At 34.8% G+C, this 121,896-nt stretch overlaps 3 protein-coding genes and 1 long non-coding RNA gene across 7 annotated transcripts; 3 read left to right on the forward strand and 1 right to left on the reverse strand.

Moving 5' to 3' along the window:
• The first annotated feature begins 46,775 nt into the window (after window positions 1–46,775).
• LOC127866590 (uncharacterized) lies at window positions 46,776–51,430 on the forward strand. Its single transcript, XR_008043045.1, has 3 exons — window positions 46,776–46,945; window positions 50,490–50,643; window positions 50,755–51,430. It is a non-coding gene; the product is annotated as an uncharacterized LOC127866590 (long non-coding RNA).
• A 1,546-nt stretch (window positions 51,431–52,976) lies between these two features.
• Window positions 52,977–55,514, forward strand: LOC127866595 (uncharacterized). Its single transcript, XM_052407238.1, has 2 exons — window positions 52,977–53,573; window positions 54,279–55,514. The coding sequence occupies exon 2, from the start codon at window positions 54,303–54,305 to the stop codon at window positions 55,356–55,358; it is 1,056 nt and encodes a 351-aa protein (XP_052263198.1). The 5' UTR covers window positions 52,977–53,573; window positions 54,279–54,302; the 3' UTR covers window positions 55,359–55,514.
• A 6,180-nt stretch (window positions 55,515–61,694) lies between these two features.
• LOC127841276 (nucleolar complex protein 4 homolog B-like) lies at window positions 61,695–89,173 on the reverse strand. Its single transcript, XM_052369971.1, has 14 exons — window positions 89,036–89,173; window positions 85,182–85,281; window positions 84,093–84,196; window positions 80,331–80,435; window positions 79,914–80,054; window positions 78,629–78,728; window positions 77,744–77,823; window positions 77,315–77,426; window positions 66,784–66,844; window positions 66,059–66,169; window positions 65,560–65,723; window positions 63,566–63,648; window positions 62,978–63,091; window positions 61,695–62,039 (listed from the first exon to the last, which is right to left on the reverse strand). Exons 1-14 carry the CDS (start codon window positions 89,144–89,146, stop codon window positions 61,926–61,928), a joined length of 1,500 nt encoding a protein of 499 aa, XP_052225931.1. The 5' UTR covers window positions 89,147–89,173; the 3' UTR covers window positions 61,695–61,925.
• A 173-nt stretch (window positions 89,174–89,346) lies between these two features.
• LOC127841281 (SANT and BTB domain regulator of class switch recombination-like) lies at window positions 89,347–121,583 on the forward strand. 4 transcript variants are annotated; one of them, XM_052369988.1, is made up of 21 exons: window positions 89,347–89,411; window positions 91,490–91,669; window positions 91,821–91,980; window positions 93,147–93,213; window positions 93,972–94,012; window positions 94,898–95,083; window positions 95,432–95,490; window positions 95,908–96,002; window positions 96,172–96,237; window positions 96,429–96,515; window positions 96,678–96,743; window positions 97,418–97,529; window positions 98,141–98,344; window positions 101,547–101,698; window positions 105,533–105,647; window positions 106,147–106,352; window positions 108,443–108,513; window positions 109,464–109,546; window positions 113,947–114,038; window positions 115,080–115,158; window positions 121,322–121,583. In XM_052369988.1, the coding sequence occupies exons 2-20, from the start codon at window positions 91,523–91,525 to the stop codon at window positions 115,147–115,149; spliced, it is 2,079 nt and encodes a 692-aa protein (XP_052225948.1). In that variant the 5' UTR covers window positions 89,347–89,411; window positions 91,490–91,522; the 3' UTR covers window positions 115,150–115,158; window positions 121,322–121,583. The 4 variants fall into 4 exon arrangements, with proteins under 4 accessions (XP_052225948.1, XP_052225960.1, XP_052225941.1 ...); XM_052370000.1 differs by lacking the exon at window positions 89,347–89,411 and adding an exon at window positions 89,488–89,510; XM_052369981.1 differs by lacking the exon at window positions 89,347–89,411 and adding an exon at window positions 89,576–90,355.
• The last annotated feature ends 313 nt before the right edge of the window (window positions 121,584–121,896 follow it).

The raw sequence follows: 121,896 nt of genomic DNA on the forward strand, positions 1-121,896 counted from the left end.
TATTTGATCGAGAATGTAGCCTGCCTCCCAGCTTCGCTGGATGGATCAAGTTCCACACGGGTACTACTTCCCCGTACCCCCAATTGTTTTCTCGTACCCTACATTTTTCGTACTCAATTTTTTTCGTACCCACATTTTCGCTCGTACCCAAAAATTTTTCGTTCCCAATTTGTTTTTCCTACCCAAATTTGTATTCGTAACCAAATCTTTTTTCGCACCCATTTTTGTGGGGCATAATTTGTGCACCCTAAATGTTCGTACCCATTTTTGTCCTACCCAAAAAAGTCGTACCCACATACACAATTGTGGCGATGTAGATAAACTTAAATAGATGCTTTTATATCAATCCTCTTCAAAAACATCGTCACACCAGTACTGTCAGTACTTTGATTATAATTATTACCTCATTTCATAATAATTATCATCCATGTCGTAACACTTGTGTATTATGTATAATGCATATGGCTAAAAAGCAATTGTATGCTTAAGAGCTAATACATGTTGTTGTTGAATTTTGTTTTAAATGACCCGCGGCAGCTAGTTAATGCTAGTACCTTTTCTCTAATCCACGTCGACAGAAAGTCAAAGTCACTTTGAATATCAACTACCAAGACACTGTTTACATTTAACACTATCGGTGAAATATTATATGCATCGCTTGTCGACAAGCTGCAGACTCTACCATCCAATCAATTTTAATTAAAATATATCTATAAAGTTATCGATAAAGGAAAGAGCGTATTGCAATTTCCCTCAAGATGCCGCTTCGTTAAAGGGACATTTTCACAGATTTTGGCATGTATTGACGTTTAACATTAAATGCTTTATATTGATAAATGTAAACATTGGATCTAAAAAGCTCAAGAAAAAAAACAAGAATTAAATTCAAGAAGGAAAAATAGTAACGCTCAACTGGACTTGAACCACCGAACCCAGGAGTAAACGTCTTACGCCTAGACCACTCGGTCATCCGTGCTCATGCAATGAGTGATATATGTTATACTTTATATAAGCAATCCTCACAGTGTCACAAAATATAACGATGCATATACTGGATATTTTAGAGCATGGTACATGTTCAGTATTACTGTTTCCTCACAAAAATAATAATCTGAAGCATTTCTTTTTTTCAATTTACCAAAACGTGAAAAGGACACATATTTCCATCTTATTGCTTCTAAAATTGAAATTCTGTTTTCATATAAATGGGCTCACATTACTCAAATAATTTTTATTTAATTATCATAGATATCACTGGATACACCAGTTAGAAAATGATAAAATATAAAACTAAAGTGCCAAACTGGTAAACCAGTTATTTCGACGTAACTTTCTAACCTATGGTTTGGCAATTATTGATTTTTATGAACAGCAAAGAAATGAAATGAAATGTCCAGCAAGTAGCCACATTTGAACAACATTCTAATACTTAAAATTGAAAATCTCAGAAAACATTGAACGTTAAGCTTTTGTTTCTTGCATATAGAGGGAATAACAGGTTACGTTCCGATCGTTTTGTAATATATCAGGCGAGGCTTAGAATAATATAACGGCGAGGCTTGCCGAGCCGTTATTTTATTCGTGCCGAGCCTGATTACAAAACGATGGGACAGTAGCCTGTTTTTCTGTTTAGCATACCACATTTTCCTAAAACTCTGCAAAACAATCCATTTCTTTATATTTAAAATGTACGGATCCCCTCTGATTTTGCTGATCCGGCTTTTACACGTTGACATACATGTAGAAACGGCGTTCGAAAAGACAACACGAATAATCGCTTATTTTAAACATCGGTTAGAGAAAAAAAAGTTGTTTGCACTACGAATGGGAAGAGTACAACCGCTTTAATTATAAACGTCTTGAATTGGAGATCAGGAATGGACTGCAGCGACAAATTTTTGAGATGTGTATTGAAATTGACATTTTGATGATTGTGTCAATAATGACATAAGCGTGTTAAATCGTTTGTTTAAATAGTTGAGGATTAGCATACAGTTATCATTTGTCTTGACTTTCTGTGCAACACTTGCGAGTGCAATGACTATATCGATATTTAAGATTTATTGCCCCATTGATGACGTCATTTAACTTATGCAGTGCGGGCTGTTGTGTGTTTTTTTTAAATAAACGTTTATCTGATTGATGGCTTTAAACTAGAATAAAATACGTACGTTCTTGGCCACAAATTGTTTGTTCTGTTGAACCTGATTTGTGTTGATAGAAATTGTTGACTTTATTGCAAATCCCACGTAACTCCAAACATTGACTGATATAAGAACTTCCTGTTGACCATGATATAAAAAATTATATCAGGCACGTTATATCAGGCAGATATCAATGCGGTGGTATGATAAAACTAATTAGCGGGTACATCATAGAGAATAACAGGTTACTGCTTGATCTTTTTTGTAATATTTCAGGCGAGGATTAGACTTATATAACGGCGAGGCTTGCCGAGCCGTTATTTTGTTCGTGCCGAGCCTGATATATTACAAAACGTACAGTCAGTAACCTGTTTTTCTGTTTATCATACGTCTACGTCCCCGATTTAAAAGAAATAAAGAAACAATCGCTAATTTAATAAAAAGGCTGAATTTTTAGCGTTAAAGAATAAGATTTTTGTTGTTTGACATTTTTATAATGACGGCAAGCCTCGCCGATATATTATTCTAATCATTATAACAAAAAAATAAGGCAATATTCTGTTATTAGTAATGTACTCAACTGAATATATTGTAAGCGTGTCCCTGTATACTAAGCGGCTGTGTTATTTCATTTAACAATTAGGTTTCATATTGCATATATTTTAGATCATGCAATAGTTGCTGTTCCCTTTTTTGTCCTACCCTGATATACTTACACCAAGTCGTGGTATAAAGTTGCTTAAAACAAATAAATAATATGGTATAATATATGGCGTGTGATATGACAACGATTGGTCCAAAAACTTTATAAAGCAGATTTAACAAATAGTCATAAAACATAACAAATTTTTTTCGGAAATATATAATGGGCTGATAAAACAACAATTTAATTACTGTTTTGAATCTTATCGCGTAAATGTTCAACCTTATTTTCAAATTCAGGAAAAACGCCGATAAAAGTTCTAAAAAGATATTTCGTCTTTTACAAAGAGCAAATATACAAGCCATGTGAAATTTCCGTACAGGCATTATGTCCATTCGTTCATGTGAAAGCTTCGTAGGGATATAAACTAACAGTTTGGCCAAAGTAGCCCACATTTCTTCTTTTAGTAATGTTTGTAAAGAGAACATAGGAGCTTACGAATAAAATATACGAGATAGAACACATTTATGGGCCAAGGAACGCGTAATTTAACCCATTTATGCCTAGTCTCCCATCCTTCTAAATTGGATCAATTTATTTCCAAAATTAGGGATGTCTAGTATATTTATTTTCTATATTTAGAATATTTCTTACAGAAATTCCTTTAAGCAAACAGTGCACACCCTGATGATGCGGCGTCTCATCTGGGTCTACGCTGTTTGCCAAGGCCTTTTTTTTAGACGCTAGGCATAAATGGGTTAACGTCCTCCGCCCTGCAGCTTACAGATACGAATATAGTATGAGCCGAATCATGTGAAAAATGATCTTAAACCATACACCACAATCGCGCAGTCTTATCGCGTTGTCCGCTACATTACAAAGTCACGCAATATTTCGGGATCTAATTAGCGAACATGGTAGCTCCTCGCCAGACTGCGTATATGGCATAAGGACCATTTTCGCATGACGTGGTTCGTTAAGTATACATCATAATTATAATCAAATATTATATAATGAAATAATAAAATAAAAAGAAAGGAAATAAAACAGAAAGTAATGTTTATTTAAAACAGTAGTATCGTGTTAAACGACCATGCGCAGTTTCAGCGATGGTTATCGATCCGGTTCAACTCACATAGGGCCGCATTCTGGAAAGCTGGGCTTAATGCCTTTGCGTAAAGTGTCGTCCAAGATAAGCTTTCTGTAAGACATTTTCCGCATCATCATTCAGCCCAGTTTTCCCATAACAAATCATCGATGACGTCACATACTTCTAATTTGCCAATGGAAAATACCAGTGGCATTCGCGTCACAGAAATACGTATCAATTGACCTGCATGAACTGCATAAAAAGGTTTTAATCGTAGTAACATTTGAACCTGTTCAAACACAAAGAAATAGTGCTCATTTGGAATACAAGCTTTATGTTAAACGTATTATCTTTCGGCAGTGAACCGCCATCTATAATTGTCTTTGAAACGGAATTTCAAAATGTTAAACCACCAATAATATATTTATTTAATCAAATACGAATTACTCATAGTTATGATTAAATTTATTATTCTCTATTCTCAAAATACTATTAAATACTCATCATCATTATCAACCATATCATCATCATCCTTTCAACACCATTATCATTATCATACAAATAATAACCCAAAGACAAATAGGAGTGAGTGCTTGTATTTGACAGGACTTTCGACATATAATGCAAAAAAAAAACAATTCTTCTGACGCCCGTATGTGTTCCATGTGAAATAAAAATCGACCTCAATGCCACCGCTCAGTGATGAGTCCCGAGACGACTGTAAACGGTGTAACATCTTTGTTCACATGTCTAAAAAACTGAAACGATACTATTTAAATGATGTGGGGCATGTCATTATGAATACTTAACATGCTCATGTGTGGCATGTAAAAAAGTGCAAATTTATTCATAACAATTCGACGGCAAGTATATACCTAAAATCAAGAGTTACTGTTTGAATACATTGATCCCCGCCGATGCCCAAAGTGCATACAGGACGACCCCAATGCCCATCAATCACGTTAAGTTGCTTAAATATGATAAATTTGCAAATGTGAAACATTAATTTGTTTATAGAAGCTGCTATTATCTGCAAGGTTCATCCACCACCACCAATCAAGAGAAGTCAGTATACATGACTTCACGTACACCCCATACAATAATCGGTAGTAATAAACGATTCAGGTAAAACCGCGAGCGGGATACGCAACCCTTCTGTTCATTTCTTTTTTTTCTTTAATGGCAGGGGGACGTATGATGACCCATAACTCAAGACCGGTAGCTAGGTGCCTTCATCACCTCCCCAAACCTCTAATTTTAGAGAAAGCTAAAAATAAGCAGCTATTATTATACTGGTTACAAATTAAGTATTCTTTAGTAAAACATGTAAATAAAACGTTATCAATTTCATTGCGCAAATTAACATAACAAACAAAATCAAAAGCATCCCGTACACACCCCGGACATCAGCAAGAAACAAACAAATCACTCAAGTCATAAAATCCATAAAACACTTAAAAATAATGTTGATAAATCATAAGTATTCCGTTGTTATATATATATATATATATATATATATATATATATATATATATATATATATATATATATATATATATATATATATATATAGGAAACTAAAGAACAAAATGAAATTTGTCTTCAATATCGTTTTGATCGCAGAGGGTACATTTTCTCTCCGGTCGGGATTTCAATATTACATTTGTGGGACAATACGTTTTATTTGGTCAATATATTTCTGTATTTTGGATTATTCAACTTGCGTATATATGCCGATTTTTCACAATTTATTTGTATTTATCTTTTCACACTCAAGCGACGTTGAGTCTTCTAGTCTTGATCGCCATTTGCTAATATACAAATCGCGCAGTCGAGTTCTTAGCTTTGGGATACATGTTTCTATCTTAACAGAGTCCGGGTAAGCCATATTTCATATAAAAAAGATGATTGACGTATTGAGCGTACCTGTGAGGCCCAGTTAAAAAGGGATTGTTATCATTTATGTTATTTAACTGGTCTTTTAAAATAGTATTTAAAATACAAGTTTCTTGTTTAACCGAGTGAATCTTCAAAAAGTATTTTATCATTCTATATAAATCATTCCACACACAATGGAAGTCTACCCAATTCACAATACAATGCGTGAGTACTCGTGGAAGATTTTAAATTAAAAGAACATTTATAAAACTTTTTAAGAACTATTATTACAGGATCTGCTTGACCATAACCCCAAACTTCTGAACATTAATTTAAGACTGATAGAACATATGCGTCAAATAGGTTAAGCATGAGATTTAGCGGCACTTTGTTATTCTTAATTAAAGACATTAGTAAATATAAGGATCGCAATCTTTTTCCCGCAAGTGTTTTCATATCCAGAGCGAATACCCACCGCTGGTAAATACAACCCCTAGGTAGTTGAACAAGTTTACGACTTCAACTTCTTGGTTATTATATAACCGATTGTCGTTTACACCTTCCCTTCCCCCGTTTCAAAGTATCATGACTTTTAGCTTTTTGGATATTAACTGTTAGATTCCATTTTTGACAATATGAATGTAAGTTGTTAAGAGAGTTTTTAGGCCGTCTTTAGATTCCGATACGAGCACTGCGTCGTCTGAGACCAATTATAAAAAAATTAGCGAGTTGGTCAATATTAATACCCGCACCTATATGTTATTGTAAATGCATCTCAATGTCACTCAGACACAGAGAGAGATGCAGATCGGAGAAGTTTTTCCCCCTGGAATAATCCGAGGTTTCTTTTTTTTTTTAAAGACAATGTTCCTAAATATTTTACAAAAAATTTACTTCGCTATACAATGACCGTAAAACGGACAGTAATTTTCCGTCAATTCCTAACTGTATCAGCTTGTACAAAAGTCTGTTCCTATCTATACAGTTATTTGTCTCTATACTAACCATTGTGAATTAAACACAGGTTCTATACAACCATAACTATTTTTGAATCCGAATTTGACATCCTATAAAACCGAATTTTCATCTGGCAAATTTATATAATTTATTAATATATTATAACAAATGTCACATAAAGTGTGGATCACCTTTCACAAGATCGTTGGTTTTGAAATAATAACATCAACCACCAGGAAAGGAATATATTTAATAGCACGCGTAAAACGCAGAACAAGAAAAACGATTTTACGTAAGAATAAGAGCAAAATTTGATAAGTACACGAAATAAATATTGCAGCCTCTAAATGTCATCCAAATAACCAGAAAGAAATAGTAAAAACGTAGTGACACCGACCTGAAACTAAGACAAGGATATCCACTTTCGTCCTCGCTATTTATTATATGCATCGAGTATCTATCACACTATATCCAACCAAATAAACATATAAAGGGAATAACGCTTGAACCCGACGAAGAAATTAAACAGTCTCAGTTTGCTGACGACGCAACTTATTTATTAAATGACAGTAGTGACTAATTTAATAATTTAAAAGAATCGCTTACCCTTTTTGGAATGGCATCGGGACTTAAACTGAACAGAAGTAAATGCACTGTAGGTAAATTTAAACAAAGTAATATTCATTTTAAAAAAGAAATGACATTCAACTGGACATCAGATGAAGCAACAACGTTAGGAATAACCTTTACAAACAATGAAAATGAATCAATTCTAAAAAACATATTGCCTAAATTACAAAAAATAAAAATTGTTTAAAATCATGGCAGCATCGTAAACTTACATTTTATCGTGTAAAAACACTGTGTTGAAAACGTTTGCACATCCTTAATTAATTTATACACTAACAGTTCTTCAAATCCACCGAGTGATATTTTTGAAGATATAAAATCAGAAATATTTAATTTCATATAGGACGGTTAACCTGATAAAATTAAACGAACTCAATTAATTCGTATTAGTTAGTAGTACTAACGGATATAGATTCATTCCTGAATGCAATCAAATACAGTTAGGGTAAAAGGTATTTGGATAATACCAATACGAGTAAATGGAAATTATTCTACCAGAAAATTCATAAAACATATGGTGACTCCTTACTTTTTGAATGTAATATCGACAATAATATCTTGGATGTAATTTCAGCCAAAAACATATTTCTATCGAATGTTCTATCGTCATGGTGTAGAGTTACTCATAATTTAGAAACCAAAATAGACAGTAAAATCAGTCTATGAAATAATAAAGACATAACTACTAACAATAGAACGTTTTTCTATAAACATTGGTTCGAACGAAACATAAAATATATAGATCAATTGTACGACTACAGAATAAACGACCTCTATTTTTTGATAACCTTTGATACATATTTGGAATACCTACAAGTAATTTCCTGATGTTCTACACATTGATCAAAAGTATACTTATACATATCAAAGCTGCTACCAATACAAATAACACACCATGTACTCAAAAAACATTCGTGGAAAACATAATTGCAAAACAAAACAAAACGAACAGAATATTTTACACACTTCAAATTAAAAACCCTGCCGAAATCTCTAAAGCTCAACTTAAATGGCAAAACCTTCCTGGAGAAAAAGAAGTTAATTGCAAAAAAATATTTGTCATGCCATATAAATCAACTACAACTGATAGCACACTGAGAAATTTTCAATATAAATAAATCCAGAGAATCATAGCAACAAATAAATATCTTTTTAAGTGAAACCTATCAAACACAAATGCTATATGTGTAGTGAACATATTGAAACAATAGAACACCTTTTCTTGGAGTGTAAACATATTCAATCTCTATGGAATCAATTGACAACCTTTCCTAGAGAAACAACAATTAAATGTTAAACTATCTCTTTTTGACATCAGTTTAGGGGTAAATATCTTCAAAATACAAGAGGTTAATAACGCTGTGAATTACATAATTATATTAATGAAATATTTTATATTCAGCATGAAATACAGAAAACAAATACTTACAAGATTCAAATTGAAAAAGAAATAGCCCTAAACAATGATAGACTTCATATATTTGACCAAAAATGGAAACACCTTAAACTTTCATAAACAAGTCCAGTATGCTATCTACCCACTTTATGCGACTCATTTGTATTCATAACTATTCAGTTTGTTTTTTAATATGTCTCTTTTTTCTTAAAAACACCAATCAAAAACAACCAAAAATACATATTAACCCTTTTTTACCTAAAGGAAACCACAAGGTCAAAACAGTATATATTAGCATATCTTGTATAACATGTCTGATCATTATTGTTGCTACATGGTATCACTTTGTTTTATGATCATATACATGTATGTCGTATATTGAATAAAAAACTAACAAATATCCTCTATATATTTTTTAATAAATAATAATAATAGCACAATAGCACAATCCTATAAATGAGAAAAAAATAATCGGATGTTCAATGTTAAATTGGATAATCGAAAAAACTCACATTTGTATATAATTTATAATCAACTAGAATGTAAAGATGAAAGAACACTTTTTGTTTTTTTTTCATAAAAATATTTTGGTATTACTTAAGTTTTGTACCGAAAGGGTTAATATAAGTATTTGCTTTACATTTGCACAAGTTTATATTGTTGAGTTACTGGATAGTTCTATAATTAGTATGTTGATTCAATTTTATTAGGTTGTAATTAACTCAATACCAGAATAATTAGTATCAAATCGTAATTTGTTTTAGGGAAAGTAGTTAATGGTTATCATACACATAGCATATTTTAAAGAAATATTGAATGCAGTAAAAAAAACGTACCTTTTTAATGTGAAAGTATAGTTTGACACCTTTGTGTAACTCATGTCGATAAGCGAACACACAAATTATACAGCTTTCCTTAAGAAGAACCATGTTTAAAAGTATTTTAGCTTTGACAACATATGCATTTAATGTGGTTGCTAGTTGTACCAAATATCATAAACGATGTTTACAAAAGTACACATACACTTGCACCACGAAAAAGGATTTAGCCAAAACCTAAATGTGATTAGTGATTCCCGTCCTGGTTTGTGTAACCGATGAACCAGGCTTTGTGTTTGAAAATCTGCTACGAAGATTTATCATATTTTTAAATGCCAGACGATATTTCTTACCGGATAAAATATACACGAAAATATTGATCCAGTTTTGAATAGAAACAAATGCCTGAGCACCGAAAAGAACAAATAAGGACACTGCTAGTGATTTTGTATTCGAGTATTTCACAAACTGGTCCGGAACAATGATCAAGTATATACAAGAAGCAAGATAGGGTATATGAAGAAATATAAATGTAACACAAACTGATACAAGTGTAACGGATAATCCGCGATCTTTCTTACTTATGACGTGATTGCCTGTAAGCTGATTCCTTACTTGAGTTCTTGCTGTTAACTTTAAAATAATGATTATGTTACATATAACAATAAACAACAATCGGAACATTGCACGAAAGAATATAACGACTGTTGTCCAGTGAGTTGCAAGCAAAAGCGAAGGACTACACCAGGATCTTGACGGGTTGCGCGGAATAGGCGATGCGTCAAGGTCAGTCAAAAAAGGGACGCATAATAAAGAGCAGAAAGAAAAAAAAATCCCAATATATATACAGCCTTTCTGAATGAAAACCAGGATTTCAGCTTAAATGGGAATGTAACTGCAATCACCCTTTCAAATGTCCAGCAAACTAGTATATAATTTGAATAAAGTGTTGTCATGGACAACAAATAATCCGAGGCACGACATGTGTAATCTGTCCAATTAAAACCAATGTCGTAGAGATAAAACTGGCTGAACCGCACTACAGATGCACTTAAATCTGCAACGCTCAATACAGCTATATACAGTTCCGTATTTTCAAACGATTTCATTTGAAACGATAACGCGAATGACATAATGTTAGTTAAAAATCCAGGCGTAAATACGTATTTCGAGTATTTTCTAAATGAATTAAATGCGTCCAACAATTTAGCGCCAAGATTTGAAGTAGCAGTTTCGCTTCGTGAAATGTTACGTACCACTTGAATTTTTCCAATCTCCACGGACTGATTTAAGTCGGATCCAGCTGTTGTGTGAACTAGACCATCTCTTATGTTGGCGATATTTTCAGTCTGCGCATTCGAACATCGCGTCAGGAGAAGTAGAAGTAACAGTAAATGCGCTGTACCCAACTCTACTGTCAATCTGTAAAAGAATACATTTCGTTGAAATATGTAAAGATAATACGTGTGCATTTTACACTATTCTTCTAATAACACATTATCATCTACTTGATCATACACCATATCATAATAGCATATCTTAAACGAACGGTATTCAAAATGTATTTCTTCATCCTGGAGTATTTCTGCTGGAGTCAGGTGTTGTAATAAAGCTGTCCAACAAAACATAAACGTCTTGTTTTACATTCAAATATACCGTGTAATTAGCAAGATTCTTTACGACAGAACACAGTAATTGCAGGTTTGTGTCCATTTTATATATTTTATCTGTCTCGTCAATAGGTATGTAGGCGTCGAGGGCATCCCCCTCCACACCGTAAATCATCAGTATATATAACATATCATAATACATGGTGTACAATATTGTATCGTATGCAAGTGCTAATAACTGCGTAGTAAAAAATAACTAGCACCATTACTGCATAAATAGCAATACATATATACATGAATTAAAGAATAAATATATTGATAATATATGCAAGTCGCAATGTACAATTTACAGTATTACAAGTGCTCACAATTATATAGTTAAGGAGTTAAGGTAATATAATAATTGTATATATAGCGGAATAGTACTTGATACATATACTGACATTATAAATATAGAGATGAATGATGCAAGTCACTATTTTCGTACGATGCAGACTTAACAAAATGCCCCAATCTTTATTTAAAGTTAATAAGATGGAATCTAAATTGCAGAAGACATTCATATCCTTTAAAATATTAGACTGGAGTGAGGCAATACGATTTTGCCGCGATAACGGTATGTAGTTTTTGATTCATTTTACAATTATATATAAAATTTAGTAAGAAGGACAGTTGGATTACAAGAGGAGCACTTGTTTTTTTTATGTTCTTACATAAACGAGGTTGCATTTATAAGGTCGGCAAAAACCTCAAAACCTTCAAACAGTTCCGTAATAAACATTTTAACATATTTTAATTCCCAAAAAGGTACTCGATTGTTTCTCGCACATTATGATCGAAAGAGCATTCTGCTGATGCTTTATAATTGATTTTATACAAAATAGTAGTTTGTTTCAATAATTTGTTGTATAATTCTGTACTGAAACCATTGTAGTGCAGAATCATTGGTTATAGAAAATTGCATTCTTAAAATATGGTTAAACTCTTTTAATCCAATAGTTTCAAAAATGCTCGTCCATTTTGACATATACGAAGGTTAATTGTCATTTGTTTAAACAATATTATACATTGGCCGAGTACCTTTTTGATATTTTAAAATGGATATCATTTGTAGGGTAACGAATGGTTTAACAAAGTAACTATTGTTTAAATGTCTTATCGTATTTAAAGCAGGTGTGTAATCGAACAAACCATATTGTTTCAAGTACTTAGTTACTACGTTAGCAAGACCTTTATAATGTAAGTGGTTTGGATAGAAAATATATTTGGTTACACAGATCTTCATAGCCATACAACTCTAACCACTCGTGATTTTTTTATCAAATCACCTATAAAATGTACACCATTTTCAAACCATGTTTTTTGGAAGCTATTTTATTACCGATCGTTATGTCTGGATTATTTAATTTTGGGGTTTGTAATATGTACTTTATATCAAAAGATTCTGCTTTTCGGAAATCGAAAACTATTTTAAAGTGTCTTTCCAAAAAACAGAATTATCTGTTTTATGTATGACGTTTTCCGGATAGTGAACGCCACGATTATAACGTTTTTGGGTATCTAATGTCATGTTTAAAATATTTATCCATTCAGCGTTTCCTGTGGTGAACCTTCGTATCCAAGAGAACTATAGAGAAATTATAAAAGAACAGATGTCGATCATATTAAGGCCCCCAATCAGAATATTCTTAAATATGTATATTTGTGTTTATTTTCGAACTCCTATTCCACACAAAGTTTAAAAAAAAAGCTCGTTAAGCTCCACCAACATTTTAGATTGAGAATTAGGAAATAATACAAACAAAGGGGTAAGAACTGGCAAAGTTATGATTTTAATTTTAATTTCTTGTATCTTTCCAATGGGAGTTAATATTCTTCCGGACATGCTTTTATGCAGTGTTTTAACTCTATAAATAATGTATACGTATAGTTAATATCGATTATCTTGTCAAGATCAACATGAAAAATTAAACCAAGCATATCGAACGTCTGCTGGTTCCACTGTAACCTCCATACACTTTTGATACTTTCAGAACTGAATTAATGTTTTTCTCTCCAAACCACTTCACTTTTGTTGAAGTTTACCTTTAAACCTGAGTACTCTAAATAGCGACAATACATCTGAGTTTTATTAAGCAGAGCCATCCAGGAAATTAGATGTGTTATCAGCAAATTGCGTCATTTTATATTTAGTAGTATTTATTTGTATTCCTTTTATTTTGTGATTTGCCCTGAGTTTAAGAGACAAGATTTCGGCGCATAAAATTAAAATATAACAACTGAGGGGATCACCCTGACGACATCAGCGTTGTATTTGGAAAAAATCAAACAACTACATGCACTGCGCTACTGCTGACATACCATAAAAATCATATAAAACATTAAACCATTTGCTAATGTCAGGACCAAAATTAAATAAATATGGTGTTTGGTTAACAAACCTCCATGACAAGGAATCGTAGGCCTTTTCAAAATCTATAAGAAGGAGTTGACCGGGAATATAATTTTCCTCCGTGTATTTAAAAATGTCATATATAGTCTACTGTTTTCACCTATTAACCAGTTGTGGGCATTATTAATGAGCTTGTTAATATATTTTAATCTATTATCAATACTTCCAGAACCAATTTAATAAACAGTGTTAAATAATGTTATTGGAGGCCAATTTTTTAGTTGTCGTGGCTTATCAACCTTAGGTATGCAAGTAATAATTCCCTGACGTTGAGTTATATACAAAGTCTCGTCATTAAAAGGGCGATTCAACGCTTTACAAACAAAAGTAGCTAATTTTGGCCAAAATTCGTTGAAAAATTCACTACTAAAACCCGACGATCCAGGGCTTGTGTTGTTCGCCGTGTTTTAAGACATAAGAGGCTTCACTAGGTGTTATTGGCCAGTCTTACAGTTTTGACTCTTCGTTCGATAGTTTAAGAATATCAATATCCTCTATTAAACTATTTAGATCACCATCAATATTAGTACTGTCGTTATTTTGAATAATAAAACAAAGCGGTTTCATTCAGGATATCCACCTGCTTATCTAAAACATGTCCGACATCAGTTTATTATTATTAGTGATAGTTTTTGTTGTATAGTTATATTTCTCAAGGTTACAAACCAGTTTTGATGTTTTTTTCTCCAAATTGAGTCTATTCGGCTCGCGATATTATTGTGGCTCCTTTTAATTTATCTTCTGTATTTTGGTAAGATCGTTCTTTAATTCAGTAATAATTTGCACGTTGCCCCCTGTAAACGATTTTTCTTGTTCCATTTCTGCTTTTATTTGCTTTTCGCGATTGTTACGGGATTTAGTTTTGTACGAACCATAAGAAAAAGCTTAACCACTTATTTCCATTAAAACTGTATCTAAAAAGTTGGTCATATATTAGAAATCTTTATTGTATACAGGTAACATATATTGTTTTTTTTGTATTTCGGTAATTGTATCATTTGTTATGTTTATGTAATTGATGTCACTTAGAAGCATGTTATTATGTTTCCACAGACCCTTTCCGTGTTTAAAATCATGAAATTTTAATGTCACTCAATGTCAGTGAGTGATCCGATTGGTAACTGGGCATTAACACCATGAACAAACGGTAACAAAAATACTAGATACAAATCAAGCCGGGTTTGTTGTATTCGATTTGTCCTTCTCCATGTATATCGTCTAGCATCAGGATATAAAATATCGTAAAAGGCTCAGTAAGACCACGGTCGTTCATATGTTTTAAGATACAATGTCTGGAATTTGTATTATTAATCGATTTATAGTTTCGATAATTTATATTTGGGTCTAGAACCAAATTAAAGTCGCCGCAAATTTAGTAGGAGTAATTTACCATTTTATCAATTATATCACAAATATTTTTAACAAAAATCGGGACTGTCAGAGTTCGGTCCATATATAGATGCCAGTGTGAGTTTCGTTTCATCAATGTTCAAACCCAAAGTAATATATTTGCCGGATTCGTCACTCTGTACTTAATGTATTTTATACTAAATTTTTTTCTACAATATTATTGCTAGACCGCGCGAATTTAAAGGGACTTATCTTAAGAAGCATCTTGATAGTTTCAATGTGTTCCTTAATAAAGTGAGTATTTTTGAAGGCAGTAAATATCAGATACTGAAAAACCCGTAATCGTTTCTTTTCCCCTGAATGCCTCTGCAGTTGATAGATAAAATTTTAAGCTTACTCATGGAAAAGCAGAACTAAGAGAAAAATTAACAGTTGCACATGTATACATGGTAGCAACGCAGAAGTACAGCACAGAAAAAAAGTACAAATTGATAGGAAACAAAAACAACAAATATGAGATGACAAAATATGTGAACAATTTCGTGTTTTTTTGACAGACAAAAATGAACCGAGTAAAAATAGCATATTAAAGTCGGTAAATATTATCAAAAATCTCTATTTCAAGATAATATTCAATGAAAACAACTGAAGAAAGAATATACATACTTATCTCTGTTTAATAATATTTGAAGCTTTAACAAGTGAATTTATTCTAGTGTAAATCACAGGTGGTTAGCGTGTGGCTCTGATATTAATTAGTGAAAACTTCATTTTGAATGATAAATAATCATATTATAACGAAAATCAACTTTTCTGAAAAACAATTTTCACTATCAAATATATAACAATGTATTTGAACAGCCATTACTTCATCGATTTTGTAGCGATTTTCATGAACCCGGTTTTATTCAACGCAGAAATGAATTTCCTTTCTGGAAATGTATATATCTTGTTTTATTTCTACACATGCTGGGTCAAATTTTAAGAAATAAAACTATACACAATTCGCGTGACCTACCTGCAAGCTAGGGGCGTAGCTACAACATGTACAATTGGTAGAAGATAAAGGAATATATTTGTATAATTTATCAAAATGTCGTCCGCTATATGTTACCTGTTTGTGAAAAAGAATGCAACAGGGTGATTATTCATTAAATGTACTAAATGCCGTGTATTATACATTCATTAAACACCAATATATCATTCACATCGGTTTACCTATCAAGTATTGCATCTGGTTGACCTTCTACGGTTCGCCTGGGATGTGTTGAGAGATTCTGAGTAAGACTTTCGTAGCCACGGCTTTGTTAACCAGTAAATACACTATAATATTTATTATAAAAACACACACAAGAACAAAAAACATTTACCTTCGGTGTGGAGTAATTACAATTCTACATCAAATCTAAATAGCAAATGCCAGTATATGTCCTCAGTATATCTTTTATACGTGGCTTTCTTTGAACTGATAATGTGACTGTATTTGTTCCAAACGAAGGCAGCATTTTATACTGTTTTTTTTACCTAATGTTTTTCCAATACCATCAAAACTCACCGCTAATAAGTTTACTTCTCGTAACGACGTACGTTGTATGTTTTAAGGCGTGTTCAATAACCTTTTTGTATTGCGAAGGAAACGCTCCTTCTATGAATGCCAATTTACAGTATTATGTTTTCTCTATCGAATTATTAATAAGATGCTGTTTCTGCTATTGACGAGATCGTTGTCAATTATGAGATCCGCGCAATCTGTGATGTAGTTTGAATTTTCCCGCTTATATCATATAAAAATATTTTTTAATCAAGGATGTTACATTATAGCATATCAAAAAATGCGTTTTGGAACGGTTTACTTTGCATAAATTAAGTATGAAAGTTTTTTAAAGGAGAAATAATGTCCACATTTATGCGGCCAACGTCAGCCATATCAATAAGCATAACGTATACGCCTAAATACGCCTACGGTGAATTGACTGAGTTTTTCGGCATGAATCTGTTTACAGAGATGGAAAGATAAATGTATATGGTTTATTTCTACAGTAAATAATTGGTGTTGTTAAATGAAAGTCACCCATCAATGGAAACATATATATATTTTTGTACTTACTGAATAGTTGTACGATTTTTATGTTCCTTTTTTATTCCATCCAATTACAAAGGAAACACGACAAAATCACTTAAATAAACCACCAACTATTTACTTTGAAAACGCTTTATTTTGTAACTGTGAACATCTTTAAGTACAGACTTAACGAAGTTCGATGAAAGAAATGCCGGAGACATTTGGGCCGGATATACGGAATACCGTTAAGGCCATCGTGGCATTAAAATCCAGAGGGCGACAATGCGATAGTGCGACAGCACGATGGCGACAATGCGATAGTACGATGGCGATAATGCGATAGTACGATGGCGACAATGCTAGAACGCGATAGTAAGATTGCGACAATGCGATAGAACGATGACGACAGTGCGACGATACGATGGCGACAGTGCGATAGTACGATGGCGACAATGCGATAGTGCGATAATACGATGGCGACAGTGCGATAGTACAATGGCGACAATGCGATAGTGCGATTATACGATGACGACAATACGATGGCGACAATGCGATAATACGATGACGACAGTGCGAAAATACGATTGCAACAGTGAGATAGTACGATAGCGACCATGCGATAGTGCGATAATACGATGAAGACAGTGCGACAATACGATGGCGACAATGCGATAGTACGATGGCGACAATGCTATGATTCGATGGCGACAGTACGATATGACTATCGCATTGACGCCATCGTACTATCACGTTGTCGCACTGTCGCCATCGTACTATCGCATTGTCGCCATCGTACTTTCTCGGTGTCGCATTGTCGCCATCGTACTATCGCATTGTCGCCATCTTATTATCGCGTTGTCGCATTTTCGCCATCGTACTATCGCATTGACGCCATCGTACTATCGAATTGTCGCCATCGTACTATCGCATTGTCGCCCTCTGGATTTTAATGTGTAACCACGATGACCCTAACGGTATTCCGTACGGAGATGTGTAAATCCGTCAGAATATAACAAAACAACAGTGACAATGGACTTGAGACTGAATTGTTATGAGACGCAAGTCAAACATCAAGAAGATATTTTGTTCCTATTTTCTTTCCCGTGTACACGTCAAACATAATGTTGACGTTTAGTTTTGTAAACACGACATCAAAATCTGACCGTAACCATAATGTACGAAAATGACTATTTAAGATTAATTTCGAAACAAATCAAAATAAGCGCGGGCGAATGCAAAAGATTATCAAGAATATTAATAGTATGTTTAAACAATGTGATAAAGTGTGCATTGTATGCGCGTATTTCTTAGTATAAATAAGACGTCAACTTTTAGAATTAACTGATTTGTTTTTCGTATACTAGGTGCAAAAAACTTAATAGTTCATATACTTTGCACTTCTAATTGAAAACCAAATACCCGATATATTATGTTTAATGCTTGCAAATGCTATAGCAAACTGTGCAGAAATTGTTCAAAAGTTATAACAGCAATTAAATGTCATAGAGCAAAAGCCCGCATAGCGGGCGTTGACCGATCATACATATAGAAATTTAGACACAACAGTAGGCATAGGAGATGCATCTAAACAAAAATTGCCACACGACATATATTTTTGCGATGCTATTTATGATCTTGAAAAAATCAAAAACACTTTGACAAATGCTAAATCACATGTAAATACATACCTCAGAAAAAAAGTATACGAATGACATCATAATTATGTAGCGAATCGCACTAATATTCTCGCTTTATATGTTTTTCTTCGCTACGTATAGACCGTTCCAGAATTAAGTCATTACCCAATTATCTTCCCTGAATACTCATCTTGGTTCCTTTACCCGGTCTTCAGTTGATATAAGCGATGGACTGGTTCTCTACAAATAGTGACAGTCTTTACCAAACATATCATTTGGTAAACATAACCCGTCTGAAATGTATTGCCCAAATCTCCGATTTCTTTCGAATTTATTTGCTTTGATCTTTTCGATATCTTATTGTTATTATTACCCTGACAAATCACAAAGGCTTGTTATAAAAGTTACTTGTTTTACACATAATAGTTGGCACCTGTATTATCGCAGTATTCTCAATAACGACACCCTACTGTTTACTTGTAAGAATTCGTGACACAATTTCATTCGCTCTCAAAAAGCAGTCTTACGTGTGATCATGAGCAATATTCAGGTAAGTTGTGGTTGTTATCCATCAGGAACACATTTATTCACAAAATGTTACGATATTCCGATTTAACTTTTTAGTCTTTTAGCTTATTTTAAACGTATTAACACCTCGTCTGTTCACACTTTGCCGATATCCCGAAAGGTTACATATCACTATATAAAGTTGAGGCCGAAAACCTTAAAATCTAATACCGTTGGATTTTCGAACCAAAATCTTTCGTAACAAATCTTCCAGATTTGAAATCAACAAAAAAAACAGGACATTTATAAATTGTCTGCATCATTTATCAAATTTTATGATATTTCTTGATTTTCCGTTTTTAGAAGCTGTTTGCCAAGACAAGAGCTGGGCCATCACACAAGCCATTCTATTGAGCAAAACTGACAGTTTTGGTTTCCATAAATCAACAAAGGAGGGATTCTTGAACTATCAAAAGTGTCCAAGCTATATACACAGTTATTAGCTGTGGAGATCTTATTTATTGGTTCCATTGGTACTTGGATGGAACATGTGTGAACTTTTATAGAACTTTGAAAAGTCTATATCTGTCTACCTATAAACAAAAATCAGCTATTGGATTATAAGATCAAATGTGCAAGTTATCTCAAAGGGTTGTTAAATTAACAATTTGAAGTCAATTATGCTGAATAAATATGAAGTTTCCCATGCACAGTTAGTCTGTATATCGACAAGTGTCTGACAATACATGTCAAACTAGTAATACAAAACTTACCACAAGTATGTAAAAGCTCTAAGTACCTGTTGTGGTCATTTTTAGTAAGATAGTGCAATCTAAACAGTAGCAAATGGCTTGTTTAGTTAATGCATAATGCCATTAATATTATTTCCTTTCTATTGTGTAATTAATAAATTGGTTGTTAATGGTTGTTCCATGATAAATGTTTTATGCGCTAGTACAAAACCAGCATTGTTAATTTTGTAAAAGGTAATAAAATGTTACTTCATTGATTCCACAGTTTTTCAAAAGGTAACATCACTTTGTAATTTCATATACGTAAATATTCTTGTAAGTTGATGACAGTGTTTAGTATTACTTAATGTGTAACTATTATTTGATGTGCAAATAAATTATGTGAAGTGTTTAGTATCTCCACACAATACCACATACCTTTTTTATATATGCACTGAATATATATATATATATATACTAACATTTACATGCTTCTGCTAGCGGCTTAGCAAAGAAATACATTGACATATAAATAAACTCATATGATTACTGATAATCTATGTTTTATTGTATGTGTTATTTGAATGTTTAAATAAAAACTATGGATGATATAAGATTATGTTTATTTGCATTCAAATTGTAACATTACAGCTACAAACTAAGTGTATGCAATTAAGACTGTGATTTATTAATTGCTACAAAATTGCTCGTTTTTTAGTGGCGACACAATTTCAAAAACTATTCGACAATTGTTTGCGAAAGAAAATTAGAACCCTGCAAGGTACATGTATTTATGAAATATTTTAATTGCAAAACAAGTATGTTGTCATTCTGTTTCACATAATTACACATTGATAATTAAAAAAAAGCTGTCAATCAAAATTAATTTGACACATCCTGTTATTTTGATTATGTTAAATCAGTGAATGCTAAAATCAACTGCTTAAGCAAGCTTTAGTTGAATTTAGACATTTAATGAAACAAGCTGTTTCCTTGGAAGGACCAGTACTTAGTGTCTTTAGGGTGATCTAAAGAACGCTCGCACTTAAGGCAGGCTTGCCACTTAACTTGAAAAGTCATGGAAATTTGATTTTTTCTAGGTCAGTGAAAAGTCAGGGAAATTTGAAAAATGGTCAGTGAAAAATGAAATTTCAGAAAAGTCAGTGAAAAGTCAGGAAAAATAAAATTTTGAGTTGATGCATAAGTCATTTAATGGCTATGGCAGTCTTCAGGTATCATTTTAAGTTGATTAAACAGTGTATTGTTTATTTGAAATGTTTTGACTATTTTTATATACATAAAACATTAACATGTGTAAAGCATGTTCAAAAATGTAAATTTATCTATTTTTTATCTTTGATTAATTTTTTGTATCCTTGAAAAATCACCAAATATCACAGATCACAAATTGATTTTCTCTTCTTATTTTAGATTTAATATAATGTACACATAAATAGGCATTAACATTTTGTGGATGCAATACTTTGTTTTTTAAACAATTATACTATTTTGAACACAATAAGGTCCATATATTTATTAAAAAACATGGTTATCAAAAAATCTGTTGCCCGTTCACTAGGCAGCACCTATAATCATATTAGATACATATTGCGAAAGTACTGGAATGGAAATTATTTTAAATTAAACCGTAATCATCGTGTTTCGTAGAGGTGGTGTCTTGAATAATTGCGAACAATGGTATTTTAGAGGGCAACAGGTTAAAACACGTTCAAATTACAAGTACATGGGGCTCATGTTTATCCCTACCTTATCATGGTCAGTAGCTCTTAATAAGTTACGCAAGCACAGAAAGCTATTTTTTTAATATATGCGTATCAAAAATCATATGATTACTTACCCCAACTCATATGTTTAAAATATTCGGCTCGATAACACCGATATTATGTTATGGCTGTCAGATCTGGGGTTATTAATTTAAGCAAAAAATTGAATCTGTTCATAATCTCTTTTGTAAAAAAATATGTGAAATTAATTAAAAACACTAACACATGTACTGCATTGGGAGAATATTGAAGACTATCTATGTGTATTTCGTACTATACTAATTCTATAAGGTATTGGTGTAAATTGCCGAAAATGCCCAATACTCGTTATCCTAGAAACATTTAATGCTTGTTTCATTAGACGGTATCGGAAGGGACTGTAAGGCCACTAAAATAAAAAAAAATCTTTACATGCGGATTTGTTTATGCATGGATAAATCAAGAAATAGGCGCTAACACCTTATTTATTTATATATTGAAACAACGTATTATTGACTGCCATACACAAAATTGGCATAGCACGATACACCATTTAAGTCGGTGTTATCATTATGCATACTTTAAAACACATCTAGATCCCGATAAATACCTTTCCCTGAATATCCAAACACAATTTAAAACTGCGTTTGCACAATTCCGCTGTGGGTTTCAAAAGCTCAAGATTGAAAGGTAGGCATTTAAACTTACTATTTGAATCACGTTTATGTACACATCGTTCAAATGGCGATATCGAAATAATTGATTGCAATAACATGCTTTGTTTCGTTGTGATAAGTATTGAACTATTAGGAATGTATATTTATATTCGTTGTACTCATCTGGAAAGACATAAACCGATTTTTACAATATCATGTCTTTGAATAATGATAACACTATTAGGAATTTAACGTGTTACCTTTTTCCATCTTTTACAGGCGATAAACAGTGTATGTATTCTATTTATAGAAAAATATGACACAACTTTGAAATTGTATTATGGTATGTTATTGTGTTATGTATTATGGTCCGGATGCCATTATTTACTTAATAAACTGTTCTGTTCTGTTCTGTAGATCATTGGGTCTAAACTACGAAAGAGACATGCACATGTTTAGAACTAACTATCTAAAACATTATCAGTGGTGAAATTCTTGTCCGCAATTCTTTTGTATCCTGCGGTCACCACATTGTCGGGAATATGGAGGAGCGATGTTTCGATATTACGGGCGGAATTAAATTACAGTGGCGGTCAATAATAAGGACTTAATGAAAAGGAACTGTCGTCATCGCGGTGCAAAAACAAACAATTCCCGAGCAATATGTAGCTATTACAAGGCACACCATAATCGCAATTTTGAGGCAGCATAATACCTACAAAGAGGCTATGATAAAATGTACAACTCGCTCACTGGCAACGACAGACTAATTTGTCGTTGTAGTCTACATGAGAAGAAACGGAACGTCTTAATTCAGAACGTACCCGTTTGGTGAGCCATATATTGAGTCATTGTTCGACCCTAGTTTGCATTCTAGCAGAGTGTCAAACTACAAAACTTCTAAGATGATGAGGAAGATGAAAATGAATAAGGGTTACTTTAATTGTTTACCGTTTTTAAAATAGAAATCGCTGACTCTTATTTTATTCAAGGCCTTGTCCGATTTTATACATCCTTTACAATTTCATCATTATGAAATGTTTTTCCTATATTTATGATAATCAATGTCTTAACCATGTATTCACATATTTATTTTATAAAGTGACAGGACATTGTGTGTGTTATGCAACTTGAAGCTTAAAATCTTCTTTAAACTAGACGTGTGTGTTTTATTTTTTAGTCTTCGAATATCCATCTAGCCCAATTAGTCACGCTTTGCTAGTAATGGTCTGTGGGTACGAATGCTCTATTGAACTGAACTACTTGAAAATATAGAACTCTGGCTTCACAAGCTGAGATGAAGCAAGCTAGATCTGCACGGTCAAAACAAAAGGTTTTTCATGCCATGACATCGATGGTCAGTTTCCCATAAGCCTGCACTACGGAATAACTAGTATAGCTACTTATGTCCTGGTTCAAACAATATTGATATTTTCTTCAATGGAAACATAAGAAACAATTAACGTGTATATACAGTCATGTAGTTAATATTTTACTAACTCAGAATAGACACATGCAGCATTAAGCAAGTTATATACTTATAACAACAAAATTGACAAGGGGAGAAAAATGAATTGCAGTCCTGAAGGCATGCCATCTATCAACGATTGTAGTATGCAAGTCCTTGATCAGGCTTATACATAGAAACAGATGTATCAAGTGAGAGTTGTGACGTATGTTACGTTGTATAAAGGCATTTATGAAGAGTATAAATACGATATAATGCGACTCTTAACATAACCAATTATGAATGTGTTGCTATGCAAGTGTGCAATAGATAAAAGCAGAACGCACCGCTGACAAACGGGGAGTTCGTGAGTTCTTATTAATCTAAATTTTCATTCCTTCTCTATTTGTTTTTATCAGAGCAGTCGTAACTGAGTGAGTTGCTTTTATGCACGTATTACTGGTACACCGCTGACAAAAGGATAATCATTTCTAGACGACGTGTGTACAGGATTGAAGTAGTCGGATCTTGCTTGTTTTCAGTTCCCCTTTTACGACTACTCTTGATCACTATACTGATTATGAAAAGGTACTTAAATATGTGTGTTCACTTCATACTGCTTAATTTAGAACACTTTAAACACCAGAAATATTCTCACGATATGAATTATTGAAATAATTAAATATAGTAAAAATATAGTAAGTGGTTGTACATATGATTGACATTTTCACAAACAGGGCTTAAAATTTAAAACATTAATTTTCGTTAGCAGAATTATAAGAAAGAGATGAAACAAATCGCAAAATTCTTATGTAAGGATGCGAAATAAAAATATCACGCGATAAATTTTGAAAGTCCGGCTACTAGGGCAGTATTGCATTCTCAGTATATACAATTAGTTGGTCCTTTATTTAAGGCAAGTTACCAATTGTCAAAAATAGTACAAAAAAGCACAATACAAAACAACATAAACAAATATAAGAATAAAGCTGAGGTCACCGCCTTGAAACAGTCGATGCAAAGCATTGGGGGCGTATACCCGTTTTAGAGCGCTAAATCTCACACTTAGCCCAGAAATAATCATGATACATATAAGTGTGAATAAAATTTAACCTCGTAGTATTGCAACTCAAATTAAACAATAATAAAAGGAAATTAAAACGCATTCAATTTAATTACCATTTCATTACTCAGTGGTATGAAAGAGACCAGAGCAACAGAGTTACAACTTTTAGAGGAACGATGAAATGAAATTACGAACAAGTGTCAACTACATCCCTTCTTTTTAGAAAAAGATTTAAGAATATAGAATCATAAAGCTAATATTTCAGATCATCATCGCGCAAATACATGAAAAAGAGGCAAGAATGGGTGTACAAGATCCATATTACATATATAGGTTGTTTATGTGACTGCTAAAAAATAATAAAAAAATAAATAAATCAAACAAGAAACGCCCGTAAGAGAGAAAATATTAATAAAGTTTAGACACATGCTAGATTTTGTAAATTTATCCTTCAAATGTTATGAGGTTTGTTCGCATTATAAGTTGATATTTTAACGTGCAATCCTTTTTGTAAGTTCTTTTTTATAATTGTTCACGCAGCTGTGCTCATTTCTACATGTTATGCTAAATGAAAACATATTGACTGGAGTTATCTATTGCTAAGATAGAGGTGGATGCTATAAACCATGTGCACTGCCGTTTTGTTTTATTAACTATTTCAAAGGCTCACACACATCACAGGTGGTAGCGTGTGACTTTGATATTAAATAGTGAAAACATCATTTTCAAAGATAAATAATCATATTTTTATAACGAAAAATCAACTTTTCTGAAGAAAACAAAATCACTATCAAAAATATATATATAACAAGGTATTCAACTCGAAATCGCCCGAAAACGGGGTGCATCATTTTGAACAGCCATTACTTCATCAATTGTGCAGCGATTTTCATGAACCCTGGTCTTATTCAACGCAGAAATGAATTTCCTTTTTGGAAATGAATATATCTTGTGATATTCCTACACATGCTGGGTCAAATTTTAAGAAATAAAACGATACACAATCCGCTTGCCCTACTTGATACCGATCAGACAGAATTCATGAATGAAATCTCCAGTTGTAAAGACACACCTTCGCATTGGACCAATGAAATCACTCGTGTGTTTTAAATGTCAGTTAGTTGAAATGTATGTAAACAAAGGTTTCAAACGGCGCTGGACAGTAAGTCTTGATGCATAATGCAATGGTAAGCACGGTAAGAATATTTTTTTTATCATACGTTTTATTGAATTATGGTATCGAGGTCCGTGAACTTTGCAGGGAAAATGCCTTTTACTCCGTGAAGAGTTCAGTCTTAGATCCGGTCTGATCGATGTTAAGTGGGTCATGCGAGTTGTATATCGTGTTATTTCTTAATTATAGTTGACCCAGTATTTGTAAAAATATTGCAAGACATGTACATTTCCACAAAGGAAATTCATTTCTGCGTTGAATAAGACCGAGCTCGTGAAAATCGATGCATAATTGATGAAGTAATGGCTTTTCAGAGCGATGCACCCTATTTTCGGGTGATTTCGAGTTGAATACCTTGTTATATATATATTTGATATTGAATTTTTTTCTTCATAAAAGTTTATTTTTCGTTATAATATGATTTTTTATCATTCAAAATGATGTTTTCACTAATTAATATCATGGCGACACGCTAACCACCTGTGACACACATCACTTATGCACCACTGCTATTAGTTTACATGGCATTTAAACTTTTCTGTTTGATTACACACCCGCCGTCTAACAAAGAGTTGAATTTTCTTCGGCATGACATTGCTCTTAAGATAGAGGAACATGGTAAAATGGAACGTCCATCACTATGCTACCTCATATATATATACATATATGTACATATGCGTTTTTGTTTTTTGTTACTATTAGTCTTCACAAAAACCTCACGTATATCGCTGTTTTTTTTCAGTTTTTGTTTGAATTCTCAGTAAAGATGGTCAATAATCTATTTCTTGTATAAAAAATTGAGCCATTTAAACGCTAGGTGATAACTTTGTCCTGAGTTGTATAGCATGGTTCCGGAATGATCAGTGTTATCTGATTTGTATTATGTTTATTTAACATTTTTTCAATGCGTAATGTCCGCAATCGGTATTCTGCAATCTTTGAGTGAAAACAGAAAAAAAACATTAATTTACATTAACCTTAATTCTATTTCGAAATCAAGAATATCTGAATAAGACCTTATGCAAAACGAAACATAACAGGAGACAATAGCATCGGATAATTTTCACTTCATCCTTAGTTAAGTGCCATTCGTCAGACGGGCAATACAATAAAGCCCAATACAATTATTAGCGTACAAATGTAATTTTCATTTCAGCCGGCTATCAAGAGAGCCAAATGTCAGATGCTATAATTTTTAAATTGCAGTATGGATTTTCTCATGAGAAGTTATGCACTTGAAAGATTTCAAAACTATGTAATTCTTTAGATGCACTATTTAATCTTTCTTGTATAGCGTATTATTACAAATAGGTGGCTTTTTCGAGATAGAAATATATTTCTAGCAGATTATTTAATCACAGCTTAAACATTATTCCAAACGACAGATTCAGCAAGAATAGCTTTATAATATAAATTGAACATGTTAGTAATATAGTCATTGTACACAATCTATCAAAGCTCTAAATGACAATATTATTTAGTGTTAATGTCTACACTGTATTATAGTGTACGTCTTACATTTTTTCTTAACTGTTGGAGTAAAAGTCTGTTATGAATGCGAATGATAAACCTAAATGTTTTGGGATCAAATGCGCCACCCAAGGGTCTATCATTATTGTAATAATAATCAATAATTGTGTATTTTTATGTTTAACTTTCTTTCATGAGTTGTTATAATATTTAAATTAGTGGAGTGAAACATAATTTTCTCTACAAGCACGATTCAAATGAATATTTGATCATACGCCAATAACAATCCATCGACTTTGAACTTGACGCTAACGTCTACTAAAGAAATCAAAATACGCGATGAAAAGCTTCAAAGTGATAAGCGTGCGTTTAATGAAGCCATCATACTACTTGATAAGCAGCGTCATGCCTAAGTATGGTGGGAAACAGTTTGATTTAATATGTTCGTTTTTGTAGCTTAATGATATATTTGTTAATAGCGCATTACATTAATGGCACAAACCATGTTTATGAATATTCAACAAGCGTTTCCGTATGTCAGTAAAAGTAATGGACATCGGTAAACCAGTGCCATCGATGAGAGAGAATTGCAACAATGATTCTTATGAAAAAACTGTACATTTTTTAGTCTTAAGTGTAATTGAACATTGATTTTGCTCCACCAATACAAGCATATATTCTACTCAAAAGCATATCATGAATAGCTTCCTTTTTAATTCGCATATGTATGGTGTGAGAAATATTCATTTTGTTTTGAATCTCTTGTCAAACATCAGCTTCTCTGAAGAAAAAATCATGATACGTTCTCTTAATAAGCGGGCTCCATAAATTTCTATTAAATAAAAAAGAGTAAATATGTATATTTTAAAAACACACTACTTCACCGCACGTTATGTTTTTTTCTTACAGGTACAAATAAGCAAACCTTACTAAAACAACAACATCTCTCTTTCATAAAAACCTTCGTTGTATACGCTAGAGTAGGTTTCATGATTTATTATGACATTCATAAAATATTTTATGAAAAAAGTACTGACCATCTGTTCAACGTTCTTGCTACGCTTGTCCAGGAAGTATGAGTTAATTAACAAACCTATGTATTATGGCAAACATACTTGTATGACATCAAGAACTTAGGAAACCAATAAGAACCTTAATATACATTTTCTACACCATACATTAGTGAGGCGTTTAGATTTATATTTCATACATACGAACGTTAAGATTTGTCAATTGTATTTAAATGTATTTCAGTAAAGTCTATTTATCCAATTTGCAAGTTAACTTTCTTGACGTCAGTCAAACATAACACTGTTATTCTGCTAGAATCATTTAAGACTACATACGATATAAATACCCTATAATTATTACATTTTGAATTTGTACCTGTCTCACAGGGATATCGTACAGCAGTCGTACAGCGCCCATTTTAATTTTAATTTGCCAGACATTTCACATGAGTATCGTTAAATGAAAATTCTAAAAAATGGTAATTTTCTATGAAATAGCAGCTAATAGTATAATAATTAACATTTCACCGTTTTGCTTGAAAAACATACATTCTTGAATGTACAGTGTGCGCATCCAGAGATCCGTTTTTAAACGTAATCTATACCATGTAGAAATTACTACTTACTAAATCTCGACCGTACCAATAGAGGAAAACGCTAAGCAATCAATTTGAAATACATGTTATGTTATGTATTACAATACATGTATGATCAGTCTTTACAATAATCATTTTGCTAGAAGCCAATACCATATATATGAATATATTCATGCGTGCCTGCTGGCATTATGTACAGGCTATTTAAGGTGAAAAGCTTGGTGAAACAGCTACGCCGAAAAAGCGCATGAGTGTTCTATACCGATGTTAAGGTCAGAGACTGGTTGACACCGTGTGAGCAACTAGGGTAACAAGTAATGCATAAACAACAAAGTACGGATCAACAGCGCTGTCTTTATGACTACCTAATTCGTGAGTAAAAAGTACTGCTCGCAGATTATTTTTTTTTTATGCACTATCAAACAACTTCAGTGCCTTCAGCGCTTTGATATTAATTGAGAACTGTGAATGTAAACACAATTAACCTTCTACTTTTGCGTTGTTAGCACCCGTGAATACAAAAGATCGCCGCTATCTGTTGAGAAGAAACGAATGTTTCCCATGCATATCAAATTTAACCCCGCTGTAGCAGCATGCACTATGAACGAGGTTACACAACATCCCACTATACTTGCTTATCAGCATCTATTAATAGCCTCATATTATGAATAGTGGCGGTTATCGTTCTTAGCGTAGTTAAGAGCAGACCGATTTTCAACGCGTAGTAATAACCTTAGTTCTTCGCAAGCGAACAACTAAAAATGTTTGTGCCCATACAATAAGAGATGTATTTTATACTTTATACAAGCAATCTTCGTAGTGTCACGAAATTAAAAGACAGCAACAGAACTCTCCAAATTATTCAATCGTTTCACGTTGCAACGCTTTATAATTTTCAGGTTTTTAGATCGTCAAAATATGCCTATAATGGATATTTTAGAGCATGGTATATGTTCATTATTACCTTTTCCTTACATATATCATAACTACAACGAAAATTTTCCAACCTGAAACATGTTATTTTAATTTTGTCAATTTACCAAACGTGAAAAGGCCCTTTTAATCAATTGGTGTTTACCAATATGAGATTTAAAACGACCAAAATGACCGTAACATTAACTCGTGTTTGTTTTAGTAAAAATATGAAAATCTGGCGCATAAACGCTTCTGCCAAGATGTTGTCATTTTTCCTATAGTAAACATAAAGGGTTGAGGTGGTGGTGGACAGTTCTAAGTGCATTATCCCTGAGAAGGTAATAACTGTATCATAACAATAATTCAAACACGGCTTTATTATTTCAAATATGAATTTCAAATAGAATGCTCACATCGCGTTCCTGTAAACGTGATTGTACTTAAAATATTTAAAAAGTAATCCTTCAAAATGTTACCTGAGTCGCGCTTTTGTTGATATTTTACTCCCCACACAGTTCTTAAAAAGTCACGTGGTATAGGCACCGTGAACATATAATTCTGAAAATATTTTAATGTGAAACGAATCTACGTAGCTTTTTAAGTGATTTATTCTGTATGCTAAATTTAAAGCAATCGTGTGCCGCGTTAACATTTTAATCGTACAAAAGTATTTATTCAAATGGCTAAAAACAAGTATTTTTTTAAATGTACTTTTTAGCAAATTGTCATTATGTTCGTAATTTTGTACATGGTTTCCCGTCACATTAATGTATACAACATATAACATCTGACGGAGTATAAATTCTTGTACTTTTGTCACCAACAATTCAAGTTGTTGTTGGATTGTTACGCAGACAAACGTATCTTGGTTTTGATATAATAATTCATCTTTTATTTAAATCCATTGTTATTTTCTTATACAATATAAATGTAATTTATACATTTCTCATTTTTAATACAATATTAATGTTATTTTAAATTTCTCAAAGAAATGACCACAAAGGCCGCAACTTAAACTGCCGCTTTTCGTTTTATGAGTTGTAATGCCGAACGGATCTTAACCAATGAAATCATGTTTTTTGTAAGAAATTGTCTTGAATAAGTCCATGTGTCTGACAGTAATAAGGTTTGAAAAGCTTTCATTATTGTATCGTCTTAATACACCGTTTATATTTAAAAAGATATGAGTTCATCCTTCATTTAGTAGAAGACACTTCTCAGAGTCGGTCACTGCTGATGTTCCATGCCATGAGTAGGGAGCTGGTCCATTATACATTTTTCTTTCTGATGTTTTGCGTCGCTTATTTAACGCCTTGTAAATGGTCTTTGTTTTATACGTATGCAGATACCTGCGTGTTCTGACAATGTTTTCTCTAAGCATGAACGTAAGTGACCCATTCAATTTATGTCGTATAATGGCATATTTGTTTATACGTGAGTTACCTTAGCGTCCATACAACATGACGTCATCATGGTTATTTGATTGTTATCAATAGATTCGAACTGCAAATACTACACTATATTGCTTTGTTATGATGCATTGCCATCACTGAGACAGACATGTATATGTACTCCGAATATTGTTGGGCAGAGAAGAACAGATAAAAAAAGTATATTTCACCGCTTTCAAAAGTTCGCACTTTTATCGATTTTGAATCAAAGAACAATATGTGTAAATCAATAAATGTTCCTAAATTACTCATGTGAAAGACTAATCTGCTCGAAATCGAACCGCGAATGCAATTTTAGACATGTTCATTTGGAAATTTTGATTTAAATATCAATTTCCATTTGAAGATATACATTCAGGTAAACACCAAAACGTTAATCGGCAAACAAAAATAATCGAAATGCACAGTTTAAAATGTGCGTTTCAAGTTTATAAATGCATTATTTTAAACTTCAAAATTAAATTTTTTTGCTCGATTAGTCTTTTCGAAAATAAACAAATAAAACTCGTTAAAAAATATTTGAAAACACCCATCTGTGTTTTACATTTGAAACAAGAAATATCATTTTAAAAAAGATATACGGCGTTGATTGTGGTTGTGGTTTATTAAAGATAAAGAGTTATATCAATGAGACAGCAAATGCCTTTTCTGAGCAGTTCTTAGCAGCATCACATGCAAATCAATTACTTTGCGCCAGATTTCGTGGCTTATTTTGCATTATAAGATATTATTGACCATATATATATATATATAACAGAAAAACTTGAGAAGAATGGAAATGCAATGAAAATATACGAGTTAATGTCCACACACGAATCAACCGTACATATTTGAAATATTAATATGCGCGTTCTTCGAACAGATATGTTGTAGTGGTTTTTCGGACATAGTTATTTGATTCGATTGTTAATAGTATCGTGAATCATCGCGCGTATGCTTAATAAATTGGTCGCTATAGTGGAATAATTCTTATTAAATTAATCAAAACTAGTACTTATCATGGAATTATTGGAACAAGAAATCTTTTATTGACATACCATAATTATATCGCAGAATATCTGCAATAAAGATATTTCTGGTCATGTTCACCGGGTTAACGCGATAGAGTTTATATAATGAGCCTTGTACTGACCGCGAACTGAACTGTATACCTTGCGAGATGGAATTTAATGCAGTGATGTCACAATTCCACTGCTGGAACGATCGTTTGTTTTAAGCTTTATACTTTAACATGTTGTTTTTTTTTTCGGTGTTTCGAAAACAATTTAACCTATTTTGGTCAAAACGAATATCAGGATAAGGAAAAACCATATTTATATGATCTAAAATAAACGTGATCACAGAATGCAATACTGTAGTAATCACTAAATATTCATTGTGTACACACCGGTCTTTCTGACCTGTGTACTAACGCGAAAGGAATTGTGGGTAGCACTTCTTTTACGAGTAAAAAGTGAAAGCGAAAGTAGGTCTGGTCATCGTGCTTCTGATAATTGCTATCAGTCTTAATAGAGATTCAAAATCACATTTAAACATTATTGAATAACATTTCTTTAAACAACATTCCGTTTTAAACACACAATAAAAACGATTTTTCTTTCATTATTAACATTTTCATTCCTACGCAGAACTACTTTGACGTAAGCATAATTCTCCAAACCAGTGGAATGTGATGCGTCTTACTATAGAGGTGACATTAACGTAGTGACGTAAACAACTATGTATAGAATGCTAAATATTAAAACACAGCCTTTATTTACAAACGCCGTTGCCAATGTTCTGGGGAATTATGCTCGAATCAGCCAATGGAATAAACGAAGTGTATTCATTCGGATCTAGCCGCGGGAAATATTATTTGAATTTTATCGGGCACTTACAAAGGTCAGGTAAGGTGAAAAGCTGGCTTATACAGCTATGCCGAAAAAAACACGCACTATAACGTTTCTAATCCAATTTGGTCAGTTAAGTCACTTATCCATAAGAACTTCATAGTCAAGAACCTATATTGTTACAAACGCGAGTATTTTGGACGACGCTTCAATAATTCATAGACGTGTCTTTACTGTGAGTATTTTTTAATGACATGTAATTCACCATATAATTAAATATACTTAAATTATTTGATGTTTGTATATGCCTTTCATTAATGCTCGGAAACATTTTCGACTTAAATTGTGTATGACTTTATGAACCTTTACTTATTATACTAATGGTACTAGTAATTACAATATTTGCCACTGTCAAGATATTTTATATAGTAATTATTGTAAACATCTTTCAACAAAGCCTTTTAGCAAAAACGTTGCTAATAACTGCAAAGACGAGAACTGAACGCCTACAGACTACAAGATAGATATATAGATATATTTATTTCAACATAAAATGCATAGATTTATATGGCAGCATGTTATATACACTCAATAAATAATCAGAAAAACCTGCGTGTATAAACAAAGCCATGTCAATCAACATTTGTATACGTTAAAGATTGCACAATAAAGGGTTTGCAATTAAACCCAGTGTGGGCCTTTAGATATAATATTGCATGACATAGAAGACAACGTTTTATATCACAGTATATAATAATATCACAGTATTTAACAATTACAGACATATTTAAGTTACACTAACTATTGCATAAAATATATTCTGATAAGTTCCAGACTAGACATTATTAAGAACTTATCACATTTTAAGTGGTTAAAAGTTTAACGTATTTTATTTGCCATGCTATAAAATAATCAAGCAGCAACTATATAAGAAACAATAAATCTATCTATATTAACATTCGTATTAAATCAACAGTAAGAAATCTTAAAGAGATGCATATTAAAAATATACCTGTCTTAAAAATGTTTCTTAACACTGCGTTTAAAAGATGAAATACTTCTGACATCTCTGATGTGCTGAGGAAGAGAGCTCCAGAGAGTACAACCATTGAAAGCAAATGACTTTTTGCCAGACCCCTTGATCTTTGGAATAGCATACCTATTGCAATCATGCATGTTAAGATCGGTATTAGGTGAGTCTGACGGGTGTTCTAACTCTGAACCTATTATTCGTATTGTGGATATTACTGACTGGAGTAAAATTACCTCCCAAATATAGCGGAACCAACTTTGAGCTAATTTAAAAAACATGACAAAGTGTGATCTGGTTTACTCGACTTTCAATAGGCAACCAGTTAAGTATAGTAAAATGTTCTTAACCTATGTGAGACCTAGGATGCAAATTTGATATGAACCTGATAAGTTTATTTTGGGTGACCTGTAACTTGCTTTTTAACATTTGAGTTAAACCAATGTACCAAACAGAATAACCGAAGTCAAAGAGGCACTGAATTAAAGACATGACTAGAAGCCTTCTAGTATCTGTGGATAAAAAAAATCCTTTTTCGATATAAAAACTTTAACCTTGCATTGGCCTTCTTGGTGACTGACTTCTGCCATAGAAGTGAAAGACAAATATTGATCAATTGTAACCCCTAAATACTTGACTGATGATGTAGATGAAATGTGTGTTCCATCACATGAAATATTTAAAATGGATTGTGACCTAAGTTTTTGTCGCGAACCAAACAGAACTGACTCGGTCTTACATAGGTGCAATGACAGTTTGTTGTCAATTAACCATTCACTGACTTGCTTTAGATCATCACTAAGAATCTTCTCAACCGTATATATGCTTTTATCCGAAACTAAAATGGCAGAATCATCCGCATACAAGAGTAATTTATGTTTAACCACAGCTGACATATCATTTACACAGATTAAAAACTACAAAGGACCAAGTATGGAGCCCTAGGGGACACCACAGGAAATGTTTTCTGACGACGAAAAGGTACCAGACACATCAACAAACTGTTTCCTGTCAGACAAATATGTCTGTAACTACTTAGTTATATCATCTCCCAGACCAGAAGCACGGAGTTTCATTAAAAGTATGGAGTTGCCCACTGTATCAAAAGCCTGCTGTGTGTTTTAAAGAACTATGCTTACAACATTACCTTTATCATTTTCACCTCTAATGAAGACAGATAAGGATATAAGACATGTGTCGGTGGAATAACCTCTCCTAAACCCAGACTGATATTTATACAATAAGTCTTGATCAGGTAAATACCTTTAAACTTAGTTATAAACAACACGTTCAAGTATCTTTGAAATGATATTTAAAATAGAAACAGGTCTGTAATCACCAACACAAAGCTTATCATTCTTCTTATAAAGTGGGACAACTCTTGCAGACTTAAGATCATCAGGAACGATGATCTAAACAATAACGCAAACACTTACTATCCTTATGGAAACGTTAATAAATATTAAGGGCAGTATTAGTTTTGTTATTCGGATGTTTTGCCATATAAAACAACAATTTACTTATTGCTCGATTGTCAGTAACATCACAACACTGTTTTTGGTAAAGCAAGTTTACCGAGTAATCGGTTCACTAACGTATGCCATACAGGGATATCGTCCCTACCTCTAGGTCGGTGAGAACAAACTAGTGGATTATATGATCACCGAATATTGAATGAGTGTTCAATCTTCATTTATTCACGAGCATCCCTTATATTTTTGTATGCACCGAAAATGGATTTCGGTACTAACACTCAGAGAAATCGTCATCAATATAGGTGATCCTAGCCATTTGATGTGACTCACTTTTGGAACTAAGTTGATGGAAATAGTGGGAAAATTTTCAAAAAACATTTTGTGTTTTAATATTATTTGTTTAATCGTATGACGCGTGCTGATCTCATATGTATTACCGTATATAACTACTACTGCTACTACTACTTCTACTTCTACTTCTACCGCTGCTGCTGCTGCTGCTGCTGTTGTTGTTGCTGCTGCTACTGCTACTACTAATATTACTTCTACTACTACTACTACTACTACTACTACTACTACTACTACTACTACTACTACTACTACTACTACTACTACTACTACAACTACTACTACTACTACTACTATTACTACTACTGCTACTGCTACTACTACTATTACTACTACTACTACTACTACTACTACTACTACTACAACAACAACTACTACTACTGCTGCTGCTGCTGCTGCTATTACTACTAATTCCACAGAACTGGAAAGAACTTGTGTAAATTACACAAAAGATCTGGTTCTAAGCGCAATGGTTTGCACACACGCTCTCACCTACTCGATCCGGGTTACCGGAACATGTCAGTTCGGGTGGTGGTCACCATACCGGACAGGGGGGGGGGGGGGGTTCCTTCGGGTACTCCGGCGTCCGTCACAACACAAGACTACACCAAACATTTAAAATCTTTCACTAACAAATATGAATAACTAGGAATTGCATCAATAATTCAAAATTCGTTCGAGCTTCGGTAGTCTAGTAAGAGTGCTGTTGAATAATCCGGGTCATAATGCAGGCCCAGGTGCGGATAAATAATTTATACTTCGAAATAAACACAGTTTCATATCCCTTTAATAAGCGTCGTCAGTACTAATCAAACTACATGTACGTATTTGTTACGCTAAATTTAAACGTGGAGAGTTATACAAATACTATTTTTTAATAAAATACACAGAACTATTTTACTGAATGCATAATTAAATTATGGGCAACTTACAAAATAACGTATTATTGCACCCATACGTCTGTTTCTATTTTAAAGGAAGCAGCAAGTTATATGAGAATACCAGTCATATTAAGTCAAATAGCAATGTAAATAATGGTAAGCTATCATGAACAGGTAGCGAGTGCGATTAAGACAACCAGAACAAATGTGCTTCACTGAGACGCTTTTGGTGGTCAAGTTATTACAAGATTTGTATCAATAAGCCGACCTTTTACAAGCATTATTTCGAAGCAAAAAGATTTAGTATCAAAACACTATGACGAGTTCGTTGTTGATTCCATGAATAATCGGTACGCTTTTTGGTGGATTTTAAAACAATATCGTTTGCACAATAACACCATTTCTAAAATAAGTGTCAGTCTAAACGGTAGGCTGATATATTTTAAGAACTTGCGAGATGCAAATGACATCCTTCCAATAGATATGCCCCTATGTATAATCACAACATGAAGATATGGTGATTTTTCAATCACGGAATTTGAAATAAATGTTGGATACCATGAAACAATTAAGAAATCGACAATATAGTAATATCGATGACTAGTATATTACTTTTATCAGCACTTTGCCCTATGGTATGTATCCTATTGATTTCAATTGTTAACACAGGTTTTATTTTCCCAGAAAGCTAATGTGAAAACAACATAGTCTTGATTCAAAAGTGTTCAAAGGGATGTAACCAGTACAAGCCTATTTAACTTGTTTTAATGTGTCACATCGCTCTTAAAGGGGCATTTTCACGTTTCGGTAAATTTAAAAATAAAACTAACAGTTTTCAGATTCGCAAATTTTCGTTGTAGTAATGATATTTGTGAGGAAATAGTATGGTCTATTACTAAATAATAGACCTGTTTATTGTTGGGCCACTGCTGGGCTGGTTTTTTCAGTTTTCTTATTGTTGGTGTTTTTTAACCGAAGTAGCGTATTTTACAGATTTAAAATTTCTTTCTCATTGTTATCTACACAAACAAAGGTTGTAAATTTTCTCCTTTAATTATTTCTAATCTATTCTAGTAAACGTTTATTAAATACGTAAAATAAAGTTAGAAGCCGGTAGTTAAAAGGTATTTCTTAGCAATTCTTGTGATCTTTATGATGGGTGCTGAATTTACGGGCTGTATTTTACGGATTTCTGTACAGTGGTTGGGGAAAAGTGGATCGGTCACATGGCGTCGGATCTAAGCAATAGTAGTAACAGCAAAAAACAATTTAAAGCTTTATGAGAAAACGTAGTTGATATGCATTCGTATATTCAGTGAAATAACCAGGGTATACTTATTTTCTAAAAATAGGCTAATACCTCACTGGCAGTAAGAGGGTAAATTTCAATCGAAATAAAGGAATTCCCGTGGCGTGTTAAACAAACATATTACTTTTGGTCAGCACAAAAATGTCAAAATATATTTAGCGGTATTATTTAATTTCTGGAGAGTGGGTTGCTTCAGATTCAATTAGGGCGGGCACTATGTTCAGGTTTATCATTAAAAAAAAAACAAAAAAAAAACAAAACATTTAAACACTGTAAATGAATGTTGGTTTTTATGAAGCAATAGTAATTATAGGAACTTACTTGTGACAATGCGGCAATAGTCCGTACTTACTGCAGTTAAGAGGTGCATGTATTTATAATTACCAAGGCAGTTTGTCGAGTCAAGTTTTAGTTCATATGCAATACATCTCTAAAAGGTTTGTTAATTATTATAGTGGGTTTACTATAAGCCAAATATGGTTTTTTCGGTATTTACTTATTTTTTATTGTTTATTTAATTGCACACATGGAAACGCGAAACCGGAAAAGGCGCCGTCCGTCGGTCAAACTACACCAGCATCCCAGCCAAAACCTACCTAGCACCAGCCAACAACTCGTCAACTGCCTTCCACCCAAATGCCCGATCAGCTGCCTCCCAACCAACAGCCTGTCCAGCTGCCTCCCAACCAACAGCCTGTCCAGCTGCCTCCCACCCCCAGCCACAGCCACCAACCGGACCAGCTGCATCACAGCCACCAATCCGACCAGCTGCCTCTCAGTCAACAACTGGGCTACCAGATGCAGCCTGCAGCAGGCCAGCCAGATCCGGCTGTTCAATCGGGGTATGTCATCTCAAGCCTCGCAACACCAGTTCCTTGGGAGGAGGGTCTGTCAGGGGGGCTGTCACCCAGACCTCGTACAGGCTTAGAGCTTACACGTTCCGACCTAGAGGCCCAATGCAGGGGCTCCGGGGCCCGTTTAGCAGATACTAATACCTCAGTTTGGTCTCTTGGCAAGTCACCAATCAATGTTGATACGATTTCTACATATCTTCAGTTATATCCAAAAAAAAGTAGCTTCTGTGCTCAGTAATGGCTTCAAGCAAGGTTTTAAGCTGGGTTATAAGGGTTCACTTCTAGGTTCTTCAGCGAATAATTTGGTTTCAACAAAAGTGCATTTTTCAGAAGTCCAAAAGAAACTTGACAAAGAAATTTCCTTAGGTAGAATTTCAGGTCCTTTCAAAGTCCCACCAATTTCCAATTTAAAAGTAAGTCCATTAGGCATTTTAGAGAAGCCAGACGGGGGTTGGCGGTTAATCACACACCTGTCGTATCCCAATGGGTCAAGTGTCAATGATGGTTTTAGTGTGGAAGACATTTCTGTTAAATAGACATCATTTGACAAAGTGGCTGACATGTTATTTAGTTTAGGTACGTCCGCAATGATGGCAAAAAGAGATATTAAATCGGTTTTTTGTTTAATGCCTATTTACCCAGGGGACTTTCACTTGATGGGGCTTCAGTTCAACAACCAGTATTATGTTGACAAATGCTAATCCAATGGGTTTATCTAATGCTCCGGCATCATTCGAATCATTCTCCACTTTTATACATTGGCTAGTAAGTTTCAAAACTGGGATTCAAACTTTAGATCATTATTTGGACGACTTTATTTTTGGAAGTGCAGCTGAGTCAAATAATTGTAACATGCTAGTTTCTTCTTTCGAGGAAGTATGTACCGAAATGGGAGTCCCAGTTGCGGTGGAAAAGTCGGTCGGCCCAACAACAGTACTGACATTTTTAGGCCTGGAATAAGATACTGTGCAAATGACTGTAAGAGTACCTGCTAAAAAAGTGGAAGAACTTTTGAACCTTTTGCAAAATTGTCTAGTAAAAAAGAAACTAACGTTAGAAGAATTGCAGTCTTTGACTGGGAAGTTGAGTTTTTGTAGTCAAGCAGTAAGAGCAAGCAGGGCATTCTTGCGCCGATTTTATGATGCTATGTGTGGCTTAAAAAGGTCCTATTATAAGATAAGAGTTAATGGTGAAATGAGAGAAGACATCCTGATGTGGATTCAATTTATTGAAGATTTTAATGGCGTTGTACATATTCCAAATAAAGTATGGTTGGATAACTCTGTCATTCATCTTTACACTGATAGTGCAGGTGGTGCTACTCTTGGCTGTGGTTGTTATTTTGGAGGTAATTGGGTCTATTGCCCATGGCCTGTTCAATGGCAAGGCCAACCTATTTTATCAGATATAACATTTTTAGAGATGGTCCCTGTTTTGTTGGCAATATGGCTCTGGGGGGTCTTTTTGAGGGACAGGAAGATTAAGTTTCATATTGATAATTTAGGTTTGGTAGAAGTGATAAACAAACAGTCTTCCAAGTCGAAACGATTGATGTTTCTGGTTAGAACATTTGTGTTGTTAGTTATGAAATACTCGGTGGTGTTTAAAGCAGTACATATTTCATGAAAATCCAATTACATTGCTGATGCAATTTCTCGTAAACAGTTTCACAGGTTACAACAGTTAGCACCAGAGGCAAAAGCGAGTCCAGAATCAGTCCCGCCGGAGTTTTTACTGATGATCTGCAGCAAGAGGCTAATAGATTGCTAGACAATTCCCTTGCTGCTAATACAAAAAAGGCATACATCGTTGGGTTAGAGAGATTCTCTGAGTTTAAAAGGCAATACGGCTTGTCAGATGCCTGGCCGCCTACAGTTGAACAGGTGGTTCGATTTGTAGCATGGCTATCCCTACAGAAACTATCCCACAAAACAGCAAAATCATACTTAAGCTCTATAGCTTTTCATTGCAAGCTGCTTGATGTTGTTGACCCTACCAAAAAGTTCATTGTTTCAAAAATGGTGGAAGGAATGCAAAAAGATAAGAAAACACACGAGAATAGGCTTCCAATTACCCTCTCGTTACTGCAAGGGATAGTAAGCAAACTTAATATTGAGTGTTCCAGTGTCTACGATGCAAAACTGTTCACTGCAGCTTTTATGCTAGCGTTTTTCGGTTTTCTAAGAGTTGGCGAAATAGCTGTTCCTAAAAAAGGCGATAGTATTTTACAGGCGGCGGTGTTGGCAATAGAAGATTTACAATTTGATCACAATGGGGTAATCATTTCGATCCAGCATTCAAAAACTGATCAGTTGGGCAAAGGGGTAGCGCTCAAAATTACTAGGTCAAACAGTGAATTTTGCCCAGTTGTGTGTCTTAACCAGTATCTTCTTGTTCGTCCTCAAGGGTCTGGCCCCTTGTTTTTGCACTTAAACAAACAACCAATTACTCGTTACCAATTTTCTGCTATTCTTAAGAAAACGGTTTCTCTTTTGGGTCTGAATTATGGGTCTTACAAATCCCACTCCAGAATTGGAGAAGCAACTGAAGCTTCCCAGCTAGGCTATTCAGTGGAGATCATTAAAAAGGCAGGCAGATGGGCTTCCAATGCCTACCAAACATATGTTCGTCCTGTTCCTGTTGTCATGCCCAGCTTAATTAAATAACCCCCATTAAAAAGGTATGGTTCATATAGTTAGATTCATGTGACTAACAAAAACCAAGTTGTATTTAGGAAAAACCATCTGGATACTGGGTTCATCAATAATCAAGCATAATTACGACCTGAAGGGGCCAACCTCTGCCTTGAACCCAAGATCATCTGGTGGCAAGGGTACAGTGGGTTAACACTTGCAGAATCAAAGAAAAAATTTCTTTCGCTTGCCAATGTGGGTAATTCTCCAGACTATATTGTGTTACAGTTAGGCGGTAATGATCTTGGTCGTCGGTCACTGGTGGACCTTCGAAAATTGATTGACGAGCTATTCAGGACTATACTGTCTATTTTTCCAAGTGTTAAGATTGTATGGTCTGCAGTGCTTCCAAGGTCAAATTGGAGATATTCTGATAATAAAGTTGCTATGGACAAAGCAAGAAAGCACCTTAATAATCATGGTTCATCTTGGGCTTTGGCATGTGGAGGGCATTACTTGGCCAACTCTGACTTTGGAAAAATTGAGGAACATTTGTTTGAGAAGGACGGAGTCCACTTGTCAACTCTGGGTACAGATATTTTTTTTCTAATATGCCTGCAGGGCTTGAAAAAATTATAAGGCATAATACACCAATCCATTACTGAAGTCTAGATGCACGAATTTGGGGGTTCTTACAATTTTAAATCCCAAGCATTATGTATGTCGGTGTTGCTATTGAGTCCAAAAATAATTATTTGCAGTTAGTTTGTATGCATATTTTTCTTAGGAAAAGGGGGAAAAAAAAAGAAAAGTTTTTCGCTGCTAATTTTTATGCAATTTTTTGCTGCTAGTTTTTATTCATATCTTTGCCGTTTACTGCTTCCGACTCCAAGCATGCGTCCATCCGCCCTGCAGCCAAAGTTCTTTGGCAGTGGCCACCCGTCATCTCTGGCCCAGCTGGTTTCGAGGTTGGGGAATTTGGGCCGCTGGGTCAGCGTTGTTGGGTGGCCATATGGCAATCAGTGCCGGATGGACGCTTTTTACCTGGCACATTTTTGGGGGGAAATATATATGATTTTGTTGGGAGTGCTGATGGCCGTCACCCGGAGTCAGCACTCATATACAATTTATTTGTGCAGTTAGTTATTTGCAGTTAGTTTGGGCTTGCCATGTTCGCAGGTGGCCCGTGCTGCTTGGAGTCGAGACATTATATGCCAGAACCAATTTATTTTTTATGTTTTTATGTTATAAGGTCCTTTAATAAAAAGTAAAAATTTAGTTGAGTTTATATTTACTGTGTGAAAAGGGTTATTCATCGGAGTATTCATAGAGGCTTGCCCATGTAATGCTAGGTGGCAGTTTGCGTTTAGTTCTTGGCCTCTACAATAATAATACTGATATAAGATTAACCATGCTCTGACTGTATGAGCACGGTTTGCCGAGTGGTTTAAGTAGAAGTTTACTCCAGGAGTCAGTGGTTCAAGCCCAGTTGAGGGTAACTTTTTTCGTTTTTATTTTTGTTCTTATTTTAGTGGAACATTTTAGATCCCATGTTTACATTTATCAAGATAAAGCATTAAATGAAAAGCTGCAATACATGCTAAAATCTGTGAAAAGGTCCCTATAATGGAAGGTCACCGAGGAACATTTGTTACTGAGCACATACAAGATTATCATTATTATTGGAATAGACGTTTTGCTCGTGTAAAAGTATACTTTGGTTTTGTGGGCTAGGGACTTTGATTCACAATAAACTTCTGCTCCGTTTTGTTATATTCCGTATTGTATGCATATTTGTTGGTTTTTTTCTTCGTTACATTTGCCGTCCACGACAAGCATGGTGTTTTTGTACGGTTTTTAGATACTAAAAATGTTATTATCTGTAACTTTTCTAAATAAAATGCTCGGAGCTTGGACATGGTGCGTTTGCACAAATATGTAAGGCATGGTGTGCATAACACAAAAAAAAACGCATGAGACAAAAAATGTTCCGACAGTTCCAATGATTGATAATAAATGAGTACACGTCGTTTTAAAACTACGTGTGTTTCAGGCGAAATAAATTGTCGTGAGGTAGTGCAATTGGAAGGGTAAGATCTATTTTATTGATGTTAATCGTATTTGAATGACTGACGTATGCTTAAATACAACATTTATTTTTCTTGCAGTTGTGTTCTTGTAGTAGAATTATCATTAACAAAAAATGTTGACCTGTGTGTTTTTCCCCGTTTTATTCTACAGCGCTCAACATTAACCGAAAAACAACTAGTACAAGTACAAGTACTTAGAAAATCTACTTGCCCTCAACGCAAAGCCACTTGCCCAAACATGAAATATCACATCGACTATAAACCTCATAGTTTTTTATAAACCAAAATGATACACCACAAAACCTTTTTTTATTTTTGAACATTTAACAAAATGATTACAACAATAAAAGTCTTATTAAAGTCTTAATTAAATTATCTTTGTTCTGTTTTGCCCTTTTCCGGGCGGACAACTAGATTATAAAATAACTTGCCTGGACCCAACTTTTACTTGCCAAGGGCAATAGGACAACCGTTAACGTTGAGCCCTGTTCTAATGCTCTGTTTTTTTTTTGTAAACGTTCCTTTTTCTGCATACACACAAAATATTTGCCAGAGCAGCTTAATATGTAGAGCTATTGAATTTATATAAAATAATTATCGTTATTTTTCATTAAAATATGTCTAATATATGTTCGTTGATCATATCTGACATGTAAATGGTATTATAAATGTTCTTGCTTTTGAGTTGTTTGATTTTTTATGAACGTGTTCTGCGTGTGTAGAGTTATATAGTAAATATATGACTTGTAAATAGTAATTAGGAATGTTTTTGTTTCGAACTTCCATAAGATATACTTTATTACATCTCGGTCATCTGACATGTTTTTAGGCAGGCATTTACTACGAGGAACTAGATGGCGTGTTTCTATACCTGCTCATAATGATAGTGGTTGTTCATATCTCTGTTGCATGGCTTGTGTACACTCCTTTTGGCATGAGTCTATACATTCCGAATGATAATGATTCTGCATATTCCGATTGCAATCATTTTTTTATCCATATTGCTATTGTTTCGTCGATCACTATTCTATAGTTTTATACATCAATATTGCTACGTTTCCATACATATCGATTGATAATTGTTTCGCATATGGCTATTGCTATGGTTTTGTACATCCGTATTATTATGGTTGTTAACAGCATTCTGGATAGGTGTTTCACGGGTGCAATAGATTTGTATATTACCTGTTGTTCTGTACATCCCGTTGCTTTTCGTCCGTACATACCCGTTGTTAAGAATTCGTACACCCCAGTTTGTATGACTAAGGTTTCATATTTACCCTATGTTATGATTTTCGGCCCATGGGTAGCACTGGGCCCGACAAAGGTTTCGCCATTACGGAAGAAGACGCCGAGGATACCAATAACCTATAAGTGGCTACATGAACTGCGGGGCACTAGCTGGTTTAGAGCGTTATGCATATACATGTAATACGTTCGTGTACGCTTATAATAATAATTATTATACGTTCTTAGTGTCGCTGTATTTCGGACAACGGGGATATCAGAAGTGCCAATTGGCATGATAGCAATCTATTTTTTATGAACGAACATAGTAAAAATAGTTATAATAGTTAAGCGTACGCTATCACAATAAAGGATTAAAGGAGTTTTTGAGATTAACGAGAATCAGTTGTTATAAACAGTGAATGCCGTTCTCAATTTAAGCAACATTTGATATAAATATGTTTCACAAGAACTTTTAGCTACTCTTATGCTCTTCTAAAGTATTTAAAAACAAGTAGTGTACACTGGAGCTATTTCGCTATGACGACATTATGCGCCATCAAGTTTAAAACAGTCAATTGTCTGGATGCGGATCTGAAGTTCAGTGGTCTTCAACCTGATTGCCGTGGCCAAGGGCCCAAATACGGCTACGACAACACTAAAAAAAATACTTTTGGTAACAAAAACTTTAAGCGAATAATAATCGCAACGGAACACGTTATGTTAATGCGATATCAAAAATGTTTACCCTTTTAGAATAAACTTACACTGTTGCGTATGTTCGTGTGGTTTATGCGTACAGAAGATTCATATTAATCTGAACTTGTAATATCTATCTGGTTAACTAACGGACTACCCCTAGGATTAAATACGGCACATGACAAAAAGAAATAAACTTACCGAAATAACTATATGTCAGTATATGTTTGAGCCCGACAGACGACGTGTTCAGCTTTTCGCCGGCGTTATCTCCGAGCAACTACGGCTTCACATTGAAGGTATTCGCCGGATGTGGTACAACTGTCGGAACCGTCAACGCCATCGACACGCTCACCAACTTTCTTAACACTTCGGCATTCCCTTGGAACTTTTTTCAGTATCCTGTCTTGATGTTTGATCAATCTTTGCATGAAGTTAATCATTTTAAGGTTTGCATTTTTCTGGCAAAAAGAATATATTTACGTATTTAGAAAACACATCAAAACTTCATTGTCTAACAAATTTAACGTGTGTGATGTTACTCTATGAAATTGTATCAAAATTATAATTGCTCGTTCGCCCATATTCTCGAAGTTTTCGTTAACCTCGTTTATCTGGTCTGCATGTTCTCGTCGCGTGCATATATCTTTGCCTGTGTTAATGTCATTACATTTAATGTTGATTTTGGTTTCAATGTGTTTCTTGTGTACTACATAGCGTCTGCTAGTTCAATCATCTGACATGTCTATCATAAGTCAATAATGTCGTTCTATTTTTATGGAAGTTTCTGTAATGTTTTGTTATTTATGTAAAATAAAAAATCATCAACACAACCGTTTTTCTTCAATATACTCCATCATACTGTTTCATATCAACGATTCATGTCGTCCTCGTTGTTGTAATTTCAAGACGCTATTAGCGTTACCTTTCTTTTCTTTTGTAGGTAGACGGCGTCCCTGGAGTGGTCAGCACAGTGGTGAACATGGCGACCGCATGCAAGTGTTCGAGCACATGCTTTACCATGCCACTTCAGGTCACGGACACGGGCCGCACGAGCACAAATCATCATCTACGTGTATGAGGCCGCAACAAACACTTCAACAACGACGAATGCTAGGTACACTCGCTCTCATATCGAATCTTCAGATTTGTTTCAAATATGTTTATTTTTAGGTGAATGTTTAATCCATCATCAACATCATCACCACCACCACCACCACCACCATCATCATCATCATCATCATCATCATTATTATCATCATAATCATCCATCATCATCCCCGGTATATCGTAAATCCACCGGCACTCACCGGGGCTATAACGGCATCAGACCCCGGCAGAGCAACGGAAACGCCCCGGTTTAAACCCGGTCGTCGCCGGTAATGCCCAGGCAGAGCCCCAGGGAATAGCGTTGGCGTCCCGGCAGAGCGCCGGTTTACCGATGTACCGTTGCTATACCGGGACTCTGTCGGTATTCACCGGGGCTTCACCGAGGCAACACCGGCGACAACCGGGGCGTAGCCGTAGCTCTGCTGGGGTCTGTATGGGCCCCGCCGGAGTAACGGTGCCGTCCTGGTTGTTCCCGGTGCCGTCCCGGTTGTGGCCGGTGCCGTTCCGGTCGTTGCCGGTCCTTCCCGGTAACTCCCGGTTCATCCCGGAGGTATTAAACATTTTAATACTTTCCCGGTGGAGTCCCGGTAGAGCCCCGGTTCATCCCGGTAGATCCCGAATCACGCACCGGGGCTCCACCGGCATCATAGTGAGACTGGGCTTTAAAGTCTGACTACTATTTCTTGATGTTAGTTGGTTATATAAGTCATTGAGTATCATTGTCAAATTTAACAAATCTTAAAAATTATCAATATTTATAATGTTTATTATGAAAAAAAAAATAATATGGCTATTGACAATGTTAATATTAGTATCATTAAATGTAGACATATCCAGAATATGATCACTGTTTATTATAGGCAGCTTTTCAATATACAATATATACTTTACCAAGCCAACTTGTATTTATTTCGTCAGCATAATGTATCGGCACATTTTACTAGTTTTTAAAAGTATTTGTTAAAGTTGTTTGGCATGTACCCCTCACGCCAAATAGAGTCATACACTTTGAGATTTATTTTCTTCATAAAGAATATTCTGGTGTTGGTATTGGAGTAAAGGTACAAGTAGAAATTTTTAACGCACAACTGTAACTACAAGAAATTTGTATACCTAAATTACAAAAAGAAGATTCCCTATCATATTGTGGCGTGCGATAATGTATACCGATCAGATAATCTAACGTGTTAACATAGACGGACATTGCATCACTCAATCAGCATCCAAGCTGCGTTTCAATAACATAGACGGACATTGCATCACTCAATCAGCATCCAAGCTGCGTTTCAATAACATAGACGGACATTGCATCACTCAATCAGCATCAAAGCTTCGTTTCAATAACATAGACGGACATTGCATCACTCAATCAGCATCCAAGCTGCGTTTCAAAGACATCAAATATTCATGATTTAATTAATACCGTAATGAGTTCGTAACTTTGTTTACCCAGAGTTTAAATAAATATCAAACGAATAGTTATCTACGCAGTCTACATACTTCAGTGTATAATTGAATAACCATTTGAATGAAGTGAATATTCTCCGTCTATTGATCGCATGTAAATATAAATCAAATATGTGTCTACTGTTGAAATACATAACAAATGGAATCAAAACATCTTTAAAAAATACATCACTTGTGCATGAAGACATGTTATATTTTGACCACACAACACAAATAACAAAATGGCATAGTATCGTGGGCAGTCCCTTAAATGGAACATGCAATCGTTGATGGATTAAAGGGGCCTTTTCACAGATTTTGGCATTTATCGAAAGTTTGTCATTAAATGCTTTAAATTGAAAAATGCTAACATTGGATCTATAAAAAAAACTCCAGTAAAAAAAAAAGAATAAAATTAAAGAAAGAAAAAAGGAACCCTCAACTGGGCTTGAACCACTGACAACTGGAGTAAAAGTCAATCGCTTAGATCACTCGGCCATCCGCGCTCATACAATGAGTGATGAGTTACTATATATAAGCAATTTTCGTAGTATCACAAAATATAACGACAACAACAGAACTCTCCAAATTATTCAATCGTTTCGCGTTGCAACGCTTAATAATTTTCAGGTTTTTTTAAATTGTCAAAAAATGCATATAATGGACATTTTAGAGCATGGTGAATGTTAAATATTACTTTTTCCTCACAAATAGCATAACTGCAACGACAATTTGCGAATCTGAAACAATGTATGTACTTTAATGAGACGTGTTAACATATTTTAGTTATTTTGAAAAAAAAATGTCCTTAAATTTATTTAATATTGTTTGAAATATTCTTATTTAATTCAAATCGAACGAAAAAGAAAGTTAAATTTATGCTGTCGCCTCACCGGAATTAGATTTAAGGTCTTATAAGCTCTCACTGTGCCATAAATACTGTTATATATATAGATATATATATATATATATATATATATATATATATATATATATATATATATATATATATATATATAGATATATATATATATATCTATATATATATATATATATATATATATATATATATATATATATATATATATATATATATAACAAAGTCTCTATTAGCCTTGTTGTATTTTTAAACAAAAACGCTGTATTATGTTTTGCCGAAGCTTTCGACCTCACGGTCTTCATCAGCGGCCATTATTTATTTTCAGATGTGTAAAACACATCTGAAAACAAATAATGGCTGATGAAGACCGTAAGGTCGAAAGCTTCGGCAAAACATAATACAGCGTTTTTGTTTATATATATAGATAATTGTTTAGAAAAAATGAGTAGACAGCAAGTTGTTCTTTCTTTCTTTGTCGGTCCAAACAGTTCAATCATATGTATTGCAGCATAAAAGCATACATTAAAATGCAATCAATGATACAATTTACGTCACACTTAAACAAGTTTACGCACACATAAAGTTTTTTATGTCATTGTGATAATTTTTCTTGTTTAGTAGAAGTTCTCTTTAATAACTTTATTAACATGCTAATCTAGTGCAGTGTTACCTTGCACGTTTAGTTATCAGCCAATCATTGTATATTTCAAAGTCATGTGATATGTTTATCCAATCAGAATGCTCCCAAATTCTTACCAGTAATATTTCGGCGTGTGCAATTACGCTTCAAAACCACCACCTCCCCAACCTCCGCCACATATCATTTTATTATGTATGTTTACAGGCGGTTCTCTCGCCCATTATGTCATTCTGTACATAACTTGTGTGTTTACATTTACTATGTTTTGTTTGATATGAATGAATGTACAGACGGTTCTCTATCGCCCAATTATAACATTCTGTACATTGCTTGTATGTTTACATTTACCAATATGTTTTGTTTTTATATGAATGTAATATTTTATACACTATTGTGTTTGTATTACATTAATTGTTCTAGGGCATCCAGTTTTAAATGCCCTCACTTTTATGGCATTTGTAACAAATGCCCTTTTTCAATCTGAATACTCTGTTGGGTGTTTACTTCATGCCATACTAGTATCAATCGGACCTATATGAGTCGCATTTTAGGAACAATACATAAAAACAATAACTGTTTCAGCAGGCCACTCCGTTTCATGCAGCTCACTTCAAGAGATGTTTTTGGTAAAGTACAGGGCTTGAAAACCAATAAACACCGATAGACTTTCAGCGCTCTTAATGCGAGCATTGATTGAGACGTACAATAAAGCCAGTGCGGAGGATTTCTACAAAATACCGTAATTATCCCAATGTGTTTTCATTCAGGAGAGTGTTAACACAGATTACACACAATGTATTTATTACTAACTATATTTTCGCACTACTAATGTTGGTATTTTCATCTTCAGACAAATAATACTGCCAATACATTCCTCTGCTGATGGTGCAGTCATCCAAACTCGAAAAAAAGTGAAACAAAAGTATGTTTCCGCCTAACAATATACACAAGGCTCTCTCCCTCTCTCTCTCTCTCTCTCGCTCTGACCCATTTACCAATTTGAGAAAACTTAAATACTACGTTATTCACTATCATCGCTCTGCGAACAGATCAGTTCAACTTGAAAAGGTATGGAAATAAACGCCTTATACATAATAAGAATGAATATTAATTACATGTATATTACTTATACGTTATGGTACGTTATAGACTATTAAAACCCTGGAATTCTGTGAAGGCAATTAAGCATCATAAGCGTCAAGTAATGCGAGGTACTGCACGTGTTCAAGGATAGGATGCCAAGCGATTACATTATACGCTTCATCGGGGATAGGGCGAGCGCCGCTTTTTCTTTGAAACCTTCGCACAAAATAGCACAGCGTATGATTACTATATCACATGTAGCAGATGTTAAAGAATTTATAGCCGATTTTTATGGCAAACGCTACAAACTCAAATGGCATAATTCACTGCACAACATAAAAAAAAATCGGCGTTACTTGAACATTAATTGTGTATTATAGTTTGCTGTTAGTGAAAAATGAGGGGGGAAAGGTAAACGTTGAGATCCATGGCAATAAGAAATATAGCGCGGAAAAACAACAATAAATGTGTGGTTTGGTTACAAATTCAATCTGAGTTATTCATACCCAACAATGTTATACACTATCAACTATATCATGAACGGCATATCTGTATACTTAGCTCATCACTGAACATGCCATTTTGTAAAAAGCGAATGCAAGCACCAATTATTCGAGTGTGCCTTACATGTCCTGGTCGGCAAAATTCAAAGTTGTGTGATAGCCCTAAATCAGGGTACAGAATCAACGGGGTTTTCAGGAGTTTACACACGGACTGGAAAGAAAGTAAAAACACCGTGAAGTGTTTTATTTTTGCAAACATCTCAAGTTATTGAAATTCATTTGCAAAAATCTTAAGTGCATAAAAGACAGTTTTTCTTGCAGTTTGTGTCGATTTCTCAAGGTTTAATAATAAATCCTTGAATACGACTTAAATCGGTGTTTAAATTTTCGTTGCGTGAAGCATATCCGTATAAATGAATGCAGTATATGTATAATTTTTTATCAAGAACACATGCTTATTAAATAAAGTAATTAGTATGTATTTTACGTTGCCATAAGGAGCATAAAAATCTGTCTTTTATTCACAAGTTGAACATCTTAAGAAAATATGTTTTAACCCTTTCAGTGCGGGAACCGAATTTTAAAGGCCTTTGCAAACAGTTTGGATCCAGATGAGACGCCACAGAACGTGGCGTCTCATCTGGATCCAAACTGTTTGCTATTCTGATAGTATTCTTTGAAAAAAAAATGAAGAAAATGCTTATTTTACAAATTCAGCAGACGACATTTTAGCAGACGACAAATTTCCCAGCATGCAAAAGGTTAAAAGTTATTCGAAAAAAGCACCACTCACCGGTTTATACAAATTAACGTGATCCTGTACCCGGTAAATGCGATGCATATAATACAAGGAATCTTATTTAAATAATCATAAAAATTGTTTGATAAAAAATGCATGAATAATACAGCTGGAAACTCACGATACCTTCACGAACGGACCATCAAACGTTTTGGACATCGGCGTGGGCTGCACGGAGAATTACGCCAAACAAAGCCAGATAAGCTCTAAGGCAGCATACAGTCGAAGGCAAACGGAACGCGTTGCAGTAGAACGCCGGGGTAATTTCAACATATACTAGGTTAAAAAAAATATGATTTTAACAGTTTTCAAGCGGGACAGTCGTGAAATAAACGCATTCATCACAAGAAGACATAGACGGCGCAATGCGAGAATTGAAGTATCTTCTGGGCAGTGGACTCTCCCATCCTTCTAAATTGGATCAAGTTATTTCCAAAAGTATGGTTGTTTAGTATATTCATTTCTATATTTAGAATATTTCTTACAGAAATTCCTTTAAGCAAACAGCGCAGAACCTGATGAGACGCCGCATCATGCACTTGATGCGTACATTTTATAAATGTTTTGTCATCGCATGCATATTCACCTGATCTATTGCGAGGTTAACGCCTTTACTATCTTATCTAGAGAACCAGATTGGATCCCATTGGGACCAATTATCAACATTTCGTCCATATACAGTTCTATTTCATCAACAAATCTAAAAGCTAAACTATGTGAAGACATGCATTAAACAGAGCGAAATGCGCACGGTGGAGTTAAGCAGCTACGCACGTGCAACATAACTTCGGGATCTCCTAGATTCGGCTAACAATTCGCATGAGAACCCTCAACAGACAGATGCGCGTCAAGATGTGCCACTTCGGGAGAGTTTCGTGACTGGATTGATCTCGCATTTACAGCTACAATAAATATTCTTGTTCGTGTTTATTTAGTTATAGCTTGAATGTGTAGCTCTTCTTTGACATGACATTAAACGTTTTTTATCGTTATGACTCTAGATTAAGATATATTCCGTATATCTGTGAAATGTGTGTTTGATTAGTTAAGGGATTTTTCCATCAAACCGGTTGCATTAATTAAAAAAAAGGAATGTCATAAATGCCATGTTTGTGATCTGAATACTGTTTATATACAATTAATTATGAAATAAACTGGAACTGCAGCGAGTTCATATAACTTCATCTGCATGAATGTGTAAATTGTACAAATTCAAAGGAAATAACCAATGAGATTGCGGTGAGAGGTGGAAAATGCCTGTTTCGAGGATTTAATAAAACGCTCGTAAGTAAACTTCACCAAGTCAGTCTTTGCCATTCAAATCTTATTAATTAACCCTTTATGCCTAGCGTCTAGAAAAAAGGTCTTGGCAAACAGCATTTGCTTTAAGGAATTTCTGTAAGAAATATTCTAAATATAGAAATAAATATACTAGACATCCCTAATTTTTTAATAAATTGATCCAATTTAGAAGGATGAGAGAGTCCACTAGGCATAAATGGGTTAACGCTTATTCAACGCAGTTCGACTTCGACGCGCTTTTATACATGCACGTTTTTATTAGTCGGTGAAATATTTAATTCGAGCAATATTGATCATGATACTCTGACCCAGGCGACAGAAAAATTTTACATAAAATATTGTTATAGATCTTTTTATTTAGATGCATATATGTATAAGGTGATATTTTAATGGAACTTAAGCGTTATTGAAAATATAGTGTACGTAGAAGAACGAAGTTGTATCTATAAAAAAAAACTTCATTACCTGGGTATCGACGACTGATATAGTATAATATTAAAAAAAAATAATCATTTGTATTACCAATGATTTATTTAATTAATTTTCTACCTGATTTCTACGTACGTCTCATTTTAATTAATCACAATAATATATTTATTTGCTAATTAATCAATATTTGCTGAAAATAAACTTTATTAACATATATTTAACATTATTAAAATGTTCGTTACGTTTGTATCATTGTAGGAAAATTAAAAAGCAAATTACATAATGTCATCATCAGAAATACTTCTTGGAGTTTCAACTAGTGAAGTGATCCCGTTTGCTGACGGCACACCCGTCGACATAAACGTACTCTTAAATCTCTCCAGAGATGACATTGACCGCATTCTGGCAGAAAACGCGACCAGCACATTGGACGAGGAATTAGAAGGTTCCACTATTAACATACTTTCATGGCTATTTGCACTGAACATTTTGTCCGGCGTTGGTGTTCTAACAAACGCCTTATTTGTGTTTTTGATCATCGTGGACTTCATCCAACACCGAGACCGCCGCTGGTGGACTCGTCAATGGCTTCTGATGATTGTCTCGATCGCCATCGTGCTGTACCTAAGTTTGAGTATTTACATGCGCGAGTTTAGTCAAGAATTTTCCCAAACTGAAAAAGTGTGCATCGCATTGCAACATACAGAGAAGACGGTGGAGTATATGGTCACGCTTCTATTACTCGTGATTTCCCTTCATACTCTGGGTACCACGCTCTGCTCAAGGACGCGTTGTGCTATTCGGAACATCCTACTCTGGGTATGCATTGTCCTCTTCCTCATGGTGCTCGCCAATATGACCGTCCTGCTGCTTTACACGATGAAGTTCCAGGATACCGGATCTACCTTTCTGTTGTGTCATCTTGACCCTAACGCCGTCGTGTCGAACCGTGACATACAATTGACTGCCTTAGCCACGTTCTATATCCCATACGGAAGTTTACTCGGCGTTTCTATGACCGTCCTTCTCTGTTCTTTCAATCAGCATCGCAAAATTGTGCGGGCATCATCATTAAGAAATGAGGAGGAAATGTTTGCCAAGAAGTACGACACTATATTTTTGTTTATCAATTCAGCAACCGGCTTTCTTTTGTTACTACCTTTCTACATGTTTCAGATACCTAACATATCGGAGAAACTGATCTCCGAAATGAAACTGGACTACTTCATTGTTTATTTTGTAACTGTGTTACTCAAGTGTTTATACTACATACTGTTTCCAGTGATTTGTTTTTTGCTCAAAGAAGTAAGGATTGTTTGTTCAAACATAATCAAATAGAAACAAGAAATGTAGGCTATATGTATACGCACCTGTCTCTCTGTCTCTCTATATAACGATATAGAGCTATATATCGTGTATACGCCAAGTAAGCATATGTGTGCTGCTTTGCAATAAACTGTTCATGTATTGTGTGAGATTAAACAAAATAACAAACTTGTCGTCATATGAGCCTTTTTTTTTGGGGGGGGGAGGGGGGGGGGGGGGGGGGGGGGGACCGGGCTAAGTCCATAGCCGTAAAGTGTCTCCAAAGGCTTATCTGGACGACACTTTCCCTCTAGATTGGATTTTTGTTAAGAAGAGACTTCCTTTAAACGAAAAGGTCCGTAAAAGCGGAAAGTGATGCTCCTGATTTGACCCTAACTACCGGTTATAGGATAAAAACTCAACCATTAGATGTTTTATTTAAAAAAAAATAATTTTTAACGAATATTATTTCGATCTGTAAAACCAAAAGTCCTATACAAATTAAACTGGTTAACTGGTCCACGTCCGAATTCAGGTTTCGTGTGTTTGTTTGATTAAAACGGTCCACGTTTGAACACAGGTTACGTGCAAAACCACAAGGACAAACCCGTTTTAGAGCGGATTGGTGGTCATTCGTTTTAGAGTTTGTTCACATTTGAACATATAAATGATCCGCGTTCTATGGAAAATTGGGCCTAATGCATGTGTCGTTCAAGATTAGCCTGTAAAAATTGATCAGGCTAAGAAAATACTTCCTTTAAACACAAAATTCAATAAAAGCGGAAAGTGTGCAGCCCACACAGACTAATCAGGGACGACATTTTAAGAACATATAATAAGCCCATTTTTTTCCAGAACGGGGCTTAACATAAACAACTTAAAGATTCTTACGCCACGATCCCATCTTTGAATGTGGACTATCAGTTTCACATAAAATGTGCTTTGGTGTCATATCCAGCAGTAATTACCTTGCTTATTGGTTAAGTTTAAGTTTTCCGTGATAACAATTGTTTACAAGTTTCATATTCCTACACACTCAATTTATATCCATGTACATATCCGTGTACATTTACATCAACAAACAAACGTTTACTGTACATTATCAGTAATGCTTATTCTTGGTATACCACTTAGTGTCTGACAGTTAATAAAAGCGCCACGGAAGCAATATAACCTTCGTTTGGGTATAAGGCTTCGTCGAGCCGCAGAAGACATCCAAGCGCGTTCCGCAATCGAATGCGAGCCCTTGGCGATTATCACATGTCCTGGGCTAGGCGTTGACCCTGCTATGATCATTGTAATCGTGAAAGTGGTGGTTGTTGTTGCTGCTGCTTAGTTTTTGGACGTCGCGATTGACCAGTTGGAGCTTGCACACTCAGTCGTCACGACGACGGCAAAGCTTGTGTTCTGATACCCACCCGTTACCATGCCTATAGGTGTCCTGGCGTCTTTTATCGTTGCCTGGCAGGACCCAGCGTGTCCGACCAATCATTTCCGTTTTGGTAATTCAGATGGAATTTGCGTCGATTGTTAGCGAATTTGCAGCTAACAAGTGTTAAAGGGGCCGTCCAACAGATATAGCGTCGTATCGACGCGATTCGATATTTTGGGAAACTACGAGGATTGCTTATATAGCTAAACAATACATCCTGATTGAAGGCGTGGATGGTCGAGTGGTCTGGGCGGGAGCCTTTTTACTCCAGGACTCCAGGGGTCAGTGGTTCGAACCCTGTTGAGGGTTACTTTTTTTTCCTTTTTTTCAATTGCATTCTTGTTTTTTTTTACTGGAGATTTATAGTTCGAATGTTTAAATTTATCAATATAAAGCATTTAATGACAAGCTTCAATACATGCCAAAATCTGTTGGACGGTCCCTTTAACATGCACATCCAATTCATATGACATGGTCGTATTTACTTAACATATTCACTCATAATTGCAAAAAATGGCATGTTACTAGTATATAATTTAATGTATCAACTGAAGTTGTTAGTGAAATAGAATGAATGAATTCAGGTCAGTCTTCATAGGCATGTCCGTAGGGCGATCATATGATATCTCAGATAAATAAAAAATGTAACAGATAAACACTGAAATTCGAAATATTCTTACGTATATAGTGTACTTTTAACAGTTTACATGAGTTGTTTATTTTGAATTTACCTGGTTTTCATATGCATGTCTTTTGGAAGCGCATATAATCTCGTCCACGTGTTTTCTGCAGTGACCAACAAGATGTCTAGAAGTCGTTGTAGTTCACAGGGTCCGGTTTAATAAAAAACTACAAATCACGACTGTAGTCGCGCGACTGTGCAGTCGACCGACGGTTGTCGTCCGCCAACTGACAAATTGTCGCGTTCACGGAGAAATTTGCCGCGACTGTGGTCGCATGACTGTGTGGTCAGTCGACTGCGGTCGTTGTAGTCGCTATTTTTAGAAAATTATCACTTCCGCCATCAACATTTTTTTATTTATTGTGCGAAAACTCATATCACGAAAAGTAAATCTTAAATTTGTTAAAATAATATGATATTATTTGTTTAAACAGAATTCGCTTGCGGATTCTTCGTCAAAGGTGTGTTTGTAATAATATTCATTAAGTGTTCAAAGTGTAAATACAAAATCTGACGCAATGAAATAAAATCTACTACTATGGTTCACGCGTCTCTGGACAATCTCCTTTCGCAAGTCAAAATTGCAGAACCTCAAACATACTTGCCAACGCAGTTTCAAGATGTTGGTACTAAAGACCGTACATTTATATGAATATTCACCATATACCAATATGAATTAGTGCGCTCGACAAATCGGACGGAAGGAAGGATCGAATGAATAATGCTCGTAGATCGAGGAAAACGCGTGCAAAAACTGCATTGTGGAGGCTGGATGTCTACGGAAGTCTTTAAAACCAAATAACGGGTTTGCAATCAGCTCTGGAATTCACTAATGATTATGGACATACTGCTGAGACATTTTTTTTTAAATGTTCTTTTATATCTGGCTTCTAAATCTGCCCAATAATTATTGCACTTAAAGGTTTGATACATTGCTTTATCGTCTGCAAAATCCATATTAATGAGAATCTATCTAAATTAGGTTGATATTTCTATTTTATAGGATTGAACTTATGACACTTTATCTGGGCAATGATCGTTTTGTTAATTATTCATATTCCATTGTAAATTTCACTTCAACTTGATAAACATACTCGAATAATATGTATGGGACTCTTCTAAATAAATCTAGGTACATGGTGCTGAGAAAATTGTATGTCGGGGAGTTCGTTCCTGCATATTTTATAATACTGTCAACATATCTGAGATTTGCTTTATTGATACCATGCTGTTTTGTCTAAAGTAAACGGTATTTTTATACGGGATATATTTCACATCTGATCTGAAAAAAAACGTCATGAATTCGTACTGTCGGTACTAGGAGATTAATGAAATGAATATTTGAAGCATCTGTCAGTATTACAAAAAAGTTTACTTACACTTATCTTGTCTGTATTTAAGATATTAGTCTGGTTATTGATGGCTCGAAACTGATCTAGTAATCCGAGTGTGTTTTAGCATTATTTTTGTGATTTAATTTTATTATTGATGTCTTTATCAATATATCATTTTATTTTTCAACCTACAAAAATGACGTAATGATTCATGAGGAAAAATACTTATCCTTTATTTGTTGATATTTGTTTTTGTTTTTCCCTTCATTCGTTGACACCACAAATTCTTTCTTCTAAAAGCCATTATTCATTATCAATATTGATGTAGGTTATATGACTCATTCAATATTGTTATTACAAAATTAAATTGGTACTGTTTCTTATATATAAACACGAAGTGATGAAGCTATTGTTGGAGTAACATTAAAGTTGTGCACATGTAACTAAGTATCAACACCATTTTACTTTACACTTTACTGCATGTATAAATCATTTGAGCGTATGGTATAAGTATTGCCGTTTTTATACCATGTTGTATTTTTACAATTTTAAAAGAATGCTATCAATATACATGTATGTTGTCATTCCATATAGTTCAGCATATATATGAGCCGTACTCTGTCAAAAATGGGTTAAATGCATGTGCGTAAAGTGTCGTCCCAGATTAGCCTAGGCAGTCCGCACAGGCTAATTAGGGACGATATTTTCCGATTTTATGATATTGTTCGTTTAAAGAAAGTGCCTCCTTAACAAAAGTCTATTTTTTGGCACACAGTGTCGTCCCTGATTAGCCTGTGCGGACTACACAGGCTAATAGTGGAAGCTACTTTACGCACATGGATTAAACCCCCTTTTTACAGAGCACGGACCATATGTAGAGTAATGCGTCAACGGGACACGTTGAATGTAAAATCAGTGCCTTCAACTGAATTCATCTCAACGTACGTATAATTTGCGAATTATAGGCCAAGATAAGTTCCAAAGAAAGTTGCCCTTAATGAGCAGTTTATTGAATGATATTGGTGCACATAAACCCGGGATTATTTGCGCATTGCCTTCCTGTGGGACTAACCTTTAACTTTCAGTGAACAGTTTGCACTCCTCTCTTGTATTAATACTACTCTTTATAAGCCGGGAGAAAAATAAATGACGCGACGTTTAGCATCATAAAACATATTTATCCCATTGTTATTAAGGTAAATCAATTAAGTGCATTTCTTCTAAACTACTGATATGTATTACTTTCCCTTGCTCGAGACATCCGTGTATTGGATGGGAAATACGCATATTGATGATACAATATTGTATAAATTTCGGAAACGTATTCTAGATCTACAGCAAAGGTGTCTATGAGCTCAAATAGCTCTCTCTTTGGTAAGCGAAATCGACGGAAAAGTTCATCATCATTGTACATGTCTAATGGATTCAACCTATCTCTAAAAACTCGCTCTCTTCGCATTCGATGAACAAGTCTCATGGAGGCCGCCATGATTAAACTCGAAACTATCCGCGTTCATTTTGCACGGGTTTTCAATGCCGACATAGCGTCAAGCGACGAGCAGTCGTGGTGTGAGGGGTAGACTGCGGTCGCTCGACAATATGTCGAACAACGCGCGGTCGATTGACGACCGTCGCTCTCCATTAAACACGGCTATCGTCGCACGACGATTATTCGCTGGTACAACCATAGTCGCCCGACCATGGTCGCTCTCATTAAACCGGACCCAGGTCCAAGTTCACAACGGTGCCTTCAGGCAGACCCGCGACTGTCGTCGACGACAGTTTTGACAGTAACACGTGCGCATATTCGCCGCTTCACGGAGTAGTGGATAGGAACGTTTGCGTGTACATTCTGCACCCTACGTAAATGCAGCTCGAGAACGGCATGTGTAGAGTTCTATAACATACCTCACTAAGTATGGTCACACAATTACGTTGATGCCAGCATCTGCACAGTCCTATAACATACCTCAGTATGGTCACACAATTACGTTGATGCCAGTAAAAGGCGTTAACCGCGTGTTTGCTTCAGTTTTTATAAATTTATATGTGAAGCGTCATTTATTTTCGTGATAATATTTACTTAAGTTTAAAGAAAAATACATACACTCATGAATGCAATAGTGCGAATATATACGTACTTGTAGAAAAAGGTTACATAATTATTGTGTGTTGCATTGTTCACAATATCGCTTTAAATGCATTTCTTTTTCGCCGCTATGTTATAGCGTTTCCGTTATTTGTTTCCCCGGCTTGTTGAACATCTACAAATATGTATTTTAAAATAAAACGCCGGGACGAGATTAGTCAAGATGCAATATGTAAGAGAAATCATACTCAATGTGTTATTACACACATATTCTTAGTAAACATCATCCTCGATAACCAAGTGTTGATAAAACGAAAGTAGTAATGGAATAAGAATCAATTGGTTATTGAATAAAAAAATACGTTTGGTTACATAAAATTTCAATATATATTGCTAAAAATGCTTTCGTCACCAAGCAATTGTACTCAGATTTTTGTCCATTGGCTCGCCAATGGACTAAATAAGCAAATATCGAAAAGACGGTTCGATCGGATCTATTTCTTAACCTCATCCGTGTGACATTGTCACGAAATATGTTCAATTCCTGTTTATTTAGATTAACGGTTCTTTGAAATGATGTGTGTTTGTGTGTACTTAAACGCATTTTAGTGCATGTTAACGACCATGAACTCCACGTGCTTAAGTAAAACATAAACTACATGTATTCTGTTCTGTTCTGTCTTCCAAACAGATAGTCAGTGACCATATTGCCATTCTTTCAATGTTAACATGCACTTATATTGTCCAAGACTAGACATGTGTACCCAAATGTGACTGAACATAAACAAAAAAATAGACAGGACATATTTTTCATCAATTTACCACACTGGAACAAACTGCCCTGTTTTATTTGCAGTTATCTAACTATATACATCATAAATGTTCAATATTTCTCAACACTTAAAGATTTTACATTTTCTTTTTTAAGACAAACCAAACACTGTGAATAATGAGCATAATCATTCAATGTCTCCAAGTAATTTTTTAAATGAAGATACAGTGTATTAACATTTCAGCACTAGTGTACACACTTGCATAAATGTTTTGACCATTCATGATGTTTCTACAATGTCCAGAAGAGACCAGTTTTCTCTTGCGTGCCACAAAGAAGACCTTTGGAGGGTTCAAAGGTCACAGCAACTGTCTTTTGTTTCTTAGCAACCTCCGCCTCGAACAGCTGGAAGATGGGAAATCAACAGTGAGTTATGAAGCATTTATCTTTTTGGGAAAAGACTTTATAACACAAGCTTTTCAAGATAAGAAATTGAAAAAATGTATAACGGGTGCAGTATCACGTGACTTTATGGGGTTCACAAATAGATGTTACTGTAAAGTACACACACTGGCAGTGGTGCTTTTTTCAAATAACATTTAAAAACAATTTTTCCTAAGAATTTCAACTAATGCATAAAAGACAGTTTTGTATGCGGCTTGTGGCAGTGTGAAAAATATCAGAATTACTTTATTTGATTAGCCTGTGTTCTTGGAAAAATATTTGATGTTTACAGCCATTCATAAACACATTGGCGCTGCATGCTACATGAACTGTTGGCAACCATTTAAGATGTATTCAGTCATAAATTCTTGAATCTTAAGATATCGGCACAAAGTGCAAGAAAAACTGTCCTTCATGCACTAACGTTTTTTGCAAACATATTTCAATAACTTGAGAAATTTGCAAAACTGAAGTTCTTTAACAGCCTTTTATCATTCTGTCCAGCCCGTGTGTAAACCCTGATCTTTTATCATTCTGTCCAGCCCGTGTGTAAACCCTGATCTTTTATCATTCTGTCCAGCCCGTGTGTAAACCCTGATCTTTTATCCTTCAACCTGATTAGGTTATAACATAAAACAAGTTCAGAATGTACAGATTTTAATCTATTAAATATTATCTTCCATGAACATTAAGGTACAAACTCTAGTTTAACATCTATTAATACAAGTTTAAAGTGCATGGACTAAACACTATTAATATTACTGTTCTTACTAGACCAGTATCATCCATTATGTTGCTGTTGTTTGACTTATAGCCTTGAATAGAATCTTTTTGATATTACTAAAGAAACTATTTACATTTGTTAGATGTCATATCCTACCTCTTTCACCATCACTTACATCATTTGAAGACATCTCAAATCTTTCTGTTAGGTCAATCTCCATATCTGGAATACCAACATCCATTTTCTTTGCCATTTTGAAAACATCAGGGAAATAGTGATACTGCAGCGTCTGAAAATGACATTTCATATTCAATTTATTAAATAAGATCATATCAGTGATATAATATTATCAATATCTTACTGCCAGATATATAGAAAGTGGCATATCAATTTACTGCTCTGTATTTGTAAATAGTACATTTCTACATGAATATCACAGTGTTAGAGTAATACAGTTTTATATCATGCTGCCCATGATGCATAATATTGGAATAAATAGTAACTAATTAATTAAATATATTTCAAAATAATTTCATCTTAATGAAAACAAATTCTAATCTATTAATCTACTTCTTTTAGATGTATTGGTGTGGCAGATTTTTCAAGTTTGACCATCCAATTAAGTTCATTGGATATGACTCAAAACATATGGTAAAAGAGACTAAGTTCACAGGATAAGTTCATTTAACCAGGTTTTTTTAATGTGGTACTTCCCAGCCTTTGGTACTAAATGTAGGCTGATTAACGGGTGGAGCTAGGTTACCTTGAGTTCCCAGAGACAGGAGTCAAGGGCCCCGGACTGCTCTGGGTCCTCCTGCAGGGGGTCATACGGGTCTGTGTCCAGATCTGCAGGAAACATACATGCCTGAAGTTTCATGCAGTTTGTGTTCTTCATTTGATAAGCATTTGAAATTAATATTTTTGGAAAAATCAGTGCTGTTACTAGCGCCAAAAGCCTCCAAAGTATTGACTTGACCCAAATGTGTGACATTCAAAGGATGTGAAAATAAGCTTACTGCTATCAGTCAGGGGTGGCACCTCTTTAAAGATGCATAATTAAATGATAGATCCAAAGTGGCGCCTAGGTTTTGTAAAGTCACAGAGCAATATACAGGATGAGTAGCTTTTATATGTTATTTCAACATCTTTAGAATAAATTACCAAATTGGGCAATGCAGTGCGAAGGAGAATTTATCTACAAACAAGGGCTGTTTGTAAAACATGCATGCCCCCCATATGGGCTGTCCGTTGTAGTGGCAGCCATTGTGTGAATACGATTTTTGTCACTGTGACCTTGACCTTTGACCTAGTGATCTGAAAATCAATAGGGATAATCTGCGGGTCACGATCAATGTACCTATGGAGTGTCATGATCCTAGGCAAAAGCGTTCTTGAGTTATCATCTGTAAATCATTTTACTATTTCGGGTCACCGTAACCTTGACCTTTGACCTAGTGACCTCAAAATCAATAGGGGTCATCTGCAAGTCATGATCAATGTAGCTATGAAGTTTCATGATCCTAGGCGTATGCGTTCTTGAGTTATCATCCGAAAACCATTTTACTATTTCGGGTCACCGTGACCTTGACCTTTGACCTAGTGACCTCAAAATCAATAGGGGTCATCTGCGAGTCATGATCAATCTACCCATGAAGTTTCATGATCCTAGGCGTATGCGTTCTTGAGTTATCATCCGGAAACCATTTTACTATTTCGGGTCACCGTGACCTTGACCTTTGACCTAGTGACCTCAAAATCAATAGGGGTCATCTGCAAGTCATGATCTATCTACCCATGAAGTTTCATGATCCTAGGCGTATGCGTTCTTGAGTTATCATTCAAAAACCATTTTACTATTTCTGGTCACCGTGACCTTGACCTAGTGACCTCAAAATCAATAGGGGTCATCAGCAAGTCATGATCAATGTACCTATGAAGTTTCATGATCCTAGGCCCAAGCGTTCTTGAGTTATCGTCTGACAACCACCTGGTGGACGGACCGACAGACCGACCAACAGACCGACATGAGCAAAGCAATATACCCCCTCTTCTTCGAAGGGGGGCATAATAAATAAATGTGCCCTCTAGAGTGTTAACAAGGTTTTACTATAGCCATATAAGAAAAAATGTCCCGCCCCCTGGTGGCCATGTTTTTCAACCAACCAAAACATTTTTTAACTCGTCCAAGATATCTTTGGGACACATCTTCTGACCAAGTTTCATGAAGATTGGACAATAACTGTGGCCTCTAGCATGTCAACAAGGTTTTACTAAAGCCATGTAAGGAAAAATGCCTCGCCCCAGACGGCCATGTTTTTCAACCAACCGGAATCATTTTTAAACTCGTCTGAGATTTTTAAAGAACGAATCTTCTTACAAAGTTTCATGAAGATCGGACAATAAATGTGGCCCCTAGAGTGTTAACATTTAGTTTAATTATAGCCATATAGAGCCATATTAGGAAATATGCCCCATCCCCTGGTGGCCATGTTTTTAAAGCAACAGTAATCATTTTCAAAGTCCAAGATATTATTGAGACGAATCTTTCGTGAAGATCGGACAAATTTCATGAAGATCGGACAATAAATGTGGCTTCTAGAGAGTTTACAAAGCAAATGATGATGCCACACAATGCACAAAAGGCCATCACAAAAACTCACCATGAGCACATTGTGCTCAGGAGAGCTCAAAATTTATAGTTTAAGGTTTTTATGAATTTCATCAATTCATATTTGTAACTTATTAGCTTTGACTTACTTATGTCGACATCAGTTCTGTTAATGAGCCTCTTGCAAGCTGGATGCCGTATGATGAGGTTGTAAATAAACGGTATTAACACCAGGAGACCTGCAGGGGGCGCTCTGAGGCCCAGACGCACCAGTCGCTTGGCAAATGCCGCAACAAGGTGAGAAGGCAGGTGACTTGCAGTGAAAGGAAACAATGGATGAATTAGAGCTTCATACGACTGCTTTCATAATCACATCTTACCACAGTCCTTCAGTCATGATAAGACAATGACAATATTAAGATAAAGGCAAATCATGTTCCTATATAAGACTAATGTTACTCTAAGAGTACTCGTTATGTGTTTTTAGAAAATACATGTATACTAAAAAACTACAATCAATACCATTATGCAAAAATATCATAATTCACTTGATATGTAGTGAGTTTCGAAATAAAAAAACAATGTTTCTCATTGCATAGAAATATAAAAGAGAAAACTAAATAATAATCATGTCACTGTATTCCTTACGTGGAAGACATGAACAGGTCTAGGAGATAGAAAAACCTGGCCTTGTATTTGACATGGAATATGGAGGGCTCCAGCAAAGAGTACAGCTTCTTGTAGAAGTCAGGGTAAAACCTATAGCAAATACCATAATACGTTTTATTCAAATATCTTAAATACAAAATGTAACAAACCAAGGACTCATCAACCAGCAAAGCATGTTAATTATATCAAAGTCAATATTTGTAGTTGGAAGACAATCATTGACATTATAAGATCAAGGCCAATCTAATGTTCTATAAATTTGAATAGGATTGATGTTTAAACTAACAAACAAAATATATCAATTATAAAGCTCCTGTGATTTATTGAGAATATTTGACTGAAAATTTCATGTACTAGGAACATGCAAGGTCAATAATCTGCACTGCTCATAAATATAAATGACCCGTGTCATGCGAAAATGGGTCTTATTCCATATGGCCTGTATTGCATTAGACCTGCACATCCACACAGTTTGGTCAGGTGCTACTTGGTCCCCAAATAGGCAAACAAAACCTTGTGTGACTAAATAGCCGACAGTGTTTCTCTTGACCCCGACCTCGTTATTGCACAGGATTGGCTGGAGCTAAGTCTGCATAAGAGCTAGTTTTAAATGATGCAAGTCAACTTGTCTGTTATCCTATAGCAATTGGCTCATAAATACATGTTTAAGTAAAGTACTACAACTCAAGATTTCTTTTACTTACAAATTGTGTTTGGTAATCAAAATAAACAAGCCATTGGATGCCAGCAAACTTATAGCTCCACCTGAAATAAGAGAGAAATCTGATACAGGCTTTCTACTGCCTCTCCACAAAAAACTAGGGCAAAAGTAGGGCAAGATTTTAGCAAAAAGTAGGGCAATGTAGGGATTTTTACTGTTAAAAAGTAGGGCTAAATAAAAAATTATTACCATTTTTCAGCTGGAATTACAGTTAAATTGATACAAATCCTTCTCCATGGCATGTTGTGAGAATGCCTTGTTCTGCCCATCCTTAAAATACAGGCACCTGAAATTTGTATTTCTCATTTAACATCAATTTACACAATGGAATACAATAATGAACATGACATTCAAAACATTAATCTTATAAAGCACACTACAAAAGCCCTTACTATTAACCCTTTCCTCCATGAATATGTACCAAACTAAACCCACTATGAATATAAAGATATTCTTGCACTAGTATTAAAACAAAGAATTTTTTAACCACAGGCAATAGTGATTATATTTGTATTATAATTTTATAAGCAAACAGAGACTAAGGTCTATTCCGTTTGCAAAGGTGTTAAAATGAGAATACATGGAGTAAAGGGTTAAGTAAAATTAGTTTCAAAGAATACGGGTTGTCATTATGATTGCAAACAAAGGATTATTTTGGAATAGTAACCTATAAGGGCGGGGATCAAGGGGGCTGCCCAGGCCCCCTTGTGGGTCCAGGGCAAGGCCCTGGTAGGGAGGCCAGGGGGGGGGGGGGGGGGAAGACCCCTGATGGAAAACAAATTCTAGACATTTTGAGGGACAAAATACTGCTATTTTCAGAGCACAAAAAGTGAAAATGAGGTCTAAAAAGAAGAGAAAATTTTAAGATTTTCACATAATTATTTTTTAGTATACTGTACAATGTAAAAACATATTATATTGATTGACCTTTGCATGTTCCAATTCTATCCATTACACGATAATCCAGTATTATTACGATTTCTTTTTTCAAAACCAAAATACGGCCAGTATTGACGATGAATGTGTTAAAAAATTTAGTAAACACAAACGTCTGCCATTTAAATTGATATTATGAGCATCTAGCAGTTTATAGGTGTCTATCGCAACCGTTGTTTATTTTTAGTGTTTTCACTTCATATACACTTATATTTTGTAATGCAGCATCAACATACGAAAACAATATCACGGAAAGAGAAAAAAATGCATTTGAATATCAACCGTACTTTCGTTTGACAACTGATCATGCATGGACGATGTGAACCTAAATTTAGTTTGAGTGCAGATTCGTTCATACGACACAAAGACACAATTTTGTTTTAGGGATCATTTCGGCTTAGAGGATGGGGTGGGTCACGTAAGAATATCGAATAAAATATATTTTAATAAACAACTGGTAGCAAGATGAGTTGCAGATAATTGGTCAGCACCTCCTTTTAACTAACTCTTTTGACCTGTTAATTCTTTTCAGCTCAATTCAACAGTAAACATGGGACAAAATTGTCACAAAACCAGGTTTTCATTGTGAAAAAAAAATCTGATAAAGGGAGAAAACTCAAACTGAACTTTTGAAATGAACAAACAAAATTAACCCCCTTTGTAAGTTTGTTTTAAAAAAAAATCTATTTTTAGTCGTGGCGACCTTGACATTGGAGATATTGACGTGATTCTTTCGTGCGACACACCGTCCCATGATGGTGAACAAATGTGCCAAATGATTTTAAAATCTCACAATGAATGACATAGTTATGGCCAGGACAAGCTTGTTCCGCCCGCCAGCCAGCCCGCCCGCATTCGCCAATCTAATAACCAGTTTTTTCCTTCGGAAAACCTGGTTAAAAATGCCCATAATATCACTTTAATGCAAATGCATATACACATGTACAAATTGAATGATTGAATATTTCAAACTACAAATGCCATGGTGTTAATCAAATTCTAATCAATTTATTAATTTTAAAGTAGATGTGTGTCCATAGGACAATCATGCCCCCACAATTTGGCTCTGTCGCAAAGATCGTTTGCTAAATCAGGGGCCATAACTCCATAGATATCTGATACACTTGCATCAAAATACTCAGGTATATAAGTTCACATGCTGACAACTATTCACTGAAAGATGGCTCTAGCAGTTATACTTTTGAGTTCTGACACAAACTTTGGGCTGTGGACAGCCAGATGGACAGACAGACAAACAATGGCAAATCACCCCCTCCCTTTTTTGTGGGGTCATACAAAATTATTTCAGTTCAATATGACAGTTAGGAAAAGCAAGCTTTACATATAAACTTAAATGTATTTTCTAAGAAAGGAAAGCAGCATCTGCAATTACAAATTTAACCCATAAGATTTAAAATGCAGCATGACATTTCGTGGGCTTAGCACAAAACGGTTGTAACTCCATTTTTTGAAATTTTACAGGAGAGACAAAAAACTGCCCAATTTTTTTAAACATATCTTGCTGGATTTTATTAAAAAAGCATATATTTGGTTAGTTCCAAGCAGTGTTAAAAGACTCATTTCCAATCTGTAGAATAATTATGGAAAGAGATATTTGAACATGTTCAAGTTACAACCATTTTCCACCTGAAATTTTGGAAAATTTCATTTATTATTTTTATGCAATAGGGAAGTAACTCAAGTTACAACTGTTTTCCATTTTTAATTTGGGCAGATTTTAATATTTATTTGTGTGTTAAATGGAAGTATCTCATCATGTACTCTTAATTCTTCATTATTAGTAAAAGAAAGCAAAACTTATTATAGTTACCATAAACTTTCAACAATCATAAAACACTTTTTTGAACAAATACAATCATTTTAGTATGGTGTATAAAATGTATTCATAATTATTCCACACATTATTGATATACGTTTTTTTATAATATAATTTGTTGTTTACTTTAATAAATTAAATTAAATGAGATCTTTAAACGATTTTTTTAATCATCTAAAACTATTCTAGAGATCTACATGATCAGCTAAGATTCAAACTTTGAGGTATTTATTTTATCCTTTATTATACATTACCGAAAAAGTTTGTGATTTTATACTGCAGTCTCGACAAATGCAATTAAAGAAGCGAAAAATAATATTTCCAGTATTAAAAGATTTTTACTCAAGCCAACTTAATTAATTAATTAACTTATTTCCTGCCGTTCATGTAGAGCTACATCATTTTTCTATAATGCTTATATATAATACTATAATTAATTATAAAGAATATAATTATTTTTTCACGGTTAATTCACTTGATTCTTTAATGAATAAAAAGGAATTTAACACTATGTATAAAGAAAGTTCTAGAACAAGTTAATTTTGTTTCAAAAAGGTAGAATTGAGATTTGGAAAATAGAATTGAGACTTCCAAGTATGTACTTGTATTCAAACATATTTTAGCATCACAATAATTCCCTTGTTACTTTGTTCAATTTGGTCTGCAGTTATTTAACATATAAGAAAAAATAGCTAAAGATTTGATACCATAAACGCTTTAACTGGGTATAACAGCAAAAGTAAGATCATTCATCAACATGACTTGTCAGACTGTTACAATTATACCACTATGTGGCATGTCAGACTGTGACAATGGTACCGGTATGTATTATGTTAGACTGTGACAATGGTACCAATATTAAGCATGGCAGACTGTGACAATTATATCAGTACATAGCATGTGAGACTAAGACAATGGTACCAGTACATAGCATCTGAGACTGTGACAATGGTACTGGTACGAAGCATCTGAGACTGTGACAATGGTACCACTATATAGCTTGTCAGACTGTGAAAATTATACAGTAGGTAGCATCATTGCTGCATGTGAGACTGTAACAAAGGTACCACTATTTAGCGTGTCAGACTGTTACAATTATACCAGTACATAGCATGCTAGACTGTGACAATGTAACCAGTATGTAGCATGTCAGACTGTAACAATGGTACCATTACGTAGCATCTGCGACTGTGACAATGGTACCCGTATGTCGCATGTCAGACTGTGACAATAGTACCAGTACATAGCATGTCAGACTGTGACAATGGTACCAGTATGTATTATGTTAGACTGTGGCAATGGTACCAATATGTAGCATGTCAGACTGTGACAATTTAACCAGTACGTAGCATGTGAGACTGAGACAATGGTACCAGTACGTAGCATCTGAGACTGTGACAGTGGTACCACTATGTAGCTTGTCAGACTATGAGATTATACCAGTGGGTAGCATTTGAGACTGTGACAATGGTACCACTCTTAAGCTTGTCAGACTGTGAGATTATACCAGTTAGTAGCATTTGAGACTGTGAAAATGGTAACACTATGTAGCGTGTCAAACAGTTACAATTGTACTAGTACATAGCCTGCTAGACTGTGACAATGGTACCAGTATGTAGCATGTCAGACTGTTACAATGGTACCAGTATGAATCATATGCAACTGTGACAATGGTACCAGTATCTAGCTATCGGACTTTGACAATGGTACCCAGGACTACGTGGCTTGTCAGACTGTGAAAATTTTACCAGTATGTAGCATGTGAGACTGTGACAATGCTACCACTACGTAGCTTGTCAGACTGTTACAATTATACCAGTATATGACATGCTTAACTGTGACAATAGTACCAGTATGTAGCATGTGAGACTGTTACAATGGTACCAGAACGTAGCATCTGCGACTGTGACAAAAGTACCAGTACGTAGCATGTCAGACTTTGACAATGGTACCAGTATGTAGCTTGTCATACTGTGACAATTATATCCGTATGTTGCATGTTAGACTGTGACAAATTGGTACCAGTATGTAGCAAGTCTGTTTTAATTATACCAGTATGGAGCATGTGCGGCTGTGGCAATCATACCACTACGTAGCTTGTCAGACTGTGAAAATTATACCAGTGGCTAGCATGTGAGACTGTGACAATGGTATCACTACGTAGCTTGTCAGACTGTTACAATAATACCATTACATAGGCTTTTAGCATGCTTGACTGTGACAATGTAACCAGTGTGTAACATGTCAGACTGTTACAAGGGTACCAGTTCGTAGCATCTGCAACTGTGACAATGGTACCAGTATGTAGCATGTCAGACTGTGACAATGGTACCAGTATGTAGCAAGTCAGACTGTTATAATTATACCAGTATGGAGCATGTGCCCCTGTGGCAATCATACCACTATGTAGCTTGTCTGACTGTGAAAATTATACCAGTGGCTAGCATGTGAGACTGTGACAATGGTATCACTACGTAGCTTGTCAGACTGTTACAATTATACCAGTACATGGCATGCTAGACTGTGACAATAGTACCAGTATGTAGCATGTGAGACTGTTACAATGGTACCAGAACGAAGCATCTGCGACTGTGACAATGGTACCAGTGCGTAGAATGTCAGACTGTGACAATGGTACCAGTAAGAAGCTTGTCATACTGTGACAATTATACCGATATGTAGCATGTGAGACTGTGACAATGGTACCATGCAGTGTGTAGCATCTGAGACCTCGACAATGGTACCAGTACAAAGCATGTCAGACTGTTACAATTATACCTGTACGTAGCATGTCAGATGGGGACAATGGTACCAGTATATAGAATGTCAGACTAAGACAATTGTACCAGTAAATAGCATGTCAGACTGAGACAATAATACCAGTACGTAGCAATTTAGACTGAGACAATGGTACCAGTAGCATGTCAGACTGAGACAATTATAATAATGATGCTCAAAAGGTAGGAAAAAGATCAATCACATTTTGTTCTAGTTTCTGTCTTATCATTTTTCTTATATCACAATTATATTTCAATAGTTTGTATTTGAATTCAGAAAGAGGATTAAAGTTCATTATTTTTTTAATTAAAATAAGCTGATAAGATAAACTTGTTTTGACTTTAACTCTGTTGAATTTTAATAATTACAATACAAATATTAAATGATTTAAGAAAGATGTAAAGGTAATTATGTATGTTCTTGAGAATAAAAAAAAATTAAAACAACCTTTAGAATGTCAAGGCCCACATGGCAAGCAAATCAAACAGTGATGTCATAATTATGATGTCATAAACTGAAGATGTAAAGATGAGTTACTTCCGTTCCAACATTGTACACAATGTATTTTTTTGTGCTCAAAGGTTGTAACTTGAGATACAACTGTTTTGCATAACAAAAATTATCAAAAATTAGATACAACCATAAGCCAAATACATGTTGTCATGGGTAAATTTTCAGAATATAATCTTAATATCTATTTAGGATGTGTAAAGTAAAAAAACAACTTGAAAAATGAAAAAATATGATTTTTGGTAAAAATGTGAGTTACAACCGTTTTGCGCTAAGCCCACGATTTGTGGGTACATTCAGTTGTTAGCATCACTGGGCAAAATAAGAAACTTGGCTGTGTAAAGTCAAGATGAAGCGTGCATATCTGTCACCTCTATTTCAAGAAGCACATATGTTATGATTAAATAGAACATACATGTATTTTCACAGTGTAAAAAGATATTATCTTACCTAAAGACCAGTATGTCTGTACTGACTAGCCAAGGAACCATGGTGCTTTCAAGGATGGACTTCACAAGGTGATCCCCAAAACACATCTGAACTTGACTCATTACAAAAGATTCATAATGAATGGAAATTCTGCAAAATATCTAAAGAAAAAATCATGTAAGCCTTCATTTTATATTTTATTTATTTTACTTACAAAATGAAAAAGTAGGGATAATGGGGCTATTTTTGAAAAAAGTAGGGAAAAGTAGGGTTAAGAAAAAAAAAGTAGGGAAAAGTAGGGAAAAGTAGGAAAAGTAGGGACCAGTAGAAAGCCTGCTGATACTTATATATGAGTCAAGCTCTAAAACAAACAGGGCTTAATGCATTTGCCTAAAAATGTTGTCCCAGATAAGCCTATTAAGTCCGCCCAGAGAAATTATGGACAACACTTTCCGCCACTTACTGGATTTTTATTTAGAAGATAATTCTTTAAACGGAAAATTACATTGAAGCGAAAGTGTCGTTCCCGATTAGCCTGTACAGACTGAATTACAACTCATCTTATCAGAGTGAGGCTCATATTTGTCTTGTTCTGTGAAAGCTGGTCATAATGCATGTACGTAAAGTGTCATCCCAGATGAGCCTGTGCAGTCTGCACAGGCTAATCAGGGACGACACTTTCCGCCTAAACTTGATTTTCGGTAAGGAGGGACTTCCTTGAAACTAAAAATACCATCAAAGCGGAAAGTGTCGTCCCTGATTACGCACAGGCTAATCTGGGACGACACTTTACACACATGAATTAAGCCCAGTTTTCTCAGAACAAGACACATATATATAGAGATGTGATTGCTGAACACACCAATATAGATAGAGATGTGATTACTGAACGTGTGCTTGATAACACACAAATATAGATAGCGATGTGATTACTAAACAAGTGCTTGATGACACACAAATATAGATAGAGTTGTGATTACTGAACATGTTCTTGATGACACACAAATATAGATAGAGTTGTGATTACTGAACATGTTCTTGATGACACACAAATATCGAGATGTGATTACTGAACGTGTGCTTGATGACACACAAATATAGATAGAGATGTGATTACTGAACATGTGATTGATGACACACAAATATAGATAGAGATGTGATTACTGAACATGTGATTGATGACACACAAATATAGATAGAGATGTGATTACTGTACCTGTGCTTGATGACGCACAAATATTGATAGAGATGTTATTACTGAACATGTGCCTGATGACACACAAATATAGATATGTGATTACTGAACATGTGCTTGATGACACACAAATATAGATAGAGATGTGATTACTGAACATGTGATTAATGACACACAGATATAGAGGTGTGATAACTGAACATGTGCTTGATGACACACAAATATTGATAGAGATGTTATTACTGAACATGTGATTAATGACACACAGATATAGAGATGTGATTACTGAACATGTGCTTGATGACACACAAATATTGATACAGATGTTATTACTGAACATGTGCCTGATGACACACAAATATAGATATGTGATTACTGAACATGTGCTTGATGACACACAAATATAGATAGAGATGTGATTACTGAACATGTGATTAATGACACACAGATATAGATATGTGATTACTGAACATGTGCTTGATGACACATTATAGATAGAGATGTGATTACTGAACATGTGATTAATGACACACAGATATAGATATGTGATTACTGAACATGTGCTTGATGACACACAATTATAGATAGAGATGTGATTACTGAACATGTGATTAATGACACACAGATATAGAGATGTGATAACTGAACACATGCTTGATGACAGACAAATATAGAGATGTGATAACTGAACATGTGATTGATGACACAAAAATATAGAGATGTGATTACTGAACACGTGCTTGATGACACACAAATATAGAGATGTGATTACGGAACATGTGATTAATGACACACAAATATAGATATAAGATTACTGAACATGTGCTTGATGACGCACAAATATAGAGATGTGATTACTGAACACGTGCTTGATGCAGGGATCTTTTTTTTTTTCGGTTTTGTCGGTCATAGACCGATTGGGGTCATGAAAGACCGATTGAAAATCCAAAACAGTCGGTCCGATTCTGTTTGCTAAAATTACCATGTCATGAAATCAATTACACAGTGTACATGCCTACACACCCTCATGACATTCTTATCTCGATTAGGTGTGATAAACCATTTGCTGCAGTCTCTAAACCGGTCAGGAGAATCAAAAACTTGTGAACAGCGGATTAAAGACGCATCCGAACAGAAGCGTCTGAAAGCAAGCGCTGTAACTAAACAAAACATGCCGATACATTTTCCACCAGCCTTATAATCCGGTAATATAATTATGAATGAAAGTCTCGTTTCTGATCGACAGAATAGCCGAAAGTTATTTTTATGGGCCGAACTTCACATAAAATAGTACACAAGAAAAATAATATACATTGTATAAATCTTTAGTAAAACTGTGTTAGAATAGAAATAATTCGTGTACTTAATAGTTTGTTGTTGAATAACTCACGACCGGAAAATTAGATGCGTGGTTTCAAATGCTTCACTCTCGTGATTTAATCCCTACGAATCGAAACTATCGACCGTGGGTTATTTGACAACTAACTATAACGTACACGAATTATTTAATTATTTGGTATGTAATTGTCAGTAGCCAACCTACGCACAGATATTTGTTTGGTTCAGTGCATATTTGTAAGCTATTATCGAGTCGACAACGATTTAAAACATTTGTATAGACTTACACGGATTAATAATATTGACAACGATGAAAAAAGTCTGATAAAACAACACACGAAAAACAACAATGAAATAGCAAATGATAAAACCATTTGAGAAAACTTGTATGTTCCATTTAAAAAAAGCCTAAGGGAATTTTACTTGTACATTTATTATACCACCTTCGTGAATGGCAAAATCAAAGGAATATATTTTAACGTAATTTGTCATGATTTCAGATATAAATTTTCGGAAACTTTTCCCACATTTATATCCAGACCGATTGATGTTGCGGAAAAATATGATCCCTGGCTTGATGACACACAAATATAGAGATGTGATTACTGAACATGTGCTTGATGACACACAAATATAGATAGAGATGTGATTACTGAACACGTGCTTGATGACACACAAATATAGAGATGTGATAACTGAACATGCGATTGATGACACACAAATATAGATAAAGATGTGATTACTGAACATGTGATTGATGACACACAAATATAGAGATGTGATTACTGAACACATGATTGATGACAAACAAATATAGATAGATGATTACTGACCATGTGCTTGATGACACACAAATATAGATAGATGATTACTGACCATGTGCTTGATGAGAGACAAATATAGAGATATGATTACTGACCATGTGCTTGATGACAGACAAATATAGCGATGTGATTACTGACCATGTGCTTGATGACAGACAAATATAGCGATGTGATTACTGACCATGTGCTTGATGAGAGACAAATATAGAGATGTGATAACTGAACATGCGATTGATGACACACAAATATAGATAAAGATGTGATTACTGACCATGTGCTTGATGACAGACAAATATAGAGATGTGATTACTGAACATGTGATTGATGACAAACAAATATAGATAGATGATTACTGACCATGTGCTTGATGACACACAAATATAGATAGAGATGTGATAACTGAGCATGTGCCTGATGACACACAAATATAGAGATGTAATTACTGAATATGTGATGACACACAAATATAGAGATGTGATAACTGAATATGTGCTTGATGACACACAAATATAGATAGCTCAGTCACATTGGTATATCCTTTCTGGAAAGTAAGACATTATAAAAAATTATCAGTTTCGTACTTATCATTTAGGGTCACCCTGAATTCTTGTAACTAAAGAACAAAATAAATAGTCCTTATGTTTGTTTTACCCAGTATTTCACTCACCAACATTGAAGGATTGGGTGAGGAAGTCACTCAGAAGCAGAGGTGAGGTGATATGGGGAATCACTTTCTCTGGTAGAATTATCAACACCTTGCGGTACAAGGTTGCTGTCAACTGCACACACACACATTAATACAAGTGTTTGAAGTAGGATAATCTTAGACAAACATTTGAGCTTATTTTGAAAAGATTATATGTAACTACTTCTTAATTTCATACACACATTGAATACCAACAAAGTATAATAAACAGCATAACTGACATAAAGATATGAATTGAAATTAAAGATAGACAGGCATTTTTATCAGTTGCATATAATTGTTTAACACTGTTCACAATACATTTAGTGAACTTAGTTCACGTCATGTTATGGATCAATTTATATCAATTTTTACAATTGCTAACAGGATGTGTGCAACAGGTTTCAATACCTTAAACTTCAAGAAATGTGTCCAAACTTTAGTGTAGAGCTGTCGGTGTCGACACATAGAACGGACGTCTTTTTCTTCATCTACTCACAATATTTAAAAAAAAATGGTAACTTAATTTAACATTTGAAAAATAAATATGCATGAAATACACCTCTCAAAATGCTTTACAATAAGAAAAACAAGAGCACCGCATAACAGTGCAGTTTTGAATAAATGAAAGCTTGTCAGATTTTTTTTTTTAGAGGACTCAGTGACCTGTTTTCTCTGAAAACAGCCGAGCTAAAAATCAAATATTGCACAACTATTTTCATATCTGCACGCGTGATCACTACTTGAATGGGAAAAACACCATTTTAACATTCCAAAATCTGTATTTTTCTTTATGTGTACCCAAGCATTAAATATTATATTTTTTGTACTTAAAGAGTTTTTTTCATGTTTTGCATAATGGATGCACTGAGAAAGGGATACACAGATCAAACCTGTAGCCCAAGTTTCATGGTCATATCACATATTGATTTATAATAAAGAGTTTTCCCTACTTTAAGTAACAGTGAAGTGACCTTTGACTCATCACATTTCCATGTACAATCATAATACCTAGTTTCTTAAAAGTATCTTTTTTACATTGTTATTTATGGCAGAATCCAGTTGTGTTGACATAAAACATTAAGCCAACTTCAGTTTAAACCTGGCTTCAATAGGGAACTAAAATGACTAAACTTTCACGACTACTAATTTTTGTTCCCTGATATCAATAAAATTGTCATGTCATATGTCAGATATCTGTCAAAAGTCAACAACTTAAAAATTTAATACTGTGCATTTTAACAATGGATTCTCGTGGGTTATAAGGAGTTACTTGTCTGACAGTGTTCAACCTACCTAAGACTGTACACAGGAAGTTGGAAACAGCCCCTGTCTGATCTTTACTTGGGAAGGAAATGTTTTCTAGCAATGCAAATATGTTTCCTTGAAGTGTAGCCTACAATGATACAAAGCAGTTCAATAACCTGGTATGTATTGGCCTCCACATAATTTTTTTTTTTTTAAAGCTTTCATGTCAACTGAAAATTTGGTAAACTCAATTATTTTACTCCCATATATCACTGTTACAAACACTGTTGAGTTTTTATAGGAAGATTTTTAACGCTTTAGTTAACATTACTGAGTTTGAAGTTAATTTGTGTACAAAAAAATTAAGGTAAACACTAGGGCTGCAACAATATACCGGTATATCGGTATATATCGCAATACGCAATCCGCATATTGTATTGCGATATGATTTTCATCATACCGGTACAAAAATTTTACAAAAATTCATTCACATTTCGTCCAGAAAAGCCATCCAAAATAATGATAAAAAGGTAAACAAAACAAAGCAGTGTAAATTATTTTTTACGTAAAAAAAGCATTCTAAAAAGTGTATTATACGGAGTAGCGTTGTTACATGGGAGCATTCATTCGATGCTTTTGAACAGATTATCGTTGAATTAATTGCGCACAGCTGTAAATGTTTCGCTCGATTCTGATTTGAGCATTATTTGTAATCCGAATTTCGGAAACACGCTTCCAAATTTGAATGCTAACGCGACAATAAAAAATTATAGCGTCAAATAAAAAGTGCTTTATCCTTTGTCTCAATTAAAAGCGCGCGAAAATTATACAGACATGAAGAACGTCGCATGGAAAGTGTGGGTGTATTTTGTGTTGTATAAAAACGGGAACATCCCGTCAGCTGAATTACGCGTGTTCAGTGGGAAAAACGCCCCGGTTGGACGTTATTTCATCACATTTTTAAATAGTAACAATTGCAAAAATGTATTTGATACTTAAGAAAATTTGCAAATGTTTGTGTTTCTTATTATTCTTGAGCACATTTATAGTAAATATTTACCAGAATTTGCTTTAAAATTGGAATTTATGGGATTATTGGGTAATTGGCAAGTTATAATTTTGGTACAAGTTAGCAATATATTGCGATATATTGCAATACGGGTTTTTGAACTGACAATATATTGCATTACGGTTTTTGGCGTATTGTTGCAGCACTAGTAAACACAAAACTTGCCTTTTAAATACAAAATTACAATGTATTGACCTGTCCCATCTAAATAGTGCTTTAAGGTGCTAAGACAATTACAGTTCTAGCTACTGCCAGCAGCCCTACCTCTGCATTTGTCTTTTGTGAAATGTGCACTAGATGCTGCAGTGTGTGGAACTTGATGTCATCGTAGGCAAGGTACTCCTCAAACCTCCCCAGCAGAGCATGGTTGTTCACAGTCTTAGACAGCAATGTCCCAAGAATTTTCTTCAGAAAAAAAACATCATAAGAAATGTTAAACTGTAATGAAACAGAATAGAATGTCAGCTCAACAAGGTTTATGGTTAAATTACTTGCTTTTCTCAATTTCTCAACTCCATGTGTTTTCTTAGATATTTTGTGTATTGTGTAATGTTTCAAAATGCACATCTCATAAATTCATACTTGATATTTTTTGATCAAGTAAGGTTTCTTTAAATGATAATAACATGAAAAGTCAGTACTGTTACATAACAATTAAGTTAAGCTACATTGTACATGTACCTTAAACAACTGCACAGGAAAATGTGTCTTAGCCTCTACAGCAGTGTTCAGTGGGTGTTTGGACTCCTTCACAACCAATTTCATCAACACTGACAGAGCCAATTCCTGAAAAAGTTCATCTCTTTAAAAGACATTTAGGAGCACAGGTTAATTATAAACAATGCCAAACAATGGTCCTGAATGGAGGATCTTGTAAGAAGAGAGCAAAAGGCCCAAGGTCACAGACCTGAGACCTACAAGAACTGAGCTGAGCAGCTTTTGAAGTTTTTGAAACCATTTTAGAACTTGACCCAAACATAATTTATGTTATGGGCAAGCTTCGTGAAGACTTTTGCAAAGAATGAGACTTATATAGAGTTTACATGGTTTAACTTAAGCCAGAAAAAAATGTTCCCACCCAGGCCGCCATTTTTTTAGCAGAGCAGAACAATTTTCAACTTGGCAAAGATATCATAAGAAAAAATCTTTTGAGAACATTTTATGATGATTCAGCCAAAAATATTACTTCCAGAGTGTTAACAGGGTTTCACTTCAGCAATATAAGGAAATCTAATCTGCCTCCTAGCGACCATGCTTTTCAAAGACCAAATCCATTTTTGAACTTCATTGAACAAAATTAATATTCTGAATAAGTTTCATGATGATTGTGCACATGATTTTTCTTTAATTTGACATACAAATGTAGTTGCCGAGTTTATGGCCCAAACCAGTCAATATATCATTGGGACAAATGTTCTGACCCTGTTTTGCATGGGGAAACTCCCATATTCGCATGACTTCATATTATATTACTTATCCAAGACGGCTGCCAGTTTTTCACCTTGAATTTCATCATGGCAAAACGCATGTTACACACTACGTTTGACTCAAGGGTAGACACTTTATTTAAATCAAACCAAAAATGATGTTGAATTTGAAAGGACACAAAAATCTTAAAGACCAACCAAAATGGTATCTTAACTAGACCTGATTCAAACTGTACAATGATAAAAAAAACGTTACTGTTTTAGCAGCAATTTAAAAACAAGAAACCGTCGGAGAAAGGTGATGCTCCCCAAAGTTTTTTTTTGTCAAAATATTGCACTTTATATTCAGATAAAAGGAAACGTCTTGAGGGGGGACAAGAATTTTTTTATAGAAAATTTCAAAGGGTCATAACTCTGTGAAAAATCCACTCAGAACCCACTGAGAACCCGCTGATAATATGCACATCTCCTCTTGGTAGTCAAGCTTCCCATAAAGTTTAATTGAATTCCGGTCATTAGTTGCTGAGAAATAGCCCGGACAAGAATTGCACTATATGTACAATTAATGGAAAATTTCAAAGGGCCATAACTCTGTGAAAAATCGTCCGACCAGAACCCGCTGATAATATGCACATCTCCTCTTGATAGAGAAGCTTCCCATAAAGTTTCATTTAATTCAGGTCATTAGTTGCTGTAAAATAGCCCGGACAAGAATTGCACTATATGTACAGTTAATGGAAAATTTCAAAGGGCTATAACTCTGTGAAAAATCATCCGACGAGAACCGGCTGATAATATGCACATCTCTTGGTAGTAAAGCTTCCCATAAAGTTTCATTGAATTCCGGTCATTAGTTGCTGAGAAATAGCCTGGACAAGAATTGCACCCTGTACAGTTAATGGAAAATTTGAAAGGGCCACAACTCTGTGAAAAATCATCCGATCAGAACCGGCTGATAATATGCCCATCTCCTTTTGGTAGTGAAGCTTCCCATAAAGTTTCATTGAATTCCGGTCATTAGTTGCTGAGAAATAGCCCGGACAAAAATTGTGCACGGACGGATAGACGGACGGACAGACGAAGCGGCGACTATATGCTCCCCCCAAAATAAATTTTGGGGGAGCATAACAAGAGCACCGCATAACGGGTGCCAACGCTTAGCTGCGGGTGCAGTTTTATATACTAGTAAATGAAAGATTGTCAGATTTTTTTTTTTTTTATTCAGAGGTCACAGTGAGGTTGACCTTTGACCTAGTGACCCAAAAATGGGTGTGGCGTGTAGAACTCATCAAGGTGCATCTACATATGAAGTTTCAAAGTTGTAGGTGGAAGCACTGTGATGTTAGAGGCAAAGTTAAAGTTTTATATTAGAGGTCACAGTGACCTTGACCTTTGACCTAGTGACCCAAAATGGGTGTGGCATGTAGAACTCATCAAGGTGCATGAACATATAAAGTTTCAAAGTTGTAGGTGGAAGCACTTTAATTTTAGAACCAATGTAAAGGTTTTAGCACGACGGACGGCAAGGAGGCTATGACAATACCTCGGGTTTTCTCCGAAAACAGCCGAGCTAAAAATAAACTTAGTCTTACTGTGTCACATAATCTCATAACTGCCTTACATTCTTTAATACCTCAAATAATTTCAATCTGTGAAATAACATACCATATAAAACCACTTACCCCTGTTCAACTAGAATATTGAGACAAGGTAAGGATAACAAGAGCTGTCAGAGGACAGCGCGCTCGACTATTCTAGTGCTTGACAGTATAACGTAAGCCATCATGGGGAAATTGTTCATATTCAATAATTTTTTAGACAATCTTTCAAAAATAAAAAAAGGTAAAAAAAAAATTTTTTTTTTTGGGGGGGGGGGTAGGGGGGTGAGAGGGGGGTAGGGGGGGTGGGGTGAGAGGGGGGTATAATGTTGGGTGTGGTAATTTATAAGATGATGTTTAAAAAAAAATTGGGGGGGTGGGGGGGGGGGGGTTAGAAGGGGTGGGGGGTGAGAGGGGGGTATAATGTGGGGTGTGGTTATTTATTAGATGATGTTTAAAAAAAAAATGGGGGGGGGGGTGAGGTTGGGGGGGGAGGGATTCTGGTAGGGGCGTGGGGTATTGTTTGGGTGGAATCCATTGTGGTATTAAAGTAAGTGTTGTTTTGTCAAAGTAATAATAAAATGTGATCATAAATAAAGAAGTTATGGCAATTTAAGCAAAATGTTCAATTATCTAAGTGTAAAAGGGGCCATAATTATGTCAAAATGCTTGACACAGTGGTCTGCTCTTGTTTATAGGTTGGGGTCATGTTGGGTAACAAGTATGCAACATATAAAAGCAATATGTCAAAGGATATAGGAAATATTTGGGGTAGTACACAAACTTTAACATAGATTTATCAATAATATGCATATTCTAAGTATAAAAGGGGCAATAATTATGACAAAATGCTTGATAGAGTTGTCTGGTCTTGTTTATAGGTTGTGGTGATGTTGGTAAACAAGTATGCAAAATATAAAAGCAATATGTCAAGGGACAATGTAAATAAATGGGGTGGTTACAAGTACAAAAACTTTAACATTTTCTGCATATTCTAAGTTTAAAAGGGGCCATAATTATGACAAAATGCTTGATAGAGTTGTTTGCTCTTGTTTATAGGTTGGGGTCATGTTGGTAAACAAGTATGCAAAATATGAAAGCAATATGTCATGGGACAAAGAAAATAACTGGGGTAGTACGAAAACTTTAACATTTGCACGCTTACTCAGACGCTAACGGTAACGCAGACAGTCACGCCGACGCCGGGGTGAGTAGGATAGCTCCACTATATATATTTCATATATAATAGTCGAGCTTAAAACATAACTTTTGTTTTACTGCAAACCATCTACAAATTTCACTGATTGCAAATTGTATGTAATTTCACTAATATGCTGATTTTTGATTTAAGTAAAACAGTTTTAGTTAAACAGTATTAAATTAAAAGTAACTATTTTAAGTGGACTAAAGATTGGTACCTGAATATCTGTGCTGCTATGTAGCAAACACTCCACCAGCCTTTCTATTGCATCTTTATATCTCTCTTGCAACCAGTGTCTGTATTTATCTTCAGCTTCATTGTCTGTTCAAGATCATATTTTGTTTTAGTATTATTTACATAGGAACAACTTTTCTGGGAGTCTGATTTATAACTGACACTTAAAGTTACAGAATTAAAATATATCCTCATTTTTTACCCATTCTGCTCAAACAGTATTGATACTGCTCAAATTCAACAAACAGTGAATATATCGCATTCATATACTTTTAAGTTTGCCCATGACATAAAAATATTAGTTTCGTATGAACAGTTCTGCACACCATGTTTGGAATTTTAAGCTAGTGTGTATGTGTACATTGCTTTGCGAAGGCCTGTTTATGTTTTAAAGATTTATCTATTAAAAGTAATACTTAAATACATGTTTATGTTGATAACAGAATATTTATATATTTCATTTAAATTCAAGTTACGTTATGGGGCATTTAACGACCTGCATAAAAAATTCTTCCTGTGATGCATTACAATTGTTTGGTATGTGTACTAGTTGGTGCTAGGTTCTAAAATCTTATTCACAAGAACAAATTATTTGTTTTTAACAGATTGTTTTTCATTTTATCATGTTGTGAAGTTTCAATTCTGTTGCTCTGGTGTATCCTTACAATTGAGTAATTAAAATGCAATAAAATCAAACTATTACTCTCGTTTATTACTTTTTATTTTGATCTTCAATTGCTAATATACTGTAAGGTACACTTTTTGTGTTTTGTGATTAATTCTGGACTAAGTTAAAGTGTGACACAAGGCTAGCCATCAACAAGTTGAAACCACAAATGCTTTGCGATAACCGTTCCAAAGCAAATCATTCTTTTATTTTATATGTTATATGTATGTATAGTCTTATATTGTCTAAACAATGGGTCATTGCACGCAGGCTTAAAATAACTTGTTGATGTAAAATTCTCTTCTGATAAGATTTCTTGAGTTTCACATTTTAAAATTAACTTGTTTGCATTGTCATATGAATGTATTTTCAAAGAAATGAATAAATATTTCAAAGTTACAGTACCTTGGGGTTCATTCAGCAAAAGCTCTCCCACTTCAAGATAGTGGTTGAACAGCTTGTGGGTGCTCCTTAAACACTGTAGCACAGTGGAGACATCATCATCCTTTAATACATATAAAAATAAACAAAATGCTTCAATATTATGCAGATGTATTTTTCGTTCTATATTTCAAAAGGAAATTTACCTAATATTCAAATATACAAATGCTCCAAGAGTATGTATTGATCCAGGACCACCTGATAGCTAGGCTTACACCATAGCCACCAAAACACTGCCACCTCTTGGCTCTAGCCAATTCATGCTGCATTTAACTGTTGATCTTCAAGCTAGCAATGTGGTTCTTGAACACACACAAACTGTCTTTTAAGGTATTTTTACTACATTTGTGCTATGTTGTCTATTTTTAATCCTTCACTTCATTGTAAAGTTATAGGGCCAGAGTTTTTCCTCTCCACTTTGGAAATGGTTCTAGTATGTGTGAAATTATATGCGTTTTGATCCAAATTGGGAAATTTCTTAGTTATGCTGAAAACTTTAAACAAGAGCACCGCATAACAGGTGAAACGCTTGGCTGCAGGTGCAGTTTTGAATAAATGAAAGCTTGTGGGATTTTTTAAATTTTTTCCATCAAGGTGCAGCTATATATGAAGTTTCAAAGTTGAAGGTTGAATCACTTTGATTTTAGAGGCAAATTCCGATGTTCAAAACCTTAACAAAATGTTAAGGTTTTAGCTGAACGCGGACAGCGGATGACGAGCTTGCTATGACAATACCTCGGGTTTTCTCCAAAACAGCCAAGCTAAATACATATACTAATAAAAAGCTGAAAGCTTGTGGGAATTTTCTTTTTTTTTAAGTGACCCAAAAATGGGTGTGGCATGTAGAACTCATCAAGGTGCAGCTATATATGAAGTTTCAAAGTTGAAGGTTGAATCACTTAGATTTTAGAGGCAATGTTCAAAACCTTAACAAAATGTTAAGGTTTTAGCTGAACGCGGACAGTGGACGACGAGCTTGCTATGACAATACCTCGGATTTTCTCCAAAACAGCCAAGCTAAATACATATACTAATAATAAGCTGCATAGTTACATCAAAGTGGTGAGTGATTTCTCACAAAATCCTGTTATTATTACCGCTAAACAGTGAGTTTTTTTAACTAAACTCTCTTTTAACTGAAGCTGTGCTTGAGAGTATCAACTTTCTAAATCGGGACTTTTTCCGTAGGACAACCTGCCTTTAACTGAACCAGGTTTGCCTCAGCAGGCTTGAGTGTCCATGACACATTGCTATAATCAACATCTGGTAACTATGCATTAATGGACTCAACATTTTATACATATTCACCAATTTTAAAAGTCAGCATTTTATAAATGCGTGGATGATAATCAGTAACGGTTATTTGTTTGGCTGTTTTCATTTAACAACAAAATTGGTAACATACAACTTAACAAGTAGTATTTTGAGTATGGTTCCAATTTACTGAAGATCGAAACAATTTTGATTGTGAATGTATTATGCATGCATAACCCAGTGTCACTATCAATGGATAATTACAGTGGTTTTGTGGCAGTTTGTTAGGTTGCTATACCTACCACATTTATAAGAAATTATGGTGAACTCCTCCAAGAAAAAATTGTAGCCAGTTACTTAGGAGACTGATGATGGCCACCTCGTGGAAATTGTGCATTTCATGCTTAATATTGTCAAAACATTTATTTCAACATGTAAAGCATGAACATTGTTTTATTTAAAAAAAAAACTGCTGTAGTCCGACATATTGTCCTCAAAGTTTGCTAATCAGCTTGACAGTGACCATTAAGTTCTTGCGCAGGCCAAACTATTTCAAGTATATAAGCATTTGTACAGTCATCTCAAAATCCAAAAAAGAAATGTTTCAGTTTTGGGCACAGACAAACAGACCAAAGACAGCCTTAGGAGACAGAATGATCCCTATACAGCCCTCTATTACCTACTGGAGGTATACAAATGACTAAAACAACATTCAACATTAAGCAGCATGCATGTCATTGTGCCATAATCATAAGTTGAACCAACCAATTCACTTAAGAATTCCATTTCAGGATGATTTTCCTTTATTTTGGATTGTGCAAGCAATTTAAAGATGAAAAGTTCTTCTTCTTAAAATTACAAAGCAATGTCATGTTACTTCTAAGAAATTGCATATTGCCTGAATTAAGACATCACAAGTTAAAAAACAGAACAAGTTTAACAACAAAATAGGGTAACAAATTAACACGCACCCTTAAACTTAATGTTTCAACTTATTAACTAATAAAATGCACCATACTCTCACAGTCACACACTGGTTATAGGAAGTAACCACAGAAGGAATAATTGTGCTTAATGAATCTCTGTTATACTGTATGGTGCCCTAGTGTTAAGCAGGTCCTATTTATCATTTTGTTTACATTAACTACTAAACTCTCGTGGATATGTCATATGATTCAATGAGCTCCAAGTATTTTGTTTGAGTACAAATACTAAGATAAACAAGATTATTGCCAAGCAATATAGTACCCTACCGGCTCCACCATTGTCAGAAATTCCACCATTGTAAGATTTTTTTGATTTTTTTTTTGCCATAGCAACCAGAATTTCTAACGTAGGAACACAATGACGTGCATAATGTCCATGTTGCCATCTATCCATGTTTCAAGTTTCATGAAAAAATATTAAGAACTTTTAAAGTTATCGCATGATCCAGAAACCACCATTTTCAGCAGTATTTCTAGTCTATTTGTTGCCATAGCATCCAGAATTTTTGATGTAGGAACAAAATGAAATGATGTGCATAATGTCCATATTGCCATCTATCCATGTTTTAAGTTTCATGAAAAAATATTAAGAACTTTCAAAGTTATCGCAGGATCCAGAAAAGTATGACTGACTGACAGACAGACAGAGCGCAAACCATAAGTCCTTTCCGGTGAAACTGGTAGGGGACAATTAATACTTGATGGTAATTTTTTATTGTTGAATCATTTGCACTAATTCAGAACTCCGTTGCCCGTTTTCTTAATCAATTGATAACCGGTCAGCGGAGGATACCAGAAGAGAAAAGAAACTTCTAAGAAAAAAAGGAAATGTAACTTATTATTTTTGTAATGAATAAAGCCTTATTTAAACACCTCCAGGATCTTTACAGTGAAAATTTGCCAAAAGCCCAGTGATATGTGCATTTGTGGTATTCACATGAAAAACAAGATGGCGATGCCCATTCCAAGACAGTTTTTTTGCCAATATGTACCCTTTATTACTTAATTTAAATTAATTGTTTACATGCCGCTTATTTCGTGTTTATATTGGATCTTTATTGGCACTTTTCACTCTGCAAATTTTCTTTGGAGCTGTAATTCTGTAACCTGCTTAGAAATTTTGCAACGAGTAAAATCATTATATAGAGAGAATAATAATACAATTTATAAACGCTATTCACTTTCTTACCAATATTGCTGGAAAGCTAGCAACATTTTAACAATAAATGTTAGTAATAAAGGGTATAAAACGTTGAGAAAAATCTCAGAATGGACGTCATGTGATTACCCCCTCTAATATCAAATGCACTCAAAAACTTCATCTTCCAACTTAAACTTTTATAAAATTTGCAGACGCACTGAGAAGAAAATAAACACAAAATGCAACTTAGGAGAAGAGCAACTCTTAATAAAAAGAAAAAACTTTCTACTTTGGACCACGGAAGGATACATAAAGAGTAAGAGAAATGCAACCGTATCAATACATCATCCGAAATGTAATTTATCCGAAAGATAACACTAATTAACAAAATGTGCATTTAATTACATGTTTTCATGAAAAAAAAAGTAATATTTCACCTGCAATTTCGAAACAATTTCAATAATGTCATTTGAATGTTTCCTGCTTTTAAAACATCTTTCTGTTTTCTCTTTCAATTCATTTGCGATTTGTTTTGTTTGTGACTTCATCTTGCAATGCTGTTTCCGGTAAATTGGAAAACGAATTTCCTTAAAAAATATCGTAAACTTATAAAGATTAAAGATTTCTTAAACCATACAAATACATTAGTGATTCTTAAATAACATAATAAAAATAATAAAATATCGTACATACATTAATTATTTCAACAAATAAGACGATATTATAAATGCCGTCATAAATAGTTTCGTTTAAATCTTGTCGCAACACTGAGTCCTTAGTTTTGGAAAACAACAATTGTCAAAAGGACAGACGGTGCTGTAACTTGGTTTTAAGTGTTTTTTAGAATCACAATTTACATGAAAATATGCTAACAACATCTTGATTTTAAGATGCATTGATTTTACTTGTTACGTATGTTTTATTGTTTTAATGGAAGATCTACTGATTATGCAACTCTAACCAACTTAGTTTAGTGGGGCTTAGTTCTTCTTGAATGCTCTGAGCTTTTATGGGAACATATGTGCAGCTTAGAGTTCCTCCTGATTTAGCCAAATTCAATGTAAAAAGAATAAGTCTCACGTTTGTCCATAAAAACGAATTCAATCAACCTAAAACAACGAAACAAACACATGCGCAAATTAATGTTACCAACATACGTGCCATAATTTTTCAGACCAATTCCGGGACATTGAGTTAAATTGTCCGGGACTTTTGCCGATTTTCCGGGACATGTATAAAATGATGCGATATTTATAGACATATGCATATTTGGTACGTTTTTTTGTTTCGCATCGTTAATTGCAAAAGTTCGAAAGCCAATCCGAAATACACTTCTAGTAACGTCAAATTAAACATTACTACTTCCGTTACTAGATACAAGCCACGTGTTTTCAGTGTAAGCGTTCTAAACATAGATGGTGACGTCACTGTGTTATTGTTATTAAGACCGGTGTGTAACGCGAAGTTGTTGATACGCCTTTATTAATTCGTTGTTGGGCTTCAGATGTGTGAACAACTATACTCTGCCCTTACGCAGCGGGAAATAATGACGTAGTAGATTAAAGTCAATTAACAACCACATTAAACAATGCCGCCTTTTCTGTTTGACCGCGAACGTGAGACAATCGATATGATAACAGGGCCCCTGTTAATTGATCGATTTTGACAGGTAGCGTAGTCTGCCTATTCGGGTAGGCATTGTCATGGAGACGCTGCAGATATACACAGAGTCGATGTGCAGTTAAGCCTAAGATAAGGTACATGTATATATAGATTTTGTAAATTCCGGGACATTTGACAGATTTCCGGGACAGCGGGACAAGTTCTTCATTTCCGGGACTGTCCCGGACAATCCGGGACGTATGGCATGTATGATTACCAATTCAAGTACCCCCTGGAATTCGGTCGGGAGACTTGACATGAAATATGCCGTATCCAGTTGTAACTCCCAGCGACCCAGAGGGTCGCTGCGAGTTAAATTATTGCAACTACCGGTAAGAGGGGCAGCTTCATCTGAAATTCTGATGACCATTGTAATAAAAGAAATGATGCTTAAGCACAGCTTTCAATATGTGGATTAAAACAAATACATAATGAAATACATGATTTAGTTGAAATAATTGTATTACAAAGGGACCTTTGATAATTTCTACAGTGTTTCAAGATTATTACCTTTTGTACGTTAATTATTTGTGGTCATAATTTGAAACCTAAAATGTTAGATTCTGTTTAATCATGTAATCATAAAGACGTTGTAATGAAAAAACAATGGAATTATTTTAGAAAGACTAGCATTTTTTTATTTTCAAATTCAGACTTATACTTTATGAAAATTATTAAGTAATCTTTATCTTAAGTTAACAACATGAATAAGTCCTTGACAGTATACTAAGATAGAGTAGTAATACAAGAACAGTTGAAATAAATATTGAGATGTGAGTTTCACCCTTATTGAAATGATCCTAACTGTTTATATGATTCTCAGAGCCCAGATTTTTTGGTCGCCACTTTCTGACATAGATAACTTCTAGGGCCTTAGATTCTTTGAATCCACAAATTAATGTTCCTGTCCTTTAATAAATTAGACATTATGTATGTTATTAATATATGTTCTGGAACTTATTAAATAACTGTGTACTTCCTCATGTTATCTCGCAAAGAAATGTATTTATAACTTTTCAATGTAAAAAATAATGTTAATTTTAATCCCCAAATTTATTCACTAGTTATTAGTGAACATAAGTCATGGTTGAATTATTGCATTCTCTAAATGAAAAAAAAAAAGCTATTTTATTGGGCATTAAATTATGTCGCTTCTTAATTAAATCAATAAATCTAGGTCAAAAGTAAATGTAATTAAATTCTGCTCTCATAAAAAGATTATGTTGCAGGTGCTGAAATACTGTTATATTAAATCACTTGCAATGAGTTCAGTGGAGCCAATGTCAAGGGTTGGTGTAGCCCTTGATCTCATTTTAAAGACACTGATTGCCTCCCAGGACTTCAACAATATACAGAGCAAAAACTGGGAAGCCATAGCAAAGCTTGTGCCTGGCACAACAGGTGGAATGGTGTGTGTGATCAATTTGTTTTAAATTGATGTGTTCTATTTCATATATAAAGTTTGATTAAATTTATTATCAATTTCATATTGTTCAATATTGCTGTGTTGTTCAGTAGAAGTGAATTACGCAAAACTTATGTCTAGATACAACATTTCAGGTTGCCAGGCGATACGAAGAACTGTTATTCAGTGGGGAGGTGTTTCCCTTTGAAACATTTGAAAAATCCATGAATGGTCAAGGCAGTTCTATTTTGCCGAATATGTCTGACCCAGATGCCATTAAAAGCAGCAGACCAAACTCTGCCTTGAAATCTAAAGGTAATATATCTGTCAAATACATTATTATACTTTATACAAAATTCATTTGCCTGCTTTCATATGATCACCAAATAATTAATAAATTTGATTTTACATTTGACATGTTTGTCATTTTACTATTATCATGGTGCCCAGTGTCATTAACATGTATACCTCCCAGGTATTTCAAGACTTAAGTGATTTTTCTTGGCTTCATATTTTACAGCCTGCGCCTTTGGATTGGGAAAAATAGCAGGATAAACAATTCCTTTAGGAAAAACGAAAAATTATTATGATATATGATTAAAAATAACAGAATTCTAATTGTTTATAATTGGTTGTTTCACTGCATTTACAAATGTATGTTATAAAGTGTTACAGAATTACCAATTAATAAGTTTATTGGAAAAGTTCTACATCTTCTGGGGAGACATTTTAGTCAGGTTTTGGGGAAGATATGATACTTTTTGCTATTGGGAAGCAGCCTGTAAGTGGCTGTAATTTTGGGCAAAAAAAATCACTGGGCTTAATGTGTGTTCCTTTTCTAATAAAAATGAGGACAATAGATCACATGTGTTTATTCAAAGGTGTAGTAAGTTAAAAAATGTAGAGCCAAACAATTAAAATATAGAGAAATCACGCCATTTTCTCGACAAAATGATGTCATAAATCCAGCGAAATTATCCAGTTAAACTAATTTTGTTTAAATTAAAAGGTTTACTGAATAAAAAGTGGAATAAATAGAATAATAGATTAGTGATGATTATAGATCAGGTTTATCATGCGAGGCTTAGAAAACAAAAAGCACAAGCCTTGGCGAATAATCAACCTGATCTATAATCAACACTAATCTATGATTCTATTAATCCCACTTTTTATTCAGTAAACCTTTTTATTTAAACAAAATTAGTTTAACTGGATAATTTCGCTGGATTTATGACATCATTTTGTCGGGAAAATGGCGTGATTTCGTGCTGTGGTTTATAGCAGAAATTTAATACACAGGGCTTAATCAACCGAATTCGCCATAAAAGAGGGATAAATTTCTTTAACATAACAATATTGACATATTGGTTACTGGTTGGACAATATGAACATGCCTTTTTACTTCCAAGGTCTAACTTGTTTTGTCGATACATTGTGAAGTCGATATGTATTGATTATAACGTTAAAGATTATCGCTGCAGGAACCAAGGATGACAAGGAAGCTAATGGGAAAGACAGCGGCGGCGATTCCAAATCTTCAGACAAAGGGTTAGTTGCATTCTTTAACACATGCAGTTTACAGTCTGGTTTTGTTTTTGTTTTCAAAAAAAGCAAAGTGTTCTTTCAATACTGTTACAAAAAAGCCCTATATATGTAAAAACAAAAATGCAGAACACACAGAAATGTAAACAATTTTGTTCTAAATCATGAATTGAAATGATTTTGTATTGACATGTCATTCATGTCTTGGGTATAAAAATCATGATATTGGTTTATTGTTTGCAATGGTTTAATGGTAAAAATCTGGCAATTTTTCTCATCCTACATAAAAAATAACAAAAGATTTAGTTGGTTATGGTTGTATTCAGATTTTAATTCACTTCCAAACATGAAAAATATATTCCTGATATTGTGGATACAGTGCTTGTGAACATATTCATTATTTTAATCTTTATTAATTAACTTTTCTACCAAAAACAATAAATATTATTCACTACATTAGCTGAAATATTTCATAAATTAATTTTTAGTATGATAAATCCAACAAAAACACATATTTTTCTTTCCTTTTTTATCAACGTTTCGGCTTACGCCTTCATCAGGATAAAACAAATAATAACAGAAAGCGGATGAATTAATTTTCAAATCTCTGGTATTAGCAAGATTTCCCAACAATATGTAAACAATTGTTTGTTCAGGAATGGTACCGAATAATCTTTTCATTATTGTATGCCATAGAGTTACATTACACTTCTTGAATGATGCTGTGACAGTGTAAGCTCACATATGTTATTATTGCAATTCAGCCCAATGATGGTGATACACGTATGTGATGAAGCAAAGAACTGTAAGTAGCCGTTTATAGGTCGGGCTCTGCATTCTGTATGATGCTGAAAGTATCAACACACCTATAATGAGAATAATGTCCATTTCATTGTATTAATAAAAAATGTGATGCACTTGATGTGAAAATCATGTTAAATCTTATAAGGTTTTATGTTTTCTTTTGTTGTATTTACACAATGCAAGATTTGCAATGTTCATGATTTTTCTACTTTGGAGGCATAAGGCAATATTTCACTGGGTAAAGCATAGAAATATGACTAAATAGGCAGATTGGTATCAATTAATATCTTAGCTGATCACATAAATTGTATCCAAATATTTTAAGGTGAAAATATACTTGCTTGCATGTAAAAGACCTCAGCAAAGCAAAATATCTATCAAATTAATACACAAGGTCCTCATTTGTTTTGGATATTTAAATCAGTATTCTTTTTATATAATAATGTTACAAGTCTATTGGACCGCTTTTATAATTACAGATTGGAGTTTTAATATTCATATATTAAACTGACTTTCTCCTCATTATACACGAAAACCGGGTAATATGATAGTGAAGCTGTTAATAATGTCAACCCTGAGTATCTGTATATTGTGTAGCTGTTCATATCAGTCGCGTTCTGAGAAAACTGGGCTTAATGCTTGTGCGTAATGTGTCGTCCCAGATTAGCCTGTGCAGTCAGCACAGGCTAATCAGGGACAACACTTTACACTTTTATGGAATTTTTAGTTTCAATGAAGTCCTTCCTTACCGAAAATCAAGTTTATGCGAATGTGTCGTCCCTGATTAGCCTGTGGGGACTGCTAATTTGGGATGACACTTTACACACATGCATTAAGCCCAGTTTTCTCAGAACAAGGCCCATATGTTCAACCTTCCATATGCCAGTGAAGAAGGACTTCCAGTGTCCCCGTGACCAACTGGTCCAGGAGATGAAGTATTTCGCAGAGTACCTGTCAACGGATGCTCAAAGGTGGGAGGAAGTTGACATCTCTGTTCACTGCGACGTGCAGATCTTTGAGTGGCTTATGCAGTACGTAAAACGGGGTGACCACGCAGAGAAGCCCAAACTTGGTATGTTGATCTTCTGGGTACATGGCTTTTATGCTCTTCCTTTTCCAACATCGTTTTGGTGATAACAAACACAACACACACTGGTTGTTGTATTAAACAAGGCTTGCTTGCCATTTATTAAATAAAGAAGGGAATTGAGCCATTTATTGTGAAAAATAAATGTTTTCTTGGGGAAAGAAAGAATAAATAATGCAATATTATTAAAATCATATTGAAAGCTGACTGAGAATTTCTCTTGTTTTATTTGTCCAGAAAGGGAATATGACACTCTTTGCAATGCTTACATCTTAATTTTTCAAGCTTTGTCTACCAGATGAATGTTTTTAACAATTATTTTCTTTGTTGCAGAGCCCAACAACGTCATTTCCATTCTTATTTCTTCAGATTTTCTTAAAATGGATGCTTTGGTTTGTACATTTGTTTTTAAAGACTGTTTACAGTCCTGCATTATCATTTTTATAGAGATAACTCTCTCCTACTTCTTGTACTGTACTTATACTATACAGAGTTACGTTTTCTTATCTGCTTAAAATGCTAATTCAGCCAGAAGAGAAAAGTAGCTTTGATATTGTATTGCAATACATCTCAAGAAGTAATTGTGAAATTAGAAAAGAAAAAAAAATCAGTCTGTTGACAGACTATTGTTTTTAGTGTTGTTTAAAGTTTGGCTGAATGTTTTCAAGTTAAATATCTAAAAAAAAAATATTTAAAATTGTTTAATTTCATATACAGTTTACTCCTGGATAATCAAATGTATTGTCTGTAAACATTTGAAGGGATCTATTCAATTAATAAATGTGCCTATAATGCTAGTGACTTTGCAGGTTCAGGAGTGCATTGAGTATTGCCATGGCAACATGAGTGCCATTGTTAGCACACCATGTAACATGAACTGCATCAATGACAAACTGGTAGCCAGGTAATTGTCCATATTCACTAGCTGAGCATTTTTGTTTTCACTTTTGTATTGAGGCTTTATATCAATTTTTGGTATAGAAGTTTGCAGTTGTATAATTTATAGAATTTATATTTTATTTCTTATTTATAGAATAAGAAAGAAAGCTGGGTATCCATATTTATTGTTTCAGGATTGCTGATTTGTTCTCTCATACTGAGGCTGATGACATCAAAGACAGAAAAGATAAGTTTAAAAGGTAGATAATATTGGTTTGCATATGTAGTTGACCAGCAAAGCATGGTAATGCAAAGATACACTGAGTGCATTAAATGTTATATTATTTGCTTGATCATAAGTTGGAGAAAATCAATGACAACAATCTAAAAATTCGATATATGTAATTATTTTGTTACTTCCAGTTTATTGAGATGAAAATGTCTTTTTCAGTAAACTGTTTGCTAAAAAGTTAGAGAAGTTGTTTGAAAGTGACTTCACCTGTCTAGACTGTCCAGAAAATGCCTCTACCTTATTCAGGTAAGTAAACCACATGTACAAATAATGTATCAGTATATATTATGTATTTTGGTACATGTGAATGTATTCTCAACAATTGCTGATTTAAAATCCTGCCTTTTACCATTTATTAGTTGTTAATTATTATTGTTTCCCCTTTTCTATTTGTTTTCATCTTTCCAGATGTTCAGTTTGCAAGAGAATGCTGACCCGGAACCTGGAGACGAGGGTAAAGTGTATGCCAAGCAGGTGAGTCAGATTGCTTGCTTGTATTCCTTTGCAGCCCAGATTCGCATTTTGATCAAGTACTGGTACTATTCCCAGGAAACAGACTCGAGAGCGTTTCAAATAAGCCTTGGTCTTTCTATGCAATCAAACTAAAATAAATAGGTTTAAACTAAACTAGTCCAATCAAAAATCAAATTGAATTAAAGACCCTTTTTTCTAGTTCTAAAGGCTTGGTTTCCACCCAAATATTATGTATAATATAGTTTGTATAGGTTATCTTACCATTCTGTTGCAATTATTCCCCTTAGATGGAGACACTCTTTTAGTTGTAGCATGATTTTAAAAGAATTTATAATACAACTTCTGGGAAATATTTCTGTAGATTTATGTTATAAAACTTACATAATATAATAAGTACTCCAGAAAACTTGATAATTTATAATAAGTTCATCTTTAAATGTCAGGACAAATAGCCATGCAGTAAAGACAAGTCAAATTGTAAGGCACTAGCCTGACTGGAAAAGTGTACCGGTATTTAAAATTTATTATTGAACCCTATGTTTACGCTTTGAAAACTGCAGTTGCAATTTATGCAGATTCAAAGTTGGACCCAGTTGTAACAATTTAAAGTTGCTCCCTATTGCTAATGTGTTTACATTTGCATGTTAGTGTGAAAAGCGTGTTGTCTTTTTCAGGATGACAATTGACAAGCGGGGTCAGCTGACATTCTGCCATGTGAAGGATACAACATTTGATATCAATCAGTATCTTATTGACTTGAAAACACAGCTCAAATCATGGAGGGATGTAAGTGGAATGGCGTTTGTTACATATGCATAATACTTGATAACTTGCTTGCTAACATGGTAGAGTATTTCAACATGTACTTTATGATAGCAACTAGCTTGGTCTACTTGGAATTGTACAAAAATGATAATGCATAAACACATAAGACATATATATGCCTCAGAAAAGTTGATAAATGTTGCTGTTGGTAGTAAGGTCTGATGGTTTGTCTGTTCATGTACCATTATTGATAGTTTCATCAAAAGAGCACTTTGAAATACACTTATATAATCCATATCCATATGTTGTGTTCTCAGGGGAAACAGAGAAAACGTATGAATTTTGAAGTTAAAAGTAACATGAACCTTTTTTCAACACAATATCTAGGTATTGCTTTGATCTTATATGGCCAGCATACTTGATATGCTAATAACTTGGGATAAAAGAATAAAAGAAAAAGCCTATTTACTTAGAGGTCAACAAGTGAAAGTTGAAAGTAATAGGTCTTGTGAATGGTCCCTATGGTAATTATATAGCAAATTCTGTCAAACTTTCAATGCAGTGTACTTGATCTGGGATGATATGGCAATTGGTTTTGCCACACCTGTTTGGCATTGACATGTGCTTCACAGGTGTACTGGAGGATTTGGGGCACGATCCACTACCAGTCGTGTGGTCGCTGTGGGGAGATGTTCTCATGCATGGACTACGGGCACTGCAAGTACCACCCAGAGGCTCCCCGCTTTGACAATGAGGCAGCTGATACTGCCTTTCTTGGCTCCTACCCCTGCTGCCATCAGAAATGCCTGAGGTTTGATCCCACTCAACAGAACAAGGTAGTTAAATGTCACTTATCTAAACAAGCCAACAAGCTCTGCAAGCTTGCTGAGATTCTCATTTTTAACCAGGTTTTCCGAAGGAAAAAACTGGTTATTAGATTGGCGAATGACGGCGGGCGGGCGGGCTGGCTGGCTGGCGGGCAGGCTGGCAAGCTTTTAAATTTTTTTGTCATATTTTCTAATTGCAAGATAAAAGTCTTACTGGAAGACAGCATTTATTATTGTCCCCTACCGGTTTCACTGGAGGGGACTTATGGTTTTCGATCTGTGTGTCTGTCACACTTTTCTGGATCCTGTGATAACTTTAAAAGTTCATAATATGTTTTCATGAAACTTGAAACATGGATAGATGGCAATAAAGACATTATGCATGTCATTTCATTTTGTTCCTACGTCAAAAATTCTGGTTGCTATGGCAACAAATATATATATAAAAAATATTTCTGACAATGGTTGAGCCAGTAGGGGACATTTTCAGGCGAGAGTAAGCAAAGCTGTTAAGTTGTTTTTATTATGCTTCCCTTCAAAGATTGCTTTACTCATGTCCGTCTGTCGGTCCGTCCACCAAGTGGTTTCCGGATGATAACTCAAGAACGCTTGGGCCTAGGATCATGAAACTTCATAGGTACATTGATCATGACTTGCAGATGACCCCTATTGATTTTGAGGTCACTAGGTCAAAGGTCAAGGTCACGGTGACCCGAAATAGTAAAATGGTTTCCGGATGATAACTCAAGAACGCTAAGACCTAGGATCATGAAACTTGATAGGTAGATTGATCATGACTCGCAGATGACCCCTAATGATTTTCAGGTCACTAGGTCAAAGGTCAAGGTCACAGTGACCCGAAATAGTAAAATGGTTTCCGGATGATAACTCAAGAACGCTTATGCCTAGGATCATGAAACTTCGTAGGTAGATTGATAATGGCTGGCAGATGACCCCTATTGATTTTCAGGTCACTAGGTCAAAGGTTAAGGTCATGGTGACCCGAAATAGTAAAATGGTTTCCGGATGATAACTCAAGAACGCTTATGCCTAGGATCATGAAACTTCATAGGTACATTGATAATGACTCGTAGATGACCCCTATTAATTTTCAGGTCACTAGGTCAAAGGTCCAGGTCACGGTGACCAGAAATAGTAAAATGGTTTCCGGACGATAACTCAAGAAGGCTTATGCCTAGGATCATGAAACTTGATAGGTAGATTGATCATGACTCGCAGTTGACCCCTATTGATTTTCAGGTCACTATATCAAAGGTCAAGGTCACGGTGACCTGAAATAGTAAAATGGTTTCCGGATGGTAACTCAGGAACGCTAATGGCTACGATCATAAAACTTCATAGGTACATTGATCATGACTTGCAGATGACCCCTACTGATTTTGAGGTCACTAGGTCAAAGGTCAAGGTCATGGTGACCCGAATTAGTAAAATGGTTTCCGGATGATAACTCAAGAACGCTTATTCCTAGGATCAAGAAACTTGATAGGCAGATTGATCTTGACTCGCAGATGACCCCTATAGATTTTCAGGTCACTAGGTCAAAGGTCAAGGTCACAGTGACAAAAATCATGTTCACACAATGGCTCAGAGGTGTCAATTTTCAGGATTATTCCTGAATTCAGGATTTAAGCCCTCAAGGAAAACTTTTGATATTGATATAAATCAGAGGATTGTTTTGGTAATTTTAAGCATTCTTGTCACAAAATGTCACTCTTTGACACAAATTATTGACCTTTGGCATATTGTTTACAAAGGAAACATAATTTAATGAATCATTAAAACTCTTTTGACTCTGGTCCCCAAATTCTAGGATGAATTTAAGGATTTTAGATTTCGGTAAATTGACACCCCTGCTTATTGGCTGTCACTACAACGGAGAGCCCATATGGGGGGCATGCATGTTTTACAAACAGCCCTTGTTTTAAAGTAGACACACTAATGTGCATTGATTTATTATGCTCCCCCAAAATTTTTGGGGGGAGCATATAGTCAACGCTTCGTCTGTCCGTGCGTGTGTCCGTCTGTCCGTGCACAATTTTTTCCGGGCTATTTCTCAGCAATTAATGGCCGGAATTCAATTAAGCTTTATGGGAAGCTTCACTACCAAGAGGAGATCTGCATATTATCAGCCGGTTCTGGTTGGATGTTTTTTCACAGAGTTATGGCCCTTTGAAATTTTCCATTAACTGTACATATAGTGCAATTCAGGGCTATTTCTCAGCAACTAATGACCGGAATGCAATGCAACTTTATGGGAAGCTTCACTATTAAGAGGACATGTGCATATTATCAGCTGGTTCTAGTCAGATGATTTGTCACAGAGTTATGACCCTTTGAAATTTTTCATTAACTGTACATGTAGTGCAATTCTTGTCTGGGCCATTTATCAGCAACTAATGACCAGAATTCAATGAAACTTTATGGGGAGCTTCACTACAAAAGGAGATGTGCATATCATCAGCCAGTTCTGGTCGGATGATTTTTTACAGACTTATGGCCCTTTGAAATTGTCCATTGTACATATAGTGCAATTCTTGTCCGAGCTATTTCTCAGCAACTTATGACGGGAATTCAATGAAACTTTATGGGAAGCTTCACTACCAACCGGAGATGTGCATATTATCAGCCGGTTATGGTCGGATGATTTTTTCCAGAGTTATGGCCCTTTGAAATTTTTTATAAGTTGTATATATAGTGAAATTCTTGTCCGGGCTATTTCTCCCCAACTACTGACTGGAATTCAATGAAGCTTTATGGGAAGCTTAACTACCTTGAGGAGATGTGCATGTTATTTGTGGGTTCTGGTTAGATGATTTATTTAGAGAGTTATGGCCTTTTGAAATTTTTAAGTTGCTTAACCATCCATCGTATTATTTTGTCCAAAGTTCCCCTCAAGATGTTTCCTTTTATCTGAATATATAGTGCAATATTGTGACCAAAAAAATACTGTGGGGAGCATCACCCGTCTCCGACGGTTTCTTGTTGCTTTTATTTCAATATAATGATAATTTCAGACATTTAATTTTTGTCTCTAAATTTCGGACACATATATTTTCAAATCTAAATTTATGGACACGAAGAAAAATAAATATTTTCAAGTGTCCGAAAACTTGAGTAATTACGGTAAGGTTTAAATAAATCACAAAGTTCCTGATATTGTCATTCTTTATTATGATGGGTTTTATTGTAGGGTTGTAGGGTGCGAGACCATGTGGTGAACGAGTCACATGTGAACCCCGTTAGTGACTCCGATCCCCAACGGCAGCTCAACAAGGTGTATGACGACTTGCTTTCCCACAGGGACGCTATTTGTGTCCCATATCAAAGACTGACTGATGCCAGGTATTTCTAGTTCACAATGGCAGCTGGCCTTACCTTTTTTCTGTGTGCCATGTGGGTTTTAGTTTGATCTCCAGTAGAAGGAAGGTTCAATGGTACTATAGTGCAATGTTTGGACCTAAAGGTTTCAGTTGCGACACAGTTGCAGAACATGACATTCTGTTGGTGTGGTTGAGTTTTTTTACACAATTGTGAAGTTTCTTAATTTCTAAACTTTTACTCTGTTTTTCTGATTTCTTGTGTATGTTTTTATATTGATTTATAATCGCCTCACATTAATTTTTAATTTTTGCTATTCTTGGTCTGTTTTCTTGTGGTGTTTAACCTTAGTTGACATATTGTTTTCTTATCTTATTTTACCATATATAAGTACACTGTAACTATATTTTTTTAGTAACAATCTAAGTATCACTCACAAGTATAATCATGTTTCACAATCATAGTATAAAGCATTTACTATAAAATTGAATATAATTTTTCAAGTTGTTATTGGAGGTGTTTTTTTTTTAATACAATAAGCAAAACATGTCATGCTTTAAACCTGTGGCACACACAACCTAGGTAGTACACTTTTGTGGTGAGTCTTTCATGAAGTAACTGTTCTATGTACAAATATTTGTTCAGTGTGGTTTCATTATGAAATGAAATATTTTTCAAGAACACTCTTCACAGGAGTTTCTCTCTGTAAGGTGATTGAAAGTATGCAGTCCTATAGATGTATACATTCAATTTCATTCAAATATAATGTAGATATGTGTTACTTGAACAATATTCGTGTTTTTGATCTGATGCTCTTCATCATGTTTTTATGCCCCCAAAGGAGGGCATATAATGATCGGACCGTCCGTCTGTCCCTTTGTCCGTCTTTCCGTCACACTTTGCGTTTAGGTTTTGCGTTTAGGTTTCGAACAATGCTCATAACTTCTATGTTCCTTCACATAGCAACTTGATATTTGGCATGCATGTGTATCTCATGGAGCTGCACATTTTGAGTGGTGAAAGGTCAAGGTCATCCTTCAAGGTCAAAGGTAACAAAAACATGTATCAAAGTGGCGCAGTAAGGGGCATTGTGTTTCTGACAAACACATCTTGTTATTTATAGTTTTATTTACTCTTAATGGAAACTTGAGACAGGAATAATTGCTGGCAATTTCAATTTCTGATGGTCCATAACAGCCATATTTAGAACTTAAAATTACCAAATCTTTGGATTTGTTTAATTGGCAAACTTTTAAAGCTAAAAGTTAATGGATGATGTTTTAAATATTGAAATTCAGAACCTGGTCTTTTGCTTATCAGACTTAAGTTACTAATTCTGTCTGTAGCAGACAATATTGGGACTGGACATCGAGGTAACTGTTATGTTGTACAGTTATGTCAAGCTTTCTATCTGTAAATGTAGAGGACTCATTGGCATATAGATAACAGATTAAAGGCACATCAATATATTGTTGCACAATCTTAATGTTTATCTTTAAATAGATTAATATTTCATTAAAGCTATCTTCATGTATTTCAACACTACTAGCAGATAGCACTACACATTTTGTACAAATATTTGTGTCTGTCATTCCTAAATATTGTCATTTTGTAATTATTTGTTAAGCATTGTAATTAACTATCTTGGCACTTCAGGTAGCATGATAAGTATAAACTGTAAAGGTTTGAAACCGAAGGTATACAGAGTTATTCTACTTTATATAGAGAAAAAAAGTTAATAAATTAGCCATAAGAACCATATATTAATTTTGCTGTAGAAAAAAATCTTTAAGGGAAATAAACGCTAGTGGCCCCGTCACATTTTATTAAATATTAAGTAAATGTTGATAAAAAAAAAATTAGATATATGACGCAATGAAATGTTGTATAACCTTTGAATTGCTCTTGCAGACTGCATTTTTCCTAATTACTTCTGTTGTTCATTATCTGTTATCATGCCATCATCTCACACTTTACGCACATGTATTATGCCCAGTTTTATCAGAACTATATATAAGTTACCGGTACTCTGCTTTATATAAATATGAGCCATGCTCTGGAGAACCAGTCAGCTCATGCTTGTTAGGAGCAACACTTTCCGTCTAAACTTGATTTTTTGCTTCGAAGAGACTTTCTTAAAAAGAAAAATACCAAAAATAGGAAAGTGACTTCCATGTGCAGACTGCATAGGCTGATCCGGGACTATGCTTTGCTCATGGGCAATAACTAAGCTCGATTTTCCCAGTCAAATGCTCAGATATTGCATCAGCAGTTTTCAATCCACTTACTTTTTATGCCCCCGGATCGAATGATTGGGGGTATATTGTTTTTGGCCTGTCTGTCTGTCATTGTATGTGTGTGTCCCAAAACTTTAAGGTTGGTCATAACTTTTGCAATATTGAAGATAGCAACTTGATATTTGGCATGCATGTGTATCTCATGGAGCTGCACATATTGAGTGGTGAAAGGTCAAGGTCATCCTTCAAGGTCAAAGGTCTAATATATGGCTTCAAAGCGCAGTAGGGGGCATTGTTTTTCACAAACACAGCTCTTGTTTCTTGTTTATTGTCCAACAATTTATGTTATCCCGAGAGCACTAGACAAATATTTATGTAAAATAATTAATTTTCTAGTTGTCAGTGTTAGAAAGTATCTGTTTGAAACCACACTGCACAAGCATGTACGATGTAGATAGAATGTTTACCCACAATTCTGGTAGACTAGCAGCCTGACATGGGGTCTCAGTCTTTGTATGGGTACACACTTTAAGTTGCCATGGAGATGAATGCATGCTGGATTCCTTCACCAACAGTTGTCATGATGACAGCATAAAGTTATCGACATGCTTATAACCTTATGATTTATTTGCATTTTTAACACTGAAAAAAGCAAGTTTTTTTCTAATTTATTGTGTGAATAATGGGTGATTATTGAGTAAATTTAGGTCTGGTATATGTGTCTAATCATCAAAGTCTTGATGGCATATAAAATTGCAAACAGTATTGATTGTATTGTTTAGACAGCTGTATTGACAATATGTAAAAGATTCATAAACATTAACTATAATTCAGTATGGAAACGTGGGCAAAAGGTACTAACACTTTTTTTCTAAAACATCTGTACATGTGTTGGTAGTTTAGTATGGAAACCCAACATACAGTTCATCTTTGTGGCAATTTGTATGTAATTATTTGTATTTTTTTGTATACACACAGGTATGTATGTCTTTTATTATTTTCTTTCTCACAATAAGCATGTTGGTATAAACTACTATAATTGATCAGTAGTGTATTTAACATTTAACAAATTAAATACCTAGTTATGCATACTTTACTATGGCTTTGTTTGCCAAAAGCCTGAAATCTGATAAACTATATTCCATTTGAAATAGCCCAATAACTTCAGCAATTAAATGCCTGGACACAATTTTCCATTGCTAATATTTGTTTATGAAGCTAATGGCATGAAAGACTTTTATTTTTGCAATGTCCACTTCATGTGTTGTTGTTGTTGTTCTGTAATTCACAGAGATTAAAAATGATCCATATTGATTCCACAATTTTGGAATTTGCCTTAACGGATGACCCCACGTAAGTATCTCATGGCATTAGCAAGAAACAGTGGTGATGAATGTCATTATTTGCTAACTTGTCCCTTCTTTGAAACTTTGCAATTACAAAAGGTAGCACATTTTGTTACTGGTTCATTTTCTCTATTCATGCTATGGCAGGAAATTGTCTTGATGGATCCTCCTTACTGCAGCATCATGTGCAGTGTACCTCCAAATAAGGGCTCTTATATATAATGTACCATTTATTTAATACACCTGTCATGTAAGTTGTGTTTTATTTCTGCAAGTGAGATGGAGATCAACGTGTTTGCCAATGAGGAGTTTGCCAGCAGGTCAAGGTCGGGGGGCGTGGCCATATCCTCTGTGATATCGGGCATCGAGGATGAAGCACATGCTTCTGATGTATGTATTCTGCTGACTTGGTCCTCAGTTGTAACTGTAAATGTTTGATAATTCCTGCTAAAAAGTAGGGGGGGGGGGGTATACTGGAATCATTATGGACTTCTATCAGTCTGTCTATAGACACACACATCTCCATTTTCAAGATACATCTTTTAAAAGCACTCAGATATTACAAGATATACAAATGTATTAATTTTAAGAAATGCTATACTGTGTCAACCATTTTAACATTTTTTATTGTCCCCTACCGGTGAAACCGGAGGGGACTTGTGGTTTGAGCTCTGAGTGTCAGTAAGTCAGTCAGTCTGTCACAGTTTTTTGGATCCTGCGATAACTTTAAAAGTTCTCAATATTTGTTCATGAAACTTCAAATATGGATAGATGGCAATATGGACATTATGCACGTCATTTTGTTCCCACGTCAAAAATTCTGGTTGCTATGGCAACAAATATACATATTTCGAAATCTAAATATTGTATGATTGACATCTCCCCGTAGACTGCTCGCCCTGTACCGAGGCTGCAGGCACTGACAGTGGACAAGGAGGTCTCGTTTGATTATGATGATCCTGGCTTTGGTGAGAGCGATGATGAGATTGGCGATGATGAACAGCCCAAGGGCACTGCCAAGAAGGGGCGGGGCTTGCGTAGGTCGAGGGTTACTATTGACCCACAAGCTATTCTCATGGATGCCCCTGGGTTTGAGTAAGTTGTACATTTATATACACTAGTACTGTCATTTTCTGAAACAAATTTACAACTTAAGTCCCTTAATTTTACACTGTTGCATTCTACGGTTACTTTACATATGTCATGTCTGTCTGACAGTCTGTCTGTCTCAAAAAACTTGATCCTGTGATTTATAGAAACATACTTTCATAAAAATAAGAATAAATGTGAAAAGTAATGTGAGGATTATGTCTTACCGTTTTTTGCCAGAGGTCAAAGATCAGGTCATGATGTCTGTCAAATAGCAAAAACTGAAATAATTATAATCATATAAACACATATACAAAAGAAATGTGAGGCTTATGCTTAACATGTACTAACCAGAGGTCAAACGTTTCTTGAATTTTAAAATAAAACTTGATACGTCTGTGACAAATGGACATTGGATTTTTTTTTTAAACATTAAACATGTATAGATTAGGACCAATGTACAACCTTAAAGTACCCGGTAATAGAGATTTCCACTGGTCTTTGACTCTAGTATTGCTAGTTACATTGCAATAATGTCAAAGCTTTATCTATTAAATATTGCAGGTTATGTTATTGAAAGGGACTTTTTCACGTTTTGATAAATTGACAAAATTGAAAACAAATTGTTTCAGGTTTAATTTTTTTGTGTTATGGTTTTTGCTAGGAAACACGAATACTGAACATTTTACATGCTCTAAATTATCCATTATATACATCTTTTGATGATTTAAAAACCTGAAAATTTGTCAATTACAAACGCAAAACATTGTATAATTTGGAAATGTCTATTGTTATCATTATATTTTGTGATATTACGAGGACAGCTCAGCGGTTTAACCGCTAGACGTTTACTCTAGCCTCAGTTGATCGCGCCCAGAAAGTTGTCCAGACTTAAAATAACATGTACGACTTGCACCGTACATATGAAAATATATATTATATATTGAAGCAAGTGTATTTGTAATAAACTTGCATTATTTTTCTATGTCAGCAGATAAGCATTCATTGTAGACAATATTCAAGTGTTAAAGGCTATATATTGCTCAGTTTGGTTTACTTTTTTTCCTGTAAATTATACATTTTTCTTTGAAAATAATCTATTGATCTCTATCTGTTTAAAAATTAAACCAGTATGTAAAATATTAGAGCCAACATTTTAATTAATATATTGCTTAACATTTTTGTGAAGTACATAATATTATCAAACTGTTGACCAGTTCATTCTCATTTCTAGCAGTTTATTCCTTATGAACATGCGTTTTCTTATACCACTGACTATAACCATATGAATCTGTAATTTTGCAAACAATAATTGAATTTATACTTCCAATGTGTTCTGTGTGGGTCTGTTCTTATTGTGTATAAGCTATATTAAGTGTCGGATGAGTCTTCAGATAGTTAGCACATATTTCTTTTATTGCAGAATGATGATATTTAAAACAGTGGATTGTTGCAGTTATTTTTTATGAATTTAAATCTTTACTATCAACTACAAATCATAAGAGACCTAGGAAACAATAACTATTCGGCCCTATTTTACATACTTGCATTTACCATAAGCAAGAATTCAATGTTCATTGTTCAGAGCATATGCAGTTTTTATTAAACGTATAAAACACGGGTCAGTCTTCATCTGTGCAAACTCTGTCTAAAGTATATTGGTTCTATTTTTTTGTAGCTGTGAGTTGAGCAAATATGCATATTGACATAAGATACAGGGACTAATAATTTTATAATTTTTGTTTTGCGATTCTACAGTTGTTAAAAAGTTTATAGACATCAAGGAAGTGAATAATATTAACCCAATTTAGTGATTTCATTACTTCTGAGTTCTAATAAATCAAGAGTAAAATAATTTATATAAAAATAACAAACCAACATTATGAATACTAAAAATAAATTACTTTTTTATTGATGAAAAAAGTTCATCATATTACTAAAATAATTCAATAACAGAAATAGTTAATAACATTATACTATTTAACTTATTGTTTTTACAGATACACTACCTTATGTGTACTACTTCATTGTTCTTGTGTCATTTGTCATAATTTAAACTGAAGGACTAGACAACTATTACAATGGTATGATTGCAGGCAAACGAAGAAAAACACGTGGGATGTCTCTCGCTCCATGAGATATAACCAGGATGCTCAGAGGTCAGAAGGTAAGACCGTCTTCACTCCATTATACAGGACAAACTTTCAAAAACTTAAGCATAAATAATAGACTCAAGAGCAAAACTTATCAATGTTCAAATATATTGGGCAGTCTTTCAAATGCCATTATCTAAAGTTTTGTCTGTCTGTCCGTCCGTCATTGTATGTGTCCCAAAACTTTAACCTTGGTTAAAGTTTTGCAATAACTTTTGCATTATTGAAGATAGCAACTTGATATTTGGCATGCATGTGTATCTCATGGAGCTGCACATTTTGAGTGGTGAAAGGTCAAGGTCATCCTTCAAGGTCGAAGGTCATATATATGGCTTCAAAGTGGCGCAATAGGGGACATTGTGTTTCTGACAAACACATCTCTTGTTTACAATGTTATATTGAGAATTACAAGTTCTCAGAAAAAAAGAATATTGTGTATTCTTGGTCCTTGAAATGGATGGTGAAAGCTAGCTAACCATTAAAGCTCTTCTGACCTTTACCATCTTAATTATTGTTGGCTGTTTAAATACACCAATCAGGTGATAGTAAACATGGCAAAAGTAATAATTATACAGTGTCCTAACCTGATTGTATATACAATGTGTGTGTTTACCAAATCTGGAGTTGTCTAATGAAAAGATTGAGCAATATTTACAAATGCACTTTCAAAGCTGCTAACTGAACATGTATATGTGTTTAAAATTGAATGATGTCAATGCACTTGAACAGCTCTTGTGTAGTTAACGCTTTGCATGTTGGGAAATTTGTCAACTGCAAAAATGCCGTCTGCTGAATTTCAAAAATTAGCATTTTCTTTTTTTTTTTCAAAGAATACTATCAGAATAACAAACAGTTTGGATCCTGATCTGGATCCAAACTGTTTGCAAAGGCCTTCAAAATTCGGTTCCAGCACTGAGTTAAATGTTTTGACATGAGTTCACATGTATTTTTTTTTTCAATACAGATATGCGTAGAATGAAGGAAATACGTGTCTATCTGACCAAACTGAGACTCAATCCAGAAAAACTAGAACGCCCAAAAAAGGAAGTGAGTGCATGTTCAATTTCAATTTTCAAAGACTTACCAAATAACTTTTAATACAAACATTTAAATGTGAAAAAGTCTTTATCTTGTTTTAAAGTGCAAGAGAGCCTTGGTAAAGGGGGTCTGGATGAATTTCCTTTTCTCTGTCAAAAGCATGTCGCAAGTATATTAGGTTGGTAGCATAATCATACACACTGGAAAACATAATGATGCAGTATTTCCAATATTACAAATGTTGTGACTGTAATCTGGTTTTAAGAAGATACAGCAAATTACACAATACATGGTTAATCTACACATGTCATTTGAATAGTAGACACCGCAGTGTGTTCATTTTCTAGAGAATGCGTTGAAATTGAAATCAAGATTTGATATTTGGTGTGTAACATATAATAGTTCTTCTCTTCTTAATTTGTTCAAATCATGCCCCTAGGATCAAAACTAACCATGATGACCCAGGGGTCACATTTTATATATTGACTTACATAGTAAGTAACTTTTAAAATCTTATTCTTTGAAACAGCAAGGGTCATTAATTTAATATTAGATGTGCGATATTGTATGGTGGTCCTCTACAAAGTTTGTTTAAATCATGCCCTAGGGTCAAATTTAAGGGTATACTTGTTTACAGAAAAAACTTCATTTTTAGCTCGGCTGTTTTCGGAGAAAACCCGAGGCATTGTCATAGCCAGCTCGTCGTCCCCCATCAACCGTCCGCCGGCGTCGTGCTAAAACCTTTACATTGGCTCTAAAATTAAAGTGCTTCCACCTACAACTTTGAAACTTTATATGTGGATGCACCTTAATGATTTCTACATGCCACACCCATTTGGGGTCACTAGGTCAAAGGTCAAGGTCACTGTGACCTCTAAAAAAAAATTCTGACAAGCTTTCATTTATTCAAAAATGCACCCGCAGCCGAGCGTTGGCACCCGTTGTGCTGTGCTCTTGTTAATACTGTCAGACCACACATAAGTCTGTGTCATGCAGAGTAAATACCTAGATATAATCCAGTTATTACACAAACATCACAAAATCTACACATAAAAGGTTAGTTTCATGTCTCAGGTAACCCACATAGGAGTATTTATACCCTCTTGTTCTTGTTTCTGAGTAAAATCTTGAATTAATTGATCTAAGTTTGATGAAACGTTATATGCTTTATCCTCATAGGATGGAAATGCGCATATCGTAACGTCATTCTTATCCAATAATTTTTCAAGGAGTGATGGTTCTTTGTTTAATAATAGGAAGTTTGATGAAGAATTGCTCGTTTCTGCAGAAGATCTCAGGAACTAATGATTGGACATTTGATGAAGGTTTATATGCAGTACCCTAATATGGTGGGTATGCTCATCAGCCTGAGATCATTACACTATAATGAGTATGAGAGATTTCTTGATCTTCTGTTGAAAAGTAGGACATTCTTGTGTTGTGCAAGATCATTAATGACATTTGTTATCCATGTTCCTTTACCAAGGGGATGTGCACATATGTGCCTTGTTCTGAGAAAACTGGGCTTAATGCATGTGCGTAAAGTATCGTCCCAGATGAGCCTGTGCAGTCCGCACACTTTCCGCCTAAACTTGATTTTCTGTAAGAAGGTACTTCCTTGAAACTAAAAATACCATAAAAGCGGAAAGTGTTGTCCTTGATTAGCCTGTGCTGACTGGACAGGCTAATCTAGGACGACACTTTACGCACATGCATTAAGTCCATTTTTTTTTCAGAACAAGGCTCATATGGTCAAGTCAGTCTTGTCTGTTGAACTTTCAGGCTGTTGTTGCCTGATTTTCTTGTTCCCATGTTCACAATGTCACTGATCCACAGACAAAGTGCATTATTTTGGGGCACTCATCCAATATTGTTTGAAAGGTTGTTTGAACCTGGACCTTTTGTAAGATTCCTTCAGATCCAGTGTAAGGATTTGGTTAAATAAAGATTGACATCCAAGCCTGACTTTGAAAGCCTACAGGTACTAGAAAGTAGCATAAAATTAAAATACATACTGGTATATCTTAAAATACACATTTTTCATAAGTACAACTAGCAAATGTTGGAAAAATCGTTATTTAATGTAAGTCTAGATCTCTTATACAGCCTTCTTATTGTTAGCTCACCTATTGTGATCACTCACCGTCCGGCGTCCGGCCATCCGTCCGTCTGTCTGTCTGTCTGTAAACAATTTGTAAACATCTTCTTCTTCTAAACCATTGAGCCAATTTCAACTAAATTTCATGTGGAGCATCCCTAGGTCATGGGACAAAAGAATTGTTAAAAAAAATTTGATCACATAACCAAGATGGCCGCCATGACCATATATGGTAAAAACCTTAAAAAATCTTCTTGTCAGAAACCGCTCATCAGATTTTCAAAAAAATTCACAGGGATGACCTTTGAAGGCTCCCCTGAAAAAGTTGTTCAAAGAAATTTGATTCGTCAAAAAACATGGCCGCAGGAGCTCGTTGAACTTTGCATGTTTATTCGTTTTTGCCTATTTTGTGAAAACTTTCAAAAATCTTCCACATTTTTGGTCCGATCCTTTCCAAATTTGCACAGTGTCTTTATATCAATGAGGACACGAACCCTACAAAAAATGAGCATTATTGGTCCATGAAGTACAGAATTACCTCCCCTTGAATTGAGAAAATGGTGTTTATGCAATAAAGTCCAAATTTTTCATCCAATTCTTTCCAAACTTGTAAGGATTTAGCATGGTTCAAACAAGGGAAACAACTACGGTTTATGCATGTTCTTTTTATTACAGATTTGCCTCCCTTTAATTCATTCAAAATCTCATTTTTCAGCAGAGATTCCAAATCTGACCTGTAAATGAGCCCCATATTTACTGCCAGTGCTAGGTTACCTTTTCCCATTTGATCATTCTTAAGTATTGGTCTTGTAATGCTGCTACTGCTTCTGCTACTGCTACTGCTACTACAACTACTACTACTACTACTACTACTACTACTACTACTATACTACTACTACTACTACGACTACTACTACTACTACTACTACTACTACTACTACTACACTACTACTACTACTTCTACTACTACTACTAGTACTACTACTTCTACTACTACTACACTACTACTACTACTACTACTACTACCACCACCAACGACCCACACCACCACACACCACCACCACCACCACCACCACCCAACCATTACTTACTACTTCTACTACTACTGCCACTACTACTACTACTTTAACCACTTCTACTACTACTACTACTTCTACTACTACTACCACAACTACTACTACTACTACTACTACTACACTACACTTCTATCTACTACTTCTCTACTACTACTTCTACTACTACTACTACTACTACTACTTGTCTACTACTACTACTACTACTACTACTACTACTAACTACTACTACTACTACTACTACTACTACTACTATACTACTACTACTAACTACACCACCACCACCACCACCACCACCACCACACCACCACCATTCACAGTGACAAAAAACGTATTCACACAATGGCTGCTACTACAACTTATAGCCCATATAGGGGGGCATGCATGTTTTACAAACAGCCCTTGTTTCTATGGGATTTTAACCACAACTGTTCATGTTTATCTCCGACACATATTTTTAGGTCACCTGTCATGAAGTGACACGGTGAGCTTATGTGATCGTGTGATGTCCGGCGTCCGTTGTGCGTGCCTGCGTGTGTCCGTGCGTCCGTCCGTCAACAATTTGTTTGTGTAGACAGTAGAGGTCACAGTTTGCATCCAATCTTGATGAAATTTGGTCAAAATGTTTATCTTGATGAAATCCGGTTTGGGATTGTATTTGGGTCATCTGGGGTCAAAAACAAGGTCACTAGGTCAAATAATAGAACAACCTTCTGTAGACAATAGAGGTCACAGTTTTCCTCCAATCTTTATGAAATTTGATCAGAATGTTTATCTTGATGAAATCTGGGTTGGGATTTTATTTGGGTCATCTGGGGTCAAAAACTAGGTCACTAGGTCAAATAATAGAAAAACCTTGTGTAGACATTAGAGATCACAGTTTTCATCCAACCTTTATGAAATTTGGTCAGAATTCTTGATGAAATCTGGGTGGGATTGTATTTGGGTCATCTGGGGTAAAAATCTAGGTCAAATAAATAGAAAAACCTTTTGTTGACAATAGAGGTCACAGTTTTCATCCAATATTTATGAACTGTGGTCAGAATGTTTATCTTGATGAAATCTGGATTGGGATTGTATTTGGGTCATCTAGAGTCAGGAACTAGGTCACTAGGTCAAATCATAGAAAAACATTGTGTAGACAATAGAGGTCATAGTTTTCATCTGATCTTAATGAGTCAGGTGAGCGATTCAGGGCCATCATGGCCCTCTTGTTTTTGTTACCATATGTTTTGCAGCATATTGGTGGCGTGTTCTGTCGCCTTGAGTCGCAGTGGAAGACCCAGTACCTGCAGCAGCAAGCCCGCCAGCAGGCCCAGGCCCAGCTCAGGTAACCCATGTTGTCATGGCAACACAGAGTTATCTGTGCATAGGGGGTGGGGGTGTCAGTTTGCAGCCGGGCCTTGTGTTCACAAAATTTGCATGACTCAGATATGCAGGCCAATGTGCTTTTTGTTTTGTTAAAATATATCAACTCCACATGAATAATCTGATGAACTTCATCTAGCTTAACAAGGCAGATTCTGAAAGTACTTGTTAATGAAATCAATTGGACAAACTACTGTCAACATATATTGTTTTTAGCCTTATGTTCACATAGGTTATTTATGATGTCCTATGATCAGGAAAGTATCATGTTTGTTTGACTTCCCATTTATCAAGGTCTAGATTTTCAGGTTATATGCTTTTGAACTTCCTCGAGTTTATCTTTGAATTTAAACAAACTGTTTAATGTCACTTTTAATAGGCTTTCTGAAAAGATAGTGTACTTCGATGCCTATGTACATCAGAGAACATCTCTGTGTACGCTTTAAAACACACAGCTCAAACTGAATGTGTACATTTTGAATGTGAAAACTGCTTGATAAAGTTTTGCCAATCAATTCTTATTTTAGTTTTATGGTTTCTGTTTGTACATGTATACTGTCATCATACTATTTTGCGATAAAGCAATCATTTAAATGTTTGTTTGATTGCCAAATGATATTAAGTCATGTTCATGTAATAATTCGTGTCATGGCTTATACAGACTTAAAATATTGAATTATCCAACAATATAGAAATGTGTAAAAAATATGTATCAACCCTTATTTCAAATTGAAATAGAAATGTTTGGAAGTTTTAAAAATGGTATGTATGTCACACATGAATTGTTTAAGTTTTAACTGAAAATGCAGATAAATAACATGTTTTTTCTTACTGACAATCATAAACCATGCTTATCACAAGCATGTTAAACGAGTAAAAAAGTGGTAGGCTGGGGTATCTAAGGCATAATTCTAGTAGAAAAAGTTTCTTCATCTACACATTTGTCTGAATGTGTATACACGGATCGAGTGCATGCTATCTCAATCTGTTTGTTTTGTCACAGACTTAGTCGCAGTAACACTTACCATACACTGCCTTCAAGAAAAGACAAGCGAGCTTTGTCAGGGGTGTAGACCACACAGGTTCACCAATGTTTGCATCTTTAGCTTTTCATTTATTGTAGTCATTCTGTTATCATCAATCGCAAGTCTTTTATGGGGCGTTTTCTCTCATTTCTCCGCCAATATTCCCAGCTTGATGATGACTGAACGAGTGCATGGCTTCATATCAATAATCATTCTTTTCAGTTAGGTAGATGCATGTGTTATTAAACAAATACCCACATGGTTTGTTAAAACATTGTTTGCTGTAGAATCAACATTTAGAAGACAATTTTATACTGGTGTTTGCGGGGTTTACAATGTAACAACTAATAGACCATCATTGAATAATTATAGTAGCAAAAAAAAAATGTACATACAAAATTAGAGCACCGTGATGGCCTTTAAGCACCGAGTTTAAGGTTAAAATTTCAAATTATGACTGGATGACCAAGTTTCTGAACACATGTGACCCAGATTCAAATGTGAACAACGAATCGTCAAGATCGACATTCTAACAATGTTTGAGTCTTAAATGAAGCCTTAAGTGTTAACAAGGTTGTTGTAAAATTTGACTTGGTGACCTAATCTTTTAGCACATGTGACCCAATTGGTCCAAGATAAAAGATACAATTTCTGACAAGGTTTTATGTGGCTTATAGAGTTGCAACAAGGTTTTTGTAAGATTTGAGACATTGTCAAGTATTCCTACCAAATATCACCAAGATTGAATCATAAATGTGGCCTCTAGAGTAGTTAAAAAGGTTTTTCTCAGTTTTGACCTGATGAAATAATTTTTTGACACACATGACAAAGATTAAAACAGGGCCTAGATATTTTCTAGATAAATATTGAGAGAAAGTTCCACCAAAAGTCATGAAGATGGCCTCTTTATTGGTTATGTTTTTATGCCCCCTTCGAAGAAGAGGGGGTATATTGTTTTGCACATGTCGGTCTATCCGTAAGTCCGTCCACCATATGGTTTTCGGATGATAACTCAAGAACGCTTTGGCCTAGGATCATGAAACTTCATAGGTACATTGATCATGACTTGTAGATGACCCCTATTGATTTTAAGGTCACTAGGTCAAAGGTCAAGTTCACAGTGACTCGAAGTAATAAAATGGTTTTCAGATGATAACTCAAGAACGCTTACGCCTAGGATTATGAAACTTCATAGGTACATTGATCATGACTCGCAGATAACTCCTATTGATTTTCAGGTCACTAGGTCAAAGGTCAAGGTCACAGTGACCCAAAATAGTAAAATGGTTTCCGGATGATAACTCAAGAACGCTTACGCCTAGGATCATGAAACTTCATAGGTACATTGATCATGACTTGCAGATTACCCCTATTGATTTCAGGTCACTAGGTCAAAGGTCACATTGACCTGAAATAGTAAAATGGTTTCCGGATGATAACTCAAGAATGCTTACGCCTAGGATCATGAAACTTCAAAGGTGCATTGATCATGACTGGCAGATTACCCCTATTAATTTTCAGGTCACTAGGTCAAGGTCACAGTGACTCGAAACACTAAAATGGTTTCCTGATAACTCAATAATAATTAGGCCTAGGATCATGAAACTTAATAGGTACATTGATCATGACTGGCAGATGACCCCTATTGACTTTCAGGTCACTAGGTCAAGGTCACAGTGACAAAAAACGTATTCACACAATGGCTGCCACTACAACTGACAGCCCTTATGTGGGGCATGCATGTTTTACAAACAGCCTTTTTTTTTTAGCTTTGACCTTGTGTAAAAAAAAAATTGAAGCATATAACCCGGATTTGAATTATGCTTACCAAGTTTCATCACAATTCAGTCATATGTGTCCTCTTCAGCTCTACAGTGATAACATTTCTTTTCTTCAATATGACGTGGTGACCTAGTTTCAAGATGCATGTCGCCCACAATCATACTCAGCCAAAGTACATGTATTTTTAAGATAAACATTCTGAGCAAGTTTCATAAAGATTGGTTTGAAAATATGGTCTCTGGTGCAATATCAAGCTAAAAGTTTACCGCAATAGCTCACTCGTGAGCATTTAGTTATGCCTGGTGACCTTTTAACAGTGCTGTATTAGTAGAAAACTGCTGTTATTTATTTTGTGTTCTGTTTATTGAAATGTGTATATGTTTAATATTAATGTGTGTACATTACCAGTGAAACTTTTCAATTTATACAAGATATATATAAATTCTTTTTTTAAATTGTCCTATAAAAAATGCTGAACAGTTATTTTCTATTTGTTAAACAATTATGTTGCTTAATGATCCAGCCACTCCCAGTTTCATGCATGGCCTGCCTCTTTATTTAAGTGCTAGTCATTGATATTTATGCCCCCCTTCGAAGAGGAGGGGGTATATTACTTTGCTCATGTCGGTCTGTCGGTCGGTCTGTCGGTCGGTCGGTCTGTCCGTCCACCAGGTGGTTGTCAGACGATAACTCAAGAACGCTTGTGCCTAGGATCATGAAACTTCATAGGTACATTGATCATGACTAGCAGATGACCCCCTATTGATTTTGAGGTCACTAGGTCAAAGGTCAAGGTCACGGTGACTCGAAATAGTAAAATGGTTTTTTGAATGATAATTTTAGAATGCATACGCGGCCAACAGGGCACACTCTGAACAATATTACTGAAGCAACTGGTCTGTAATCCAAAATCTATAATTATCAGTCCAATGAAACACAGGCTTCCTGAAAAGTCCCAAAAGGTGCCTGTCAACAGGACAGGCTGCTGGAAAAGTTTGCCTGTCCGGACAAAAATTCACCTGTCCGAACAGCGTGAGTTTATAACTGAAGAATTTAGTAAAGTTAAACTCATATTTATAACAAACAATGTGCAGCCTGTGTTTCAGTACACTTGATAGATTAAAACGAAAAACACTTTCTAATTATACTCAGAACAAAATGACATAACAAGATTGGTGTTGCATTCTTCGTCTTGAAAGTCAACACAATCATCCGAATCACAATCTGTGTCGTCTTCACACAGTATTGCGATGTCATTGTCCATAAAGTGAGGCTGCTGTACGGTTGGCACAGACTTGACAATACTTGGTGACGGTCCTGGTTCGATGACCACAGACGCTGACGATGTGGTCACAGTGGATGGGGCCTCTGACTCTGTACATTTGTCTGCCATTATCCTTTGATATGTTGGCACCATCGAAGTACGTTAGCAACGACATTTTGTTCATGTGTAGTTTTTTGTTACAACCTTTGTTAATGGATAGATGGTAATAATCGGACCAATCAAATTGACGTTCTCAAAAAAAAAAAAAAAAAAAAGGAGAGCACTCCTAAGAACTAGTGACGCGATAGTGTTCTTAATTACAAAAAGGCTCGAAACTAACGAAGAGTTATTCTAATTGGGTGTTATCGTTCTTTTGGCTAGTATGACTTTTCGGTATTAAGTCATTTTTTTTGCCTGTCACAAGGACCGGCAATATTAGAAACTTCGCCGGACCGTAAAGAATTTTGCCGGACAAGACCGGAGGACCGGCCTTTTCAGGAAGCCTGGAAACATCATCCTTTTAGTAAAATACAGTGGATCAGTAAAAATATTATCAGAATATGAGATTTTTTGTATATTTTGTATATTAAATATTGTGTTTATGTTAAATTTTGTTGATTAATATAAATATAAGCAGGACAGGGGAGGTAATACACTACAGGGGAAACAAATGCAATAAGTTTAAATTTATTGTTACAGATTTGCCTCCCTTGTAATATATTTAAATTTTACCAAATGTAAGGCTAACTGCATTTTTGTAATGCATACTACTACTACTACTACTTCTACTACTACTACTACTGCTACTACTGCTGCTGCTGCTGCTGCTGCTACTACTACTACTACTACTACTTCTACTACTACTACTACTACTACTACTACTACTACTTCTACTGCTACTACTACTACTACTACTACTACTACTACTACTACTACTCTACTACTACTACTACTACTACTACTACTACTACTACTACTACTACTACTACTACTACTACTACTACTACTACTACTTCTACTACTGCTCTACTACTACTACTACTACTACTACTACTACTACTACTACTTCTACTACTACTACTACTACTACTACTACTACTACTACTACTTCTACTACTACTACTACTACTACTACTACTACTACTACTACTACTACTATTTCTTTTGCTACCACCACAACCACCTACTACTACTACTACTCTATTACTACTACTACTACTACTACTGCTACTACTACTACTACTACTACTACTACTACTACTACTACTACTACTACTACTACTACTTCTACTACTACTACTACAACTACTACTACTTCTACTACTACTACTACTACTACTACTACTACTACTACTACTACTACTACTACTACTATTTTTTCTGCTACCACCACCACCACCACCATCACCACCACCACCACCACCATTCACAGTGACAAAAAACGTATTCAGTGACTACTACTACTACTACTACTACTACTACTACTACTACTTCTACTACTACTACTTCTACTACTACTACTACTACTACTACTACTACTACTACTACTACTACTACTTCTACTACTACTTCTACTACTACTACTACTACTACTACTACTACTATTTCTTTTGCTACCACCACCTACTACTACTACTACTCTATTACTACTACTACTACTGCTACTACTACTACTACTACTACTACTACTACTACTTCTACTACTACTACTACTACAACTACTACTACTTCTACTACTACTCTACTACTACTACTACTACTACTACTACTACTACTACTACTACTACTACTACTACTACTACTACTACTTCTACTACTACTACTACTACTACTACTACTACTACTACTACTACTACTACTACTATTTTTTCTGCTACCACCACCATCACCATCACCACCACCACCATCACCACCACCATTCACAGTGACAAAAAACGTATTCAGTGACAAAAAACGTATTCACACAATGGCTGCTACTACAACTTATAGCCCATATAGGGGGGCATGCATGTTTTACAAACAGCCCTTGTCTCTGTTTGGCTTTATCCTCATTATTTAAACCGTACACAAATAAAATAAACTTTTAAGTCATTTTCTTTCATATTACCTTTTAATTCATAGATCTCATTAAGATTGATTTCTTTACTGTTCAGTAATACTAACATTTTATTTAAAAACGTTTTTAAACTCCTGCTCTTTTATCTGCTCAGTTATTAATTTGTGATATTAAGTTAACTACCAAATAAAATTATAATCAAATCCTGGAATAAACAAGTAAAATAGTTGAATGACTATGAAGTTCAAACTCTGTGCAGCATGTTGCAAGATTAATTTTCCACTTGGAAAACTGTTGAATGTTTATTTCAAAGACATCAGGCAATATTGGTTCCTAATTGAAGGCTTTAAATTGTTGCTTAATTAATCAATACTTCAGCACAGTCAATCTTAAATAAGCTGTGTCATACTTAAATGGGTCTTTTGCCAGATGTTAGTTTAGCTCTAGCCCAGCCTGCTCTTCGACAAAGTCGAGCTATACTGTCAGCTATCGTGATGCAATCTTTTGTGCTCTCACAAGCAGACAGGGTAGCTCCTGACCAGATTGCCCTGTTGTGCAGGCTGGTATGGTGCTACGCATGCACAATTGGCATAAGACCCTTTTTTGCATAATGCTGGACAAACAAGATTAAAACAAGTAGTTAGCATTAACTAATTGTATCACCCATTTATTTTAAAGAATGCAAAGACTTTATTCGGCATGACTGTTGTAAATTAAGACAGTAAGCAGTTCTGTCTAAGGACTATATATACGTTTGGCACTGGGTCTTTTGGTAATTTGATAGATGCAGTTTTGTTTTGAGACTATCTTTTATGAACTTTGCACAGGGAATTGTATAAGGTTGCACATTAACTGAACTGCCGATAACAATATGTATATGTACAAAAATGTAATTTCATAAAGTTCACACTGTAGAAGCATTATTATAACAGATATTTGCAATCTATATCTCTTGCTATTTATATTCATATTCAAGTGCTTTTTATTACCTGTTTATGGTGGATAGCTATGGTTAGATATATTATGCCATTGAATTTAAATACAAAGGGAACTGTATTTTATTGATCTTAGAAACAAAGCCAAATACCAAAAATAAAAGCTGTCCATTTTTGTTTCAGGAATCGCTCAAGACTGACACAGATCCGTTCTTCCATAGTCTAATGAAAGATGTGAAAGATACTCACTATGTGATACTAATGACATACGTGCCGACAGTTCAAAATCTAGATTGCTCTCAGTACTATTTATCGAAAATGAACTACATGTGAACCCACTCAAAACATGAGCATAAATTATCAATATAGATTTCCATGCAGTGTAAATGTAATTTATTTATTTTATTTTTGTATATTGTTGCTTTTATATTCAATGTTTGATTTATGATGATTCATTTTCATGTTTGTAATGTCCAACTTAAAAATAGAAATTAAAATAAAAACTGACTAAATGTGATAATTCACAGATATGAAGAAAAAAAACGTGTTAGCGTTAGAGGTTTATTTTTATAAATTGCATGATGAATTATAAGTTAAAGGCAGGACAAGCTGTTCTGTAGCAAACTTTAACCTTTGAACTTTATAAAGGAATTTGATATGTATACCGTTGTTATATATGAACGTCTAAACATTGTGAACGTGCGTGGTAAATTTTAGAAGTTCATTAAGTATTTTTACGTTACAGAGTGTTATTTGGA

Source organism: Dreissena polymorpha, chromosome 1, assembly GCF_020536995.1.
Source record: "Dreissena polymorpha isolate Duluth1 chromosome 1, UMN_Dpol_1.0, whole genome shotgun sequence".
NCBI classification, from domain to species: domain Eukaryota; kingdom Metazoa; phylum Mollusca; class Bivalvia; order Myida; family Dreissenidae; genus Dreissena; species Dreissena polymorpha.

Bases quoted from the DNA above. Each gene is read 5' to 3' on its own strand.
- LOC127866595 (XM_052407238.1), top strand. From the start codon at position 54,303: ATGTCATCATCAGAAATACTTCTTGGAGTTTCAACTAGTGAAGTGATC.
- LOC127841276 (XM_052369971.1), bottom strand. From the start codon at position 89,146: ATGAAGTCACAAACAAAACAAATCGCAAATGAATTGAAAGAGAAAACA. The intron at 80,436-84,092 runs GTACCAATCTTT...GAACTTTTTCAG, and splicing joins ATAGCAGCACAGATATTCAG to GAATTGGCTCTGTCAGTGTT. The intron at 63,092-63,565 runs GTAACCTAGCTC...TGTCATTTTCAG, and splicing joins CCTGTCTCTGGGAACTCAAG to ACGCTGCAGTATCACTATTT.
- LOC127841281 (XM_052369988.1), top strand. From the start codon at position 91,523: ATGAGTTCAGTGGAGCCAATGTCAAGGGTTGGTGTAGCCCTTGATCTC. The intron at 91,981-93,146 runs GTAATATATCTG...TTATCGCTGCAG, and splicing joins CTCTGCCTTGAAATCTAAAG to GAACCAAGGATGACAAGGAA. The intron at 101,699-105,532 runs GTATTTCTAGTT...TATTTCTGCAAG, and splicing joins CAAAGACTGACTGATGCCAG to TGAGATGGAGATCAACGTGT.